Source organism: Petromyzon marinus, assembly GCF_048934315.1.
Source record: "Petromyzon marinus isolate PM22_M1 ecotype Great Lakes invasive population chromosome 84 unlocalized genomic scaffold, UKy_Petmar_22M1.pri1.0 chr84_unloc.4, whole genome shotgun sequence".
Taxonomy (NCBI): Eukaryota; Metazoa; Chordata; class Hyperoartia; order Petromyzontiformes; family Petromyzontidae; genus Petromyzon; species Petromyzon marinus.
This window is the reverse complement of record NW_027422641.1, coordinates 69,984-214,162: the sequence shown is the minus strand read 5'-3', so window position 1 is coordinate 214,162 and position 144,179 is coordinate 69,984. Positions and strand designations below refer to the sequence as shown.

General features: G+C 46.8%; 3 protein-coding genes and 1 long non-coding RNA gene across 5 annotated transcripts; 2 read left to right on the top strand and 2 right to left on the bottom strand.

Annotated features, from left to right (window-relative positions):
- Positions 1-46,070: 46,070 nt before the first annotated feature.
- Positions 46,071-61,179, bottom strand: LOC142908459 (ribonuclease inhibitor-like). 2 transcript variants are annotated; one of them, XM_076059167.1, is made up of 8 exons: positions 60,744-61,173; positions 58,706-58,768; positions 56,816-58,489; positions 53,252-53,338; positions 51,241-51,324; positions 50,580-50,666; positions 48,756-48,839; positions 46,071-47,969 (listed from the first exon to the last, which is right to left on the bottom strand). In XM_076059167.1, the coding sequence occupies exons 3-8, from the start codon at positions 57,220-57,222 to the stop codon at positions 47,888-47,890; spliced, it is 831 nt and encodes a 276-aa protein (XP_075915282.1). In that variant the 5' UTR covers positions 57,223-58,489; positions 58,706-58,768; positions 60,744-61,173; the 3' UTR covers positions 46,071-47,887. The 2 variants fall into 2 exon arrangements, with proteins under 2 accessions (XP_075915282.1, XP_075915281.1); XM_076059166.1 differs by lacking the exons at positions 46,071-47,969; positions 48,756-48,839; positions 50,580-50,666; positions 51,241-51,324; positions 53,252-53,338 and having other exon boundaries at positions 56,979-58,489; positions 60,744-61,179.
- Positions 61,180-72,008: 10,829 nt separating this feature from the next.
- Positions 72,009-75,954, bottom strand: LOC142908458 (uncharacterized). The gene is made up of 3 exons (XR_012931791.1): positions 75,873-75,954; positions 73,295-73,387; positions 72,009-72,427 (listed from the first exon to the last, which is right to left on the bottom strand). It is a non-coding gene; the product is annotated as an uncharacterized LOC142908458 (long non-coding RNA).
- A 376-nt stretch (positions 75,955-76,330) lies between these two features.
- LOC142908457 (uncharacterized) lies at positions 76,331-82,151 on the top strand. The gene is made up of 2 exons (XM_076059165.1): positions 76,331-76,598; positions 79,643-82,151. The coding sequence occupies exons 1-2, from the start codon at positions 76,415-76,417 to the stop codon at positions 80,293-80,295; spliced, it is 837 nt and encodes a 278-aa protein (XP_075915280.1). The 5' UTR covers positions 76,331-76,414; the 3' UTR covers positions 80,296-82,151.
- Positions 82,152-101,987: 19,836 nt separating this feature from the next.
- Positions 101,988-108,737, top strand: LOC142908456 (uncharacterized). The gene is made up of 2 exons (XM_076059164.1): positions 101,988-102,238; positions 105,410-108,737. The coding sequence occupies exons 1-2, from the start codon at positions 102,052-102,054 to the stop codon at positions 106,063-106,065; spliced, it is 843 nt and encodes a 280-aa protein (XP_075915279.1). The 5' UTR covers positions 101,988-102,051; the 3' UTR covers positions 106,066-108,737.
- The last annotated feature ends 35,442 nt before the right edge of the window (positions 108,738-144,179 follow it).

Here is a 144,179-nt window from a genome sequence, read left to right as displayed (position 1 = left end):
ACGCTCATTAAGGACCTTCATGATGGTGAGCAGGCCCGGGTAAAACTACGTGGCCGGGAGTCAGAGCCATTCCCTGTACACCTTGGGGTGCGACAGGGATGTCCTCTGGCTCAAACATTATTTAACATCTATTTCGACCACGTAGTTCGTGAAACCTTCAGTAGCTGAACCGGAGGAATTTCCATCTGGTACAGATACAATCGGATTCTGATCGATGCCCGGGAGTGGTAAAGGGATGGCTCCCTATTGGTCAATTACTTTAGGTATGCCGACGACATGGTAATTGCGGCTATCTCAGAGGAGGACTTGGAGGCACTGCTGCTGAAACTGGAGTGTTCCGCTAAGAGGTGGGGCCTTACCATGAGCCCTACCAAAAGAAAGCACCTGCCTGGGTATTTTGTACCATCGGGCACTCCACCCCCACAACTCCCAATCGGTGATGGGGCAGTTGTGGAGAGAGTGGAGCGTTTCCTATACCTGCGCAGTGTACTCATGACCGGCTCCGGTTTAACAGCAGAGGTCTCACTCCAAATCAGTCGAGTGGCATAATCTTTTCATTGTTTGCGTAATGCTGTGTGGAAGATACCTGGTCTGTCGCTCCGCACGAAGCCTCAGGTCTTCTCGGCCACGATCATTCCTTCCCGTCTCTACGCTTGCGAAACGTGGACCCCCCTAATGGAACATCTTCGCTGGTTAGAAACATTCAGGCTGGCCTGCCTACTATCCATCCTGGGTTTAAACAGGCTGGATTGGGTGAGGAGCTCACAAATCCTAGAAAGATCTGGACAAAGTCCCATCGGTGAGCACCTCCGGCAGGCAAGGCTGCGTTGGCTAGGTCATGTAACCCGCATGCCCAATCACCACATGCCTAAACAGCTTTTGTTCGGCCGGATAGAGGGGGCTAAACGGGCGTGACACGGGCTAGAGAAGAGATGAAGTGACGTGGTACAGGAGGACGTGGAGCTGAGTGGGCTTGCCGATGACTGATAACATAGGTGTCAAGATCGGCCTCTGTTGAGGAGGCTCGTGAAGGACACTTCTGGGCAGTTGGAGGCAGTCGCCCTCCAACAACAACAGAGGGCGGAGGAGCAACGCTCACAATGAGCGGAGCGCCAGGTTGCTAAAGCACAGCAATTTGGCACAGTAGGGGGAACAGGTGATGCATCAGCCAGTCATCTCAGTCAGTCGACCCGTGGAACCTGGGTCTGGGGAGCGGTAGTGTACCGTTTAGCGCGCTTTTCTATGAACCTCACGACTCGGGTTCGATTCCCGCTCACGGCCAACACCAGTAACGATTTTTTGAACTGGTCTTGGGCCTCCCCTAGGTCGACTCAGCCTTAAATGAGTACCTGGTGCGGTGTGTAAACATCGCCACTTGGGAGACATAGGCGGTCGGGCGTGGTGCTGGCTACTTACCTCCTCGTGTACCGTTCCTGCCTTCATAGGTGCTCGCTAACAGCATTTTCCCCTACAGTCTGTTAAGGCTATACGGGGGGTCTTTGATCTTTGTGAGGGAGTGTGTGTTACTGTGTGTGAGTGTGTTACTGTGTGAGTGGGTCAATGGGTGTGTGGGTGAGGGAATGTATTGTGAGCGTGTGTGTGTGTTACTGTGTGTAAGTGGGTCAGTGGCTGTGTGTGAGTGTGAGTGCGTCAGTGTGTGTGTGTGGATGAGGGAGTGTCTGTAAGTGCGTGAGTGTGTTACTGTGTGTGAGTGGGTCAGGGGCTGTGTGGGTGAGTGTGTGTGTTTGAGTGTGTGTGATGAGAGTGTTAAAGTATATGTGAGTAGGTCAGTGGATGTGTGGATAAGTGTGGGGGTGAGGGACTGTGTATGAGTGTGTGAGTGTGTTACTGTGTGAGTGGGTCAGTGGCTGTGTGGGTGAGCGGGGGTGTTTGAGTGTGTGAATGTGTGTGTGAGTGGGTGAGTGAGTGTGCGTCAGTGTAACTGCGTGAGTGGGGAGAGGTAGTGAAGTGACAGGGTGCCATCTTTTGATTTAAAGCTTTCGTGACTGCAAGGATTCATCTTCTTTGGTTCTTTCTGTAAAGTCACGTCGAATGAGAATAAAATAATAAAATAAAATAAGACAATAAAATTCTCACGACGTTTCGGCCACAACACAAGTAGCCTTCTTCAGGTGAAAGAACAGAACTGTCGGGACGACAGAGCTACAATTAACGCTGCTAAGATTCGCAGCATCTTTCAAGCTCGGTGAGAGGCGTGAAGAGCCTTGACAAAGGAGTTTACATATTAAAGCAGGATAATTTAGCATTTAAAAAGCTGAGGGATTAGCTCAGGGGTGGGCAAATTTTTAGACTCGCGGGCCACAATGGGTTCTAAAATTTGACAGAGGGGCCGGGCCAGGAACAGATAGATGGAGTGTTTGTGTGAACTAATTAAAATGACATGTAAAAATCATTACATGAAAGGATTTGGCCTTTAACAGGTAGCAAAGCATTTATTTGCACGGCAATTTAACAAATTGCACGAATATTAACAATTCAAAAAACATGTCGAAACTCCTGGTTAAAGTGCGCCATCTAATGGGGAAATGGGCTCATTACAGGAGAAAGGTAAAATTTAATTTAATAATAATATTTGGACAAGTTCGGCGGGCCTGATAAAAAGCCCAACGGGCCATATATGGCCCGGGGGCCGTACTTTGCCCATGTCTGGATTAGCTTGTGACAGAAATAGCTGTGTTACAGTCAAAGTTTACAAATCCACAGAGGCATTTAGTATATGGACGATAAAGGCCTCCAACTATCATAAAGTAAACAATAGCGTCTTTTAAGCTCGGTGAGAGGCGTGAAAAGCCTTGACAAAGGAGTTCACATAACAGAGCAGGAGAATTTAGCATTGAAATAGCAGAGGGATTAGCTTGTAACAGAAATAGCTGTGTTAAAGTCAAAGTTTACATATCAACAGAGGCATTTAGTATATGGACGATAAAGGCCTCCAACTAACCAACTATCATAGAGTAAACCGATGTGAAAAAACTAAGTCTATATCACATCAATATAATAAATGTACTTAATATATTTTTTCAATAAGCTGAGCTATTAATCATACAGTAACTGGGTATAAATTACACTATATAATGAATACCATATAGTAAACCAATAAAAAACTAAAATATAAGCTCCTCAATGTTATCAATAAACTCTATATACTCTCCAATCAGCTGAGCAACTAACAATAAGTCGTTATATATCACAATGTTACATGGCGAAAAATGCGTTTTTTCTTCCACTCAACACCAGCACCACGGACAGCGACATTCAGGCGGACGAGTCAATCCATGCTCGGAAGGGAGGAGGGGGGAGAGAGAAACAGTCACAATGCCAGCGAAAGAGCTGCGGTCTGACGGTCACCGTAAAATACAATTAATTGAGAACCGAAATGGTTTAAAACATCTTTACTAAGCCAGAATCCATCTTCTCGGTTGAAATTGCTTCTGTGCTTGTATATGTGGATGGCCTCATGAACGAATCTCTCATGGTAGCTGGTTGGCTTGCAAAGAACCTCCGTCTTGGAGAAGTCAATGTCATGTGAACCCACTGAATTATAACAGTGATCTGCCACGGCAGAAGAGTTCGTACTACCGTGTTTCAAGTCTGCTTTATGTTCGCGGATGCGGTCTGAGATATGTCGTTTGGTTTCCCCAATGTAGTTGCTACCACAGAGGCACTTTAGTTTGTAAACGCCCGGGTACTGTATGTCTGGAACAGCATCTTTTACAGATGGAACCAGATCACGGATTTTATGTACTGTGTTGAATCGGACCTGGATCTTGTGTTTATTCAGGATTTTGGAGATCTTTTTAGCGACCCCTGCAATGTAGGGTAAGGTGATAGTTTTGAGTGGCTCCTCAAGAGGATCCTTCTTCATGACTGGAGTGATGGCTTTGCGGATTGTGTAGTTGGAGTAACCATTAGCCCTGAGAGCCTGGTGTAGTGTTTGAGTTCACTGGCAATGTGATTTTTGTTGTTTTATTTTTTACCTACGTGACTTTACCGAATAGAACCAAAGAGTATGGATCCTTGCAGTCACGAATGCTTTAATTCTAGAATTGATAACCTCTACGGGGAGGGCTTTCACCTATCTGTTAGAGCTTTTAACAGACAACGGGACAAGAAGTCACAGCTCATCGAGACGCTGACCTTCCTCAAAAGATGCCGCGATCACAACGTAATACCCATCGCTTTCACACTCACTTCTGCTGCTGTATCTTCTCCGAATTCTAAACAGATTCTGCTTAAGGCCAACCTATCTTTAATCTCAGAGAGCATAAGGCTACTCCGATTTCAACTCGATACTTTAGACAGGACTCTTCTACAAGCTCATTTAATGTTAACACAAAAAATGTCACCTTCTGATTGGAATCACGTAGACAACATGACTGCTTCTTCTGCTGATTCACTGTCAGTCAAATGTAAAGCTAACCTGATTTTTAAATTCAACCACCTATCAAAGAAGAACCCAGTTCCACATGTAACAAAACTAGACGTTAACAAAATCGTCATTATTCAGAGTAGCACCCCGATTTCGGACAATCTGAAAACAGTACTGGCTAGGGGACTGAATTTTGCTGTCACCCCAAAACACATACCAGTAGATGATATCATCTCTCAGGTCGATGTAGCCCTCAAAGGCGTAGGACACATCCAAGCAGACGTTGCGAGAGCTGAAATAGCCACTATTCTTAAGAATGCTAAGAAACCCATTAGTAACATCAGCAAAAATGAACGCTCTGAACTCGCGAATTTAAAAAAACAGAAGTGATATAGTCATCCTCTCAGCCGATAAAGGCAACACTACTGTAATTATGGATAAAGATTCATACAACAACAAAATCGAGAATCTGCTCAACGATGGAAGTTACTCAAAAATTAAAAATGACCCTACCAATAGCCTAGCGATAAAAACCAACAAGATCATCACAAGTTCGACCTCCCTAATCGACCCAACTAAACGTCCCTCCCTAAAACCTTCTACTGCAAGACCCGCTAGATTCTATGGTCTTCCCAAGATTCATAAAGAAGGCACCCCACTACGACCCATCGTATCCACGATCAACTCTCCTACCTATAGACTAGCCCGTTTTCTGTCAGATACCTTGCTGCCTTTCACTGGCAAGACCGCCTCAGCAGTACTTAACTCAGCCCAATTGGTCTCTATGGTCAAAGATGTTGTACTGTCCGCTGACGATATCCTTGTCAGCTTCGATGTGGTCTCTTTGTTCACTAAGGTCCCAGTATTTGATACCATTGAAATAATTGAAAATTTGGTCCAACATGGACTAGACCCCGATACACCTGCACTGGTTAGGCACTGCCTCAACAATACCTACTTTACGTGGAATGTTTCCTTCTACAAACAAAATGAGGATACCCCCATGGGATCCCCCTTGTCACCAGTGATAGCCAATATTTTCATGGAGAAATTTGAATCAGACGCCATCCAGACTTCCACCCTCAGACCTTCCCTGTGGAAGAGATATGTGGATGACACTTTCGTCATTTGGCCACATGACCTCCCAGCTCTGAACCTTTTCCTACACCACATCAATTCCAGACATCCCGCCATCAAATTCACCATGGAAATGGAGAAAGATGGCAAGCTACCATTCCTAGATGATCTGTTTGAGAGGAAACCTGATGGCTCATTGGGGCATTCTGTCTACAGGAAACCCACCCACACAGATTCCTACTTGAAACCTGATTCCCACCACCACCCAGCCCAAAATAATTCTCTCATCAAAACTTTATACCATAGGGCTCATTGCATTTTGGACCAACACCACCTGACCAGTGAATTAAAACATGTACACCTGGCCCTCAAAAGGAATGGATACTCTGACCGTACCATCCGCCAAGCTGTTTTTCCCTCCATACAGAAAATACCACTTGATACTCCGGTCAAAACCATCACACTACCATATATAGTAGGCGTTACTAAAACGATTTCCAAAATTCTAAACAAACACAAGATCCAGGTCCGGTTCAATACAGTACACAAAATTTGTGATCTGATCCCATCCGTGAAAGATGTCATTCCTGACTTACAGTACTCCGGGGTTTACAAAATGAGTTGTACCTGCGGTGATTGCTATATCGGGGAGACAAAGCGACATGTCTCTGACCGAATTCGCGAGCACAAATCAGATTTGAAACATGGCAAAACGAATTCTTCTGCCGTAGTTGATCACTGTTACAACGCTGTGGGTGATCACGATATAATTTTCTCCGATACCAAGGTTCTTTGCAAACCCACGGGTTTTTTTCAGAGATTTGTTCATGAGGCAATTCAGATCTACAAACCACAGACACAATTTCAACCGAGTCCGATGGTTTCAAATTAAGCAACCATTGGAAAGATGTTCTAAATCGAACTAAACATTAAACTAATTTTCAATGGTACAGTATGTTTTTCAAGTAGTGGTACCCCAAACTTTCGCAGCTCTAAAAATTCCCTTTACACACCATCAATAGGTAAACTCCCCTCCCCCCCAGGCTAAACGGCAAATGCACCCGCACGTACACCACCTCTATGCTAAAGTCGGCCAATCAAATGCTAATTTGTATGCTAATTCCTTTGTCAAGGCACTTTGTTTCCTCACACACAGCTTAAAGGTCGCGGTCTGAGCGTGGCTGTGTTTCACTCCAGCGCTGTCCTCGAGACAGCCTAATCCCTTCACCTGATGAAGGCCGCTTGTGTTGTGGCCGAAGCGTCGTGATTTTTGTTGTTTTATTTTTTACCTACGTGACTTTACCGAATAGAACCAAAGAGTATGTATGGATCCTTGCAGTCACGAAAGCTTTAAATCTAGAATAGATGTTTTACGGTTCAGCAAAAAATGGAAGCATTGTCAAAGGCATATATAAGACAAAGTATTGTACATTTGCATGCAATACTGTAATAAATACTGTATCGTGAACAAAACATAAAGTTACTAAATGGAAAAAATATGTTTTCATTGTCACTTATCTTTAGTCCGGATGCTCTCCTGATTGTCGGGAGGGGGCGTAATGAGTCCCTTTAACTGCACACACGGGGGCGGTGGGAGGGGGGTGAACGCCCGTACATACACACACACAACAGCGACAATCATTCACCGTATAGCCTTACCAGAATGTTGGGGCAAGTGCTGTTAGCGAGCAGCGCCTATGCAGCTTAGAATAGCACACGGGCCAGCACCACGCCCAGCTGCCTATATTTCTCTCTCCATACAAGAGACTCACAGGCGTACATGCGTCCGTGCACACACGCACAACAACACAACAACCATTGTTCACCCCTAAGTGGCGGTGACATCACCACAGCACTTGTGCCATGCTCGGTGTATTTTGAGGCCACGTAAAGTTTTGAAGGCTGGCTGGCAGGAGGCCATGTAATAGACGCAGGTGCCATGGATTGACTTAGGAAGATGATGGGCAGATGCAACAGCCGTGCTCCCCACTGTGCCAACTTTCCTTGTTTCAGTTGTTTGGCGCTCTGCTCGTTGTTTTGAGCCTCTCTCCTCTGCCCTATGCTGTTGCTGGATGGCGACTGCCTCCACCTCCCCAACAGCGCCGTTCATGAACCTCCTCCACAGAAGCCGATCATGACACTGCTGATACCAGTCATCAATAAGTCCAATCAGCTCCACATCCTTCTGTACCACATCAGTCCATATCTTCTCTAGCCCGTACCACGCCCATTTAACACCATCTATCCAGCCAAATTGAAGCTGCTTGGGGATGCCGTGGCTGTCCATACGGACTGCATGACACAACCAACGCAGCCTCGCTTGCTGGAGGAGCCCACAGATGGGCATTTGTCCAGATATTCTAGGAATCTGTGAGCTCACAAAGTCCAGTCTGGTTAAACCGTGGATAGATCGTGGGCAAGCTAACCTAAATGTTCCTTTCGAGAGAGATAAGGGAGGGTATAACTGTGGCCGAGAAGACATGAAGATTTGTATGGAGTGACATGCCAGGTAGCTTCCAAACTGTGTTGAGCAGCTGATGAAAATAAAATGCTGCTCGAATTATTTGAAATGAGACCTCGGCTCGCAAAACGGAGTTGATCATCAGCACACTTCCCACTCCACTCTCTCCTCAGGTGCCCCAAATACATGAGGAATTGAGGAAGGGAGCATTTTTATGATGTAAAATACCCAGGGAGGTGATTTGTTTTCGTGGGGCTGATGGTAACGGCCCATATTTTAGTAGCATGCTTCATGTTTGGCTGTAGTGTCTCCAACTTCTCCTTAGAGTGGGCAGTAATCACCAGGTCATCCGCATTCATAATATTGTTTAACAATAGAGATTCATACTATGACCGACTCGGGCATCGATCAGCCTCCCATTATATCTATACCAGATATAAATTATACTGGTACATCCATGGAAATCGTCTCAAACTACGTAGTCAAAGAAAATGTTCAGTCGTGTAGGGGCCAGAGGACATCCATGTCGCACATTACTCACATATTCTATCATCCCTTAGCTCCATTACGTCGATTTCCCATGAGACGCAGGGTGATCCAGGTCTCTCTTGCAAATGAGACTCATCCTGGTCGCTTTAGTTATCGCCTTGTTCAACTCAATAAACTGGTACTCACTCACTCTATTATGAACTCACCCACTTCCTTAAATCTATGACTCACGTAAATACTCCCTCTCTCTCCTCATGAGTCATATATTTACCTGATCATTCACACAATCACCTGATCATTCACTGTGTCAACCTCACTCACGCACTTTTCATGCTCTCAAGAATGACCCACCCATTCTATCACTACATTAATCACCATCCCCTTCCCTCATTGACCCACTGGTAAAATTAAAATACTCTACAGCAACAACACGTGAGATTGTACTCAGGCTTACACTCACATGTGTAAAGAAGCTCATTTGCAGGTTCCATTTGATAGATGATTTATTTCACGATAACGTATTTACAACGCAAGAGTACGACTCACACGAACCTTCCCCCGTACAGTAACCTGTACCTGTTTCAACCCATCTCCACTGCCCCCACTATAAACTTTGCCATCCAAGAGAAGTGAAGTAGAAGACAATAGAGTCTGCTGAGAGAATCTACCAGGGAAAACTGCTGAAAGTTACCAGGGCGTGGCCGTGCGGGTATATAAGGGGGAGCGTGGCCCACAAATGGGGTGATGCCTTGGGACTGAAGAACAACTGCAGGTGGACGACATCGGGGCCGACTGTTGGAAACCAACATGGTGGAAACCATCAAGAAAGACTGTTCGAGATTAATCTACTCTATTAGAAACCACCGGGACTGCAGATAGTCATAGCCTTGTGCAGCGTGTGAGTCGCACTCTCACCTTGTAAATATGTTATCGTCGGGAATAAATCATCTAGAAAATGAAACCTGCGAAGGAGCTTCTTTACACATGTAAGAATGCAGGACATGCTTTATCAGCAGGCTGTTGTTTTTGTCTACAACAGACCTATGCACGCATCCTGAAAATGGCATTTGATTAGGATTGTCACCTTCAACCCATTCTGAAATCGTCCAACTACCAAAACCCTTGCCTGCATTATACCTAAGACTTTTGACTTGTACATCTCGTAATTTTCAGACGACGCGTTGACCAACGTGGCAATGTTATTTTCTCTTTTTATTGACAGTAAACAAAAAACATGGCATAGTTTTTAATTTCCCTGTTAACTTGTACATACGAGTGAAACGGTGGCACAATGGTTTGTGCATGGCACTATGAATCAGGCCACTTGAGTTTGATTCTCAGTTATAGTCAACATCAAACAAACTGGCCATGAGCCTTTTCGTTATCAACCCACGTTGAGAAGCATGATGGCGTATGGTGAAACAATCTCCATGACTGATCCAGTATGGGAAGACCACCCATGACAATGGTTATACATTTATTATTGTTTTTGTTGTGTATTACCACAAAAGGAGTAACTTCATACCTGTCAGCTAGCCTATATATACTCATAGATAAACTTTTGCCTAAACACCACCATTGGGATGAAGCTGACTTGGTATCTTCCATACTCTTTGGTTCTTTCGGTAAAGTCACGTAGATATAAAATAAAATAAATCACGACGTTTCGGGTGCAACACAAGCGTCCGTCATCAAATTGCAAAGCATGATCTGCTGTTGAGGCAGAATGTTTAAAAGAGTTTGAAATGGGTGTAGCCCAAGGGCCATAAATAAGTGGGCGGGGCCAGTGATGTTAATGTGAGAAATTAGCATGTAAATGTAAGAACGGAGAGCGGCCTCCTCGTAGAGGGCATGAAAGTGGCTATGTTAATGTGAGAGATTAGCATGTTAAAGTAATATCGAAGAGTGGTGGGATCCAAAGGCATGAGAGTGCAATCCAAAGGACATGTAAGCATGAGAGATCTAAGAGAGAGGCATAGAGAGAGACACAAAGAGTCGGAAATAACAGCTGACATAGGCAGGTAGGATGGAAATATCAGAATCATAAAGAAGGTACACCACTCTGTGCTATCGTCTCCACCAAAGAGTATGAATCCCTGCATTCATGAAAGCTTTAATTTAAGATTATTCCAGCAAACTTTACTGTCTTCTACCTCGAACCTTCCCTCGTACGGTACCATGCACCTGTTTCCACCCATCTCCACTGACACCATTATAACTTTTGCCATGTACAGTACCCTACATCACCCTCTTCTGCCCATAAAAATATCTGTCCCGGCTACAACTCTAATTTAACAGGTCCCTGCAGGGTGGGCTGGTAGGAACATTGGAATTTTGCGCAATTTTATTTTTACACCCCAATAGCACGAGATTTCACTTCGTTAAAGTATTGAAAGGGGACGGACGGACGCATTAATCTATTGCAAGCTGGTACACTCATCTATTGCAGGCTGGTACACTCAGTTTACAACTTCGTTCCTACCAGTAATAGGGAACTCTATGTGGGAATCAATGGGATCGCACACGGGATTCAGTGATGTGGGCATGGAGTACAAAACATTTAACCTCTGGGTTAATGCTTAACATAGGCGCTTGAATCAAGGGGGGGAAGGCATTACAACCCAACTTGACCATTCAGTATCATCACCAAACTCTTACGTGGGCTGCCCTATTGAAGGTGTACATTCTTAGGCAAACAATACGCAACATCATTAGCCCTACATTTACAACAAGCCATCAATATGTACTGTAGGTGTGGTCGAGCAGCACATTCGACCCGGTGACACTCCTTCTCGGCACCTCTCTAAATTAGTCCGTCGGCCTCCCTCATCGTGGCCATCTTCATTCCGGTCGATCCTGAGAGGAGAGTGCGGGGGCACTATTTCTGTGAGGAGGATGCTCCCCTCCCTGGCATTCATCACGACACCCCTGGACACGGCCTTGTGAGCCTGAACGATCCCTTGTGACGTCAGTTCTCTATATGGTTTAGGGCGACTCGGATTAACCACCCATCTCTGGCGTCCCATTTGGATGCGAACACTTTGCGGGCAGAGGATTTTAACAATTCCACAGGGCTTTGCCAAGGATGGTGTAGTTTGGCGGATTTTCTAACCCGGACCTCAGGACAGTGTAACCAGGCCCGATCACCCTGTTCAAAGGGTACAGGCGTCTCCGTTCTTTTCCGCAACCGTTTGTTTGCTATTTGCGATCTGCCTGACTCTGCTATCGCGGCTTCACGAGCTTCACAGAGCTTTTTTAGTGGCAGTTTGAGGGAGGCTGGCGACGACACAACTTTAGCAGGGAAAGCCACCAGTTGGTCCTCAATAGGTGGCTCAGGGTCTCTCCCATACATCAAAAAGAAGGGGAAGAGCCCGGCCGATGCATGTGGCACTCTACAATATGCTCCTAGGACCCCTGGGATGTGCAAGTCCCAGTCCATCTGATCACCATTTACAACATGGCACAACATTGCGGACAGCGTGCGGTTAAGCCTATCTACTTGTCCATCACACTGCAGGTGGTATGGTGGCGTTCGAATTTTCTTAGTGCCCACGATATTACAAACCTCTCGCAACAGGTTAGTAGAAAAATTCTGACCCTGGCCTGTTAGACGTTTCTCAGTGGGGCCCTTGTCCAATACATAGCCATGGAGAAAGGCTTCTGCTATTATTGCAGCCGTTTGGTCATGTATCGACCATGCAACGAGCCAGTGTGTGCAATACTCCATCCCCTCGAGCAAATATTTATTTTATCCTTGCTGTTTTAGGAAATGCACCCAGGATATCAAACGCTACTAGTTCGTTTACCCTCACCACTGCGATCGACTGCAGTGGAGGCTGCATAGGATGGGGAGCAGGTTTCCTTTTTGCACACTCCTGACAATGATTACCTGCTCGCGTACATCTTTTGACATCACTGGCCAAAAATATCGATCCTGCAGTGTGAGCAATGTGTTTCGGTGGCCCAAGTGGATTTGTTGTTTGGCGTGCACTTCTAGTAGCAACTGTTTTTGCAAGGGTTTTTGCACCACTAGGCAACAACGCTGCATCTTCACGTCCCACCTCATCAGGAGTCCTCGCCATGGGATGAATGGCTCCCCCTTTTGACCAGTTTGAGCACATTCAGCTGCCTGTGCAGCCAATGACTGTATAATTTCATCCTGTTTTTGCAATCGGATTCATTCGGTCCTTATCAGCCCAAGATCATGATCTGTGGGTGGTACATCATTTTCTATCGTTGCTGTGTTTATTGACATCACCTGTCTCGGCGAGTCAGGGAGGGTCGGTTTACACCATGCTGCTCCTGTCGCTGCTGCTACGACCGATCTCACTAACTTTTTCCACTTAGCACCGAGATGTTGGCCGAATTTTCCCTGTTGTTTCACTCCAGGTCGATGTGATCGAGTGGTGTGCTAGTGATGTTGGTGATGAGGGTTTTGGAAATGAGGTGCACGTGTGATCTGGCTGGGTGTACAGGCGACACGCCTGGGTGTTTCTTGGTTGTCTCGGGATGACTTCCCCTCGGCAACCTCTCGCGATGTGGCCCGACCTCCCGCAGTGGTAGCAGTACATCACCGCATGGTCCTGAATTCCTCCGTGGTTGTGCCATGGTTGCTGATGCTGTAGTTGACACCTTGAATCGTTGAACCCCTGGATGGCCACAGCCATCTCTTCCAAGTTCGCCTGCAGATCACCCTCCATGCTGGGCATTGCGGCGGTCCCTGTTGTTGCTGTCCCTGTTGGCTCCATTGGTCCTCCTGCTCCTCCATTCTCCATCACCCTTGTCACATGGGCTGCTACTTCACATGGTGCCCTGGGATCTGTGTGTGCCCAGAGGCATTTAGCAAACTACATTGAAGTTTGCTCACTCTCTAGCAAAATCGGCAATGTAATGCCACTTTGATAGAGGAGAGTTAGTAGCCGCTCCGCCACTAGCACGTCTCAGGTTGTCATGTCCATCCTTGGAAATGCCACATCTGCAACCGCATGCAAGGTACTTCTATAAGCCATCAGTGGCTCGCTATCTCCTCTTCTCCAGGATGAAAATTGCTGCCTTGCGCTGGACGCAGGACAGAAAACATCGGCCATCCCTTGACAACCTTGTTGGGTTGTGGCAGGTTGTTTTTCCGGGATCATAAAGAAGGCCAATAGTGCTCTGTCATCCAACACCGTAGGCAGCAGTCGTAGCACTTCATCGTCAATCAATCGGCTGACTCTGACAGCTGCTTCAAATCTTTTGATGAATGCAATCCAATCGCCTCCCGTATTTTTATGCATGGTGGTCAAGGTCTGTTGAACAGCTTCTAGTTGTGGTTGAGTCATTTGATTGGTTCCCGCCTGCTGCTCGACGGGGGGAAGCGATGGCTGCTGCCCTATGGCGCTTTCTCCTCGCCATTGCGGTCCATGGTGGAGATGGATCTGGCTTCAGCCGCGCACTACCTGTTCCTTCCTCTTCTCTTTTCTTCATCATCGAAATTATCAGTCGATCCACCACTGAGGTAAGGTGGTCCAACCTGTCCAACAGCTGCCGCCAATTTTCTTTGTTCGGCGATGCTGGTTCTTGGGTCTTTGGCAGAGCATCCACTTCCATCGGGAACTTGGCTGCCAACGGGGTCCGGCTCTCACTCCCGCCATTTGCCGAGTCTCAAAAACCTGGAGCGCTTAGGGTTGATAACTCGTCCTCTGCAGGAGCTCTTCGGCGGGTCTTCCTTCTTGAACTTGTAGACTGTATCCCACCACTGCCACCAGAAGCTTCTTTGCAGGTTCCATTTTTGAGAAGAGAGTGCAACTCACACGCTTCACAAGGGTATGACTATCTGCAGCCCCAGTGTTTTCCACTACATTCATCTCGAACAATCTTTCTTAATGGTTTCCACCATGTACAACAGTCGGCCCCGATGTCATCCACCTGCAGTCGTCCTTCAGTCTCCGAGCTAGCGCCCCAATTGCGGGCCTCGCTCTCCCTTTTCTACCCACTCAGCCTCGCCCTGGCAGCTTCCAGCAGTTTCCCTGGTACATTCTTCCAGCAGACTCAACCGTCTTCTACTTCCTTTCTCTTAGATGGCAAAGGATATAGTGGTGTCAGTGTTGATGGGTGGAAACAGATGCAGGGTACTGTACGAGGGAAGGTTCATGTGAGTCGTACTTTTGCGTTGTAAATACGTTATCGTGAAATAAATCATCTAGACAATCTAACCTGCGAAGGAGCTTCTTTAAACACGTGAGTGTTAGACTGCGTATTTCCATTTTACCAGTGGGTCAATGAGGGAAGCGGATGGTGAGTAAGGTAGTGAGTGATGGGATGAGTAGGTCGTTGGTGAGATTGTGAAATAGTGCGTGAGTGATGTTGGCACAGTGAATGATCAGGTGGTTGCCTGGGTTATCAGGTCAATATATGACTCATGAGGAAGGAGAGGACGTATTTATGTGAGTCATAAAGTAAGGGAAGTGGGTGAGTTCATAATGGAGTAAGTAGTAATTTATTTAGTTAAAACAGGCGAGAACTAAAGAGACTAGGATGATTCTCATTTGCAAGAGAGACCTGGATCACCAAAATAACAAAAGCTAAATAAAAACACAGAGTTACAGTAATGAAAAGCATATATAAACAATAGAAAAACAACTGCTGTGTCTCATGGGAAATCGATATAATGGAGTTAAGGGATGATAGAATATGTGAGTAATGTGCGACATGGATGTCCTCTGGCCCCTACACGACTTAACATTTTCGTTGACTACTTAGTAATGAGACGATTTCCATGGATGTACCAGTAGAATTTATATCTGGTATAGATATAATGGGAGGCTGATCGATGCACGAGTCCGGTCATGGTATGGCTCTCTATAGTTAAACCATATTATGAATGCGGATGATCTGGTGATTACTGCACACTCTAAGGAGTTGGAGACACTCCATCTAAACACGGAACATGCTACAAAAATATGGGCCGTTACCATCAGCCCCACAAAATCAAATCACCTCCCTGGGTATTTTACATCATCAAAATGCTCCCCTCCCTCAATTCCCCATGTATTTTGAGGCAGTTGTGGAGAGAGTGGAGATATTTCCGTACTTGGGCAGTGTGCTCATGACCAACTCTGTTTTGGGAGCCGAGGTCTCACTTCGATTCATTCGAGCGGCATTATATTTTCATCAGCTGCGTAACATTGTATGGAAGCTACCTGATCTGTTACTCCATACAAACCTTCATGTCTTCTGGACCACAGTTATGCCTTCCCTTATTTCTCTCTATAGGATTGTCTGCAATGGTTTGAAACATTTGGTCTAGCCTGCCTACGATCTATCCAGGGTTTAACCAGACTGGACTTTGTGAGGAGGCCAAAATTTCCTGAAATATCTGGACAAAGGCTCATCAGTGGGCTCTTCCGGCAAGTCAGGCTCCATTGGCTAGGTCATGAAGTCTATATGCACTGTCACCGCATCCCCAAGCAGCTTCAATTTGGGCGGATAGATCATGCTAAACAGGCGCGGCATGGGCTACAGAAGAGATGGACTGATGTGGTACAGAAGGATGTGGAGCTGATTGAACTTGCTGATGACTGGTAGCAGCAGTGTCGCGATAGGCCTATGTGGAGGAGGTTCATGAAAGACTCTACTGGGGAGGTGGAGGCAGTTGCCCTCCAGCAATAGCGTAGGGCAGCGGAGCGACACTCATAACAATGAGCAGAGCGCTATACGACTGAAACACTGAAAGTTGGCACAGTGGGGAGCACGACTTTTCCATCTGCCCGTCATCACCTTAAGTCAACCCATGGTACCTGTGTCTATTCATGACTTCCTGCCAGCCATCCTTCGACACTTCAAGTGACCTCAAAATGCACCAAGCACCGCACAAAAGTGCTGTGGTGATGTCACTGCCACTTAGGGGCAAACGGCGATTATTGTCTTCTTGTTGTGCGTGTGTGCACGGACACATATACCCCTGTGAGTGTGTGTGTGGGGAGAGATAGTGCAATGGTGAACACTGTCTACCATCCCACCGATCCCAGTTCGATTCCCACTCACGACCAACACCTTTAACGATTATATTAATGGTTGCTGGGCTTTCCGTCGATTGACTCAGCCTCAAATAAGTGCCTGGTGTGGTGTGTAAATATCACCACTGGCGAGACAAAGGCAGCCGGGCGTGGTTCTGTCCACGTACCCCCTCGTGCGACATTCCAGCCTTCATAGGCGCTGCTGGCTAACAGCACTTGCCCCAACATTCTGGTTAGGCTATTCGGGGGATGACTGTCGCTGTTGTGTGTGTGTGTGCTTGCGGGCGTTCACCCTCAACCCCCCCGTGTGCAGTTATGGGGACTCATTATGCCCCCTCCCGACAAACGGGCCCACATCCAGACTCAAGGTAAGTGACAATAAAAACATTTTTTTTTCTATTTACGTAACTTTATTTTTTGTTTACCATACAGTATTTATTACAGTATTATTTGCAAATGTATAATATTCAGTGTTATGACTTTAACAATGCTTCCAATTTTTTGTTAAACCGTAATACATTTTACAACACTTCCAATATGTGAATTTAAATACAGTACACTATTTTATTCAGACTTATGAACTGTTCGACTTACTAAAAAAATCTCTGTAATGGAATCCAAAAGTTGTACTATTCATTAACAACACCTCCCATTGGTATGGTTGACTACATGTGATGCAAAATAAGTCAAACATAGATAAATATATATTGTACAACACTTTCCCCAACAGTGTGTTGAGGCTACATGGGGGACCTTTGTGTTTGTGCTTGTGATTGTATTGTGGAGGCCTTCTTCGGTGCTGCTCCTTGCTAATAGCACTTGCCCCAATAGTCTCTTGATTCTATACGGGGAACGTTTGTCTTTGTGAATAATGTTTTAATTGGGGCGGTGTCATTTTCAAAATTGCCCCAATGTTTTTAAATGGTCGACTTGCGTTTCAGCCATTTCCGGACCCAATTAATACATCTCTTCATTTCTTGAGCTTGGTGGCGGTGGTGGCAGCTGTGGCAGCGGCGGTGGCAGTGGCGTTGGTGGTGGTGGCATCTTTGTAAATTTGAGAAATGGCGCATTTCAGCTCTTTCAGCTGTCTACTGAGATGCCGGCACTCTTTGCGCATCTTCTCTTCGCCGTGCCACTTTTCCTCGTGACGCGCCAGCTTCCCGCGCAGCCTAAACTGCTTCTGCCCTCTCTGTGGATTCAGGAAGTTCAACTCCCTCAGGTGGATGCGCAGCGACCTACGGAGACCTTCCTTTTTACAGCGCAGCGACATTTGCCGCCGTGCTGCATTGCAGTCTTGGAGAAAATCCGCACGGAGAGACGCACGCTCGCAGCAAGGCACTCTCGTGGACTCCAGCTCCAACTGGTGCTCTTTAAGCTGTTGAACCAGGCCCCTGTTCTCTCTCTGGAGAGTCTCTCGGTTATCCATCAACTCCTCCTGCTGCTGCTGTAGCTTCAGATGGGGCGTCTTGTTCTTCTGACAGAGCTCCACATTCTGCTGGCCCATCATCTCCCTTTGCAGCGTCGTGGTCTCGCGGTGAAAGTCTGAGATGGCAAGCGTAAAACGAAGATAAATGAAGATCCCCATCCCAAGCAGGGCCAAGAGCAGAACGCCAACGATCAGCAGCGCCATGCTCAGCTCGTGTTGACGGCACGCGGGACAGAAGCAAGTGTGAGGCAAGTCACGAAGGGGCGTTATTTATATAACTTCATTACCGGATGTGACGTACGCTTTGACGTAACAGTCATCCCTGCCCACTTATTGTCAATCATTGCCAACCACGTGACTCCACGGCCCCGCCCCTAACCGCGCAGCTCCTCCCCCATACTCTTCTTCCGCCTGCCCCACGTGACGCGAAGCGAGCCAATCACGCGAGAGGCGGCGCACGGTCGGCCCCGCGACCGCTTCCCGCCATTCTTGCAATGGGCGGTGGGGGGGCGAGATCACTCCACGTCGCGAGCGGGAGGAGGAGGGACTAGGGGGAGGGGCCAGCAGGGACGAGGGGGAGGGGCCAGGAGGGACAAGGGGCCAGGAGCGGGAGGGGGGGGAGCCGTGGCGCCACGCGGAGACCGCGACAGCAGCAGCAGCACGGGAGATTAATTAATTCGTGGACGGAATTGTTTAAGGAAACCGGTTTAATACGATTTCTCCCCGTGAGCGAAGCTCCGTGGCGAAACACTGGCCTACTGTACACCATCCATATCACTAAAAACACACGCGTCATTGACAAAGGCCTAATTTTCAAGACGGGAACCATCGGTGGCCGTGAAGGTATCGTGACAGACCGAGTGATAACCATCCGTCGTTTATAAGTATAGTAATAATTTTTCCATCTTAACTATTTGTTTTGGATTGTACTTCTAATCGCATAAATTACCAACAGATCCATCAATCCGAATTAATTCCTGACACCTTCGCCACGGAGCTTCGCTCACGGGGAGAAATCGTATTAAACCGGTTTCCTTAAACAATTCCGTCCACGAATTAAATAATCTCCCGTGAGACAGCATGCACCCCATCACACAACCTCAATCCAAGCCATTTCTGTAATCATCTGATCTTGCCAATGGATCTATTGATATATTTGTGCCTTTGGGAATAATAACTGTTTTGATCGCCTTTTCGTATGAATTTCGTCATATAATCTTTAAGCACCTTCGTTAATGATCGCCGCACGTACTCGCGTACTCTACAGAATACTCAACTGTTCCATGACCCAATGTGCTAACAACGTGATAAGGGTTTCCTATGGATCTCTGAATGAACGCCATACTGTGTGTGCAAATTCCAGTATAATCTTTCATAATAGAGTTATCAAGGTTTGTTTTGTTTAGATGTTTAACGACTCTCTCTCTCACCAACTGAGCTCGCGTTATGCGGCGGAATTAACCACAGGTGCTGTTGTCAAAGTGAAACAACGCAGTCGTGATGGTTACTGTGATGATAATGTGTTGAAATTCCAAGATCGAGAGTTCGCATATTATGTTAGAATTAAAGTTTAGTTAGAAAATAAAATTGATTAACGCATAAGTGATTGTGTGATTCTTTCCTGAAATCTATGCATAAAAACTGGTTCTGCGTTGAGATATGAACTTGGTGACCTTACATAAACACTCTAATCCATACTCAGTAAATGTTAAAGCAAGAATAATTGTATTATACTGATCGATAATATGAAGTTAAACAACGAAGCCGAGTTGACTCTGGCATACTCGCATCACACTAGCATAACTGCATACGATTAATTATATTATCCCGATTGATAACCAACCCTCGTCAACGAGGCGGGGCCTGATTATCATAAAGGCTGTCATTAACATAACCACACCCACTCGCATAAATTAATACAACATTAGCATAATTTATATGCATGATTACCCAAATTAACATAATTGCAGATAAATTATGCACATTTCTAACTTCATTTAATATTTTTATTTTCATCAAATTTTCATAACCCACATATACAACAACCTCCACATCGTCCTGCCATCCGTCGACAAAGACGACTTGTCTTCTCTCAAAGTTGCAAGATGCATCCAGGCGCACCTGCTCTTGCAACTACATGAGGGGTTGGCGGTGTATACTGTGCCTAGTGAGATGCATGATACACCCAAAGATGTAGAGCCCATCCAAGCCTGTGCTTCAACCCAAGGCGGAGGCTGGCGGGGGGGGGGCGGCATGGTGTGACAGGATGAACAACTTTGACGGCAAGATACCTCTCCTCATCCTGAGAGCGGGCACCACAGTCATCCACCTGACTGTCCACCACTCCACTGCACACGAAGGCAAGTCGCCTTCGGCTCCTGAATCCACCGCACTCATCACGTTCGGTCGGTTTTCATTCCCGTCGTGTGTCGGTGCATGAGGGTTCAGATTTTGCTCAGGCTGACTGGCCGCTCCGACCGGGTCGGTGATCGGAGTTGGTCCATAGAGCGATTGCTGTGACCGCAGGTTCATCCGCTATTATCGGATTGATAGAGGGGGTTGAAATCAGAATGTTCGTCAATACTGGTGCATCCGCGACTATCATTTCCAAGTTGATTTTTAACATTCTGCCCCCTAAATGTCGTACCCTATGTCCCATCAGAGTTCCGTGCTTTTATGCAAATGGCTGCTCATTGGGCCTCACTGGGAAAATAACAGCGGTGGTGTGTATTGGAGATATCAAATTGACGGGGCCAGTTCTTTTATCAACGTCGCTTGCTGTTCCTTGCTTGCTCAGGACTGACTTCTTGAGGAAGATGCCCCTGAAAATTTTGATCGATCAAGGTTCCCTTGAGTTACCATTGGGTCATCGAATGGCCTTTTGCCTTCTCCCACTCGATTGTTCTTTGCCAACACTACTGTACAAGCGCTTGCGAGTAAGACCGTAAAGATTCCCCCCGGCACACAAATGTTAGTTCCTTTACGATTGCGCAGGCCGCTAGACCAGGAGGCGACTGAGGGGGGAATTCTTCTAGGATCCTCAAACAAAGACATTCGTGGTTTGCCGTTGGTGGGGGCCCAAACTATCATATCCAATTACCAGGAACCGCGCATTCAAGTCCTGAATGCAGGGTTGGACATGTTTGTCATTCAGGAGGGCACCGTGCTAGCTCACGTGTCGTCCATGCTTCACGAGGGAAACATCGTTGGCGGTGTGGGGGTCACGTTGAATACGAAGCCGCAACAGGTTTCTTATGAAAAATGGATGGATACGCTTTGTTCTGAAAATTCGGAATTGTATGAGTCCCAGAGTCACCACATCGATATGGGCGACGCCGCTCCCATCCAGCAGAACCCCTCCCGGCTGAGCCCTAAGGAAAAAGAACACGTACAGTTGGCAGTTGATGAAACGTTGGCCGCCAATATTATCTCACCGTCCACCAGCCCGTGGGGAGCCCCGATTGCTCTTGTTAAAAAGCAGTATGGTAGTTTGCACTTCTGTGTTGACTTCCGTAAGCTTAATAAGATCTCTGTAGCTGACCCGTACCCTCTTCCTCGGATGGACGATTCCCTGGACGCTCTCGCAGGGGCATATTATTTTTCGACTATTGACCTATCTTGATTTTCGCAGTTGCCCTTGAATGAATCCTCTAAACCTAAGACAGCTTTTTGCACATCAGAAGGCTTATTTGAATTAAATCAGCTTCCGATGGGTCTTCACTCCACTCGGCTACGTTCCAGCGATTGACGGAACTAGTTCTGGCAGGCCTTCAGTGGGACTCATGCCTAATATATCTGGACGATGTTATCATTTTTAGCCGTACGTTTAAAAAACATCTGGAATGGTTACGTGCTGTCTTTCTTAAAATGCCTGCGGCGAATCTCAAATTTAAACTGCAGAAGTTTCAACCTGCTCTAAAACTGGGTTCGGTATCTTGGCCACATAGTCAGTAAATCAGGGATAGCGATGGACCTGAACAAAACCACATGTGTCCGTACTTGGCTGACCCCCACGTCGGTGGGGAAGGAGGTGCAGAGTTTCAATGGATTTGCATCCTATTACCGCCGTTTTGTCACCGGGTTTGCCACGATCGCCAAACCTCTCCACGCCCTGACGGCAAAAGGTCAGAAGTTCCATTGGGGGGAGTAGGAGGAGGGCACATTTGTTGTGCTCTGGGATGGCTTGGTGAACGCCTCTCCCCTCCACTACCCCGACTTTTCCTTGCGGTTCATCCTTGATACGTATGCTAGCAACTCCGGAATTGGCGCTGTTCTGTCTCAAGTCGTTATGGCATGGAAAGTGTTGTAGTATATGGCAGCAGAGTGATGTCTCCGGCGGAACTTTTGGCAACTGTTTTTTTTATGCAACAGTATCGCGCCTATCTTTATGGCAGACGCTTTGAGATGCTCTCTGACCATGCAGCGCTACAGTACGCGCTGCATATTGAGCAACCATCTGACCAATTTTCATGTTGGTTGGAAGTCCACCAGGACTATTCCTTTACTGTTTCCTTTTGTAAAGGTACCCAACACACGAACGCGGATGCCCTTTCGCGATTACCAACGAGCGACGGGTGAACGTGTTTCTCGGGCCGGGGCGCAGTAAGGCACCTGCTGAAGACTCGCCTCGTCCCCTTCTGGCATTGGCTGAGGTTGACATCTCTGAGGAAAGCCGACGGTCCTGTGGCGCATGACGCCGTTATTGGCATGAAACCATGCAGACTTCGGACGCCTTCAGGTGGAAGACGCTTCCCTGTTCAAGTTACAACGCCGTGTCAAGGAGGTGGACGGGGGTGGGAATCGACGGGGTGTAGCCTCTGTCATCCTCAGAGGCAGATTGCTCATGCATTGGAATGGAGGATTGACACGTAACAACATTGTCGTGCCTACTGCCCTACGGAGAAAAGTCATCTGGGCTGTGCATGAGCGACTGTTGCACCTTGGGGTGCATAAGATGCTAGCCACACTTAAGCTCGACTTCTTCTGGCCTGGCATGGTGGAAGATGTCGCTATTGTATTCAAGGGGTGTGTGCAGTGTGCACGGCGGAAACCCCCGTCCAAACTCTGCTGTCCACCATTGCAATCCATTCAGGTTTCCCGCATAAATGAGCTGGTCGCTCTTGTTATCCTTGGTCCATTTCCTACCACCCCTCGTGGCAATAAGTATTTACTGGTGGGCGTCGAATATTTTAGGCGATGGCTTGGCCGCCGCCCAACCAATCGGATTTGGCCATCACCGAGGCATTCCTTGATTGCTATGTGATGGACAAGGGGGGCCCTGAGCATCTTCTGACCGATCAGGGCAAGGAATTTTCTTCAAAATTGCTGCGGGAGGTGTACGACTTGTTGGGAACAAAGAAAATACGCACGTCACCATACCACCCCCAGACGGATGGAATGGTGGAGCGGCTGCAGAGGACTCTGACCTCCATGTTGAGCCATCAGGTCAGTGAGTCCCAGCTTGACTGGGACTTGCATGTTACCGGGGTCCTGGCTGCCTATAGAATGGCCCCTCACCCATCCACCGGCTTCTCACCATTTTTTAAATGTATGGAAGAGAACACGACCCCCAGATTGATGTCCAATTATGAGCCGAGCCAAACAAGGCTAAATCTAAAATTTCGGATTCCATGCGCTTTACCCTTCAGAGGCTTTCAGAAGCACGCAAGGCTTCCAGAGAGAATTCCAATTCGTGCCAATTGTCAAATGAGGGGTCTCCATCTTTCCGGACATGAGTGGCCTTCAGGCGACAGAGCCTGGCTGCACTGTCCCCACATACTGGTGGGTACTTCACCGAAATTGTTTAAACCCTGGAGGGGGTCGTTTGGCGTGATTTGGGTCGTTTGGCTCCAGTGTGAAAAAAATTTGCTTGGGTCGGCGGAGTTGGTTTGTACATCCCTCTCGCCTCAAGCCTTTCATCATGCTGCGTGAATTCATCCCATCTACACTACACAGGGGCCAAGTGTCAGATGTGTCTGGCGAGCTGAGGTGTGTACCCACTGAGGTTGGTTCTCAGGGGAGTCATGTGATCCCATCCTCAGATGCCGCACGTTTAACATCCCCCAAGCCGCCACCTGCGCTGTCTTCACAAGCTTCGGGAGCGGAAGGCTCGTCTGCCCGGCCGACTGCTCTTTGCTCGATGGGACATTTTGAAATTCCCCCTGGGACCCCCGAGGAGAGTATGCCCACCTCTCCTGGGAGCCTGGCCACAAGGACTCGATCAAAGACTCTTCGGTTTTTGTATATATTGTGTATATTGTATAGATGGGTTGAAGTATTTATTTGTTGATGCACACTAACGGGTTGTTCGTTTTGTTCTTTTATTGAAGGGGGAGTTGACAAAGGGGCCCCAAGTGAGGGCTAGGGGGGGTCACGTGGTTGGGATCCAGATCCTGCTCTAGGATTCTGTAAGGTGATCATGACCAAGGGTGGAGCCAGCCATGCCGCAGAGAATATAAGCCGGGTCCCGAGAGGGACCAGGGTTGTTGTTGTTGTTGTTGTTTTTCATCCTGGAAGAAACATTCGTCGACGGTCTACGTTCTATGATCTACATTCTCCGTTCAACGAGTCTCCAACACGTGTACCTGGACCCGAGCTGTTGGTCTCGGTCTGTAGTAGCTAGTTACGTTGTAATTAGTGTAGTTAGCCTGGTGGTCACCACCATAGGTTGTTATTCTAAGGGGAAGTTACCCTGTGTGTTGGAGTTAAATAAATGTGTTACCTCCAAGTCTACGTCTGCGACTCAGTTGAACTCACTACACATTTACAACTTAGAGCGTTATTACTACGGCTATCAGTAGGCCCTGATGGTTTCCACCTTATCGCTCCACAATTAGTCTGTCCCAATCTCGTCCACCTTGTTCTTTGTGCATCCCCGGGCAAGTGCGGAGGTCGCGGACCTCGCTCCCCTAATATACCCCCTTGGCCCCGCCCCTATCAGACAGTGCCCCCACTCCACTGTGGCAAGTGTATTGTTTATTGGATAATTTATTATCATCAATACAGTACCTTCCGGCCACCTGTTTCTAATTATCTCAACGTGTACGCTCCAGCACGTTCTCTTTACAGTCCCCTACACAAATACAATGTCACTGCTTATAGTCAACACATCTTCTATCCTCTCACATATATTCCTTCTGCATTCTCCAATCCGTACTCACCAGCAACGTGAATTATGATGAAAAAGCAACATTCAACAACTCACTTGGCATTGAAAAACCCTTTCCCAGCCTTGTTGTGATAAATTATTTTCCAGATCCTGTTCAGGTAATGCCATTAACAATTGTATATTTCTCTGTGCACTTGCACCAACCTGGATCCATGGTACCACCGTCAAATAATCATTGCAAATTCATCACCTTAATACAGCAATGACATTTTTCCTACGGTGTTGAAGTAGATAGTGCCTCCAACTGATGAAGCAATTAAATTCTGAGTATTCCAGATGTTGGCTCTACAGATATCCATAGATTTACAGACGTTCGGATTACGGAATTTCGCGTTCATGCAATTGACAAATGATGGACATTTTTCTATTTACGAAATCGAATTTCCATGTTAACGAAATTTTACACGGCACACGCCATGAAAGCATCAAAGAAGAAGCACCCAGGAGGATGCGTCATCCATCCGCGACACTGTCACAGTATATCCCTACAGCTCACCAGTAACGCCTCACATCGCCTTTCTAGGCATTCCAACATGCAGATCGTTTGGTGAATTCCCTTAAAAGTATGGATCCTTGCAGTCGCGAAAGCTTGAAATCTAGAATTAATTATTCGTCTTAAATTTGTTGTTATTCAATCTTCTTAACATTTATGTACTTTCTTATTATTTCTGATTTGTCAATATGTGAACAATTTTTGGGTAGGAGTGGGGTGGAATGATTGTCTGAAACTCATCCCTAATTTTTTGTGTTGAATATAATGGGAAAATATTTTCTGATCACGAAATTTTGTTTGACTCGTGTTTTTTCCAGAACTCATCCATTTCTAAAGTAGAGGGAAGCCAGTACTATGCATGATGTTCTCAGGCTCATGTGTAATCTGACATTATCATGTTGGAGGACTTGTGACATCCGACTGACGACGTTCATGGTGGTCATGGCCTTTCTTTTAGTGAACAGAAAAACACATTGTATCAGTTCAATACTGTAAAATACAGTAATTGAGAAAAAAGGCAATTGGAGGGGTAACCATCTCGTAAATATTAAAAATGAAATGTCTTTGTTTAAAAGAGCCTGCGGCAGTGGCACCAGGTCAATGGCAAATATGAATGCCTATCATTGTTGGCACTTTCCAAAGAATAGCTCATGTTAATGTCCCACAAAGAGGTACTCATCAACTCCAGAGGGATGAAAGGATGATTCAGTACCTTATCGAGATATTAAGTTATGATCTTTAATGCTAGCTCTCTGTCTTATTGGACCCCTCACCCTCCAAAAACTATTGACAATGGCCATCAAAATCATTTGGAACAATATGACATGGTTCAATCGAATAACTGCCCACTGGAAGCATTTATGAAGACAACAGATGAATAATTTAGAGAATGCAGAAATATCTTGTCAACCTTAATTTACTGTGTTCCACTAAACTTCTCATCTCAACTAATTTTTTTCATCTGCTTCCTTTTTCCCTTCCATAATTTGGCCACCATTGCATTGTTAATGTTGACCTTACATCTGATGTGCTAGATAATCACCTGCCAACTCTAGTTGGCAGGTGATTATCTAGCTAGTTTTATTTATAGGATTTTTTACGGAAAAAACTTTTTTTGCCGTTGGTCAGTTCCATTCTTTGTCCAATTTTAGCTCAAAAGTGAATGCGTCCTGCCTTGAATCTCGTTGAAAATTTCACGCACAACGAGGCTGCTACAGAGAGCAATGCACATTATACCATCGGCAAGCCAATGTTTTATTCGTATATGTGACATTTAGTAAGATCAAGTGCAGATGCAAATGTAATTTCATTATTTGTGCAGTCATTGATGACCTGGCTGAGGCCATGAAATATCTGCACTAGAAAAGTCGCTCAATAACAGGAAGCTGTCTTGATTCAGATGAAGGATATTGGCAGTACCAGCATCACGCTCTGCCCTTGGAGCTGCCTGGCTACTGTTTTCATGCCTTCTTGACTGAGTGCATGACTGAAATATTAATGGGGATGATATAACGCTCTAACGTTGTTCACGTCTCACAGCCGGAATACTGCCGACTGCTTCGCTCCTGACAAAGCGCTGATACACCGCTGGATCGAGTAGGATGGTCCTTGTGGCGAGGCTCTCAAAGTGGAAGATACCAAATCAGCTTCAACCCAATGGTGGTGTTTAGGAGAGCATTTATCTATGAGTATATATAGGCTGGCTGACAGATATGAAGTTATTCCTTCGGTGGTAATAAACAACAATAATAATAATTGTTACCCTTTGTCATACCACTTATGGGTGAAGTCTTTCCATACTGGATAAGTCGTGGAGATTGTTTGACCATACTCCATCATGCTTGTCAACGTGGGTTGATGACGAGAAGGCGCAAAGGCCAGTTTGCTTGATGGTAACTATGACTGAGAATCAAACTAAAGTGGTCTGATTCATATTGCAATGGCCAACCATTGTGCCACCGTTACACTCGTATGCATAAGTTAACAGGGAAAAAAAAAACTATACCATTTTTCTTACTGTGAATAAAATGACAAAATAACATTGCCACTTTGGTCAACTCGTCGTCTTGAAATTACGGAATGTACAAATCTAAAGTCTTAGGTATAATTGAGAGAAGGGTTTTGCTAGTTGGGCGATCTCAGAATGGGTAGCAGGTGGCAATCCTAATCAAATGCCATTTTTCATATTTCGTGTGTTTAGGTCTGTTGTAGACAAAAAACGGCCTGCGATGAAACATGTCCTCTATTCCGACATGTGTAAAGAAGCTCATTCGCAGGGTACATTTTCATGATGATTTATTTCACGATAACATATTTACAGGCGAGAGTACGACTCACACGTTCCACAAGGCTATAACTACCGCAGTCCTGGTGGTTTCTAATAGAGTAATATCGAACAGTCTTTGTTGATGGTTTCCACCATGTAGATCTCCAACAGTCGGCCCCGATGTCGTCCACCTGCAGTTGTTCTTCAGTCCCCAAGGAATCAACCCATTTGCGAGCCTCGCTCCCCCTTATATACCCCTACGGCCACGCCCTGGTAACTTCCAGCACTTGCCACCGGTAGATTCTATCAGCAAACTCTATCGTCATCTGCTTCCCTTCTCTTCGATGGCAAAGGTTATAGTGGCGTCAGTGTTGATGGGTGGAGACAGGTACAGGGTACTTTACGGGGGAAGGCTCGTAAAAGTCGTATTCCTGCGTTGTAAATACTTTATCGTGAAATAAATCATCAAGAAATTGGAACCTGCAAAGGAGCTTCTTTACACATGTGAGTGTAAGCCTGAGTACAATCTCACGTGTTGTTGCTGTAGAGTATTTTCATTTTACCAGTGGGTCAATGAGATAAGGGGATGGTGATTAAGGTACTGAGTGATAGGATGGGTGGGTCATTCTTGAGAGCATGAAAAAGTGCGTGATTGAGGTTGACACAGTGAATGATCAGGTGATTGTGTGAATGATCAGGTAAATATATGACTCATGAGGAGGGAGAAGGAGCATTTATGTAAGTCATAGAGTAAGGGAAGTGGGTGAGTTCATAATGGAGTGAGTGAGTACCAGTTTATTGAGTTGAACAAGGCGAGAACTAAAGCGACCAGGATGAGTCTCATTTGCAAGAGAGACCTGGATCACCCAAATGACCAAAGTTAAATAAAAACACAGAGTTACAGTAATGAAAGTAAATATAAATAATACAAAACAACTGATGCGTCACATGGGAAATCGACGTAATGGAGTTAAGGGATGATAGAATATGTGAGTAAGGTGCGACACGGATGTCCTCTGGCCCTTTCACGACTTAACATTTTTTTTTGACTACGTAGTTTGAGACGATTTCCATGGATGTACCAGTACAATTTATATCTGGTATAGATATAATGGGAGGCTGATCGATGCCCCAGTCCGGTCATGGTATGGCTCTCTATTGTTAAACCATATTATGAATGCGGATGATCTGGTGATTACTTCCCACTCTAAGGAGAAGTTGGAGACACTACAGCTAAACATGGAGCATGCTCCTAAATTATGGGCCGTTACCATCAGCCTCACAAAAACAAATCACCTCCCTAGGTATTTTACTTCATCAAAATGCTCCCCTCCCTCAATTCCCCATGTATTTTGGGGCAGTTGTGGAGAGAGTGGAGATATTTCCGTACTTGGGCAGTGTGCTGATGACCAACTTTGTTTCAGTAGCCGAGGTCTCACTTCGAATCATTCGAGCGGCATTATATTTTCATCAGCTGCTGAACACTGTGTGGAAGCTACCTGGCATGTCACTCCATACAAACCTTCATGTCTTCTGGACCGCAGTTATGCCCTCCCGTATCTCTCTCGAAAGGAACATCTGCGCTGGTTTGAAACATTTTGGTTAGCCCACGATCTATCCAGGGTTTAACCAGACTGGACTCTGTGAGGAGCTCAGATTCCTGGAATATCTGGACAAATGCCCATCTGTGGGGCTCCTCCAGCAAGCGAGGCTGCGTTGGTTGTGTCATGCAGTCCGTATGCACAGCCACGGCATCCCCAAGCAGCTTCAATTTGGCTGGATAGATGGTGCTAAATGGGCGTGGTACGGGCTAGAGAAGAGATGGACTGATGTGGTACAGAAGGATGTGGAGCTGATTGGACTTATTGATGACTGGTATCAGCAGTGTCACGATCGGCTTCTGTGGAGGAGGTTCATGAAAAGCGCTTCCTGGGAGGTGGAGGCAGTTGCCCTCCAGCTACAGCATAGGGCAGAGGAGCGAGGCTCAAAACAACGAGCAGAGCGCCAAACAACTGACACAAATAAAGTTGGCACAGTGGGGAGCACGGCTGTTGCATCTGCCGATCATTTTCCTAAGTCAATCCATGGCACCTGTGTCTATTACATGACCTCCTGCCAGCCAGCCTTCGGCACTTCACGTGGCCTCCAAATGCACCGAGCATGGCACAAGTGCTGTGGTGACACTCTTTGGTTCTATTGGATAAAGTCACGTAGGCAAAAAATAAAATAACAAAAATCACGACGTTTCGGCCACAACACAAGCGGCCTTCATCAGGTGAAGGGACGAGACTGTCTGGAGGACAGCGAAAGCTTTAAATCTGCTGTGGTGATGTCACCGCCACTTAGGGGTGAACGACAGTTGTTGCGTTGTTTTTGTGCGTGTGTGCACGGACGCATGTACGCCTGTGAGTATCGTGTATGGAGAGAGAAAGAGAGGCAGCCGTGCGTTGTGTTGGCCAGTGTGCCATTCTGAGCTTCATAGGCGCTGCTCGCTAACAGCACTTGCCCCAACATTCTGGTAAGGCTATACGGCAAATGATTGTCGCTGTTGTGTGTGTGTATGGACGTTCACCCCCCTCCCACCGCCCCCGTGTGTGCAGTTTTAGGGACTCATTACGCCCCCTCCCGACAAGCAGGCCAGCATCCGAACTAAAGGTGACAATAAAAACAGATTTTTTTTTCCATTTAAGTAACTTTGTTTTGCTCACAATACAGTATTTATTACATTGTTGCATGCAAATGTACGATATTTTGTCTTACATATGACTTTGACAATGTTTCTATGTTTTGCTGAACCGTGATAACATCTTAAAAAACTTACAGTATGTGGATTTAAATACAGTACACTATTGTATTCAGACTTATGAACCGTTCGACTTACGGACAGTTCTCAGGAATGGAACCGATAAGTTGTATTATTCGCTAACAGCACCTTCCATTGGTATGGTTGACTACATACGATGCAAAGAAAGTTAAATATAGATACATATATATTGTACAGCACTTTCCCCAATAGTATGTTGATGTTCTATGGGGTATGTTTGTCTTTCTGAGTAATGTTTTAATTGGGGCGGTGTCATTTTCACAATTTCCCCAATGTTTTTACATTGGCCGACTTGCGCGTCAGCAATTTTCGCACCCAATGGATAAATCTCTTCTTCTTCTTCTTGGGCTTGGTGGCGGTGGTGGCAGAAGTGGTGGTGGAAGCTGTGGCAGCGGCGGTGGAAGGGGCATCGGTGGCATCATGGTACATTTGAGACACGGTGCATTTCAATTCTTTCAGCTGGCTACTGAGATGAAGGTTCTCTTCATGCAGCCTCTTTTCCCCATGCCACATGTCCTCGTGACGCACCAGCTTCCCGCGTAGCCTAAACTGTTCCTGGCCTCTCTGCGGATCCAGGAATGTCAACTCCGTCAGGTGGGCGTGCAGCGACCTCCGGAGATCTTTGTTTTCACAGCGCAGCGACATTTGCCGCTGTGCTGCATTGCAGTCTCGGAGAAAATCCGCATGGAGAGACTTGCTCTCCCTGCAAGGCACTCTCGTGGACTCCAGCTCCAACTGGCACTCTTTAAGCTGTTGAACCAGGCTCCTGTTCTCTCTCTGGAGAGTCTCTCGGTTCTCCATCAACTCCTCCTGCTGCTGCTGTAGCTCCAGACGGAGCATCTTGTTCCTCTGACAGAGCTCCACATTCTGCAGGCTCATCCTCTCCGTTTGCAGCGTCATGGTCTCGCGGTAAAAGTCTGAGATGGAAAGCGTAAAACGACGATAAATGAAGATCTCCATCCCAAGCATGGCCAAGACCAGAACGCCAACGATCAGCAGCACCATGCTCAGCTCGTGTTGACGGCACGCGGGACGGAAGGAAGTGTGAGACACGTCACGAAGGGGCGTGATATTTATACCAACGTCAATACCGGATGTGACGTACACTATGACGTAACAGCCATCCCTGCCCACTTATTGTCAATCATTGCTCACCACGTGACTCCACGGCACCGCCCCTAACCGTGCAGCTCCTCCCCCATACTCCCCTTCCGCCTTCCCCACGTGATGCGAAGCGAGCCAATCACGCGAGAGGCGGCGCGCGGTCGGCCCCGCGTCCGCTTCCCGCCATTCTTGCAATGGGCGGCGGGGCCGCGCAGGGTGGGGGGCGGAGGGAGGCGGGGGGGAGGGGCCAGGATGGACGAGGGGGAGGGGCCAGGAGGGACGAGGGGGAGGGGCCAGGAGGGACGAGGGGGAGGGGCCAGGAGGGACGAGGGGGAGGGGCCAGGAGCAGGAGGGGGGGAGCCGTGGCGCCGCTCTTGGGCCGCGAGGCCTCCCCCTGGGCCCGCGGCGCCACGCGGAGACCGCGACAGCAGCAGCAGGAGGTGGTGGTGGTGGTGTTTGTGGTTGTAGGCACGGGAGAGGTGGTGGTGGTGTTTGTGGTTGTAGGCACGGGAGAGGTGGTGGTGGTGTTTGTGGTTGTAGGCACGGGAGAGGTGGTGGTGGTGTTTGTGGTTGTAGGCACGGGAGAGGTGGTCACGGACAGGCGGTGAGTGCCGGGTGATGGAGGGGGGGTGAGGGAGTGGATTGCAGGGTGAGTGAGTTAATGAGGAGAATTAATAGGTGAGGAGGGTGAGTGAGTTGAAGGGTGAGGTGAGTGAGTGGGTGAGTGGTGAGTTCACGACAGGGAGATTGGGGCAGAGTGAGTGAACGCAGCGCACGGTAAAGATCCCCTGAGAGCATTCGCAAGAGTTGGACATTGAGTGCCGCTGTCAGGGTCCACACGCAAATTACTCACTTGGCATGATATACAAATTAACCATTTTAAACGATTATAACTTTTATAAAACGTACGCTATTTGCCAGAACTAATGCGATGTGCGTTTAGCATATTTGTAGCACGTTAACCAACGTCAACATCGTCATTTAGAGTAACCATTAGTCCATACGTGTCACTTGCTAATAGTCCCCGGGTCAATCACAACTTTGCCGTGCGTGCAGGCTTTGTCTCTGGCTGCTCGCTAGGGCTGCGATGCCTTTCCATGCCACAAGATGACGTTCATTGCTCCTTCCACACCGCGACTATATTTACTGCAGTGTTCTATAACGCGGTAGTTGCGTTGCTGAATAACACCGCGTTATGTAAACTCCCTCGTTACAATGACTAATACAGGGTAAAGCACAGTCCGTGATAACAGCGTGAGATGCGTGTGTCGGCTGAACAAAGACTGAGGCGCGTGGGGAGCATCAGGAAGCATCCAGCAGCATCCTAATGCCTCGTGTGACGCTGTGCCCAGGCAGCCGAACAACCGCACATTCCTACTCGCGCGACGTGGTTCTGTTGACTCAATCGCGTTATATCCACTTAGCATCCGCGTTATAAAACGTGTTCCCTATTACATCCATCGTGCCATATCCAAATGGCGTTATGAAAACACGCGTTGAGGCAGAACGAACTCCATAAACTATTTTTATTTTACCAGGTGAGACCCACTGAGCTATGTGGCTGTTTTTCAGAAGCGACCTTTCCACAAATGATAGATCAGCGAAATGGCTAATCACATAGAAATGTGTAGCACCAGCCACAAATACTCTAGACATGGGATCCGCTTTGACAGGGTCAGTGTCTACTTAGATTCACTCACTCCGCCTATTGTCATGTGGCGTGTGCAGCTGCGTCGTGACACTTGGTAGAGTGCTGTCTTTGAGGCAGAGAACTTTAAAACCGTGTGCAGTGGTTAATTTGCTTAACAGCTTTACACTGAACTCCTTGCTTGTGGTAAAACATGTTTGCGACTTTGCTGATCGAGAACTATGCAGATTTAGATTCATAGTAACATGTACTTGGTGTGAGATGAACTTCCAAACAATTTCCTTTGCTCAACATCTTGGAATTAATGTCTTTTTAAATGGTCAGCTTAAGTGATTCCGTGATGTTTATGTAACTTGACCATTAAGATAATCTATGGAGCACAATTATTTCAATATTATTTGTCATAATTAAACTTTAAAATGAACCCATATGTGATATTATATTGCCTGATTATTTTATTTTTTAACGTAGTCTACATGCTCTTCTGGGGATATTACCCCACATTTACCATTCATTGATGTTCCCTTTGACATTGGTAATTGGCATTGTCATACCATAGTAATTCATGGGCAATTATGTTATTCTCTCTGTGTCTATCTGTCTCTGCATCTGTCTGTGTGGGTATCTCTCTCTGCCGGTGTGTTTTTCTCTATATGCATCTCTCGTGTGTCTCTTTGTGTGTGCCTCTCTCTGTGTGTGGATCTCTCGGTGTCTGTGTCTCTCTTTCCTTTTCCACGATGTGGTGTTGTATTTACATGCAAATTCTACCTCTAGCCCCGCCCACTTACCCTTGGGCTGAGCTTATCTCAAGCCAATATAACTTCGTGTTTCAGCAGCTTTCTCGCTATATTTTTTCACCTGATGATGGTTGCTTGTGTTGCGATCGAAACGTCGTGATCTATTATTTTTTTCTACCTACGTGACTTTACCGAAAGAACCAAAGAGTATTGTGGTTGTGATTTTGATAGTGATCGTTGTGGTGGAGGTGGTGATATTGATGGTGGTGTTAACGATAGCGGTGATTTTGGTGGTTGTAATGGTGGTATTGATGGTGGTAATGGTGGTTGACTATTACCCCTCTCGTGTCCTTACTTCCACCACCAGGTTTAAGAATCTGCCGGTGTCTGTGCTGGAGGTGGACGTCTGGATATCTGTGCGGTCTGGAGCGGTGGACAATAGACTCCTGCAGCTCAACCAGGTGGACGCACTGGGCAGGGAGCAAGATGGTGGTGGCCTTAGAGACCCACTTACTCCCACAGAGAGCCATAGACTCACTCAGAGAGAGCACTCACACAGAGAGCCAAAGTCTCACTGACACAGAGCCATAGACTGACTCACATGGAGACACATAGACTCACTCAAACAGAGAACCATTGATTAACCCACACAGAGAACCACAGAGTCACTCGCACAGACTCACACAGAGAGACATAGACTCACTGACGTAGAGGACTATATGAAGTACATCCTCGTCTTTTATGTAATGTGTTTCGCTTAGCGCACACCACACCCACTATAACTCGAGTAGCACATGACGGACTGCTCTTATGAGTGGTGTGGGTGTTGGCAGCGTTGTTCTGTATTGCTGGAAGCTGTTGCTGTACCGGTGCGCACTGTGTTACGTGGCGTGTCATCCTCTTCCTCAGCCTTTGTTCCAGCATCTGTGTGTAGTGTCATCTCACTCACTCCCTTATAGTTTTCACTCATCATATCTCCATTTCATGTCCTTTGTATGTATATTGATGAATGTAACATTTTTTTATTATTATTTGGCTGCTATAAATTTCCACGTCATAAGCTACTTCATTCATCTATAATTTGTGGCCAGTTCGCTTCTGAAATAGAAGCTAATAGCTTAGAGGGCTTTACTAGGTAAGATAAAAATAGTTTATTTTTATTTTTTTGTGATTTGCTTACCTTTCCTATACTTTTCACTTCGATTGTGTTTTTGCATCGTTTGTTCTTGTAACTTTCTGTACCACCCCAACTGGAAATCTGTGAAAAAGGGCTTTTTAGATTCCTCCAGTATAAATAAAGATTATAATATAGATCTTCTACATATACACAACACATTTAAAATAAACATAGAAAACAGTGTACTGTACTCTCAATTAAAAATAATAATAAAAGTTATATTGTGCTAAAACGGAGTCTCCCCCTTTACCGTTTTTCCTTGTAGAAAAGTTTTCTGCTTGACGTAAAATAGCTTTAAGCAGCAATTTTCGACAACGCAACCCCCGCGTTAAGCAAGGATATGTTGTACTCACTTACACAGAGAGACATAGTCTCCAACTTGATTTGGCACTTTCGTGACTGCAGGAATTACTCTTTGGTTATTTCGGTAAAGTCACGTAGACATAGACTCGCACAGAAAGCCACAAACTCACTCGAACAGAGAGACTTGGAGTCAATCACACAGAGCCATCGACTCATTCAAACACAGATGATGATAACAGATACCCATGAACTCACATTGAGACCCATGGACTCACACAGAGACCAGTAAACTTACCAGACCCGTAGACTCACAGAGACGCATAGACTTACAGAGAGGTATAGACTTACACAGAGACCCATAGACTTACAGAGAGGTAAAGACTTACACAGAGACCCATAGACTGGTGAACGAGATTTGAACTCGGATCACCAGATTTGTAGCACAGCACATTCGCCGATACACTACCGTTCACCTTACACACTCACACACGCACTCACATGCTCACTCATTCACGCAACCAAACGCTCACTTACACATTCAATCAATCACTCAATCACTCACACACTCGCGTTTTATTGCATGTAGCAATATCTTCAGGAGCTAAATGTCAATTATTGAGGTCTGTTAAGATAAGCGAGTGTGTGGGTGTGTGGATGACATAGCAATAGTGGGTGAGTAGGTGAGTGAAGAGGTGAGCTCAGTAGCATGTTGCAGGTCTTCCCCAGGACAAGGCGGGTCATATTTAGGGTGTGTAACATGTTGATTGACTGGGTTGAGTGTTGTGTTTGTGAGCGAGTAGGTGAGCTCACTCGAATGTCGCAGGTCTCGCCCAGCGTTTTCCAATCAAAGATTAAACAGATGAATGAGTGGTGGGATTTTTGTTATTGTTTTCAGGTGAGCAGCACCACCTTAACACAAATATCTGTATTACACCTTCATCCATGTAATAGCTGTGTCCATCTTACACCTCCATTTTCTTAGAAGCCTCTGGATTTGACATAGGGCATCTTTTTCTGTGTGTGTGTCTGTGTGACCCAGTCCTGAACCTTCCCTCGGTTGGCTCACCCTCTAAAGAGTACCTGGTGCAGTGTCTATAATAAACATCAGCAATTTGGAGAGACAAAGGTGGCCGCGTGCATGGTGTTGGCCACATCACATTCCCACAGCGAATTTTGTCGAACCATCGAACAAAGGCGGTCGCTGCATCGCACTTTCAGAAGCGCTTCTGCGGCCGTCTCGAACGCTCTTCCTTCTGATATTAGAAGCCACTGGAGCTGTGCACTTTTACATCTAGATTGACAACTCATTTCTTTAGAACTACTTTTTGTGCTTACTTTGTTGCCCTTCCCCTGCACCTCCGATTAGCACGGTTGGCTACGTACCGTGCAAAAGAAGTTCAACATACAAAATACATACCACCCCCTCGTGTGTTCCACAGCACAAGGCTCCACAACTTGCCCTAACATGTCTATTGAGGCTACTTTGGTGACCTGTGTGTGTGTGCATAATTAATTATCATTATTTTATTAAATGGCCTTCATCAACAAAGGACATGAGTCCATTGAGGGACGGGGACAGCGTGGGACCCTTCGTGGAGCCGATTCTCGCAATGGCGGAGGAAGAGTTGGAGGGATGCAGCAGAGGAGGGGGTGGCACCGCACGATGTTCGTGCTGAGAGTGAACGTGGCACTGGGGGAGGCTCTGGAGTTGGGCCTCTTCAGGGCGACTGGCGATAGAGTGGAGAAGTCGAGGTGAGAGTGACTCGGGGAATGGGGGTGAGGTGAGTGGAGGGGTGACTCGGGGAGTGAGATTAGTGGAGGGGTGACTAGGGGAGTGGACGTGCACCTGATTATGCAGGAATGTGAGTGGACTGCCCATGCATTCATCATCATTATGGGCATCATCACCAGTGGTAAATCCACTGTTTGATGAAGGCCTCCCCAAACCAACGTCACTTCTCGTGACGCCTGCGCTGTGACAATCGGCCCCAGCACCTCCTGTGCATGAGCTTCCCACCTCCTCCCCTCCAAGTTACTCTTGATCATCAGCCATCGTCACTTCCAGAAACGTTTTCATCTGCGTGTTGCTCTTTCCTTCTCATCATGGTCAACATGAGGAGGGATCCTACCTCTGTGTATGTTCTCTCATCTGCGCGTTCCTCTGTCTTGGTGTGATTTCGAGCACGCGTCTCTGCATGCTTCTCTGCGCAGGGTTTGTTCTGTACGTGTTTTTTGAGCTGGTGGCCGCGTCTGAACCGTGTCGTACCCGTCAGGATGCCACTCAATACAAAACAAATGGAAGGAGTGAAATTATCTTGGGACCACAGCCTTGTCTCAATTCTTCACCCCTGGTGTACAAGTCAGCAGCTGGGACCATCACTGCTATCCATTAACATGTACGGGCTGCTAAGGATTCTCTTCATCTCTGGGTCTCTACCTCTAAATGATGACTCTGAGTATTGACCGCAGTGCATTTCTCAGCTCTATCGAGTACCCGGTAAGATCGAGAAACTCTCAGCTCACACGGTGGCTTCGGGTGATCAGCCAATGAATACATCAGGATGTGCACCCTCATGAATAACAAACGTGCATTGCGGAAGGTGCCGACTGACTGCCATGCTGCATACTGCTGTATAAATAACCCACCCACACATGCACAAGCCTGTGTGGGTATGCGTATTATCCGGTAATTGTATAGTGTTTCGCGTATTGCGCGATGAACTTGGCAACACCAGTACCGATGAACTAAAGTGGTTTTGGGCTAACCCGATGTCGACTCAGCCTCCAATGAGTACCTGGTGCGGTGTGTAAACATCACTACTCGGGAGATAAAGGCGGCCAGGCATGGTGCTGGCCACCCTCCCCATTGTGTACCATGCTGGCTTTCATAGTTGCTCGCTAAAAGCACTTGCCTCAAGAGTCCGTTGAGGTTATACAGACAACCTTTGTGTTTGTGTTTAATGTTTTAATTGGTGGCGGTGTAATTTTAAATGTAAATTTTTTTCATGGCCGACTTGCACTTTGGCCACTTCCAGACCCAACAAATAAATCTGTTCCTTTTCTTGGTGGCGGTGGTGACGGTGGTGGCGGTGGTGGCTTTGGTGTATATTTATAGAGTGCCTTCTCTCTTGACATAACAAGCACAAGGCGGTGACAGAATGGAATGATTTAGATGGCAGGGGTGTACAAAGTTTGAGGAATAAGTGACAGCGATAGACAGTAATGGGATCGGAGAAGAGTAGGGACGAGAAGGAGTGGAGGCTTAAGGGGAGAGAAGAGGTAGAGAATGGGCAATGGAGAGGAGGTGGGGCTTTATGGGAGGAATGGAAGAAGGTTAAGTAGAGGGACCATAAATGAGGTTTGGCACAAAGAGGAGGGACAGAGACAGAAGATTGGGAACAAAGAGGACGAGAGAGGACATGGAAGGAGATGAAAGAGGCAAAATTATGTAGGGCAAGTCCATGGAGAGGTTTAAAGACCAGCGACAGGTATTTTAAAAGACAGCGGTAGTGAACGAGAAGCCATTGGAGTTGAAGGAGGAGAGGCAAAGTGTGAGAATTAAAGGGGAGATTGAAAATAACTCGTGCAGAATAATTTTTTATTTGGTGGAGGGGAATGAGGGCAGATGCGGGGAAATCAAGAAGAAAATTACATTTGTAATTAGAGGTAGCTCTGTTATATCAACTTCTGTGGGTGACTGTCTAATACATATGTGGTTCATAAAGCAGTGCACCAACCACAAATAACTCTGTCCGCGTGTGATTTTTTCTCACAATTTAAAGGATTTCAACTGCACGGCAGTGCGTACAGCTATAGACCCCTAAGTCGTATGCGCTGTGCAACTTTTAGGCCTTGTAAATATTCCCACACACATCTTCTTAATGCGATGTTTTTTTCAATTGTAGAGGATTATCATCGTTAAAATGTTTACTCAGGCACGTGTATATGCATAAACACGATTTGATCAAGACTTGTCACACTAGACTTTCGCGACTACAAAGTAGAGCAGTAATGCATGGTGCTGTTTTTGTTTTATTTTAATTACTTAGATTCACTCGGGGAGGGTACATGCGGAGTGTTTTTGTATCTGAACGTGTAAACGTGACTTTACCGTAAAAAAAAAGTATACTATTTTCACTGATACCATTGTGAAATCTATTGTTTCCAGCCTGCATAATTTATATTTGTTGTGATTGGTTTTCTCATCATTTACAGATTTGATTACTGTTACCTTTAAACAACTGTGTATGGGGTTACCATAGTGTAAAGGTCATCTCCATATATGGGGCTGCCAGAGGCATATGGCAAGAGAAAGTATTGATTACCGTCCTGCACTAATGAGTCCTAATTAGACGAAACCGGTCCACAGTTGTCTTTGTCTCACTGCTGCCTGTTGCTGGGACGGCCACGTGTTCTCAACGCTTTGAGTCTGTGGTCTAAACCAGGGGTCCCCAACCCCCGGGCCGCGGACCGGTACCGGTCCGTGGCCTGTTAGGAACCGGGCCGCACAGCAGGAGGCGAGCGGTGGGTGAGCGAGTGAAGCTTCATCTGTATTTACAGCCGCTCCCCATCGCTTGCATTACCGTCTGAGATCCGCCTCCTGTCAGATCAGCGGCGGCATTAGATTCTCATAGGAGCGCGAACCCTACTGTCAACTGCGCATGCCAGGGATCTAGGTTGCGCGCTCCTTATGAGAAGTCGGAATCCGTAACTTATTTTAGTCTGCGCGTGGCCTGCCCATTATTGTATTTACCACTTCCGTCCGCGCCTTTTTCCCGCACTGCGCACTTGTCTCAGTCACAGTTTTGGTATAAAGCCCACAAGCTAACCCTCGCCAAAATGAGCAAAAAAGAAACGTCGCTGGAGAGCTTCTTTGAAAAGGGGGAAAGGCCCAATGATGACCACCCCCCCAGTCCGTGAAAAAAATGTCTTCCACGAAATTGGTCCCTGGTGCCAAAAAGGTTGGGGACCGCCGGTCTAAACGACAACTTGGTCACAAATTCAGTTTTTCTGAGCTGTTGGTCTAGATAAGTTGGAGAGGGTGGGTGCATGCATGCTGCACACCTATGTATGGTTTTTCATCTAAGATGACTCCCTGTCCCTTCAAATGCCGTGAATCCTACACGTGGAGGGTGATGGTGGTAACGATGGTGTGGGTGGTGACGTTGGTTACGGTGGTAATGATGGTGAAAGTGGTGACGGTGGTAACAATGGTGTGGGTGGTGATGATAGTGACGGTGGTGACGATGGTGACGGTGGTGATGGTGGTGACGGTGGTGACAGCGCTGACACTGGGACGCCTGCACGGCGCGACTGCCTCTCAAGGGCAAAGCTGGGCCACGTGGTTTGCGAGGAATGCAATCCCCTTTGCACTTCTAAAGGGCACCCCCAGTGGCAACTTTTTTTTAACAATAAGAGGGCGACTCAGCATTTCACCTGCAAGCGGCTTTGCTCTGTACGTAGGGGTGCTGATTGCTCGATGTAAAATACAATTGAGTAATGTCCGATTATCACGGTTGGCTAAGCACGGTGCAACAGAAGGTCGACATACATACAAGGATCTTATTGCAGCCTCGTAATTTAATAACACACTGATCCACATTCGCGCACTTAGCCACAAACACACGCGCAGTTGAGCACACCCACAGCTAGACGATAACGCGTGCTTCTCTCGTTATCTGCTGTCATCTGGCTCTCGTGATCGCCGGCCTTGCCTCGCCACAGCTGCTGTGGAGTCGCCTTTGTGCAGAATATAAATTACAACGTAGAAACGCATACAGCCCCTGTCTACTGATCTATTTTATCATCTGTAAAACAAGTAATCCTGATTTGTTTACAGATGTTTTACTAACTAAAAGTCTATCCTCCCTTGAGCGGGTGAGTGAGCAGATGGGTGTGGGTGGGTGAGCGGATGAATGTGTGGATGGGTGAGCGGGTGAATGTGTGGATGGATGGGTGGGTGAGCAGGTGGGTGTGGGTGGGTGGTGAGTGGGTGGGTGGTGAGTGGGTGGATGAATGGGTGGGTGGTGAGTGGTTGGGTGGATGTGTGAGTGAGTGGGTGAGCGAATGGGTGAGTGGGTGGGTGGTTGAGCAGGTGGCAGGTGTGTGAGTGGGTGGGTGAGTGAGCAGGTGGGTGGTTGAGCACTTGGGTTGGTGAGCGGGTATGGTTGGTGAGTGGGTGGGCGGGTGGGCAGGAGGGTGGTGAGTGAGTGGGTAAGCGATTGGGTGAGTGGATGGGTGGGTAAGCAGATGGTGGGTGTGTGAGTAGGTGAATGAGTGAGTGAGCGGGTGGGTGGACGAGCGGGTGGGTGGGTGGATAAGCAGATGGCAGGTGTGTGAATGGGTGAGTGAGCGGGTGGGTTGGTGAGTGGGTGGGTAGGTGAGCGGGTGGGTTGGTGAGTGGATGGGCGGGTGAGTAGGTGGTTGGTGAGTGTGTGAAGGAATGGGTGGATGGTGAGTGAGTGGTTGAGAGCGTGGGTGAGCGAGTGAGTGGGTGGACGAGTTGGTGGACGAGTGAGTGGTGAGCAAATCGGCGAGCGAGTTGGTGAACCGGTGGTGAGTGGGTGAGCGAGCAAGCGGGTAGGTGTATGAGTGGTGGATGGGTTAGGAGGTGAGCGGCTGGGTGAGCGAGTGGGTGAGCAGGCGGTTTGAGTGGGTGGGTGGTGAAGGGGTAGGTGAATTGCTGGATGGTGAATGGGTAACTGGCTGGTGGGTGAGTGGGAGGGTGAGTGAGTGGGTGAGCGGGTGGGCGAGTTGTGAGCGAGTGGCAGCGCTGCTCGTGAAGCTGTGAGTCTGTGTGAGTCTCTGTTTAAGCCTCCGTGTCTCTGTGCGAGTCTGTGAATCATGAGGTGAGTTTATTTGCGAGTCTTAGCGTGCGTCTTTGTGCGAGTTCACGAGTCTCCGTGTCTCTCTCAGGACCCCCTGGATGCGTTGAGGCAGCTCTGATCGCGTAACTGTGAATCTCTCAAGGCGGAGTTCTCCAGTGGAGAGTCTCGCGTCTTGTCCTGGACTCGCACCCAGGAGTCCTTCGCCCAGGAGCGCCTGGATCTGCTCCACTGCCAGGACCACTGCGTGCATCTCCACGGCAACCGCCGTAGCAATCGCGGCAACCAACATCACCACGATGGTCACCGTAGAGACCGCCATGATTATAGCAACTTCCATCGCCATAGCAGCAACCACCATCACCACAGTAATCACCGTAGTTACCACCATCACTGTCAGCAACCATAGCGTAGCAACCACAATCAGTCTAGCAACAACCACCATCACCACAGCCACCAATATGGCAACGACAACACAGCAATCACCATCAACATAGTTGCAATCACAGCATAGAAACCACATTCACTCTAGCAGCAAACCACCATCACTACAGCAATCATCGTAGTAACCACCGTCACCAAAGCAACCACCATAACTGGAACCCAATAGGAATGAGTCATTATGTTGATGTTGACGATGATGTTTTTGTTGCTGCAAGTTGCAAATCAACTTGTTTCCAAAGTCCGTGTCTCCGCGATCTCTCTCCCTGCTATACTAAGGTTTTTAATTTTTGCCCCCCTGATTCTGCTGAAGATTTCCTCTTCATACTTCCTCGTCTCCTTGTTCTCGAGTGCCTCCTCCTCTTCTCATTGTGTTCTGGATGTCCGTTTTAGTTTTAGTCGTAGGTTGCATAGTACCAACCACTGAGGCATGGACAGTCCTAAACATGGGATTGGAAACTGCAAAACAGGGAGTAACTCTTCTTTTGAATAAAACAATGAATGCGGTGTGGGAAGCTGCGAATCTCAAGTAACGGTGGGCTCACCTCCCCATTATCGGGAGTCAGGTAATGGTGGCTTGGTCACAGGAAGATGCGCTTGAGAGTCTTCCACTCTGGTGGTGGGTGTCCATCTCGGACCCCATTAAAACCGACAGTGGCCTGGTTTCAGCCAGCTGATGAAAGTTGTAATAAATAATTTCATAATCACTTGCAGTTGGGGTTGGCATCGCCCCCCTCTCCTACTTATGCCCATCCATCCTTGGTTTAACCAGGCTGGATTGTGAGCTCACATCACGTGAGCTCTTCCGACGGGCAATGCTTGAGTTGACTGGGTCATCTAGCCAACATACCCAGCCACCACATGCTCAAGTAGCTTATGTTGGGGCAGATAGAGGGTTATAAACGGACATCACACAGGCTGGAAAAGAGATGGACTGATGCAGTAAAGGAGAATGTGGAGCCGAGTGTATTTGCTGAAGACGGCGCTCAGGGGAGAGCTGCATTTTGGGGACATGGGTGTTACGAGATAAGAAATAGGCTGAGCCATTGTCCCAAAGAGCACTTGACTCTAGAGCCTGTATGGCTATTAGGGGTTCTTTGTCTTAGCTTTTTGTGTGGAGGAGAGGGAAAGAGTGCTCCTAGCATAGAGAGAGAGAGAATTACAAATATAATGATAATAACAATGTTGTCCATCTATCTACGAAAACATCACCGGCATCCCAAGACTAATTTTTTAAGAAATTCCTGCCCTGGGACGGCTGACCATTTCCATGAAACAGGTGTTTGGCTTTGTGTGGGAGGGAACCAGAGTACCGGGAGAAACTCCACGTTGCACATGAGAGGATAACACTCACAGTTCTGCAACAGATGGAATTCACAGACCCGCTTGCTGTACTGTTGGATAAAGGCCTTCCTACATATTATCTGTAGTAATGCTTTCTTGCTATATTTCACCATTACGCCCATTATGGGTTGGTGAAGCGAGGGGGGCAGGACCGATTCTTCTGTCACTCGACTGATTTCAGGCAATGGGTTTCTAGTGCCGGTGCTCTAAGCACTGCCGCTGCTCCACCCGATATTCCTGTGCAACGTTGCACGTAAGATATTCTATCGCAATGGATTTTCCAGATGAATTATTTTCTGAAATGAAAAATGCAATGCAGGAAAAATAGAAAAACTGCCACGACACGGTGGGCAGGTGTGAGATAGAATGGATAAAAATTATCACGACTGAACACCCATCCCGAGCACACCATAGTGGTGTTCACTTCATCTGGTGGCGAGATGTTAACGAACACCTTGTGAATGGCCCAAGGCAGATCCCTGGGTTTGATCTTCCAAGAAGCTCATGGTCCACCCTAAACCGCATCCACTGCACAAACCATGGCAGATTCAGATACCTGATGCACAAATGGAAAATTAAAAACTCTCCAGTGTTTAACTGTGGTCATCCAGAACAGACCAATCAACATACAATGAAGCAATGTCTGATCCACATGACAATGACACACTGCGCTACTCTTGACGTAGTTATCTGGCTTGACCACCTGAATGTGAAATTGTAGTTGTTACTCTGCATCTACATCAGCCATCTGAAAACAGAAGACAAAATGACAGGGGAGGGAGGGGTAGAGAATGGGAAATGGAGAAGCGGTGAGGCTTTAAGAGAGGAACAGAATGAGGTTAAGGAGGGGGACTGCTTAATGTGCTGGGAAAGGTTATTCCAGTGGAGGTGTCCAGAGAGAAGGATTGGGCGTAGGGAGATGGAGGGACAGGGAAGATTGGGAACGGAGAGGACGAGAGGGCACATGGAAGGAGATGAGGGGCAAGATGAGGTGGGGCAAGGCCCTAGAGAGATTTGAAGATGAGCATCAGGCATTTTAAAAGGCAGCGGTAGTGAACGGGAAGCCAGTGAAGTTGAAGTAGGAGAGGCAAAATGTAAAAAATAAATGGCAGATTGAAAATAACTTGTGCGGAAGAATTTTGTATTTGTGGAGGAGAGTGAGGGTTGATTCAGGGAGACCAAGACGACGAGAATAACAATGGTCCAGACGGTTAAAGATCAGAAAATTAACTAGGAGTGGGATAATAGTGGGAGGGATTAGTGGTATAGTGGGCGTGGCAAGCTGTGAAATTGGCAGATCTAGTAGTGGGCTGGGTTAGTGATGAAGTGGGTTGGGCTAAGTGAGGGAGTAGGCGGGCCTCGTTGGGGAGTGTGCGGGTCTCATGATAGAATGGGCATCCCTAGTGGTAGAGTGGGCGGTGCTAGTTGGGGGGGGGGGGCTCTCTGTATGATTCTCTGGACGTTTTCGTGAGTCTGTAGCTTTGAGTTGATATGAGTCTCTTTGTGAGTGTGTTTGTCGAAGCGAGACTGTGTGCCTTGTGTGAGTCTATGCATCCCTGTAAGTCTCTAGCTCAGTGTGAGTACATGTCTCTGTTTGTCTTTTTGTGTCTATATGAGTCTTTATATCTAAATGTGAGTCTGCGGATATCTCAGTTTATGGGTCTGTCTGAAACCGAGTGTTAGTGGAATGCATTTGACTGGTAGCTCTGTGATATCCACTTTTGTGGGCCGCTATCGAACACAAATGCTTGCACTGCACCGTGAGATATCCAAACATTATGTTATTAGTCTCGTGACACCATTAGTACGGTCGATGATAGCATTGGGCACAATATCAAAACTATTCAATAACATTTAAATATTTAAATGGCAACGCCGCATGAGTAACCAGGAGAGTCCTCTTGTGAGTTACACCGAGTTTGTATTCTCCAGCACGTAGTCCATGCGAGAAGTTAGAATGCTTGACAAGCAAGAGAAGCAAGTGGAGTCAGACAAATGGACATTTCCTAAACCTCCTGCATCAAAAGCTCAACGCGCTGACACTGGGAGCGGAGGAATGGAGTCGCTGGGAGTCTCTTCTCTGTTCCCGTGTTTCATCATCACCATCTAAACCACGGCTACCCCCACACACAAGTACAACACAGATCCCCCATATACAATACACACACACACACGAGGAAACATACACAGATTCCCCATGTAGCCTCCACAAGCTGTATGGGAAAGTCCAGTTAGTTAGCACCTATTCAGGCTGACATGGCACACGAGGGTGTGGTGTGGCCAGTGCCACGCTCGGCCACCTTTGTCTCCCCAGTGCTGATGTTTACACACTGCGATGGATACTCAGTTAAGGCTGAGTATATAAATATGAATCTACACCTAATAGCAGAATCTGAACATTTATACTGGAGTAATGCAATGAGTGCAGTAGAGACAGGACAAAAGTTACAACAACCAATACAATACAACACGATAAGAGTGCACAGTAAAGTAAAGGTGAACAAATCACTTAAAATATACAAATGAAACTAAACTCTTTTTTTATCTTACCAGGAAAGGCCCAGAGCTATTATCTAATTTTTCAGAAGCAAGCCACTAATAATAGCTCGAGGAAGTGGATTATCACGTGAAAATTTATAGCAGCAAATACATCTAAACGGATGTTTCTAAATATGGAGAGAAAAACTGGAGAACCCAGAGGAAAAAAAAAACAAGTGACCACGGAGAGAACATGCAGACTCCAACTATACAGCAGGTGTCAGGGTCGAAATCCAACCCCTGAACTCTTGCATACCAGGCGAGGAAGATGACATCACACCACCATGGCGTTACTTAAACAAATACCTAAAAGTATGCAAGTTAAAATTGCATCAGTTCCCAAGCTTGGGAAAGGCAGTAAAACAACAGCAATAAACATTCCCAGACCACACCCAGACAATGACAGTCTACCAATAAATGTATACATTCAAATTTAATTATTGATACATTGTTAAGCATTTCGAGGCTGTTGAAGTGCTGTTATTTGGTATACAGATGTGTATAATCAAAGATAAGAAATATCAAGTGTATTTGTTTAGCCAGGTTTTTAACCTGGATAGTTTCAATTGCAAGTGTGATCCGAGGCACCAAAATCGAAAACTAATCAATTAGAGCAATGAAAGAGAATTCAGAGTAAAACAACTTTAAAACAATCGTTAATAAATTTATTCTATCTGAAGTCGGCTTGGAATATTATTTTTAGACCGATCATAGCGCAACTGAAAGTTAAAATACATGATTATAAAAAAGATAGAGGGTGAATATTGAAGTCATACATAAATAGACGAGGATATCTGCATGAGTGTGATACACACCCCTATGTACGCACATTCATGAAAAACATTCCTACTCAGTGAAACAATGGTGAGCTGCCAGACCATTTAAAAGCCACCGACACCCCTTCCGCATGCCACCAACATCGCTTCCCTATACAACATATTCATAAATACACTTACACATTATTACACATTATTGGAATCACCACACTCATCAGCATCTTGGAGTCGCGTTCACCCTTGGCTCCATGTGGAGCTCACAGAGAAAGCTCCCAGCTCATTGTCGTCTCAGAGTCAGGGTCGACGATCGGAGCGGTGGAGGTAAAATGAGCCGGGCTGCTGTTCAAGTCGTGCGTGGACCAGCTCCATCTGCTGCAGGGCCAGCACGGCCTCTCAGCTTATATCTAAATATCCAGGCCTCCTTGGTGAGTCCATCTGCTCCTCAACTCCTGCTTCCCTTCCTCACTGAAGCGATTGCCATCCACCCTGCAGCACAGAGAGAGGTTCACGCTGACGCGGGTTCACACAAAGACCCACGCAGCCCCCACAACAGCCATGCTGGATGAAGGTCTCCCCATGCCATGAGAGCTGCTTCACCATACTTCACCACGCGGGTCAGTGCAGGCCTGTGATGGCAAGGACTGCAGATCTAGGATCGTAGTGAAGTACAACGGTGGATTGTGCTGCACACTGCAGTCTGTTGTCTGCAACTTAGCTCTGCTGCCTATAACTCCTGTGGTTATGTGCGGTGGTCACCCGTCTCAGCACTCCAGGCTAAAGCCTGCTTATCTTGCAGATTTAAGATCAGGCGCATTTCCAGTCGTTTGGACATGTTCATTGGTCTGATAATGAATATTGTGATTATTTGGAGGAGCGGGGTCAGCCAGGTGGGGTGTTGGCTGTTGTGCTGTTCGGTTCTGTGTTGTGTTGCATTGTGTTTCTAAGTTTGCTATTTTTTTTTCATTCTTACCTGATGATGGTTGCTTGTGTTGCAATCGGAACGTCTATTCTATTATTATTTGATTTTATGTTCTACGTGACTTTACCGAAAGAACCAAAGAGAATATTAAATGCACTGGAATACACTCCACTACTCACTCCACTTCTGGCAATGGCTCTCATAGCACACAAACATGCTGTGAAGGTCCATTTCCAAAACGTTGCCTTTTCCATATTTTCTCCTGCTAAGGCCACAGTGTTACTGACGAATCTAAGTTGTTTTGTTTGTAGCAACAATCAGAGCGCGTATGAGACACAAGCTGCATAACTTACCCGAGCTTCCTCAATGCTTTGTTGGTGATCATGATGTCATGGAGAGCTGGGATCGATTTGTCCGTCAGTGAGCAGCCTATGAGACTACAGGGAGAGAAGAGGCACTGAGTGGAGTGAAACTGGAAAATAAAAGTGTACACACTCACAAGAAATGGAGAGCAACTCAACACCTTTTAGTACAATAAGGGTGGAAATCTCGTAGAATCAGCTAAACAGAGGGAGTAATCATTTCGGACCCAGGAACGCAATCCTATTTGTCTATTAATTGTTTAATGTGGCTTTGTCCAACACGGCATTTTACAGGAACGTAACCCACCGCATTTGGCGAGGTCTGCAATATTTTGTATTAAAAATCGCGTTTGTCCATGCAAGGCCACTAGATACAGGCAGAGGAGCCAGAATATAAATCTGAATATTTATTTATATTAGAGAATCTGAAAAGCTAAAAAGCTCTTTTTCACAGATGTCCACGTAACCCATCACGAGGCAAAGGCTAGTTTAAACTGTATATTGGGTAAGGATCAAATAATGTTCAAATGTATCGGGTTGGCGAATAAGAGCCATTGGTGATTTATGGCTTTAATAAGAGTCAGGTTGTGGTGTTATTAATGTAAACGTATGGGTGGGCAATTAATGTCAAGATTGCAGCCGTTCATTATATAAAATTCTTAATTGTAATCTATGACATTAAATACAGATGATCATTGATTATATCCAGAGCGTGCCTATCTGGGTTCCAACATCCGATGAAACAGGTAAAACCGCTCCAAAAGCTGAACCAGTCCGGCGATCGGCACAAAGTGCGTGACAAAACAAGCAGCTATGCTTTATTTCAGTGTCAAATAATATATACAGTTCATTACACACTACATACAACAACTTAAACAACGAAAATACTGCACGTATATAAATGTTTCATGACTAATAACTACAGTCATAGAAACAGAAAGTATAAAGTGCGATCTGGCGAAAATTGAGTGGAATTCGGCATTCACCAGAGCACCGGTCTGAAGGCTGCATCAGTCCAACTATTGACAAACACAAGTTGTTGTTGTCAAACACAAGTTGTTTAACAAGAGCATAGTACACACATCACCCCATGCAGAGTCTTTGATATTGGAGTGGTGAGTGCGGTTAGTAAATGTTGTGGCCAAAACGTCGTGATAATTTTAGAATGTTTTATTTTTATTATTTTATTATTTCCATTCTACGTGACTTTACCGAAAGAACCAAGAAGAGAAAATAGTCACTTTTTACAGCAGGATATTCATTTTGTCTTTGTATATTTACTTTGAGCGATTTTTAGATCGCAAACTATTTAATAACATTAAATATATACACAGAACACCTAAAAATTTAATCGTATTTTTAGCTCTTTCGGTAAAGTCACGTTGAAGGGAAACAATAAATAATAAAATATATAAAACAATAAAAATATATTGTCCTATATATATTTTATTATTTTATTGTTTCCCTTCAGCTATTTTAAATAATTATGCGATTATCTGGTTGTGTTTGAAAATCTGGCTGCCGGATAATCGATTATCTAATATATTAACATAATATAATTTAAAACAATATCATTGGTTAGAGTTGGTTATGTGACAATTGTAATTGTATTGTTATTTAATAGTGGTTAACAGTGCTGTAATAAGTGTGGCTAATAACTTAATTGATAAGTGCATAAAAAATTAAGTTATAATCGACGTTAAAATACAACATTATTATGCTATACTGAATATCTTGGTGTTTTGTGTTTGTATATGTGTATATATTTGTTTAGGTGTACTTATATTAGTGTGTGTGCATCAGGACATTACTCACACTAACGTCTCCAAACTCCCTTCTCTCTCCAACATCCCGTCTGCTAAAAGTCGGAGGCCGCTGTCTCCGATCTCGTTGCGACGCAGCCTAAACCCGGGTGGACGGGAAAAGGGACAGCGCTGACTCACTGAGCCCACGGGAACCGCGGAGTCAAACACGCGGTGAGTGAGGGACACTCACAATGGCGGTGCACGTGATCACAGCACACACGTTCATGAGCAAAGCTGCTCATTGTTTAATGCTTCTGTTAGACATTTTATATATAATAGGTGGCATTCACAAATATCAGTTTACTCACGATCATCCATTCAATTATACTGCACTGTACCTTTATAATATGAAGTGTTTGTGTTTATATAAACACAAAGTTACAAGAGAGGATCACACACAAGTGAAATACATTTTCATCGAGAACACAGGGAGATGTTTTCAATTAATGTATCTGCTAACAATGTTGTGAATATGAATATTGCTTTAACCTATGTGTTAAACTAAACAAATGTGTTAAGATTACAGTAAAACATTTTTTAAAGTGGACTCGATTAAGCAGGACAGCAAGATTAAATGTGTTCACATTCAAATGTTTACTTGACAACGCGTTGCACCAATAATTAGCAGTTAGTGCACAGAGCACAAGTGAGAAACGAACAGCAGAGCTTACCTGAGAATCTTCAAACCTGTGTTGGCCTTGAGGATGACACTGAGAGAGGAACCCGATTTGTCCGTCAGTGAACAAAGATACAGACTGCAGGAAGAGAAGAGGTGGTTAGTCGGGGCAGAGGGGATGGGTGGAGGGTCTGGGCACAGAGTGGGGGATGGTGAGGGATGGTGAGAGGTGGTGGTTGATGGGACAGTGGTTGAAGGTCGTGTTTGTGGATACTGTGCACAAATGAACCTCGTGTCAACTTTAATAGGAGCTTGCAAATAGCAACTGCTGTTTAGGTTTTTTGGTTGAATGTGATGTGTGTGTGAATGTCTACTATGTGTGCATTTGTGTAAGTCCATCTCTATGCGTGTTTGGTACATGTGTATCTTAGTGCATGCATATATGTGTGCATGCGCGTGGGAAGTAGTGGTGCAGTGGTTAGCACAGTGAGCCACAAACATGGCTCGATTGCCGCTTACGGCGAACTTCATTGATGAATATCTAAAACGGCCGTGAACCTCACCTAGGTCGACTCAGCCATAAATTAGTATCTGGTGTAGTAAGTAAACATCAGTTGGCTGAGTGTGGTGCTGGCCTCCCAACCCCTCATGTGCCGTTCTGGTCTTCATTAGGTGTTCCCGAACAGTATATGACCCAAAAGTCTGCTAAAAGTTATCTGTAGAATCTCTGTGTATGTATATATATATCAAATAATCATGATTTATTTTCGATATTGCATCATTCTGTAAGCGGTCACATATGAAAGCGTTTTATTTAACATCTCATCACAATGTAATTAAAGGAAACCCCCAGTGACAACTGTCTGAGCACAAGGTAACTTAGCACCTGGCCTGCATATCGGCATTTCCACTACAACTGTTCCAGTAGCCTCTCATTCCTAATTTCCTCAGAACATCCTCCCATTTCCGCATCAAAAAATATATACAGTACATTATACACTACATACAACAACTTAAACAATGAAAATACTGCACTTATATACATTTTCATGACTAACAACTACAGTAATAGAAAGAGTAAATAGACAGCTTGATCCGGCGAAAATTGCGTGCAGTTCGGCGTTCGCCAGAGCACCGGTCTGAAGGCTGCATCAGTCCGGCGATTGTCAAACACAAACACAAGTTGTTGTTGTCAACCACAAGTTGTTGTTGTCAAACACAAGTAGTTGTTGTCAAACACAAGCTGGCGTTGTCAAAAACATGTTGTTGTCAAACACATGTTGTTGTTGTTGTCAAACACAAGTTGTCAAACACAAGTTGTCAAACACAAGTCGATGTCTAACACAAGTTGTTGAACAAGAGCGTTGTACGCACATCACCCCATGCAGAGTCTTCGATATTGGAGTGCTGAGTGCGGTACAGTAAATAGTCACTATTTACAGCAAGATATTTATTTTGTCTTTGTATATTTAGTTAAGCGATTTTTATATCGTAAACTATTTGAAACAGTCAATATATATGCAGAACACCTAAAAACATAAGCTTATTCAAGAATGTGCAAAAACAAGCTATTTTAAATAATGATGTGATCATCTGGTGTTTTTTGAAAATCCAGTACCCCTCCCCTCCGATGCTGCTGGATAATCGATGATCTACTGTATTAACACAATATAGTTGAAACAATATCATTGGTTATAGTAGGTAATGTGACAATGGTAATTGTATTGTTATTCTTTGGGTCTTTCGGTAAAGTCACGTAGATAGAAAAATAATCAATTATTATTTTCTATCTACATGACTTTACCGAAAGACCTAAAGAGTATGAATTCCTGCAGTCACGAAAGCTTTAAGTCAATATGTAATTGTATTGTTATTTAAGTGGTTAACAGTGCTGTAATAAGTGTGGCTAATAACTTAATTGATGAGTGCATATAAATTAAGTTATAATCGACGTTTAAATACATTATTATGGTATAGTGAGTATCTTTGTGTTTTGTGTCCGTATATGTGTATATATTTGTGTAGGTGTACCTATATTAGTGTGTGTGCATCAGGAAATTACTCACACTAACGTCTCCAAACTCCCTTCTCTCTCCAACATCCCGTCGGCTAAAAGTCGGAGTCCGCTGTCTCTGATCTCGTTCTCACTCAGCCTAAACCCGGGTGGACGGGAGAAGGGACAGCGCTGACTCACTGAGCCCACGGGAACCGCGGAGCCAAACACGCGGTGAGGGACACTCACAATGGTGGTGAACATGACCAGAGCACACACGTTCATGAGCAAAGCTGCTCATTGTTTAATGCTTCTGTGTTAGACATTTTATATATCATAGGTGGCATTCACAAAAAGGAGTTGACTCACAATCATCCATTCATTTATACTGCACTGTACCTTTATAATCTGAAACGTGTTTGTGTTCATAAGGGTGTTGTTTTGCAAGACCTCATCTTACAAAAAAGACAAAGATCCCGCGTGTAGCCTTAACAGAAGGTAGGGGCAAGTGCTGTTAGCGAGCACCTATAAAGGCCGGAACGGCACACGAGGGGGTGGGTGGCCAGCACTACGCCCGACCGCCTTTGTCTCCCCAGTGGCAATGCTTACACCGCACCAGGTCCTCATTTTAGGCTGAGTCGACCTAGAGGGAGGCCCAGGTCCGGTTCAGATAATCGTCAGCGGTGTTGGCCGTGAGCGGGAAGCGAACCCAGGACGCCGGGTTCATAGCCCAGCGTAGCGCTACCCGCTACACTACCGCTCCTCGTCTACACACCTACATACACACACAGTAACTAAAGTAAATAACTCATGAAATAAACTTAAAATTCAAACCAGCAATAGAAACATGGGAATATATAGTTTTAAGCATAGACAACAAGCAATTACGTAATGCTACAAAAGGAAAATACTTACGTAATGATATTTAAAAAATACCTTAATCCTGTGAAGCTCGGGCTCGGTGAAGGCGGCGTTTTGGTTGAGGCGGGGCTTAAGCCTCGCTCCGCAGGAGACGACCGCAACCTCAACGTGCTGCACTAGTTGTACTTATGTAACTAACGCTAACATTTCCACACGTTGAGTTTTATTATACGATTCAAGGGAGCATTTCTGTAAATTCGGAGTTCCGTAAACCTGGGACTGCCTGCACATACATGCGTATATTAACTAATTTGTCCATGGCGCACTCAGATCACTGGACGAATTGCGCCTTACGAATGTGAATCCTTATTATATGAAGATTGCTTGCATTCATTTTAATGTAAAAAAATACTGTCACATTAAAACTGCAGACTCAAACAGGGGTGTGTAAAAGTGTGTGAGTGTGTAGTAACGTGCAAGTATTCGTGTATATGCATATTAGTGTATATGTACATGTGAGTGAGTGTGTGTATATTCATATGAGAGTGTGTACATTAGTGTACATGTAAGATCTAATAAATCTGAAAATCTAAATAGGCACGAGCCTGGATGGTGCTTCTACCCATGACTAACATGCATAACAACAGTTATTGTAGCCTGCGGAGCTGCGTTATGGCAATGGAACAACATTCATCTCTATGCTCTACACCAACCCACACTGACAAGAGTGGTGATGTCTGGTCAAATAACCCCCAAGACCTGCATGGTGTGGGAGTGCCTTATCCAGCAGTGGAGTGACCAAAGGCTGCATGCACTGTGTACGTTTGTGTGTGTACATGTCTGTGTGTATATACGAGTGTCTTTGATTGTGTTTAGGGGAATGGTGGGAAAGTTGTTGGCACATTACATTACGAACTAAGTGACCTGGGTTTAATATCTGTAAACAGCATCAGTGGTGAGTGATAAAAGAAAATCTAGGGTGACTCAGCCTTAAATGAGTACCTGGTATGTTGTGTAAACATCAGCAATGGGGAGAAAAAGACAGCCAAGGACGGTGCTGGTCAGGGAAGTGCGATCAGCACTTGCCTCAAAAGTGTGTGCAGGCTCTACGGGGAGATTGTCTTTGTGCTCTAAAGTGCAGTGTAATAGTGTGTGCTTGTTCCCTGTCACTGGCTTCACTTTCCCCACCAGTTTATATGGGCTACTTGGGGGATCTTTGTCTCTTTAATACGTTACAACTAAGATTAACACCCATTACCAATCAGCTGTCTCTGTAGTGGTGAGCACAATCACTGACCATGATCCACTGTGAACCAGGGGCTTGAATCGGACACGTGGATCAAACCGTTACCCTCACTCTCCACCGCAGAGTCGCTATCAGGGCTACATTTTCTCAGTGTGGCCTACGGTCACCTCACTTCCTGCACATAGTGTGAGGGCTATCATCGCTAATTAAATGTTGCTGAAGATGATGGAAAACTTTACAGCATCCATGCATATTCATAATAAAGGTTTTTGGGTTAGATCGCGTTTATTTATAAATGTGTCGTAACCCTCCACCACCCGACACGGCCAATCAGCAAAGAAAAGTGTCACGTTGACAAAAGACAAATAATTCACTACTTCAGCCCACCGGTGTGTTGAAGAGTTAATCCACATTTACAGTTTGAGTACGACGTTTCGCTGGTAAATACTTCCAGCATCATCGGGCAATTCGCCAGAATGGCGAATTGCCCGATGATGCTGGAAGTATTTACCAGCGAAACGTCGTACTCAAACTGTAAATGTGGATTAACTCTTCAACACACCGGTGGGCTGAAGTAGTGAATTATTTGTCTTTTGTCAACGTGACACTTTTCTTTGCTGATTGGCCGTGTCGGGTGGTGGAGGGTTACGACACATTTATAAATAAACGCGATCTAACCCAAAAACCTTTATTATGAATAATATTGGTCGCGAAAGCCTACGTGTTAAACTGATCCATGCATATGCATAACTTTTTTTCCTTTTGTACTTTAATGTACAGTGAATGCAGAATTTACTGTGGACCCACCTACTCACTGTACATTTACTCACCCACTCACACTAATTCACTCATTCACAAACCCACTCACACACGAATTCACTCATTCACCAACTCACAAACATCCTCACTTAACTCCACATATTCACTCATCGATCCACCCACCAAGTCACCCACCAACTCAAGCAGGTACGAACTCACTCACTCACTGAACCTTATCCCTCAGTGGATGAGTGGGCGTGGGTATGCGGCTGAAGAGTGAAGGTATGGGCAAGGGTGGGGAATGGATTATGTAAAAAGTGAAGGCAGGAGCAGATTGGGGGGTTTAAGGGGAGGTATGAGGGGAGGGGTGAGCGTGGCGTGTGGGGAGTGAGGACAATGATGGCAGTGGCAAGGGGAGGAATTTGTCAAAATTTGTGTTCATGCTTGGGCTACGCAAGACCGAGTGTTTACGTGAGAATGGAGTTACATTGTACTGTGTGCACAGTTACTAAGTGAGGATTCTTATAGACAAAGATCTGCCGTATAGCCTTAACAGACTGCTGGGGAAAGTGCTGTTAGGGAGCACCTATGAAGGCCGGCATGGCATATGATGGAGTGGGTGGCCAGTATCACGCCCGGCTGCTTTTGTCTCCCGAGTAGCGATGCTTTACACACCGCACCTGGTACTCAATTGAAACTAAGTTGATATCACACACACACACATGCACACACAATTTGTGAAGTAGTGAAGGCGAGGTGTGCAAGTCTTACAGTAGCTCTTTACATCTGTGCAGTCCAGGCTGAAGCCTCTTCATTTCCTCGGTGCCGATGTCGCAGCCCGACAGATTGAGTGTCTCCACAGGTTCTTCTCGCTGCAGCAGGATCCAGATGGCAGAGCAGTCTGGCAGGTACAGCCTTGTGAATGACAGGTCTATCTCAGTCATGGACCGAGTGGCATCACTCAGGGACTTGCGGTCATGCAGCTCGTGCAAGCAGTGCAGGAGACTGATGAGCCTGTGTCTGTCAACATTCTGAGTCTCCATGCTGTGATTGAGCCACTCGATTATTTCCTTTTGAGAATCAGCAGATGGAGGATCCAAGATACCCTCAAAGAACTTCCATGGAGTGCTTGATGCTAGTCCACAAAAAAAACCTCCGAAACACATCAAACCTCCCATCTTTGCTGTCCTTAATAGCCTTGATGACGTCACTCACTGGCCGTGTTGAATGTGACAGATGCACGGCTATTGCTGCAAAAAATTCCTGCATTGTCAAGTGTGAAAATGAATAACAACTCCCTTGTTGAATGCCCTCACATGTGAACACTTTGTTGATGAATGTACTTCCTAGTTCAGAAGAACTAACAACACACTCTTCTAGATCTTTTTGGCTGAACATCTGGATGTTTTGCTGAACCCCCTTCAGAGCCATATTGGCAAGAGACTTCCTTGGTTCCGCGGCTGCCACGTCCATGGTGTTTTATGAGCCCACACACGTATTGCGTGAAGAGGTCAGTCATTGATTTGAGGATAATCTCAGAATGATCAGACTTTTGTAAATGTTCCTTCAGTGTAATGGCTGCTATATGGCAGAATGAAGGGTTCTGGGACAATGTATTCACCATTTCATTTTCCTGCAGGAGCTTGAGTGCCGTTTCTGCTAGACTCCTGTCTTGGTAAAATTTGTTTAAGAATGATAGTTTATCGTCGTTGGAAAACCCAGTGATTTCAACAGCTCGATCAAAATTCACTTCACTCAGCTGCTCCATGGCAATGGGTCTGGTCGTTATCAAGACCGAGGCCTTGGGCAAGAGATTTCCATTCACTAGGGCAGCAATGATGGCTTCTACTGTTGCCGTCTTACGTGGATCAGTGCAAGTATTGGCATAGTGAAGGCGCTTTCCAAACTCGTCCAACCCATCCATAACAAAAATGGTTCTCTCTTGGTTTGTGAAAACCTCATCCGCTTTGTTTCCCAAACATGAGTGCATCACAGAAAACAGCTCTGCGAGTGACACCTCTCCAACATCATTTATCTCCCTGAACGTGATGAGCACGATGTGCTCAAAGCATTGTGCAAACACTCTCTCACCTGACAGAAGGCTGTGCACAATGAATTTGCTCAACATGGTTTTACCGCTGCCTGGAGTCCCCACCACAATAACCAGTCGAGGGTGTGTTTTTTTTCCAATGGAACTGATGGGATCAAAGAGCTTCTTGTGAGTCATCCCTTCTCTATGTGCTCTCTCCATCGGCTCCTTGTGCTGTTTGCCTCTCGCTAGTAACTCGTGCTCCTTGGTTTCTTGATGGCGGTAGTAGGGAACCAGAATTGGCTTCAGCATCCTCTCTGACAAAAACACTGCAGGTTCTCCAGGTCGTGCGTCGTAGTCTCGTGTTAATGATGTCAGCTTCAGCAAGAATTCTCTGTAATCCTCACCAGGGTTATCTAAATTCAACAGAAATGATTTAACAAATTAGTTTCATTTATACTAAAAAACATTGCTATAGCAGAAAAATATGATTAAATAAACTATGTAGTTAAAAAAAGCGTAGCGAATTCGTTCACTATGGATAATGCAGCAACATCATGTACATCACGAATTATTGCGTGGAAGTTTTCACGATGCGTATTCTACAAATGCAATTTTTATAAACACTGTACCTTTGTAAAATATTTTTTTTATCATGACAAAAATGTTCCAAACACTTGTCTTGTTTGTTTTGCCTGTGAAAAGATAGTACCACATTTAGCATTACGATGTACATCAGCAATATCAAAAACGAATTCCATCAATTTGGGTGTAAATTTCAATCCTGCCTTGTCCTACAATTATTGATTTTTGTTGTTTAGGATGTTGAATTTAACTTTTTATATTTCACTAGTATTGGGGCTGTGTTTCCTCTCCCATCTCAAGCTGGCCTATATCACGTAGCACGGGGGCTACACTGTGGTGGAGGAGTGCAGTACACCAGGCACGGTCCTCTGCAGGTAGAGAAGATGCAGTGTTTGCTAACTGGCGGAGCCAGTTGTGGGGGGTGGCACGTGCCTCCCCTGATCCGATCGAAATCCTTAATTTCGATCGATAAATCAGCATTTTGCGACCGCCACTGTGTAGCATATTACTATGTGCCAGAGACTCTATGAGATGATAGGACAATAGTCTGAGTCCATAATTGGCAATAAGTAACGGCAAAGCAGTTATAAGTGATTCACATAAGTGTACGCAGTTGCGTATACAGTGCACGACTTCCCTGAAGGGACACCTTCAGCGAGCGCGATGCCGATCACACACGGTTCGAATTCGACCCTCGATCGTTGGCTGCGCCATCGCCGCACACGCGTCGAATAAAAAGCAAGGGACAAGTCTTTACGTAATAACAACTCCTATATAAAAAAAAAATGCTGGAGGAGTTACCCCCCTACCTGAAAATCCTGGCTCCGCCATTGTGCTTGCACCTCCACAATAACAGCCACATAAATCACAGAACTCGTAGCATCCCACGTGATGCATCGTAGGTTCACTTGAACTTCAACTAACCTGGCTACTGCATCATCAGCAAGCACTGTGGCATCCCCTAGATTGGGGAGAGTGGAGATTTCCCTAATGACAGATTTGCTCGACATCTTTCATCACAGCTTTTCAAGTTAACATCTAACTCGATGGCTCATAACTTTGATGGTGTTATTTTAATCTCTCCGTAATCTCTCCATAATAAAATACTTGGAGTCATGAGTTAGAGTGGACTTTTTACAAACGATGAGGGCTTAAATATTGACATTTTATTTGGAGGAAGTTTTAACCAATTCAAGTCAGGGTGTAAGAGGAAAGTAGGTTCCGTTATATGAGTCAATGGCAATATAAGGCTGGGTGTCATTAGAAATAGCAGTGATAGTCGATAATAAAAACGTATTTTTTTCTCAAAACGAGGAGATTGTACTGAGAAGAAAAGATGGCACAGGACTGCGCCATGTGGAACACCACAGAATTAGGGCTTCTGAACAGAAGACAGTGCTTGCATGGAAAAATATTAATCAATTCCAGGGGTTGAAGCAGAACCAGGAAATAAGTTTGTCAGACAACACTTGCATCGCCATGAAGATTCAAGAGGATGGAGTGGTGTCAAAAGCAGCCCAAAGGTCAAGAACTAGAAGCAGCATCCATAGTTTAACAGAAATGGTAATTTGCCCTGCATAGGGGAACAGTTTCAATGACATGGCCTTGGTGGAATCCAGATTGTACCAAGTCATGGAGACCATGGCAGCAGATGGGTTTGCTGCCATTGCCAAACATCTTGGGCTTGACACTTGAAAGAAAGCTTCATAGGTCATTACATTATTACAGCTTAAATACCATGTCTGTCTGAAGAGGAGGTAGAAAATCACCATGTTTACGTCTTTTCCAAGGACAGGGAGGTGTAGGATATGACGAATTAATGAATGTTGGGGTCCAGTGTGGATGTAAGGTTTTGATATTTACACATATTTTCATTATCCATCTATCCTTTCCTCCCAATTGCTGATAAATTGTAGTTTCCCTGCTATGGAATGGAATAGAAATGTCCTCCTTCTGAAAGGAATGTTGTCATGCAAGGGTGGTGCAGTTTGCTAATATTAAATGACAATCTCAGTTCAAAGCAATTCCTTCACCTAAACTTGCCAGAGACATGTGAATGGCTATGTGAAGTTTAGCATCACTCACGAGAAGCTGCTCCAGGGATGGCTTTACCCGCAGTTCTGCTCAGATCGACACCGATCACGTTGAGCTGGTGCTCATGCTGTGAGATCCACTGATCCAAGAGAGGGATCTCGGATCTCAGTCGCACGAGCACATCTTCAAGAAATATCATGCAGACTTGTTCTCCCTTTATGAGCACCAGGTTAACCAGAGGCCGTGTTTGCACAATGGGGTCATTCTCGCTGTTAAGAGACGCGTATTCACTGTCCAGGACTATCCCTGTTTGATAGGAATGGTCAAGCACTTCTGAAGACTTCGCCTGGAGGTATTTCTGCAGATTCACTTTGTTGGTTTTAATGATCTCATATGCAGGATCTTTTGATGCCATCACGACAAATGCATCGAGTCACCTGAAGAAAATGAAAACAAACCACGTGTCACCTGTAAGCATAGTCGTGTAATTTTATCCAGGTACAGGGAAGAATAATTATAAAAAAATAAAATGTTGCTACTAAAATCTGAGAGGTCTCGGTTAGGTACAATTGTGACTTTAGGTATTTGATTGTGAATACATTGACTTATTTAAATTGTAATGAAAGCTTAAAATTGTTATTGGAATATATATATAAATACATAAAATTGCATCAAAACACTTTAGGCATCTCAAAACACTCTTCAGTGCAAGTATTTGAACATTCACATCAACACAACACTACGATAAAAAAAAGTAAAATGTGAACCTAATTCAAAACGCCACACAGTTTTAGCAGATTAAGCAGCTGCGTGACACCACGTGCTCTGCCTCGACCATCGTGATGCCACGCAGAAGGCAAATTGCGTTGTAATGTGCAATGATCGGGATAGCGTCACCTCTAGTTGAGTGACGATTAGAGGGTGGGAGCCAGGTTTGATCTTGGGTAGTCCCTATGTAGTGGGCACTCCCATGCTCTCAATGTATAGGTAGAGGGTGCTCTGAGGTTGTCTAGCAGTGGTATGACGTCACATACCGCGCTCCCAGCAGCGGCTGGCGGGGCCGTTTGTGAGGGGGCCGGGGGAGCCGACAGAGGGAGCCGATTGAGCCAGGGGGCCGACGGGGCCGGGGGAGCCGGGGGGGGGGGGGGGGGGGCGACAGTGCGAGCAGAGGGAGCCGACACTGACTTTCTCATACATCATACACTGACTCACTCACACCATGCACTGACTCACTCACACATCATGCACTGACTCACTCACACATCATGCACTGACTCGCTCACACATCATGCACTGACTCGCTCATCATGCGCTTACTCACTCACACATCATACACTCGCACAACCACTGACCCATTCACTCATCATACATAGGTTCACTCATCGTGTGCTGGCTCACTCGCACATCATACACTCACTCTGCCGCTGACTTGCTCACACATCATACACTGACTCACTCATCATGCGCTGACTAACACATTGTGCGCTGACTCACACATCATATACTCACTCAACCTAATACTGACTCAATCATCATACGCTGACTCGCACATCATACGTTGACTCGCACATCATACACTCACTCACGCTGCTGCTGACTCACTCACACATCATACACTGGGAGTGTCGTGCTGCCAGCTATGGCTGCAGGTTTTGTCGTACATGTTATGTATATCGTTTATTGTTAATTTTAAAATCACAGTTCCTATGATTACTGCTGTTACATTGTTTTTGTAGCTTTATTTTGGTCTGGTTGTGGTTTAATAGTTTTCTGCAATGTAGATTCATATTTTGTTTGTTGCGGTTGCACCCGACTTAAGAGCCGCATGGCTCACAGGGCTATACCTAATAAATTAAACTTGAATACGCTTCACACAAATGAGTAAACATGACCTTTTGTGGAGGTAGTGTGTTTGTGTGGGGAAGCCAAAACTTAAAGTACACACATGAGGCAGCGTCAATGTTACTATAATGTTCATTATGTTAAATAAATCACTTATACAGGACAGCAGTGGTCCAGGTGTCTGTGCAACCACCTTCCTATGCCTTTGAATCTCCACTTGCACTGTCTCTTAGGAATCCTTGAAAATGAGCGGCACGTTACATCATCATCATCAGCAGCCATTGTCTCTCTACCGCTGGATGAACGCCTCCCTATATTTGTTTAACGTGAGAAATTAATGAAAAAAATTCTTAATTTAACATTTTTTATTAGTATCAATAATAACGAAGCATCTGGTCAGTGAGTATGCACCACGTGCATTTACAACAGCATGCAGAGCATGAGACTATAACGAGTTTTGTACATCATGTTTGTAAACCCAAGTAATCCATTCTTTAGTATGAGATATTTATACATTTAACTCTTTGTGTATTGAGCTGTGTGTATTGCATTGCTGCAAACTAAATATCTAAACTGTACATATACAGGCCGGTCTGACTTAACCAGCGTTCTTTCTACAAGAATGTGCTATGACAAGCAATATTAATTTATCCCTGGGGTGTCACTATATACGTATGATTTTATGATTAGTCAAATAGTACGAGGAGATAATGCAATAGGGAGAAGGGGGTGAGGGCGTGGGCTCAGTCGCTTTTTCTCTCATACAGCACACATCTCCACAGGAAATGAAAAAAATAACACCTGGCAAATGGACGTACATTGATGTTTACGCCCAAGGCGCAACAACTCTATTCGTTTCACTATCGTACAGCTCCACGCTACACACAGCAGACGCGTGCTCCCTACAGAGGATAAACTGTCGAGCGTCTTCTACGCCGACAGCACGAGCTTCAACACAAACATCCCCCATGTAGCTCCACAGACTGGTGGGTCAAGTGCTGTTAGTGAGCTCCTTTGAAGACCCGCACGCAAAGTGGGGTAGAAATGGCCAGCACCACACCTGGCCACGTTTGTCTCATAGGTTATACTGATTACCCATTGTACCAGGCACTCATTTAATGCAGACACAACCTAGAGGACCCAAAACCAGTGTAGATATCACGTGCTATTGATAACTGTGGCTGAGTTTGTTGTGCAGCATGGCTCGCCACAAACACACATAGGCGATGTACACAAACATACAAGATACAAATGAGAAAAATCTCCCATATCGTTTTTTACATTATTGGGATTAGTTCTGCTAGCGAGCACCTAAGAAGGCCAGTACGGCACATGAAGGGGTGGGTACATAAACACAGTAACAATATAAGCCATTCGCCACTCAAAATTGGTGACGTCAACAAAGTGTTTGTGCCAGGCTAAGTGCACATTGAGGGCATGTGGACTGTCGAAGGCTCATGGGCAGTAGGTTACAGGATAGATAAAGGTGTCATGGGTTGAGTGACAGGGATGACTGGCAGATCTACCACCTGTGCTCCCTACTGTTCCACCTTGCTGCATTTTACTCATTCTGCACTCCGCTCGTTGTTGTGAGCATCACTCCTCCGCCCTCCGTTATTGCTGGAGGCGGACATCCTTCACAAAACTCCTCCAGAGACGCTGATCTTGAAACCACTGGTCGAGCTGTTGGCAAGCCCAAACAGCTCCACCATCCTTCTGTTACACAGCAGTCAAACTCTTGCCTATAGCGATAAGCCCCTTATATCTGGACAAACAGAAGCTGTTTGGGTACACAGTGACTGGGCATTTGGGCTACATGACTCAGCCAATGCTGCCTCACCTGCCTTAGTATCTCACTGATGGGCATTTGTCCAGATCATTCAAGGATCTAAGCTGCTCACATAATATAGTTTGTTAAGCCCACGGTGGATCGTAGACAACTTGAATATGCAAAACCAGTGTGGATTTTCCTTTAAAAGGGATCCAAATTTCTCAAATGTAGAGAAGGGAGGGAATATCTGGCTGAGAAGACCCAGAGCTTTACATGGAGCGACAGGCAATGCAGCATTCACAGTGTGTTACGCAGCTGAGATAATTATGTTCAACCGATTCGGAGCATGACCTCTGCTGCCAAACTGGAGCTAGTCACATGCACCCTTTCCAGGTATGGAAAATTGTTCTGCTCTGTCAAAAACTGCCCCACTGCTCATGGGGAGTGGAGGGATGGGAGAATACGATGACACAGAATACCCAGGCAGGTGCTTTGTTTTATGTGGGGATGAACGTAAACCCCATTTCTTAGTAGTACTCTCGAAGTTCAACAAAAGCTTCTCCAGCTCATACTGGATATAATTCTTATGGTGGGGATGGTTGTAATGTGGAGGTGGGCAGTGGTAATGCACGCTCCTGTCTAATGAGGAACCAACAGTTTGGGACAATTTCAAGATTATGTAAACAACGCCGCCAAGACCTGCCCAACAACCTGTTGCAATATTGGAAATGAATGGATTAGTGATTAAACGTGGTGTTTAATTGAAAAAAGAACGTAAAAACTGCTACAAGGGCCTAAGAAGGCAATGCAAAACTCAGATCTGGCATGAACAGAGGGGGCCTGATGGAAAAGCTGCAGCAGTTGAATAATAACTCTCAGTCAAATAAAGGATGACTTTGCAAACTTCAGTCAGCTCAGGGGAGCCTACTTCAATATTTCCTGCGCAATTACAAATGCCAGTGGCAAGCTCCTCAGCAGTTGAAGGCAGAAACTAGCATGCTAGAAGTAATTATGCTCCCAAATGCAGAATCGCTCTTCGTCATATCCCTTTGAAGAGCTCATGCAAGCCACAGCAACCAAAGACCCTACACCTTCTGCATTGAGCCATTTGTGTATAAAGTGAGAGGTACCCTAAGAAAAATGAAAGAAATCACTAGTATCCAACACTTGCAATATCAGAGCAGAAATTCTGACACCCAGAGGCTCAACTATCATCACATGGGTGAGTAAGATCTTTTAACACACGTGGAAGGCAGGCTTGAAACCAGCTTTCAATGATGCAGCCTTTTTGGTTGGACTGCAGGCAGTCTTACTCGTGCCGTGTCAGTCATAGAAGTTGTTTGACCATACTTATATTTGCCTCAAGCAAGTCTTGACGAACAAAGTGGGGTATAATCTGCTGAGTAGTGTAGTGGAGGCTGTGAAATGAGAAATAATCAATTAGAGTGCCTTTAAAAAGAGCCTCTGTCAAGGTGATGTGCACATCAGTGAGATACAATCATCATTGGGAACAAGGTGGTGTACATTCAGCCTACATTTCTAAAGAGAGAACATACAGTGATGATCACAGGAGAAATCTGTGGATGGTAAGTGACAGGCCCAAATAAATTGCATCAAAAGAAAAGGGAATGAGTGACCTCCGAATGAGTAAAGGTTGATTAGAAGTTCCAACAGGAAGCCTTGGTTGCTGGGCGGAGAATGAGTGAAGGGGAGTAAAGCGAGATGGTAGGGACGATATAGGAGAACATTGGGAGGGGAATGAGATGATGGGAGAGGCAAACAGGAGCATGTCCATGGTGGAACTTGAAGACAGCAAAGGGGATATTGTGCTTGATGCAGAAATTAATCGGATACCAGTGGAGGGATCAAACATGATCACAGCTTTACCAATTAAAAACCAGGCAACAGAAACAAACATGAGTAAGTATTACCAAAGACAAGACTGTCACACTATATAAAGTCCCACTCATTTCATGGATCGTTATTAAACAAAGGTGTCGCTTTAATCGACATTGTGAACTCGGGATGTTACGGGACAATGAGTCCCATAGGCAACGCCACGGGCTGAAGGGCACAGTGGGGGCTATCACTCCCTCGACTGACTGTGCGCGAGTAACAGACTTCAGCCTCTATTGACGATCTCTGTGAACAGGGAGGTGGAAGCCAATAGAGTTCATGTCAACAACAAAAACCGTGACCTTTAAAGAGACAATGGTCCTGTTAAAATACGATTGACAGTACATTACCATTTTTACATGCTTCAGAGTACTATACCCATTTTAGAAGCAGCGTTGCTTTGTAGATTGATTTTGTTACTGATGGAGATAGTAAAAAAAGCATGTGGCAAGATGAGACGTTCATTCGAATCCGTGTTGTCAATGTCCTAGCCCCTTGGCATAGCCCCTAGGCTCGAGCACAAGACACTGATACTATTTTACTCAACACCCACCTCTATAACCCCCCCTAATCGCTCTCCCTCAATCCTGCTATCTCCCCCTCCCCCCATCGCGATGTTATTTATCTTCCAAAAAAATTTCTTCGATAACACCGCTTTGAAATGAAATGTTTATAGTAAGAGACGATTCAGGCAATGGCCCTTTTGTCACAGCACTTCAGTCTCCTCGACTTGTGACATCGGCACCACCCATGAGGAGGCCGCATTTGTTGCACTCCAAGATGGCTTGGTGAACGCCCCTCCCCTCCACTACCCCGACTTTTCCTTGCCGTTTGTCCTTGATACAGATGCTAGTAACACTGGCATTGGAGCTGTTCTGTTTCAAGTTGTCAATGGCGTCGAGAGTGTTATCGCATAAGGAAGCAGAGTGCTGTCTCCGGCTGAACAGCGGTACTGTGTCACACGCTGTTAACTGTTAGCTATCGTGTTTTTCTTGCAACAGTATCTTCCATATTTGTATGGGAGAGACTTTGAGGTGCGCTCGGACCACGCGGTGCTGCAGTACGCGCTGCAGGTTGACCAGCCATCTGGCGAACTTTCACGCTGGTTGGAGGTCCTCCAGGACTACTCTTTTCAGGTTACCTATCGCAAAGGCTCCCATCACACGAACGCGGACGCCCTGTCGCGATTACCCACGAACGAGAGTTGCGCAAGTTTTTCGGGCTCCGGTCGCTGTAAGCTGCGCAACGAACACTCGCCCCCTACCCTTACGGCATCGGCCGAGGTTGTAACATCTGAGGGGGCTGGGGATCCAGTGGCGCGTGATGCTGTCATTGGATTGGACCACGACAAATGGGGGCGCCTCTAGGTTGAGGACGCTTCCCTGCTTAAATTGCGATGCCGTGTCAGAGAGACTGATGGGGGCGAGGATCGATGGGGTGTTGCCTCTTTCATTCTCAGAGGCGGATTGCTCATGCATTGGGGCGGAGAGATGCGATGTTCTAACATTGTTGTGCCCACCGCCCTGTGGGGTAAGGTCATTTGGGCGGTGCACGAGTGTCTGTTGCACTTGGGTGTGCATAAACTAGCATTGGCCACACGTAAGTCGGATTTCTTCTGGCCTGGCATGGCTGAGGATGCTGCTAATTTGTTGAAGGGGTGTGTGCAGTGCACGCGGTAGAAGCCGCTCGTGGGAATAAATATTTTCTGGTGGGAGTCGAGTATTTCTCATGATGGCCTGTGGCCTGGCCGCTTCCCAAACAGTTGGCGGCAAAGATCACTGAGGCATTCCTCAATGGCTACGTAATTGTAGTGGCATGGTTGAACATGATCGCCACTAATCATAGCCGGCAGTACTAGCTTGTGTCAGTAGGGAGCAGAGGGGAGGCTGAACCTGCTGGATTAATGATGACGGGCCGTTGGCCAAGGCAATCCCTGGGGGAGCATCGTGACCAACGGTCGGGACCCCAGATCCCGGGAAGGGGGCTGGGGAGATGATGTCATTCTCCAGACCCTCGGAGACGGTCCTAGAAGGAAGGCGTGGCCAGGGGCGGAGTGAGCCAGGAGCCTATATATAAGTCAGGTCCCTGAGCGGTCCCAGCAGTTGTTGTCCGGCCGAAGACTGAAGAGCATCCTGGAGCCCTGAAGAGAAGAGCCCAATGGGCAGAGCAGAACCCCTGGCTAGGGTCGGCTCGAGCTTGTACCAGTGAAAGCTCCAGCTGATAACCAGTGAAGACTCAAGGGAAGACTCAAGCCCCAGCAGTATAGATGCCGTGATAGCCAGTGAGAGGCAAGCTAGTCTGGAGGGACTACCTCCATAGAGTATCGGGTGAAAGGGGCCATTACCCCATTGTGTAATAACCTGTTAATGTTATAATAAATGTGTTGCCTCAGAGTAAGCTTCCTCCAGTTTATTACCCACTACATTATGGACAAGAGTGCTCCCGAACGTCTTCTGAACAATCAGGGCAAAACATTTTCTTCAAAATTATTGCAAGAGGTGTGCGTTAGTTGTGAACCAAGAAAGTACGCATGTCACCGCACAATCCAAAGACGGATGGTATGGTTGAGGTGGCTGCACAGGACTCTGACCTCCATGTTGAGTCATCAGGTCAGCGAGAACACGACCCCCTGAATCATGTTCAGTTACAAGCCGCACCTAACAAGGCAAAATCTTAAATCTCTGACTCCGTGTGCTGTACCCTTCAAAAGCTTTCTGAAGTGCGGGAGACTTCCAGGGTAAATTCTGATTCGTGCCGATTGGCCAATGAATGGCTGAGGGGCTTCCGTACTTCAAAAGATGAGTAGGCACCTGGGGACAGAGCTTGGTTGCACTGTCCACAGGTACCGGTGGGTACATCGCCCAATTTGCTCAAACCCTGGAGAGGGCTGGTTGATGTGATTCGGGTCATTCGACTGCAGTGTGTCCAGATCCGCTTGGGGCGGCGGAGTTGGTTTGTACACTCCTCTTGCCCTAAGCCCTTTATTGCTCCCTGTGAGTTTGTTCCATCTCCACACTGTGGGCGCCGAGGGACAGATGTGTCCGGCGAGCTGGCATGTGTGCCCGTTGAGGTTGATCCTCAGCGGAGTCGTGTGCTTCCTCCCTCAGGTGCCGCGCGCCTGATTTCCTCCGAGCCGCCGCCTGCGCTGTCTTCACTTGATTCGGGAGAGGAGAACCGATCGACCCGGCCTACTGCTCTTCGACTGGACAGTTGCATATTCCCCCTGGGACCTCGAGGGAGAGTGAGCCCACCTCCACTGGAGGCCCAGCCACGAGGACTCGCTCAAAAACTCTTCGGATTTTGTGACACCCATGCACACACACTCCCACACCATCAGTTGCTTGTCACACTCAGTAGGCCATATCGGTTATTGGCTGAACCTAGCCTTTGTTGTGCTTATGGGTATTGTTACACAGTGAGGATGGGAGTTGTTGGTGATGGAGGGGATTCCGTGCATTCGCGTTTTATATTTTCTCGTGTTGTTCTGTACATTTGTAGCTAGTGTATATATTGTATAGGTGGGCTTGGGTATTTATATGCTATTTGTTATTGTTAATTATTGAGGCACACTTAGCGTTTAGTCACTTTTACTCGCTTTTTATCACCTTATTCACTTAAGCAACCATTGGAAAGATGTTCTAAATCATACCAAACATTAAACTAATTTTCAATGGTATTTATCCAAATAGTGACATACCAAACTTTCATAGAAGCTTATTTCACTTCACACCTACATTTGTAAACTCCCCCCCCGCCCCGTGCCGGTCCTCTACGTTCCACTTCACACCCCCTCCCCCCCCCGTGCCGGTCCTCTTGTGCGTTACGGTCATTTTATGGTAATTCCTTTGTCAAAGTATTTTGTTTCCTCCCACACAGCTTAAAAGGACGGGACCTGGGCTGGACTGTCTTCACTCCAACGCTGTCCTCATGACAGTACGGTCCCCTTCACCTGATGAAGGCCACTTGTGTTGTGGCCGAAACGTCATGATTTTTGTTGTTTTATTTTTTACCTACGTGACTTTACCGAATAGAACCAAAGAGTACGGATCCTTGCAGTCACGAAAGCTTCAAATCTAGTACTTATTCACTTGGTTAGTTTTAAGGGGGAGTTGACAGCCAGGACGGCTGAATGCTACGAATGGGGGGGGGGGGGGGTAATGTAGTGACATCGGGAATGCCACTGTGTAGTGCCGGCCTGAGAGGCACGGCGTGCGATGTAATTACATCACCGACACCCCATATATGTGGGTGTAGTACCAGCCTTAGTGGGGCTTGGTGAGCGCTGAGTCATGGCGCTGAGTGGCACCACGCGTGGCGTGCAGTGCTGTCCTCTATAGGAGGGGTGTGAAAGTGTCAGCCATGAATGAGGTTAATGTGGGCCATTGCACTCTGGTTGACCCTGGAAGGTACATGACGGGTAAAGTCTACACAGGGGCCCCAAGTTGGGGCTAGTGGGTAGTCACGTGTCAGGGCGAGATCTTGCAATAGGAATTGAGAAGGTAGCCGTGGCCAAGGGCGGAGCCGGCCACGACTGGTGAGCATATAAACCGGGTCCCCAGAGGGACCGGGGTTCAGCTTTGCTGTTGTATTCTGAAAGATCTACATTTAACATCCGTGAAGAGTTACCAACACATGGGCAGGACTCAAGCTGGAGTCCTGCTCGTTGTAGCTATCCCAGAGTGTTAGCGCAGATAGCCTGGTGGTCCACCACCATAGGTTGTTATCTGGTAAAAGGGAAGTTACCCCTTCGTGTTGGTAAAAATAAATTTGTTGCCTCCAAAGAGTATGTCTGCGACTCAATTGAACCGACTTACACAATGGTGCAAAGGTCAGTAAAGTGACCGAGGCCACCAGGAGCTGTACCAGTATACCACATCAGATTAACAAGGGGCTCAGTGGTGGCAACAAGTTATCCCCTTCGCCTGGAATGCAGGAGGTCGTGGGTTCGATTCCAACCCCGACGCCTGGATATTTGGAGTTTGCATATTCTCCCCGTGGTGGCGTGGGTTTTTCTCTGGATCCTCGAGTTTTTTTTTCCCTCCACATTTAGAAATATGCGTTTACAGTATTTAGCTGCTACAAATTTCCACGTGATAAGCCACTTCGTTGAGCTATGATTTGTGGCCAGGTTGCTTTTGAAAAACAGCTATATAGATCAGTGGACCTTACTTGGTACAATAAAATAAAAATCTGCCGATTCCTGGAGTTATACTATAGGAAGGCCTGGGTACCCAAGGGACCAGGTTACAGCATCTGTCAGTTCAATGAAAAATCGAATAGCTTAGTGGACTTTGCCTGGTTCATAAAAGAGTGTTTTAGTGTTTAACCTCACGTGACAAACAATAAATCCAACAAACACACCCAGTGCTGAAATGCACTGAAAAACAGTAAATGTACCAGAATGAAGCAGTACACATCTTGTCAAGTTGAATTTATGCAATAAAGATAACTAAAGAAAAATAACCAAATCCACAATTAGATGTGGATGTGATAATAAAGTAAAGCCCCTCTGGATAATGGGCACCCTATGCCCTGTCGGTCGTGTTGATTTTTTACCATATTTCACCACGCTGACTAGTGCGGGTTGGTGAAGCGAGGGGGGCAGAACTGATTCATTTGCCACTCGCCTCTGGATTTAGTCCATGGGTGTGTAGTGATGTGCGCTAAGCACTGTGCAATTGGACGACCCCACATGCCCTGGGCACCCTTTCGCATGAGATATTCAAACTCAATCTATTTTGCAGGTGAAATATTTCTGAAATAAAAATGCAATGAAGGAAAAACAGAGAAACTGCCATGACACGGTGCACAGGTGTGAATTAATATATTATAATAATCAGTCACACGACTGACCATACAAGGAAAGCACACCATGGTGGTGCTCGCTTCATCCACCCAGCAACACACTTCAGAGCAATTGTTTCCCAGCGCCTATCTCGTGACTCGGTATGGGAATCGCTGCGGTGGTGTCCGCTCGTGCAGCTCCATGCGACCCACAGCAGACGCGCGCTCCCTATAGAGGAACCACGGTCGCGCGTCGTCTATGCCTACAGCACGAGCTCCGACACAAACATCCCCTATGGAGCTCCACAGACTGGTGGGGCAAGTGCTGTTATTGAGCTCCTATGAAGGCCGCTGTGAAGTGTCGAGTCGCCCCGCGTCTCTCGCCCCTGACGCGGCCCAGTTCCCCGTGTAGCCTCCTCTGCCGTGCTCTCAACCTCTGGCCCTGACGCAGCAGAAAGGAGAGGGGTGGAGGGGTGACGGGAGGAGTGAAAGGAGCGTTGACGGGAGGGTTGGGGGGAGGATCGGTGGGAGGGGTGGGAGGGGTGGGGTGGGGTGGGTGGGGTGGGTGGGGTGGGAGGGGTGGGGTGGGTGGGGTGGGTGGGGTGCCCCTTGCTTTCTTCGGCCCCTCCCCCCACCTCTGCTACTTATTTTAAGCCTCTGTCTGTTCATCCCTCCGGCCCCTTTTTTCTTGCTTCTCTGTCCGTCTTTCCTCTTCTTACCTCTTGTGTCCCTGTATATGTATTTCTGCTATCTTATACCTCGTATTTGTTCACTCTGTCTATGCTGGTATGTTCAACCCAGAGGATGAACACGAAATTTAGCACTCTTCTGAAATTCGTGGTCTGCCAGGCAAGTGTCTAACTGTGTCGTTGGCCGACTGGTATTGCATCACGTAAAATTTTCTTAGGTTTTTAGAATTCTCGTCTCTCATCTTCTTGTATTTACCTCCGTGCAGTTTAACGCTCTCTATGTGTTGCGTTGATGTCACCCTATGTGCTATTTGTTTTTACACCTGATGAAGATCGCTTGTGTTGCGGTCGAAACGTCGTGCTTGATTTATTTTAATATAATTTTATGGTATTTCTACATACGTGACTTTACCGAAAAAACAATGAGTTAATCAATGGTTCTCTGTGTGAGTGAGTCTATGTGTCTCCATGTGAGTGAGCCTATGGCTCTGTGTCAGTGAGACTTTGGCTCTTTGTGTGAGTGTACTCTGTGAGTGAGTCTATGGCTCTAAGTGGCTCTCTGTGGGAGTAAGTGGGTCTCTAAAGCCACCACCATCTTGCCCCCTGCCCAGTGCGTCCACCTGGTTGAGCTGCAGAAGTCTATTGTCCACCGCTCCAGACCGCACAGATATCCGACGTCCACCTCCAGCACAGACACCAGCAGATTCTTAAACCTGGTGGTGGAAGTAAGGACACGAGAGGGGTAATAGTCAACCACCATTACCACCATCAATACCACCATTACAACCACCAAAATCACCGCTATCGTTAACACCACCATCAATATCACCACCTCCACCACAACGATCACAATCAAAATTACAATCACAATACTCTTTGGTTCTTTCGGTAAAGTCACGTAGGTAGAAAAAAAATAATAGATCACGACGTTTCGGTCGCAACACAAGCAACCATCATCAGGTGAAAAAATATAGCGAGAAAGCTGCTGAAACACGAAGTTATATTGGCTTGAGATAAGCTCAGCCCAAGGGTAAGTGGGCGGGGCTAGAGGTAGAATTTGCATGTAAATACAACACCACATCGTGGAAAAGGAAAGAGAGACACAGACACCGAGGGACATCCACACACAGAGAGAGGCACACACAAAGAGACACACGAGAGACACATATAGAGAAAAACACACCGGCAGAGAGAGACACCCACACAGACAGATGCAGAGAGAGATAGACACAGAATTACATAATTGCCCATGAATTACTATGGTGTGACAATGCCAATTACCAATGTCAAAGGGAACATCAATGAATGGTAAATGTGGGGTAATATCCCCAGAAGAGCATGTGACTACATTAAAAAATAAAATAATCAGGCAATATAATATCACATGTGGGTTCAGTTTAAAGTTTACTTATGACAAATAATACTGAAATAATTGTGCTCCATAGATTATCTTAATGGTCAAGTTACATAACCATCACGGAATCACTTAAGCTGACCATTTAAAAAGACATTAATTGCAAGATGTTGAGCAAAGGAAATTGTTTGGAAGTTCATCTCACACCAAGTACATGTTACTATAAATCTAAATCTGCATAGTTCTCGATCAGCAAAGTCGCAAACATGTTTTACCACAAGCAAGGAGTTCGGTGTAAAGCTGTTAAGCAAATTAACCACTGCACACGGTTGTAAAGCTCTCTGCCTCAAAGACAGCACTCTACCAAGTGTCACGATGCAGCTGCACACGCCGCATGACAATAGGCGGAGTGAGTGAATCTAAGTAGACACTGACCCTGTCAAAGGGGATCCCATGTCTAGAGTATTTGTGGCTGGTGCTACACATTTCTAACGTGATTAGTCATTTAGCTGATCTATCATTTGTGGAAAGGTCGCTTCTGGAAAACAGCCACATAGCTCAGTGGGTCTCACCTGGTAAAATAAAAATAGTTTATAGAGTTCGTTCTGCTTCAACGCGTGTTTTCATAACGCCATTTGGATATGGCACGATGGATGTATTAGGGAACACGTTTTATAACGCGGATGCTAAGTGGATATAACGCGATTGAGTCAACAGAACCACGTCGCGCGAGTAGGAATGTGCGGTTGTACGGCTGCGTGGGCACAGCGTCACACGAGGCATTGGGATGCTGCTGGATGCTTCCTGATGCTCCCCACGCGCCTCAGTCTTTGTTCAGCCGACACACGCATCTCACGCTGTTATCACGGACTGTGCTTTACCCTGTATTAGTCATTGTAACGAGGGAGTTTACACAACGCGGTGTTATTCAGCAACGCAACTGCCGCGTTATAGAACACTGCAGTAAATATTGTCGCGGTGTGGAAGGAGCAATGAACGTCATCTTGTGGCATGGAAAGGCATCGCAGCCCTAGCGAGCAGCCAGAGACAAAGCCTGCACGCACGGCAAAGTTGTGATTGACCCGGGGACTATTAGCAAGTGACACGTATGGACTAATGGTTACTCTAAATGACGATGTTGACGTTGGTTATAACGTGCTACAAATATGCAAAACGCACATCGCATTAGCTCTGACAAATAGCGGACTTTTTTAAAGTTATCGTTTACAATGGTTAATTTGTATATCATGCCAAGTGAGTAATTTGCGTGTGGACCCTGACAGCGGCACTCAATGTCCAACTCTTGCGAATGCTCTCAGGGGATCTTTACCGTGCGCTGCGTTCACTCACTCAGCCCCAATCTCCCTGTCGTGAACTCACCACTCACCCACTCACTCACCTCACCCTTCAACTCACTCACCCTCCTCACCTATTAATTCTCCTCATTAACTCACTCACCCTGCAATCCACTCCCTCACCCCCCCTCCATCACCCGGCACTCACCGCCTGTCCGTGACCACCTCTCCCGTGCCTACAACCACAAACACCACCACCACCTCTCCCGTGCCTACAACCACAAACACCACCACCACCTCTCCCGTGCCTACAACCACAAACACCACCACCACCTCTCCCGTGCCTACAACCACAAACACCACCACCACCTCTCCCGTGCCTACAACCACAAACACCACCACCACCTCTCCCGTGCTTACAAACACAAACACCACCACCACCTCTCCCGTGCCTACAACCACAAACACCACCACCACCTCTCCCGTGCCTACAACCACAAACACCACCACCTCTCCCGTGCCTACAACCACAAACACCACCACCACCACCTCCTGCTGCTGCTATCGCGGTCTCCGCGTAAACCGCGGGCCCAGGGGGAGGCCTCGCGGCCCAAGAGCGGCGCCACGGCTCCCCCCCTCCCGCTCCTGGCCCCTCCCCCTCGTCCCTCCTGGCCCCTCCCCCTCGTCCTTCCTGGCCCCTCCCCCTCGTCCCTCCTGGCCCCTCCCCCTCGTCAATCCTCCTCCCGTTCGCGACGTGGAGTGAACTCAGCCCCGCCCCCCCCGCCCCAACCGCCCCCCCCCCTGCGCGGCCCCGCTGCCCATTGCAAGAATGGCGGGAAGCGGTCGCGGGGCCTACCGCGCGCCGCCTCTCGCGTGATTGGCTCGCTTCGCGTCACGTGGGGAAGGCGGAAGAAGAGTATGGGGGAGGAGCTGCGCGGTAAGGGGCGGGGCCGTGGAGTCACGTGGTGGGCAATGATTGCCAATAAGTGGGCAGGGATGGCTGTACGTCACATCCGGTGATATAGGACACGCCCCTTCGTGACGTCCCTCACACTTCCTTCCGTCCTGCGTGCCGTCAACACGAGCTGATCATGGCCCTGCTGACCGTTGGCGTTCTGTTAGCCATGCTTGGGATGGAGATCTTCATTTATCTTCGTTTTAAGCTTTCCATCTCATACTTTTACCGCGAGACCACGACGCTGCAAACGGAGAGGATGGGCCTGCAGAATGTGGAGCTCTGTCAGAAGAACAAGACCATGGAAGTGGAGAAAGATGGTAAGCTACCATTTTCTTTGGTTCTTTCGGTAAAGTCACGTAGAATGAGAATAAAATAATAAATTGATAAAATAAAATAACACAATAATATTCTCACGACGTTTCGGCCACAATACAAGCGGCCTTCATCAGGTGAAGGGGACGAGACTGTCTGGAGGACAGCGCTGGAGTGAGAAAGCCACGCTGAGATCGCAAAGGCACCCCTTGACAAAGGAATTAGCATAGAATTTAGCATTGAAATAGCTGAGTGATTAGCTTGTAACTGGTCACAGAAATAGCTATGTTAAAGTCAGAGCATATACATTCACCGAGGCACCTAGTACAAATCAAACAGGAGAATTTAGCATTGAAATAACTAGGCGAATTTAGCATTGAAATAACTGAGTGATTAGCTTGTGACTGGTCACAGAAATGGCTATGTTGAAGTTAAGGCCTACACATCTGAGCTATTCACAGTAACTGGGTATACAATACAATATATAATGAATACTATATACTGAACCAATAAAAAATACAAAAATTTAAATTACCTCAATGTTATCAATAAACTCTATATTCTCCATTCAGCTAAGCTACCAACAATAAGTTGTTATATATCACAATGCTATATGGCGAAAAATGGGTGGATTCTTACCCTCAACTTTAGCAACACGGATAGCTACGGGTCCCGTTCAGACGGATGAGTTCATCGATGGTCGGAACACAGGAGGGGGAGAGAGACAGCTGCGAGGCGCTGTTATACTCCATGTTGTAAACCATACCATTAACCACGGTTAAGCTATCCGTGTTGCTAAAGTTGAGGGTAAGAATCCACCCATTTTTCGCCATATAGCATTGTGATATATAACGACTTATTGTTGGTAGCTTAGCTGATTGGAGAATATAGAGTTTATTGATAACATTGAGGTAATTTATATTTTAGTATTTTTTATTGGTTCATGATATAGTATTCATTATATATTGTATTGTATACCCAGTTACTGTGAATAGCTCATATGTGTAGGCCTTAACTTCAACATAGCCATTTCTGTGACCAGTCACAAGCTAATCACTCAGTTATTTCAATGCTAAATTCGCCTAGTTATTTCAATGCTAAATTCTCCTGTTTGATTTGTACTAAGTGCCTCGGTGAATGTATATGCTCTGACTTTAACATAGCTATTTCTGTGACCAGTTACAAGCTAATCATTCAGCTATTTCAATGCTAAATTCTATGCTAATTCCTTTGTCAAGGAGTGCCTCTGCGGATGTGTATACTTTAACTTAGCTATTTCAATGCTAAGTTCTATGCTAATTCCTTTGTCAAGGGGTGCCTTTGCGGATGTGTATGCTTTAACTTTAATATAGCCTTTTCTGTGACCAGTCACAAGCTAATCACTCAGCCATTTCAATGCTAAATTAAATGCTAATTCCTTTGTCAAGGCACTTTGTTTCTTCTCACACAGCTTAAAGGTCGTGATCTCAGCGTGGCTTTCTCACTCCAGCGCTGTCCTCCAGACAGTCTCGTCCCCTTCACCTGATGAAGGCCGCTTGTGTTGTGGCCGAAACGTCGTGAGAATATTATTGTGTTATTTTATTTTATCAATTTATTATTTTATTCTCATTCTACGTGACTTTACCGAAAGAACCAAAGAAGATGAATCCTTGCAGTCACGCAAACTTTAAATCGAAATTTAAGCTACCATTCTTAGATGTTCTGTTTGAGAGGAGACCTGATGGCTCATTGGGGTATTCTGTCTACAGGAAACCCACCCACACAGATTCCTACTTGAAACCTGATTCCCACCACCACCCAGCCCAAAATAATTATCTCATCAAAACTTCATACCATAGGGCTCATTGCATTTCGGACCAACACCACCTGACCAGTGAATTAAAACATGTACACCTGGCCCTCAAAAGGAATGGTTACTCTGACCGTACCATCCGCCAAGCTGTTTCTCCCTCGATACAGAAACAACCATTTGATACTCCGGCCAAAACCATCACACTACCATATATAGCAGGCGTTACTAAAAAGATTTCCAAAATTCTAAACAAACACAAGATCCAGGTCCAGTTCAATACATTACACAAAATTCGTGATCTGATCCCATCCGTGAAGGATGGCATTCCTGACTTACAGTACCCCGGGGTTTACAAATTGAGTTGTACCTGCGGTGATTGCTATATAGGGGAGACAAAGCGACATGTCTCTGACCGAATTCGCGAGCACAAATCAGATTTGAAACACAGCAAAACGAATTCTTTGCTGATCACTGTTACAACGCTGTGGGTGATCACGATATAATTTTCTCCGATACCAAGGTTCTTTGCAAACCCACGGGTTTTTATCAGAGATTTGTTCACGAGGCAATTCAGATCTACAAACACAGACACAATTTCAACCGAGAAGTTGGTTTCAAATTAAGCAACCATTGGAAAGATGTTCTAAATCGAACTAAACATAAACTAATTTCTGTGGTACAGTATATTTTTCAAGTAGTGGTACCCCAAACTTTCGCAGCTCTCAGCTCCCCCCCCTCCCGCTCCTGGCCCCTCCCCCTCGTCCCTCCTGGCCCCTCGTCCCTCCTGGCCCCTCCCCCTCGTCCCTCCCGACTCGCGACGTGGAGTGAACTCGCCCCCGCCCCCCGCGCCCCACCCTGAGCGGCCCCGCCGCCCATTGCAAGAATGGCGGGAAGCGGACGCGGGGCCGACCGCGCGCCGCCTCTCGCGTGATTGGCTCGCTTCGCGTCACGTGGGGAAGGCGGAAGAAGAGTATGGGGGAGGAGCTGCGTGGTTAGGGGCAGGGCCGTGGAGTCACGTGGTGGGCAATGATTGACAATAAGTGGGCAGGGATGGCTGTTACATCATAGTGTACGTCACATCCGGTAATGACGTCACGATAAATAACACACCCCTTCGTGACGTGTCTCACACTTGCTTCTGTCCGCGTGCCGTCAACTCGAGCTGAGCATGGTGCTGCTGTTCGTTGGCGTTCTGGTCTTGGCCATGCTTGGGATAGGGGATCTTCATATATCTTCTTTTTACGCTTTCCATTTCAGACTTTGACCATGAGACCACGACACTGTCTACGGAGAGGATGGGCCTGCAGAATGTGGAGCTCTGTCAGAAGAGCAAGATGCTCCGTCTGGAGCTACAGCATCAGCTGGAGGAGTTCATGGAGAACCGAGAGACTCTCCAGAGAGAGATCAGGAGCCTGGTTCAACAGCTTAAAGAGCGCCAGTTGGAGCTGGAGCCCACGAGAGTGCCTTGCAGGGAGAGCAAGTCTCTCCATGCGGATTTTCTCCGAGACTGCAATGCAGCACAGCGGCAAATGTCGCTGCGCTGTGAAAACGAAGATCTCCGGAGGTCGCTGCATGCCCACCTGAGGAAGTTGAACTTCCTGAATCCGCAGAGAGGGCAGGAACAGTTTAGGCTGCGCGGGAAGCTGGTGCGTCACGAGGACATGTGGCATGGGGAAAAGAGGCTGCAAGAAGAGAACCTGCATCTCCGTAGCCAGCTGAAAGAGCTAATATGGACCGTGTCTCAAATGTACAATGCCACCACCACCGACGCCACTTCCACCGCCGCTGCCACAGCTTCCACCACCGCAACCGTTTCCACCACCACTTCTGCCACCACCACCAAGCCCAAGAAGATGAAGAGATTTAGCCATTGGTTCCGAAAATTGCTGAAGCGCAAGTCGGCCATTTAAAAATATTGGGAAAATTGTGAAAATGACACCACCCTAATTAAAACATTACTCAGAAAGACAAACATACCCCATAGAACATCAACAAAGTCATATATAAGACAAAATATCGTACATTTGCATGCAACACTCTAATAAATACTGTATTGTGAGCAAAACATAAAGTTACTTAAATGGAAAAAAAATCTGTTATTGTCACTTACCTTTAGTCCGGATGCCGGTCTGCTTGTCGGGAGGGGGCGTAATGAGTCCCTGCACACACGGGGGCGGTGGGAGGGGGGTGAACGTCCATACACACACACAACAGCGACAATCATCCGCTGTATAGCCTTACCAGAATGTTGGGGCAAGCGCCTATGAAGCTCTGAATGGCACACGGGGTGAATGGCCAGCACCCCGCCCGGCTGCCTCTTTATCTCTCCATACACGAGACTCACAGGCGTACATGCGTCCGTGCACACACGCACAACAACAACGCAACAACCGTCGTTCACCCCTAAGTGGCGGTGACATCACCACAGCACTTGTGCCATGCTCGGTGCATTTTGAGGCCACGTGAAGTGTCGAAGGCTGGCTGGCAGGAGGTCATGTAATAGACGCAGGTGCCATGGATTGACTTAGGAAGATGATGGGCAGATGCAACAGCCGTGCTCCCCACTGTGCCAACTTTATTTGTGTCAGTTGTTTGGCGCTCTGCTCGTTGTTTTGAGCCTCGCTCCTCTGCCCTATGCCGTTGCTGGAGGGCAACTGCCTCCACCTCCCCAGCAGCGCCTTTCATGAACCTCCTCCACAGAAGCCGATCGTGACACTGCTGATACCAGTCATCAATAAGACCAATCAGCTCCACATCCTTCTGCACCACATCAGTCCATCTCTTCTCTACCCCGTACCACGCCCATTTAGCACCATCTATCCAGCCAAATTGAAGCTGCTTGGGGATGCCGTGACTGCATACGGACTGCATGACACAATCAACGCAGCCTCGCTTGCTGGAGGAGCCCACAGATGGGCATTTGTCCAGATATTCTAGGAATCTGTGAGCTTACAAAGTCCAGTCTGGTTAAACCCTGAATAGATCGTGGGCAAGCTAACCTTAATGTTCCTTTCGAGAGAGATAAGGGAGGGTATAACTGTGGCCGAGAAGACATGAAGATTTTTATGGAGTGACATGCCAGGTAGCTTCCACACTGTTGAGCAGCTGATGAAAATATAATGCTGCTCGAATTATTTTAAATGAGACCTCGGCTCCCAAAACGGACTTGATCATCAGCACACTGCCCACTCCACTCTCTCCTCAGGTGCCCCAAATACATGAGGAATTGAGGAAGGGAGCATTTTTATGATGTAAAATACCCAGGGAGGTGATTTGTCTTCGTGGGGCTGATGGTCACGGCCCATATTTTAGTAGCATGCTTCATGTTTAGCTGTAGTGTCTCCAACTTCTCCTTAGAGTGGGCAGTAATCACCAGATCATCCGCATTCATAATGTGGTTTAACAATAGAGAGCCATACCATGACCGGCTCAGGCATCGATCAGCCTCCCATTATATCTATACCAGATAAATTCTACTGGTACATCCATGGAAATCGTCTCAAACTACGTAGTCAAAGAAAATGTTCAGTCGTGTAGGGGGCAGAGGACATCCATGTCGCACATTACTCACATTCTATCATCCCTTAGCTCCATTACGTCGATTTTTCATGAGACAGCAGTTGTCTTTCTATTGTTTATATATGCTTTATCGAAAGAAGAAAATAGTATATTTGCTTTAATTACTGTAACTCTGTGTTTTATTTAGCTTTGGTAATTTGGGTGATCCATGTCTCTCTTGCAAATGAAACTCATCCTGGTCGCTTTAGTTCTCGCCTTGTTCAAAGAGTGGAGGAGTGGGTGGAGAGTGGAGGAGTGGGTGGAGAGTGGAGGAGTGGGTGGAGAGTGGAGAGTGGCTGGAGAGTGGAGAGTGGAGGAGTGGGTGGAGAGTGGAGAGTGGAGGAGTGGGTGGAGAGTGGAGGAGTGGGTGGAGAGTGGAGAGTGGAGGAGTGGGTGGAGAGTGGAGGAGTGGGTGGAGAGTGGAGAGTGGAGGAGTGGGTGGAGAGTGGACAGTGGAGAGTGGAGGAGTGGGTGGAGAGTGGAGAGTGGAGGAGTGGGTGGAGAGTGGAGAGTGGAGGAGTGGGTGGAGAGTGGAGGAGTGGGTGGAGAGTGGAGGAGTGGGTGGAGAGTGGAGAGTGGAGGAGTGGGTTGAGAGTGGAGAGTGGAGGAGTGGGTGGAGAGTGGAGGAGTGGGTGGAGAGTGGAGAGTGGAGGAGTGGGTGGAAAGTGGAGAGTGGAGGAGTGGGTGGAGAGTGGAGAGTGGAGGAGTGGGTGGAGAGTGGAGAGTGGAGGAGTGGGTGGAGAGTGGAGAGTGGAGGAGTGGGTGGAGAGTGGAGAGTGGAGGAGTGGGTGGAGAGTGGAGGAGTGGGTGGAGAGTTGAGAGTGGAGGAGTGGGTGGAGAGTGGAGAGTGGAGGAGTGGGTGGAGAGTGGAGGAGTGGGTGGAGAGTGGAGAGTGGAGGAGTGGGTGGAGAGTGGAGGAGTGGGTGGAGAGTGGAGGAGTGGGTGGAGAGTGGAGAGTGGAGGAGTGGCTGGAGAGTGGAGAGTGGAGGAGTGGGTGGAGAGTGGAGAGTGGAGGAGTGGGTGGAGAGTGGAGGAGTGGGTGGAGGAGTGGGTGGAGAGTGGAGAGTGGAGGAGTGGGTGGAGAGTGGAGAGTGGAGGAGTGGCTGGAGAGTGGAGAGTGGAGGAGTGGGTGGAGAGTGGAGGAGTGGGTGGAGAGTGGAGAGTGGAGGAGTGGGTGGAGAGTGGAGGGTGGAGGAGTGGGTGGAGAGTGGAGGGTGGAGGAGTGGGTGGAGAGTGGAGAGTGGAGGAGTGGGTGGAGAGTGGAGGAGTGGGTGGAGAGTGGAGGAGTGGGTGGAGAGTGGAGAGTGGAGGAGTGGGTGGAGAGTGGAGGAGTGGGTGGAGAGTGGAGAGTGGAGGAGTGGGTGGAGAGTGGAGGAGTGGGTGGAGAGTGGAGAGTGGAGGAGTGTGTGGAGAGTGGAGAGTGGAGGAGTGGGTGGAGAGTGGACAGTGGAGAGTGGAGGAGTGGGTGGAGAGTGGAGAGTGGAGGAGTGGGTGGAGAGTGGAGAGTGGAGGAGTTGGTGGAGAGTGGAGGAGTTGGTGGAGAGTGGAGGAGTGGGTGGAGAGTGGAGAGTGGAGGAGTGGGTGGAGAGTGGAGGAGTGAGTGGAGAGTGGAGGAGTGGGTGGAGAGTGGAGAGTGGAGGAGTTGGTGGAGAGTGGAGGAGTTGGTGGAGAGTGGAGAGTGGAGGAGTGGATGGAGAGTGGAGAGTGGAGGAGTGGGTGGAGAGTGGAGAGTGGAGGAGTGGGTGGAGAGTGGAGAGTGGAGGAGTGGGTGGAGAGTGGAGAGTGGAGGAGTGGGTGGAGAGTGGAGGAGTGGGTGGAGAGTGGAGGAGTGGGTGGGTGGAGAGTGGAGCAGTGGGTGGGTGGAGAGTGGAGGAGTGGGTGGGTGGAGAGTGGAGGAGTGGCTGGGTGGAGAGTGGAGGAGTGGGTGGGTGGAGAGTGGAGGAGTGGGTGGGTGGAGAGTGGAGGAGTGGGTGGGTGGAGAGTGGAGGAGTGGGTGGGTGGAGAGTGGAGGAGTGGGTGGGTGGAGAGTGGAGGAGTGGGTGGAGAGTGGAGGAGTGGGTGGAGAGTGGAGGAGTGGGTGGAGAGTGGAGTGGGTGGAGAGTGGAGTGGGTGGAGAGTGAGTGGGTGGAGTGAGTGGAGAGATATAAGCAGCTGTGAAAGTTTGGGATACCACTACTTGAAAAAAAAATACTGTACCATTGAAAATTAGTTTAATGTTTGTCTCTGACCGAATTCGCGTGCACAAATCAGATTTGAAACACGGCAGAACGATTTCTGCCATAGCTGTGGGTGATCACGATATAGTTTTCTCCGATACCAAGATTCTCTGCAAACCCACGGGTTTTTATCAGAGATTTGTCCACGAGGCAATTCAGATTTACAAACACAGACACAATTTCAACCGAGAGGATGGTTTCAAATTAAGCAATCATTGGAAAGATGTTCTAAATCAAACCACACATTAAACTAATTTTCAATGGTACAGTATTTTTTTTTCTTCAAGTAGTGGTATTCCAAACTTTCACAGCTGCTTATTTCACTCCACACACTCACTCCGTTCACTCACTCCACTCACTCACTCCACTCACCCCACTAACTCACTCCACTCACTCACTCCACTCACTCCACTCACTCCACTCACTAACTCCACTCACTCACTCTACTCCCCCCCCCCCCGCTGCTGGTCCGTCATGGCCCCCACCCGCTCCTGGTCCATCATGGCCCATGCACCTCCTACGTACATCATGCTCATTTTTATGCTAATTCCTTTGTCAAGCGTTTTGCTTCCTCCCATATAGCTTAAAGGACGCGACCTGGGCTTGGCTGTTTTCACTCCAACGCTGTCCTCATGACAGCACGGTCCCTTCACCTGATGAAGGCCACTTGTGTTGTGGCCGAAACGTCGTGATTTTTGTTATTTTCTTTTTTACCTACGTGACTTTACCGAATAGAACCAAAGAGTATGGATCCTTGCAGCCACGAAAGCTTCAAATCTAGAATTGATAACCTCTACGGGGAGGGCTTTCACCTATCTGTTAGAGCTTTCAACAGACAACGGGACAATAAGTCAAAGCTCATCGAGACGCTGACCTTCCTCAAAAGATTCCGCGAAAACAAGGTAATACCCATCGCTTTCACACTAACATCTGCTGCTGTATCCTCACCGAATTCTAAACAGATTCTGTTTAAGGCCAGCCTATCTTTAATCTCAGAGAGGATAAGACTACTCCGTTTTGACTCGATACTTTAGACAGGACTCTCCTACAAGCTCATTTAACGCTAACACAAAAAATGTCACCTGCTGATTGGAACCACGTAGACAACATGACTGCTTCTTCTGCCGATTCACTTTCAGTCAAATACAAAGCTAACCTGATTTATTAATTCAACCACCTATCGAAGAAGAACCCAGTCCCACATATAACAAAACTAGACGTTAACAAAATCGTCATTAATCAGAGTAGCACCCCGATTTCGGACAATCTGAAAACAGTACTGGCTAGAGGGCTAAATTTTGCTGTCACCCCGAAACATATTCCTGTAGATATCATCTCTCAGGTCGATGCGGCCCTTAAAGGCATAGGACATATCCAAGCATACGTTGCGAGAGCTGAAATAGCCACTATTCTTAAGAATGCTAAGAAATTTTGATTGAAAGCTTTCGTGCCTGCAGTAATTCATATTCTTAGCTCTTTCGGTAAAGTCACGTTGAAGGGAAACAATAAAATATATAAAACAATAAAAAAAATCTCACGACGTTTCGACCATAACACAAACCGTCGTCATCAGGTGTGTTGGTTTGCATCAATTTATTTATTTTTAAACGGTGTATTTTAAACGGTGTTCTTTGTAAGCCATCTGGCTACCATGAGAGATTCGTTCATGAGGCTATCCACATATACAAGCACAGAGACAATTTCAACCGAGAAAATTGATTATGGCTTAGCAATCATTGGAAAGATTTGATAAACCATTTCAGGTCTTAATTGATTGTTCACGCTTACAGTGGCTTTCAGACAGCATACATTAATTTTTCGTCTCCCCCCTCCTCTTTTCAGAACATAGATGGACTACTCCTTCTAAATAAACTGCCAAATCGCTGCGCGTGGCGCTGACGTTTTTTTATAAATATATAAATGCACCGTTTAAAAATAAATAAATTTATGCAAACCGCCACCCCTGATGACGACCGTTTGTGTTATGGTCAAAACGTCGTGAGAATTTTTTATTGTTATATATATTTTATTATTTATTGTTTCCCTTCAACGTGACTTTACCGAAAGAGCTAAGAATAATGCTAAGAAACCCATTAGCAACATAGGCAAAAATGAACGCTCTGAACTCGCGAATTTAAAAACCAGAAGTGATATAGTCATCCTCTCAGCCGACAAAGGCAACGCTACTGTAATTATAGATAAAGATTGTACAACAACAAAATCCAGAACCTACTCAACGATTGAAGTTACTCAAACATTAAAAATGACCCTACTAATAGCCTAACTATAAAAACCAACAAGATCATCACAAGTTCGACCTCCCTAATCGAACCAACTAAACGTCCCTCCTTAAAACCTTCTGCTGCAAGACCCCCTAGATTCTATGGTCTCCCCAAGATTCATAAAGAATGCACTCCGCTACAACCCATCGTATCCACGATCAACTCCCCTACCTATAAGCTAGATCGTTTTCTGTCAGATACCTTGCTACCTTTCACTGGCAAGACCTCCTCAGCAGTACTTAACTCAGCACATTTGGTCTCTATGGTCAAAGACGTTGTACTGTCCCCTGACGATATCCTTGTCAAGCTTCGATGTGGTCTCTCTGTTCACCAAGGTCCCGGTACCTGATACTATTGAAATAATTGAAAATTTGGTCCAACATGGACTAGACCCCGATACACCTGCGCTGATTAGACACTGCCTCACCAATACCTACCTACTTTACTTGGAATGGCAGCTTCTACAAACAAAATGAGGGTACCCCCATGGGTTCTCCCTTATCACCAGTGATAGCCAATGTTTTCATGGAGAAATTTGAATCAGACGCCATCCAGACTTCCACCCTCAGACCTTCCCTGTGGAAGAGATATGTGGATGACACTTTCGTCATTTGGCCTCATGGCCTCCCAGCTTTGAACCTTTTTCTACACCACATCAATTCTAGACATCCCGCCATCAAATTCACCATGGAAGTGGAGAAAAATGGCAAGCTACCATTCTTGGATGTTCTGTTTGAGAGGAGACCTGATGGCTCACTGGGGCATTCTGTCTAGAGGAAACCCACCCACACAGATTCCTACTTGAAACCTGATTCCCACCACCACCCAGATCAAAATAATTATCTCATCAAAACGTTATACCACAGGGCACATTGCATTTCGGACCAACAACACCTGACCAGTGAATTAAAACATGTACACCTGTCCCTCAAGAGAAACGGATACTCTGACCATACCATCCGCCAAGCTGTTTCTCCCTCCATACAGAAACAACCACTTGATACTCCGGTCAAAACCATCACTCTACCATATATAGCAGGCGTTACTAAAAAGTTCTCCAAAATTCCAAACAAACACAAGATCCTGGTCCGGTTCAATACAGTGCACAAAATCCGTGACCTGATCCCATCCGTGAAGGATGTCGTTCCTGACTTACAGTACCCCGCGGTTTACAAATTGAGCTGCACTTGTGGTGATTGCTATATCGGGGAGACGAAGCGACATGTCTGACAGAATTCGCGAGTACAAATCAGATTTGAAACACGGCAGAACGCATTATTCTGCCGTAGCTGACCACTGTTACAATGCTGTGGGTGATCACGATATAGTTTTCTCCGATACCAAGGTTCTCTGCAAACCCACGGGTTTTTATCAGAGATTTGTCCACGAGGCAATTCAGATTTACAAACACAGACACAATTTCAACCAAGAGGATGGTTTCAAATTAAGCAATCATTGGAAAGATGTTCTAAATCACTCACTCCACTCACTCACTCCACTCACTCACTCACTCCACTTACTCACTCACTCCACTCACTCACTCACTCCACTCACTCACTCACTACACTCACTCACTCACTCTACTCCCCCCCTCCCCCCCCACGGTGCTGGTCCATCATGGCCCATGCACCTCCTACGTACATCATGCTCATTTTTATGCTAATTCCTTTGTCAAGCGTTTTTCTTCCTCCCACACAGCTTAAATGACGCGACCTGGGCTTGGCTGTTTTCACTCCAACGCTGTCCTCATGACAGCACGGTCCCTTCACCTGATGAAGGCCACTTGTGTTGTGGCCGAAACGTCGTGATTTTTGTTATTTTCTTTTTTACCTACGTGACTTTACCGAATTGAACCAAAGAGTATGGATCCTTGCAGTCACGAAAGCTTCAAATCTAGAAAAAAAGCATTACTACAGATAATACATAGGAAGGCCTTTATCTAGCAGTACAGCAAGTGGGTCTGTGAATTCCATCTGGTTGCAGAACTGTGAGTGTTATTCTCTCATGTGCAAGGTGGAGTTTCTCCCGGTACTCTGGTTCCCTCCCACACAAAGCCAAACACCTGTTTCATGGAAATGGTCAGCCGTTCCAGGGCAGGCTTAAAAAAAAGTCTTGGGATGCCGGTGATGTTATCGCAGATAGATGGACAACATTGTTATTATCATATTTGAAATTCTCTCTCTCTGCTAAGAGCACTCTTTCCCTCTCCTCCACACAAAAAGCTGAGACAAAGAACCCCTAATAGCCATACAGGCTCTAGAGTCAAGTGCTCTTTGGGAAAATGGCTCAGCCTATTTCTTATCTCGTAACACCCATGTCCCCAAAATGCAGCTCTCCCCTGAGCGCCGTCTTTAGCAAATACACTCGGCTCCACATTCTACTTTACTGCATCAATCCATCTCTTTTCCAGCCTGTGTGATGTCCGTTTATAACTCTCTATCTGCCCCAACATAAGCTACTTGAGCATGTGGTGGCTGGGTATGTTGGCTAGATGACCGAGTCAACTCAAGCATTGCCCGTTGGAAGAGCTCACGTGATGTGAGCTCACAATCCAGCCTGGTTAAACCCAGGATGGATGGGCATAAGTAGGGGAGGGGGACGATGCCAACCCCAACTGCAAGCGATGATGAAATTATGTATTACAACTTTCATCAGCTGGCTGAAACCAGGCCACTGTCGGTTTTAATGGGGTCCGAGATGGACACCCACCACCAGAGTGGAAGACTCTCAAGCGCATCTTCCTGTGACCAAGCCACCATTACCTGACTCCTGATAATGGGGAGGTGAGCCCACCGTTACTTGAGATTCGCAGCTTCCCACACCGCATTCATTGTTTTATTCAAAAGAAGAGTTACTCCCTGTTTTGCAGTTTCCAATCCCATGTTTAGGACTGTCCATGCCTCAGTGGTTGGTACTATGCAACCTACGACTAAAATTAAAATGGACATCCAGAACGCAATGAGAAGAGGCACTCGAGAACAAGGAGACGAGGAAGTATGAAGAGGAAATCTTCAGCAGAATCAGGGGGGAAAAATTTAAAAACCTTAGTATAGCAGGGAGAGAGATCGCGGAGACACGGACTTTGGAGACAACTCGGTGTTTATTTACCAGCTTCACATTCCCTATTGCCGTACTAAAACTGGAGGAAGGGCCTTTGCTATTGATGCCCGTAGGGTCTGGAATGCTATTGCCAATAAACTGCAACTTGAATCACTACCTATGAGATCTTCACTCAAAACTGCTCTAGAGGAGTTGTACAACCCTAGCTGCCACTGCTATTCAGTGGCCTAAAATATGGCTCTAGATTTTGGTGTTATAATTAATTTATGTAGTTTATTGTAAAAAATTTGGTCACAGTCCCTATGATCACTGTTACATTGGATTTATGGCTTTTATTTTGGTGATTTCGAAATGTTTTTTTTGTTTTGGCCATGTTTTTTATTGTAGTACGGAGTTGACTGATGGCCTTAATCTTAGTTGTCTTGTGGTTGTTGTTGTTATTTTGACTTGCATCCCACTGGGATTTTTGCGCACAGCGTTGGTGTACGGTGCTATTTCAGGAATATTTTGATATTTTTTTCCTGTATTTTCTGTTTGCACAGTCACATAATCACTTTAAGACGTTTTCTTGTTCATGTTTTTTGTTTGTTGCGGTTGCACCCGATTCAAGAGCCGAATGGCTCACAGGGCTATACCAAATAAATGAACTTATTATTGGTACTTACAGCACACACGGCGTCGCTAGGCAACCGAGCGCGAGGAAAGGGGGGTAGAGATGGTGTTTCTTCATTTGAGTTTAGAAAAAAGTTGATTGGCAACTTGCAGCAACAAAAACATCATCGTCAACATCATCAACATAATGACTCATTCCTATTGGGTTCCAGTTATGGTGGTTGCTTTGGTGACGGTGGTTACTACGATGATTGCTGTGGTGATGGTGGTTTGCTGCTAGAGTGAATGTGGTTTATATGCTGTGATTGCAACTATGTTGATGGTGATTGCTGTGTTGTCATTGCCATATTGGTGGCTGTGGTGATGGTGGTTGTTGCTAGACTGATTGTGGTTTCTACGCTGTGGTTGCTGCGACAGTGATGGTGGTAACTACGGTGATTACTGTGGTGATGGTGGTTGCTGCTATGGCGATGGAAGTTGTTATAATCATGGCGGTCTCTACGGTGACCATCGCGGTGATGTTGGTTGCCGCGATTGCTACGGCGGTTGCCGTGGAGATGCACGCAGTGGTCCTGGCAGTGGAGCAGATCCAGGAGCTCCTGGGCGAAGGACTCCTGGGTGCGAGTCCAGGACGAGACGCGAGACTCGCCGCTGGAGAACTCCGCCTTGAGAGATTCACAGTTACGCGATCAGAGCTGCCTCAACGCATCCAGGGGGTCCTGAGAGAGACACGGAGACTCGTGAACTCGCACAAAGACGCACGCTAAGACTCGCAAATAAACTCACCTCATGATTCACAGACTCGCACAGAGACACGGAGGCTTAAACAGAGACACACAGACTCACAGCTTCACGAGCAGCGCTGCCACTCGCTCACAACTCGCCCACCCGCTCATCCACTCACTCACCCTCCCACTCACCCACCAGCCAGTTACCCATTCACCATCCAGCAATTCACCTACCCCTTCACCACCCAACCACTCAACCACCTGCTCACCCACTCGCTCACCCAGCCACTCACCTCCTAACCCACCCACCACTCATACACCTACCCGCTTGCTCGCTCACCCACTCACCACCGGCTCACCAACTCGCTCGCCGATTTGCTCACCACTCACTCGTCCACCAACTCGTCCACCCACTCACTCGGTCACCCACGCTCTCAACCACTCACTCACCATCCACCCATTCCTTCATTCACACACTCACCAACCACCTACTCACCCGCCCATCCACTCACCAACCCACCCGTTCACCTACCCACCCACTCACCCACCCGCTCACTTACCCGCTCACTCACCCACTCACACACCTGCCATCTGCTTACCCACCCACCCACCCGCTCGTCCACCCACCCGCTCACTCGCTCATTCACCTACTCACACGCCCACCATCTTGCTTACCCACCCATCCACTCACCCAATCGCTTACCCACTCACTCACCACCCTCCTGCCCACCCGCCCACCCACTCACCAACCATACCCGCTCACCAACCCAAGTGCTCAACCACCCACCTGCTCACTCACCCACCCACTCACACACCTGCCACCTGCTCAACCACCCACCCACTCACCCATTCGCTCATCCACTCACTCACACATCCACCCAACCACTCACCACCCACCCATTCATCCACCCACTCACCACCCACCCACATCCACCTGCTCACCCACCCATCCATCCACACATTCACCCACTCACCCATCCACACATTCATCCGCTCACCCACCCACACCCATCCGCTCACTCACCCGCTCTTGGGAGGATAGACTTTTAGTTAGTAAAACATCTGTAAACAAATCAGGATTACTTGTTTTACAGATGATAAAATAGATCAGTAGACAGGGGCTGTATGCGTTTCTACGTTGTAATTTATATTCTGCACAAAGGCGACTCCACAGCAGCTGTGGCGAGGCAAGGCCGGCGATCACGAGAGCCAGATGACAGCAGATAACTCGAGAGAAGCACGCGTTATCGTCTAGCTGTGGGTGTGCTCAACTGCGCGTGTGTTTGTGGCTAAATGCGAGAATGTGGATCGGTGTGTTATTAAATTACGAGGCTGCAATAAGATCCTTGTATGTATGTCGACCTTCTGTTGCACCGTGCTTAGCCAACCGTGATAATCGGACATTACTCAATTGTATTTTACATCGAGCAATCAGCACCCCTACGTGCAGAGCAAAGCCGCTTGCAGGTGAAATGCTGAGTCGCCTTCTTATTGTGCAAAAAAAAAAGTTGCCACTGGGGGTGCCCTTTAGAAGTGCAAAGGGGATTGCATTCCTCGCAAACCACGTGGCCCAGCTTTGCCTTTGAGAGGCAGTCGTGCCGTGCAGGCGTCCCAGTGTCAGCGCTGTCACCACCGTCACCATCGTCACCACCGTGACTATCGTCACCACCGTCACTATCATCACCACCCACACCATCGTTACCACCGTCACCACTTTCACCATGGTTACCACCGTCACCAACGTCACCACCCACACCATCGTTACCACCATCACCCTCCACGTGTAGGATTCACGGAATTTGAAGGGACGGGGAGTAATATTAGATGAAAAATCATACATAGGTGTGCAGCATGCATGCACCCACCCTCTCCAACTTATCTAGACCAACAGCTCAGAAAAACTGAATTTGTGACCAAGTTGTCGTTTAGACCGGCGGTTCCCAACCTTTTTGGCACCAGGGACCGGTTTCGTGGAAGACATTTTTTTACGGACTGGAGGGGGGGTCATCATTGGGCCTTTCCCCCTTTTCAAAGAAACTCTCCAGCGACGTTTGTTTTTTGCTCATTTTGGCGAGGGTTAGCTTGTGGGCTTTATACCAAAACTGTGACTGAGACAAGTGCGCAGTGCGGGAGGGAGGCGCGAACGGAAGTGGTAAATACAATAATGGGCAGGCCACGCGCAGACTAAAATAAGTTACGGATTCCGACTTCTCATAAGGAGCGCGCAACCTAGATCCCTGGCATGCGCAGTTGACAGTAGGGTTCGCGCTCCTATGAGAATCTAATGCCGCCGCTGATCTGACAGGAGGCGGATCTCAGACGGTAATGCAAGCGATGGGGAGCGGCTGTAAATACAGATGAAGCTTCACTCGCTCACCCACCGCTCGCCTCCTGCTGTGCGGCCCGGTTCCTAACAGGCCACGGACCGGTACCGGTCCGCGGCCCGGGGGTTGGCGACCCCTGGTTTAGACCACAGACTCAAAGCGTTGAGAACACGTGGCCGTCCCAGCAACAGGCAGCAGTGAGACAAAGACAACTGTGGACCGGTTTCGTCTAATTAGGACTCATTAGTGCAGGACGGTAATCAATACTTTCTCTTGCCATATGCCTCTGGCAGCCCCATATATGGAGATGACCTTTACACTATGGTGACCCCATAGACAGTTGTCTAAAGGTAACAGTAATCAAATCTGTAAATGATGAGAAAACCAATCACAACAAATATAAATTATGCAGGCTGGAAACAATAGATTTCACAATGGTATCAGTGAAAATAGTATACTTGTTTTTTTACGGTAAAGTCACGTTTACACGTTCAGATACAAAAACACTCCGCATGTACCCTCCCCGAGCGAATCTAAGTAATTAAAATAAAACAAAAACAGCACCATGCATTACTGCTCTACTTTGTAGTCGCGAAAGTCTAGTGTGACAAGTCTTGATCAAATCGTGTTTATGCATATACACGTGCCTGAGTAAACATTTTAACGATAATCCTCTACAATTGAAATAAACATCGCATTAAGAAGATGTGTGTAGGAATATTTACAAGGCCTAAAAGTTGCACAGCGCATACGACTTAGGGGTCTATAGCTGTACGCACTGCCGTGCAGTTGAAATCCTTTAAATTGTGAGAAAAAAATCACACGCGGACAGAGTTATTTGTGGTTGGCGCACTGCTTTATGAACCACATATTGTATTAGACAGTCACCCACAGAAGTTGATATAACAGAGCTACCTCTAATTACAAATGTAATTTTCTTCTTGATTTCCCCGCATCTGCCCTCATTCCCCTCCACCAAATAAAAAAATATTCTGCACGAGTTATTTTCAATCTCCCCTTTAATTCTCACACTTTGCCTCTCCTCCTTCAACTCCAATGGCTTCTCGTTCACTACCACTGTCTTTTAAAATACCTGTCGCTGGTCGTTAAACCTCTCCATGGACTTGCCCTACATAATTTTGCCTCTTTCATCTCCTTCCATGTCCTCTCTCGTCCTCTTTGTTCCCAATCTTCTGTCTCTGTCCCTCCTCTTTGTGCCAAACCTCATTTATGGTCCATCTACTTAACCTTCTTCCATTCCTCCCATAAAGCCCCACCTCTTCTCCATTGCCCATTCTCTACCTCTTCTCTCCCCTTAAGCCTCAACTCCTTCTCGTATCTACTCTTCTCCGATCCCATTGCTGTCTATCGCTGTCACTTATTCCTCAAACTTTGTACACCCCTGCCATCTAAATCATTCCATTCTGTCACCGCCTTGTGCTTGTTATGTCAAGAGAGAAGGCACTCTATAAATATACACCAAAGCCACCACCGCCACCACCGCCACCAAGAAAAGGAACAGATTTATTTGTTGGGTCTGGAAGTGGCCAAAGTGCAAGTCGGCCATGAAAAAATTTTACATTTAAAATTACACCGCCACCAATTAAAACATTAAACACAAACACAAAGGTTGTCTGTATAACCTCAACGGACTCTTGAGGCAAGTGCTTTTAGCGAGCAACTATGAAAGCCAGCATGGTACACAATGGGGAGGGTGGCCAGCACCATGCCTGGCCGCCTTTATCTCCCGAGTAGTGATGTTTACACACTGCACCAGGTACTCATTGGAGGCTGAGTCGATCTCGGGTTAGCCCAAAACCACTTTAGTTCATCGGTACTGGTGTTGCCAAGTTCATCGCGCAATACGCGAAACACTATACAATTACCGGATAATACGCATACCCACACAGGCGTATGCATGTGTGGGTGGGTTATTTATACAGCAGTATGCAGCATGGCAGTCAGTCGGCACCTTCCGCAATGCACGTTTGTTATTCATGAGGGTGCACATCCTGATGTATTCATTGGCTGATCACCCGAAGCCACCGTGTGAGCTGAGAGTTTCTCGATCTTACCGGGTACTCGATAGAGCTGAGAAATGCACTGCGGTCAATACTCAGAGTCATCATTTAGACGTAGAGACCCAGAGATGAAGAGAATCCCTAGCAGCCCGTACATATTAATGGATAGCAGTGATGGTCCCAGCTGCTGACTTGTACACCAGGGGTGAAGAATTGAGACAAGGCTGTGGTCCCAAGATAATTTCACTCCTTCCATTTGTTTTGTATTGAGTGGCATCCTGACGGGTACGACACGGTTCAGACGCGGCCACCAGCTCAAAAAACACGTACAGAACAAACCCTGCGCAGAGAAGCATGCAGAGACGCGTGCTCGAAATCACACCAAGACAGAGGAACGCGCAGATGAGAGAACATACACAGAGGTAAGATCCCTCCTCATGTTGACCATGATGAGAAGGAAAGAGCAACACGCAGATGAAAACGTTTCTGGAAGTGACGATGGCTGATGATCAAGAGTAACTTGGAGGGGAGGAGGTGGGAAGCTCATTCACAGGAGGTGCTGGGGCCCATTGTCACAGCGCAGGCGTCACGAGAAGTGACGTTGGTTTGGGGAGGCCTTCATCAAACAGTGGATTTACCACTGGTGATGATGCCCATAATGATGATGAATGCATGGGCAGTCCACTCACATTCGTGCATAATCAGGTGCACGTCCACTCCCCTAGTCACCCCTCCACTAATCTCACTCCCCGAGTCACCCCTCCACTCACCTCACCCCCATTCCCCGAGTCACTCTCACCTCGACTTCTCCACTCTATCGCCAGTCGCCCTGAAGAGGCCCAACTCCGGAGCCTCCCCCAGTGCCACGTTCACTCTCAGCACGAACATCGTGTGGTGCCACCCCCTCCTCTGCTGCATCCCTCCAACTCTTCCTCCGCCATTGCGAGAATCGGCTCCACGAAGGGTCCCACGCTGTCCCCGTCCCTCAATGGACTCGTGTCCTTTGTTGATGAAGGCCATTTAATAAAATAATGACAATTAATTATGCACACACACAGGTCACCAAAGTAGCCTCAATAGACATGTTAGGGCAAGTTGTGGAGCCTTGTGCTGTGGAACACACGAGGGGGTGGTATGTATTTTGTATGTTGAACTTCTTTTGCACGGTACGTAGCCAACCGTGCTAATCGGAGGTGCAGGGGAAGGGCAACAAAGAAAGCACAAAAAGTAGTTCTAAAGAAATTAGTTTTCAATCTAGATGTAAAAGTGCACAGCTCCAGTGGCTTCTAATATCAGAAGGAAGAGCGTTCGAGACGGCCGCAGAAGCGCTTCTGAAAGTGCGATGCAGCGACCGTCTTTGTTCGATGGTTCGCCAAAATCTGCTGTGGGGATGTGATGTGGCCAACACCATGCACGCGGCCACCTTTGTCTCTCCCAATTGCTGATGTTTATTATAGACACTGCACCAGGTACTCTTTAGAGGGTGAGTCGACCGAGGGAAGGTCGAGGACTGGGTCACACAGACACACACACAGAAAAAGATGCCCTATGTCAAATCCAGAGGCTTCTAAGAAAATGGAGGTGTAAGACGGACACAGCTATTACATGGATGAAGGTGTAATACAGATATTTGTGTTAAGGTGGTGCTGCTCACCTGAGAACAATAACAAAAATCCCAACACTCATTCATCTTTTGATTTAAAGCTTTCGTGACTGCAGTAATTCATATTCTTAGTTTTTTCGGTAAAGTCACGTTGAAGAGAAACAACAAAATAACAAAATATATATAAAACAATAAAAAATTCTCACGACGTTTCGACCATAACTCAAACGGTCATCATCAGGTGTGTGATGATGACCGTTTGAGTTATGGTCGAAACGTCGTGAGAATTTTTTATTGTTTTATATATATTTTGTTATTTTGTTGTTTCTCTTCAACGTGACTTTACCGAAAAAACTAAGAATACTCATTCATCTGTTTAATCTTTGATTGGAAAACGCTGGGCGAGACCTGCGACATTCGAGTGAGCTCACCTACTCGCTCACAAACACACAACACTCAACCCAGTCAATCAACATGTTACACACCCTAAATATGACCCGCCTTGTCCTGGGGAAGACCTGCAACATGCTACTGAGCTCACCTCTTCAATCACCTACTCACCCACTATTGCTATTTCATCCACACACACTCGCTTATCTTAACAGACCTCAATAATTGACATTTAGCTCCTGAAGATATTGCTACATGCAATAAAACGCGAGTGTGTGAGTGATTGAGTGATTGATTGAATGTGTAAGTGAGCGTCTGGTTGCGTGAATGAGTGAGCATGTGAGTGCGTGTGAGTGTGTAAGGTGAACGGTAGTGTATCGGCGAATGTGCTGTGCTACAAATCTGGTGATCCGAGTTCAAATCTCGCTCACCAGTCTTTGGGTCTCTGTGTAAGTTTTTACCTCTCTGTAAGTCTATGGGTCTCTGTGTAAGTCTATACCTCTCTGTAAGTCTATGCGTCTCTGTGAGTCTACGGTTCTGGTAAGTTTACTGGTCTCTGTGTGAGTCCATGGGTCTCAATGTGAGTTCATGGGTATCTATTATCATCATCTGTGTTTGAATGAGTCGATGGCTCTGTGTGATTGACTCCAAGTCTCTCTGTTCTAGTGAGTTTATGGCTTTCTGTGCGAGTCTATGTCTGCGTGACTTTACCGAAATGACCAAAGAGTAATTCCTGCAGTCACGAAAGTGCCAAATCAAGTTTGAGTCTATATCTCTCTGTGTAAGTGAGTACAACATATCCTTGCTTAACGTGGGGGTTGCGTTGTCGAAAATTGCTGCTTAAAGCTATTTTACGTCAAGCAGAAAACTTTTCTAAAAGGAAAAACGGTAAAGGGGGAGGCTCCGTCTTAGCACAATGTAACTTTTATTATTATTTTTAATTGAGAGTACAGTACACTGTTTTCTATGTTTATTTTAAATGTGTTGTGTACATGTAGAAGATCTATCTTATAATCTTTATTTATACTGGAGGAATCTAAAAAGCCCTTTTTCACAGATTTCCAGTTGGGGTGATACAGAAAGTTACAAGAACAAACGATGCAAAAACACAATCGAAGTGAAAAGTATAGGAAAGGTTAGCAAATCACAAAAAAATAAAAATAAACTATTTTTATCTTACCTAGTAAAGCCCTCTAAGCTATTAGCTTCTATTTCAGAAGCGAACTGGCCACAAATGATAGATGAATGAAGTAGCTTATGACGTGGAAATTTATAGCAGCCAAATAATAATAAAAAAATGTGTTACATTCATCAATATACATACAAAGGACATGAAAGAGAGATATGATGAGTGAAAACTATAAGGGAGTGAGTGAGATGACACTACACACAGATGCTGGAACAAAGGCTGAGGAAGAGGATGACACGCCACGTAACACAGTGCGCACCGGTACAGCATCAGCTCCCAGCAATACAGAACAATGCTGCCAACACCCACACCACTCATAAGAGCAGTCCGTCATGTGCTACTCGAGTTATAGTGGGTGTGGTGTGCGCTAAGTGAAACACATTACATAAAAGACGAGGATGTACTGCATATAGTCCTCTGCGTGAGTGAGTCTATGTCTCTCTGTGTGAGTCTGTGCGAGTGACTCTATGGTTCTCTGTGTGGGTTAATCAATGGTTCTCTGTTTGAGTGAGTCTATGTGTCTCCATGTGAGTGAGCCTATGGCTCTGTGTCAGTGAGACTTTGGCTCTCTGTGTGAATGTACTCTGTGAGTGAGTCTATGGCTCTCTGTGGGAGTAAGTCTCTAAGGCCACCACCATCTTGCCCCCTGCCCAGTGCGTCCACCTGGTTGAGCTGCAGAAGTCTATTGTCCACCGCTCCAGACCGCACAGATATCCGACGTCCACCTCCAGCACAGACACCAGCAGATTCTTAAACCTGGTGGTGGAAGGACACGAGAGGGGTAATAGTCAACCACCATTACCACCATCAATACCACCATTACAACCACCAAAATCACCGCTATCGTTAACACCACCATCAATATCACCACCTCCACCACAACGATCACAATCAAAATTAAAATCACAATACTCTTTGGTTCTTTGTGTAAAGTCACATAGGTAGAAAAAATAATAGATCACGACGTTTAGATCGCAACACAAGCAACCATCATCAGGTGAAAAAATATAGCGAGAAAGCTGCTGAAACACGAAGTTATATTGGCTTGAGATAAACTCAGCCCAAGAGTAAGTGGGCGGGGCTAGAGGTAGAATTTGCATGTAAATACAACGCCACATCGTGGAAAAGGAAAGAGAGACACAGACACCGAGAGACATCCACACACAGAGAGAGGCACACACAAAGAGACACACGAGAGATGCATATAGAGAAAAACACACCGGCAGAGAGAGATACCCACACAGACAGATGCAGATAGAGATAGACACAGAGAGAATTACATAATTGCCCATGAATTACTATGGTGTGACAATGCCAATTACCAATGTCAAAGGGAACATCAATGAATGGTAAATGTGGGGTAATATCCCCAGAAGAGCATGTAGACTACATTAAAAATTAAAATAATCAGGCAATATAATATCACATATGGGTTCTGTTTAAAGTTTACTTACGACAAATAATACTGAAATAATTGTGCTCCATAGATTATCTTAATGGTCAAGTTACATAACCATCACGGAATCACTTAAGCTGACCATTTAAAAAGACGTTAATTGCAAGATGTTGAGCAAAGGAAATTGTTTGGAAGTTCATCTCACACCAAGTACATGTTACTATAAATCTAAATCTGCATAGTTCTCAATCAGCAAAGTCGCAAACATGTTTTACCACAAGCAAGGAGTTCGGTGTAAAGCTGTTAAGCAAATTAACCACTGCACACGGTTGTAAAGTTCTCTGCCTCAAAGACAGCACTCTACCAAGTGTCGCGACGCAGCTGCGCGCGCCGCATGACAATAGGAGGAGTGAGTGAATCTAAGTAGACACTGACCCTGTCAAAGGGGATCCCATGTCTAGAGTATTTGTGGCTGGTGCTACACATTTCTAACGTGATTAGTCATTTAGCTGATCTATCATTTGTGGAAAGGTCGCTTCTGGAAAACAGCCACATAGCTCAGTGGGTCTCACCTGGTAAAATAAAAATAGTTTATAGAGTTCGTTCTGCTTCAACGCGTGTTTTCATAACGCCATTTGGATATGGCACGATGGATGTATTAGGGAACACGTTTTATAACGCGGATGCTAAGTGGATATAACGCGATTGAGTTAACAGAACCACGTCACGCGAGTAGGAATGTGCGGTTGTACGGCTGCCTGGGCACAGCGTCACACGAGGCATTGGGATGCTGCTGGATGCTTCCTGATGCTCCCCACGCGCCTCAGTCTTTGTTCAGCCGACACACGCATCTCACGCTGTTATCACGGACTGTGCTTTACCCTGTATTAGTCATTGTAACGAGGGCGTTTACACAACGCGGTGTTATTCAGCAACGCAACTGCCGCGTTATAGAACACTGCAGTAAATATTGTCGCGGTGTGGAAGGAGCAATGAACGTCATCTTGTGGCATGGAAAGGCATCGCAGCCCTAGCGAGCAGCCAGAGACAAAGCCTGCACGCACGGAAAAGTTGTGATTGACCCGGGGACTATTAGCAAGTGACACGTATGGACTAATGGTTACTCTAAATGACGATGTTGACGTTGGTTATAACGTGCTACAAATATGCAAAACGCACATCGCATTAGCTCTGACAAATAGCGGACTTTTTTAAAGTTATCGTTTACAATGGTTAATTTGTATATCATGCCAAGTGAGTAATTTGCGTGTGGACCCTGACAGCGGCACTCAATGTCCAACTCTTGCGAATGCTCTCAGGGGATCTTTACCGTGCGCTGCGTTCACTCACTCAGCCCCAATCTCCCTGTCGTGAACTCACCACTCACCCACTCACTCACCTCACCCTTCAACTCACTCACCCTCCTCACCTATTAATTCTCCTCATTAACTCACTCACCCTGCAATCCACTCCCTCACCCCCCCGCTCCATCACCCGGCACTCACCGCCTGTCCGTGACCACCTCTCCCGTGCCTACAACCACAAACACCACCACCACCTCTCCCGTGCCTACAACCACAAACACCACCACCACCTCTCCCGTGCCTACAACCACAAACACCACCACCACCTCTCCCGTGCCTACAACCACAAACACCACCACCACCTCTCCCGTGCCTACAACCACAAACACCACCACCACCTCTCCCGTGCCTACAACCACAAACACCACCACCACCACCTCCTGCTGCTGCTGCTGTCGCGGTCTCCGCGTGGCGCCGCGGGTCCAGGGGGAGGCCTCGCGGCCCAAGAGCGGCGCCACGGCTCCCCCCCTCCCGCTCCTGGCCCCTCCCCCTCGTCCCTCCTGGCCCCTCCCCCTCGTCCTTCCTGGCCCCTCCCCCTCGTCCCTCCTGGCCCCTCCCCCTCGTCAATCCTCCTCCCGTTCGCGACGTGGAGTGAACTCAGCCCCGCCCCCCCCGCCCCCACCGCCCCCCCCCCTGCGCGGCCCCGCTGCCCATTGCAAGAATGGCGGGAAGCGGTCGCGGGGCCTACCGCGCGCCGCCTCTCGCGTGATTGGCTCGCTTCGCGTCACGTGGGGAAGGCGGAAGAAGAGTATGGGGGAGGAGCTGCGCGGTAAGGGGCGGGGCCGTGGAGTCACGTGGTGGGCAATGATTGCCAATAAGTGGGCAGGGATGGCTGTACGTCACATCCGGTAATATACGACACGCCCCTTCGTGACGTGCCTCACACTTCCTTCCGTCCCGCGTGCCGTCAACACGAGCTCAGCATGGCGCTGTTGACCGTTGGCGTTCCGCTGTTGGCCATGCTTGGGATGGAGATCTTCATTTATCTTCGTTTTAAGCTTTCCATCTCATACTTTTACCGCGAGACCACGACGCTGCAAACGGAGAGGATGGGCCTGCAGAATGTGGAGCTCTGTCAGAAGAACAAGACCATGGAAGTGGAGAAAGATGGTAAGCTACCATTTTCTTTGGTTCTTTCGGTAAAGTCACGTAGAATGAGAATAAAATAATAAATTGATAAAATAAAATAACACAATAATATTCTCACGACGTTTCGGCCACAATACAAGCGGCCTTCATCAGGTGAAGGGGACGAGACTGTCTGGAGGACAGCGCTGGAGTGAGAAAGCCACGCTGAGATCGCGATCTTTAAGCTGTGTGAGAAGAAACAAAGCGCCTTGACAAAGGAATTAACATATAATTTAGCATTGAAATGGCTGAGTGATTAGCTTGTGACTGGTCACAGAAAAGGCTATGTTAAAGTTAAAGCATACACCTCCGCAAAGGCACCCCTTGACAAAGGAATTAGCGTAGAATTTAGCATTGAAATAGCTGAGTGATTAGCTTGTAACTGGTCACAGAAATAGCTATGTTAAAGTCAGAGCATATACATTCACCGAGTCACCTAGTACAAATCAAACAGGAGAATTTAGCATTGAAATAACTAGGCGAATTTAGCATTGATATAACTGAGTGATTAGCTTGTGACTGGTCACAGAAATGGCTATGTTGAAGTTAAGGCCTACACATCTGAGCTATTCACAGTAACTGGGTATACAATATATAATGAATACTATATACTGAACCAATAAAAAAGACAAAAATTTAAATTACCTCAATGTTATCAATAAACTCTATATTCTCCAATCAGCTAAGCTACCAACAATAAGTCGTTATATATCACAATGCTATATGGCGAAAAATGGGTGGATTCTTACCCTCAACTTTAGCACCACGGATAGCTACGGGTCCCGTTCAGACGGACGAGTTCATCGATGGTCGGAACAGAGGAGGGGGAGAGAGACAGCTGCGAGGCGCTGTTATACTCCATGTTGTAAACCATACCATTAACCACGGTTAAGCTATCCGTGTTGCTAAAGTTGAGGGTAAGAATCCACCCATTTTTCGCCATATAGCATTGTGATATATAACGACTTATTGTTGGTAGCTTAGCTGATTGGAGAATATAGAGTTTATTGATAACATTGAGGTAATTTATATTTTAGTATTTTTTATTGGTTCATGATATAGTATTCATTATATATTGTATTGTATACCCAGTTACAGTGAATAGCTCAGATGTGTAGGCCTTAACTTCAACAGCCATTTCTGTGACCAGTCACAAGCTAATCACTCAGTTATTTCAATGCTAAATTCGCCTAGTTCAATGCTAAATTCTCCTGTTTGATTTGTACTAGGTGCCTCGGTGAATGTATATGCTCTGACTTTAACATAGCTATTTCTGTGACCAGTTACAAGCTAATCATTCAGCTATTTCAATGCTAAATTCTATGCTAATTCCTTTGTCAAGGAGTGCCTCTGCGGATGTGTATACTTTAACTTAGCTATTTCAATGCTAAATTCTATGCTAATTCCTTTGTCAAGGGGTGCCTTTGCGGATGTGTATGCTTTAACTTTAATATAGCCTTTTCTGTGACCAGTCACAAGCTAATCACTCAGCCATTTCAATGCTAAATTAAATGCTAATTCCTTTGTCAGGCGCTTTGTTTCTTCTCACACAGCTTAAAGGTCGTGATCTCAGCGTGGCTTTCTCACTCCAGCGCTGTCCTCCAGACAGTCTCGTCCCCTTCACCTGATGAAGGCCGCTTGTGTTGTGGCCGAAACGTCGTGAGAATATTATTGTGTTATTTTATTTTATCAATTTATTATTTTATTCTCATTCTACGTGACTTTACCGAAAGAACCAAAGAAGATGAATCCTTGCAGTCACGAAAACTTTAAATCGAAATTTAAGCTACCATTCTTAGATGTTCTGTTTGAGAGGAGACCTGATGGCTCATTGGGGCATTCTGTCTACAGGAAACCCACCCACACAGATTCCTACTTGAAACCTGATTCCCACCACCACCCAGCCCAAAAGAATTCTCTCATCAAAACTTCATACCATAGGGCTCATTGCATTTCGGACCAACACCACCTGACCAGTGAATTAAAACATGTACACCTGGCCCTCAAAAGGAATGGTTACTCTGACCGTACCATCTGCCAAGCTGTTTCTCCCTCCATACAGAAACAACCACTTGATACTCCGGCCAAAACCATCACACTACCATATATAGCAGGCGTTACTAAAAAGATTTCAAAAATTCTAAACAAACACAAGATCCAGGTCCGGTTCAATACAGTACACAAAATTCGTGATCTGATCCCATCCGTGAAGGATGGCATTCCTGACTTACAGTACCCCGGGGTTTACAAATTGAGTTGTACCTGCGGTGATTGCTATATCGGGGAGACAAAGCGACATGTCTCTGACCGAATTCGCGAGCACAAATCAGATTTGAAACACAGCAAAACGAATTATTTGCTGATCACTGTTACAACCATGTGGGTGATCACGATATAATTTTCTCCTATACCAAGGTTCTTTGCAAACCCACGGGTTTTTATCAGAGATTTGTTCACGAGGCAATTCAGATCTACAAACACAGACACAATTTCAACCGAGAAGTTGGTTTCAAATTAAGCAACCATTGGAAAGATGTTCTAAATCGAACTAAACATAAACTCATTTCTGTGGTACAGTATATTTTTCAAGTAGTGGTACCCCAAACTTTCGCAGCTCTCAGCTCCCCCCCCCTCCCGCTCCTGGCCCCTCCCCCTCGTCCCTCCTGGCCCCTCCCCCTCGTCCCTCCTGGCCCCTCCCCCTCGTCCCTCCCGACTCGCGACGTGGAGTGAACTCGCCCCCGCCCCCCGCGCCCCACCCTGAGCGGCCCCGCCGCCCATTGCAAGAATGGCGGGAAGCGGACGCGGGGCCGACCGCGCGCCGCCTCTCGCGTGATTGGCTCGCGTCACGTGGGGAAGGCGGAAGAAGAGTATGGGGGAGGAGCTGTGTGGTTAGGGGCAGGGCCGTGGAGTCACGTGGTGGGCAATGATTGACAATAAGTGGGCAGAGATGGCTGTTACGTCATAGTGTACGTCACATCCGGTAATGACGTCACGATAAATAACACGCCCCTTCGTGACGTGTCTCACACTTGCTTCTGTCCCGCGTGCGTCAACTCGAACTGAGCATGGTGCTGCTGATCGTTGGCGTTCTGGTCTTGGCCATGCTTGGGATGGGGATCTTCATATATCTTCTTTTTACGCTTTCCATTTCAGACTTTGACCATGAGACCACGACGCTGTCTACGGAGAGGATGGGCCTGCAGAATGTGGAGCTCTGTCAGAAGAGCAAGATGCTCCGTCTGGAGCTACAGCATCAGCTGGAGGAGTTCATGGAGAACCGAGAGACTCTCCAGAGAGAGATCAGGAGCCTGGTTCAACAGCTTAAAGAGCGCCAGTTGGAGCTGGAGCCCACGAGAGTGCCTTGCAGGGAGAGCAAGTCTCTGCATGCGGATTTTCTCCGAGACTGCAATGCAGCACAGCGGCAAATGTCGCTGCGCTGTGAAAACGAAGATCTCCGGAGGTCGCTGCACGCCCACCTGAGGAAGTTGAACTTCCTGAATCCGCAGAGAGGGCAGGAACAGTTTAGGCTGCGCGGGAAGCTGGTGCGTCACGAGGACATGTGGCATGGGGAAAAGAGGCTGCAAGAAGAGAACCTGCATCTCCGTAGCCAGCTGAAAGAGCTAATATGGACCGTGTCTCAAATGTACAATGATGCCACCACCACCGACGCCACTTCCACCGCCGCTGCCACAGCTTCCACCACCGCAACCGTTTCCACCACCACTTCTGCCACCACCACCAAGCCCAAGAAGATGAAGAGATTTAGCCATTGGTTCCGAAAATTGCTGAAGCGCAAGTCGGCCATTTAAAAATATTGGGGAAATTGTGAAAATGACACCACCCTAATTAAAACATTACTCAGAAAGACAAACATACCCCATAGAACATCAACAAAGTCATATATAAGACAAAATATCGTACATTTGCATGCAACACTCTAATAAATACTGTATTGTGAGCAAAACATAAAGTTACTTAAATGGAAAAAAAATCTGTTATTGTCACTTACCTTTAGTCCGGATGCCGGTCTGCTTGTCGGGAGGGGGCGTAATGAGTCCCTGCACACACGGGGGCGGTGGGAGGGGGGTGAACGTCCATACACACACACAACAGCGACAATCATCCGCTGTATAGCCTTACCAGAATGTTGGGGCAAGCGCCTATGAAGCTCTGAATGGCACACGGGGTGAATGGCCAGCACCCTGCCCGGCTGCCTCTCTTTATCTCTCCATACACGAGACTCACAGGCGTACATGCGTCCGTGCACACACGCACAACAACAACGCAACAACCGTCGTTCACCCCTAAGTGGCGGTGACATCACCACAGCACTTGTGCCATGCTCGGTGCATTTTGAGGCCACGTGAAGTGTCGAAGGCTGGCTGGCAGGAGGTCATGTAATAGACGCAGGTGCCATGGATTGACTTAGGAAGATGATGGGCAGATGCAACAGCCGTGCTCCCCACTGTGCCAACTTTATTTGTGTCAGTTGTTTGGCGCTCTGCTCGTTGTTTTGAGCCTCGCTCCTCTGCCCTATGCTGTTGCTGGAGGGCAACTGCCTCCACTTCCCCAGCAGCACCTTTCATGAACCTCCTCCACAGAAGCCGATCATGACACTGCTGATACCAGTCATCAATAAGTCCAATCAGCTCCACATCCTTCTGCACCACATCAGTCCATCTCTTCTCTATTCTGTACCACGCCCATTTAGCACCATCTATCCAGCCAAATTGAAGCTGCTTGGGGATGCCGTGACTGCATACGGACTGCATGACACAATCAACGCAGCCTCGCTTGCTGGAGGAGCCCACAGATGGGCATTTGTCCAGATATTCTAGGAATCTGTGAGCTTACAAAGTCCAGTCTGGTTAAACCCTGAATAGATCGTGGGCAAGCTAACCTTAATGTTCCTTTCGAGAGAGATAAAGGAGAGTATAACTGTGGCCGAGAAGACATGAAGATTTTTATGGAGTGACATGCCAGGTAGCTTCCACACTGTGTTGAGCAGCTGATGAAAATATAATGCTGCTCGAATTATTTTAAATGAGACCTCGGCTCCCAAAACGGAGTTGATCATCAGCACACTGCCCACTCCACTCTCTCCTCAGGTGCCCCAAATACATGAGGAATTGAGGAAGGGAGCATTTTTATGATGTCAAATACCCAGGGAGGTGATTTGTTTTCGTGGGGCTGATGGTAACGGCCCATATTTTAGTAGCATGCTTCATGTTTAGCTGTAGTGTCTCCAACTTCTCCTCAGAGTGGGCAGTAATCACCAGATCATCCGCATTCATAATATGGTTTAACAATAGAGAGCCATACCATGACCGGCTCAGGCATCGATCAGCCTCCCATTATATCTATACCAGATAAATTCTACTGGTACATCCATGGAAATCGTCTCAAACTACGTAGTCAAAGAAAATGTTCAGTCGTGTAGGGGCCAGAGGACATCCATGTCGCACATTACTCACACATTCTATCATCCCTTAGCTCCATTACGTCGATTTCCCATGAAACAGCAGTTGTCTTTATATTGTTTATATATGCTTTATCGAAAGAAGAAAATAGTATATTTGCTTTAATTACTGTAACTCTGTGTTTTATTTAGCTTTGGTAATTTGGGTGATCCAGGTCTCTCTTGCAAATGAGACTCATCATGGTCGCTTTAGTTCTCGCCTTGCTCAACTCAATAAACTGGTACTCACTCACTCCATTATGAACTCACCCACTTCCTTAAATCTATGACTCACGTAAATACTCCCTCTCTCTCCTCATGAGTCATATATTTACCTGATCACACAATCACCCGATCATTCACTGTGTCAACCTCACTCACGCACTTTTTCATGCTCTCAAGAATGACCCACCCATTCTATCACTACATTAATCACCATCCCCTTCCCTCATTGACCCACTGGTAAAATTAAAATACTCGACAGCAACAACACGTGAGATTGTACTCAGGCTTACACTCACATGTGTAAAGAAGCTCCTTAGCAGGTTCCATTTGATAGATGATTTATTTCACGATAACGTATTTACAACGCAAGAGTACGACTCACACGAACCTTCCCCCGTACAGTAACCTGTACCTGTTTCAACCCATCTCCACTGCCCCCACTATAAACTTTGCCATCCAAGAGAAGTGAAGTAGAAGACGGTAGAGTCTGCTGAGAGAATCTACCGGGGAAAACTGCTGGAAGTTACCAGGGCGTGGCCGTGCGGGTATATAAGGGGGAGCGTGGCCCACAAATGGGGTGATGCCTTGGGGACTGAAGAACAACTGCAGGTGGACGACATCGGGGCCGACTGTTGGAAATCAACATGGTGGAAACCATCAAGAAAGACTGTTCGAGATTAATTTACTCTATTAGAAACCACCGGGACTGCAGATAGTCATAGCCTTGTGCAACGTATGAGTCGTACTCTCACCTTGTAAATATGTTATCGTCGGGAATAAATAATCTAGAAAATTAAACCTGCGAAGGAGCTTCTTTACACAAGTAAGAATGCAGGACATGCTTTATCAGCAGGCTGTTGTTTTTGTCTACAACAGACCTATGCACACGATCTTGAAAATGGCATTTGATTAGGATTGTCACCTTCAACCCATTCTGAAATCGTCCAACTACCAAAACCCTTGTCTGCATTATACCTAAAACTTGACCAACGTGGCAATGTTATTTTCTCATTTTATTGACAGTAAACAAAAAACATGGCATAGTTTTTAATTTCCCTGTTAACTTGTACATACGAGTGGAACGGTGGCACAATGGTTTGTGCATTGCACTATGAATCAGGCCACTTGAGTTTGATTCTCGGTTATAGTTAACATCAAACAAACTGGCCATGAGCCTTTTCGTTATCAACCCACGTTGAGAAGCATGATGGCGTATGGTGAAACAATCTCCATGACTGATCCAGTATGGGAAGACTTCACCCATGACAATGGTTATACATTTATTATTGTTTTTGTTGTATATTACCACCAAAGGAGTAACTTCATACCTGTTAGCCAGCCTATATATACTCATAGATAAACTTTCGCCTAAACACCACCATTGGGATGAAGCTGACTTGGTATCTTCCATACTCTTTGGTTCTTTCGGTAAAGTCACGTAGGTATAAAATAAAATAAATCACGACGTTTCGGGTGCAACACAAGCGTCCGTCATGAGATGGCAAAGCATGATCTGCTGTTGAGGTAGAATGTTTAAAAGAGTTTGAAATGGGTGTAGCCAAAGGGCCATAAATAAGTGGGCGGGGCCAGTGATGTTAATGTGAGAAATTAGCATGTAAATGTAAGAACGGAGAGCGGCCTCCTCGTAGAGGGCATCAAAGTGGCTATGTTAATGTGAGAGATTAGCATGTTAAAGTAATATCGAAGAGTGGTGGAATCCAAAGGCATGAGAGTGCAATCCAAAGGACATGTGAGCATGAGAGATCTAAGAGAGAGGCATAGAGAGATACACAAAGAGTCGGAAATAACAGCTGATATAGGCAGGTAGGATGGAAATATCAGAATCATAAAGAAGGTACACCACTCTGTGCTATCGCCTCCACCAAAGAGTATGAATCCCTGCATTCATGAAAGCTTTAATTTAAGATTATTCTAGCAGACTTTACCGTCTTGTACCTCGAACCTTCCCTCGTACGGTACCATGCACCTGTTTCCACCCATCTCCACTGACACCACTATAACTTTTGCCATGTACAGTACCCTACATCACCCTCTTCTGCCCATAAAAATATCTGTCCCGGCTAAAACTCTAATTTAACAGGTCCCTGCAGGGTGGGCTGGTAGGAACATTGGACTTTTGCGCAATTTTATTTTTACACCCCAATAGCACGAGATTTCACTTCGTTAAAGTATTGAAAGGGGACGGACGGACGGACGCATTAATCTATTGCAAGCTGGTACACTCATCTATTGCAGGCTGGTACACTCAGTTTACAACTTCGTTCCTACCAGTAATAGGGAACTCTATGTGGACATCAATGGGATCGCACACGGGATTCAATGATGTGGGCATGGAGTACAAAACATTTAACCTCTGGGTTAATGCTTAACATAGCCGCTTGAATCAAGGGGGGGAAGACATTACAACCCAACTTGACCATTCAGTATCATCACCAAACTCTTACGTGGGCTGCCCAATTGAAGGTGTACATTCTTAGGCAAACAATACGCAACATCATTAGCCCTACATTTACAACAAGCCATCAATATGTACTGTAGGTGTGGTCGAGCAGCACATTCGACCCGGTGACACTCCTTCTCGGCACCTCTCGAAATTAGTCCGTCGGCCTCCCTCATCGTGGCCATCTTCATTCCGGTCGATCCTGAGAGGAGAGTGCGGGGGCAGTATTTCTGTGAGGAGGATGCTCCCCTCCCTGGCATTCATCACGACGCCCCTGGACACGGCCTTTTTGAGCCTGAACGATCCCTTGTGACGTCAGTTCTCTATATGGTTTAGGCCGACTCGGATTAACCACCCATCTCTGGCGTCCCATTTGGATGCGAACACTTTGCGGGCAGAGGATTTTAACAATTCCACAGGGCTTTGCCAAGGATGGTGTAGTTTGGCGGATTTTCTAACCCGGACCTCAGGACAGTGTAACCAGGCCCGATCACCCTGTTCAAAGGGTACAGGCGTCTCCGTTCTTTTCCGCAACCGTTTGTTTGCTATTTGCGATCTGCCTGACTCTGCTATCGCGGCTTCACGAGCTTCACAGAGCTTTTTTAGTGGCAGTTTTAGGGAGGCTGGCGACGACACAACTTTAGCAGGGAAAGCCACCAGTTGGTCCTCAATAAGTGGCTCAGGGTCTCTCCCATACATCAAAAAGAAGGGGAAGAGCCCGGCCGATGCATGTGGCACTCTACAATATGCTCCTAGGACCCCTGGGATGTGCAAGTCCCAGTCCATCTGATCACCATTTACAACATGGCACAACATTGCGGACAGCGTGCGGTTAAGCCTATCTACTTGTCCATCACACTGCAGGTGGTATGGTGGCGTTCGAATTTTCTTAGTGCCCACGATATTACAAACCTCTCGCAACAGGTTAGTAGAAAAATTCTGACCCTGGCCTGTTAGACGTTTCTCAGTGGGGCCCTTGTCCAATACATAGCCATGGAGAAAGGCTTCTGCTATTATTGCAGCCGTTTGGTCATGTATCGGCCATGCAACGAGCCAGTGTGTGCAATACTCCATCCCCTCGAGCAAATATTTATTTTATCCTTGCTGTTTTAGGAAATGCACCCAGGATATCAAACGCTACTAGTTCGTTTACCCTCACCACTGCGATCGACTGCAGTGGAGGCTGCATAGGATGGGGAGCAGGTTTCCTTTTTGCACACTCCTGACAATGATTACCTGCTCGCGTACATCTTTTGACATCACTGGCCAAAAATATCGAGCCTGCAGTGTGAGCAATGTGTTTCGGTGGCCCAAGTGGATTTGTTGTTTGGCGTGCACTTCTAGTAGCAACTGTTTTTGCAAGGGTTTTTGCACCACTAGGCAACAACGCTGCATCTTCACGTCCCACCTCATCAGGAGTCCTCGCCATGGGATGAATGGCTCCCCCTTTTGACCAGTTTGAGCACATTCAGCTGCCTGTGCAGCCAATGACTGTATAATTTCATCCTGTTTTTGCAATCGGATTCATTCGGTCCTTATCAGCCCAAGATCATGATCTGTGGGTGGTACATCATTTTCTATCGTTGCTGTGTTTATTGACATCACCTGTCTCGGCGAGTCAGGGAGGGTCGGTTTACACCATGCTGCTCCTGTCGCTGCTGCTACGACCGATCTCACTAACTTTTTCCACTTAGCACCGAGATCTTGGCCGAATTTTCCCTGTTGTTTCACTCCAGGTCGATGTGATCGAGTGGTGTGCTAGTGATGTTGGTGATGAGGGTTTTGGAAATGAGGTGCACGTGTGATCTGGCTGGGTGTACAGGCGACACGCCTGGGTGTTTCTTGGTTGTCTCGGGATGACTTCCCCTCGGCAACCTCTCGCGATGTGGCCCGACCTCCCGCAGTGGTAGCAGTACATCACCGCATGGTCCTGAATTCCTCCGTGGTTGTGCCATGGTTGCTGATGCTGTAGTTGACACCTTGAATCGTTGAACCCCTGGATGGCCACAGCCATCTCTTCCAAGTTCGCCTGCAGATCACCCTCCATGCTGGGCATTGCGGCGGTCCCTGTTGTTGCTGTCCCTGTTGGCTCCATTGGTCCTCCTGCTCCTCCATTCTCCATCACCCTTGTCACATGGGCTGCTACTTCACATGGTGCCCTGGGATCTGTGTGTGCCCAGAGGCATTTAGCAAACTACATTGAAGTTTGCTCACTCTCTGGCAAAATCGGCAATGTAATGCCACTTTGATAGAGGAGAGTTAGTAGCCGCTCCGCCACTAGCACGTCTCAGGTTGTCATGTCCATCCTTGGAAATGCCACATCTGCAACCGCATGCAAGGTACTTCTATAAGCCATCAGTGGCTCGCTATCTCCTCTTCTCCAGGATGAAAATTGCTGCCTTGCGCTGGACGCAGGACAGAAAACATCGGCCATCCCTTGACAACCTTGTTGGGTTGTGGCAGGTTGATTTTCCGGGATCATAAAGAAGGCCAATAGTGCTCTGTCATCCAACACCGTAGGCAGCAGTCGTAGCACTTCATCGTCAATCAATCGGCTGACTCTGACAGCTGCTTCAAATCTTTTGATGAATGCAATCCAATCGCCTCCCGTATTTTTATGCATGGTGGTCAAGGTCTGTTGAACAGCTTCTAGTTGTGGTTGAGTCATTTGATTGGTTCCCGCCTGCTGCTCGACGGGGGGAAGCGATGGCTGCTGCCCTATGGCGCTTTCTCCTCGCCATTGCGGTCCATGGTGGAGATGGATCTGGCTTCAGCCGCGCACTACCTGTTCCTTCCTCTTCTCTTTTCTTCATCATCGAAATTATCAGTCGATCCACCACTGAGGTAAGGTGGTCCAACCTGTCCAACAGCTGCCGCCAATTTTCTTTGTTCGGCGATGCTGGTTCTTGGGTCTTTGGCAGAGCATCCACTTCCATCGGGAACTTGGCTGCCCACGGGGTCCGGCTCTCACTCCCCCCATTTGCCGAGTCTCAAAAACCTGGAGCGCTTAGGGTTGATAACTCGTCCTCTGCAGGAGCTCTTCGGCGGGTCTTCCTTCTTGAACTTGTAGACTGTATCCCACCACTGCCACCAGAAGCTTCTTTGCAGGTTCCATTTTTGAGAAGAGAGTGCAACTCACACGCTTCACAAGGGTATGACTATCTGCAGCCCCAGTGTTTTCCACTACATTCATCTCGAACAATCTTTCTTAATGGTTTCCACCATGTACAACAGTCGGCCCCGATGTCATCCACCTGCAGTCGTCCTTCAGTCTCCGAGCTAGCGCCCCAGTTGCGGGCCTCGCTCTCCCTTTTCTACCCACTCAGCCTCGCCCTGGCAGCTTCCAGCAGTTTCCCTGGTACATTCTTCCAGCAGACTCAACCGTCTTCTACTTCCTTTCTCTTAGATGGCAAAGGATATAGTGGTGTCAGTGTTGATGGGTGGAAACAGATGCAGGGTACTGTACGAGGGAAGGTTCATGTGAGTCGTACTTTTGCGTTGTAAATACGTTATCGTGAAATAAATCATCTAGACAATCTAACCTGCGAAGGAGCTTCTTTAAACACGTGAGTGTTAGACTGCGTATTTCCATTTTACCAGTGGGTCAATGAGGGAAGCGGATGGTGAGTAAGGTAGTGAGTGATGGGATGAGTAGGTCGTTGGTGAGATTGTGAAATAGTGCGTGAGTGATGTTGGCACAGTGAATGATCAGGTGGTTGCCTGGGTTATCAGGTCAATATATGACTCATGAGGAAGGAGAGGACGTATTTATGTGAGTCATAAAGTAAGGGAAGTGGGTGAGTTCATAATGGAGTAAGTAGTAATTTATTTAGTTAAAACAGGCGAGAACTAAAGAGACTAGGATGATTCTCATTTGCAAGAGAGACCTGGATCACCAAAATAACAAAAGCTAAATAAAAACACAGAGTTACAGTAATGAAAAGCATATATAAACAATAGAAAAACAACTGCTGTGTCTCATGGGAAATCGATATAATGGAGTTAAGGGATGATAGAATATGTGAGTAATGTGCGACATGGATGTCCTCTGGCCCCTACACGACTTAACATTTTCTTTGACTACTTAGTAATGAGACGATTTCCATGGATGTACCAGTAGAATTTATATCTGGTATAGATATAATGGGAGGCTGATCGATGCACGAGTCCGGTCATGGTATGGCTCTCTATAGTTAAACCATATTATGAATGCGGATGATCTGGTGATTACTGCACACTCTAAGGAGTTGGAGACACTCCATCTAAACACGGAACATGCTACAAAAATATGGGCCGTTACCATCAGCCCCACAAAATCAAATCACCTCCCTGGGTATTTTACATCATCAAAATGCTCCCCTCCCTCAATTCCCCATGTATTTTGAGGCAGTTGTGGAGAGAGTGGAGATATTTCCGTACTTGGGCAGTGTGCTCATGACCAACTCTGTTTTGGGAGCCGAGGTCTCACTTCGATTCATTCGAGCGGCATTATATTTTCATCAGCTGCGTAACATTGTATGGAAGCTACCTGATCTGTTACTCCATACAAACCTTCATGTCTTCTGGACCACAGTTATGCCTTCCCTTATTTCTCTCTATAGGATTATCTGCAATGGTTTGAAACATTTGGTCTAGCCTGCCTACGATCTATCCAGGGTTTAACCAGACTGGACTTTGTGAGGAGGCCAAAATTTCCTGAAATATCTGGACAAAGGCTCATCAGTGGGCTCTTCCGGCAAGTCAGGCTCCATTGGCTAGGTCATGAAGTCTATATGCACTGTCACCGCATCCCCAAGCAGCTTCAATTTGGGCGGATAGATCATGCTAAACAGGCGCGGCATGGGCTACAGAAGAGATGGACTGATGTGGTACAGAAGGATGTGGAGCTGATTGAACTTGCTGATGACTGGTAGCAGCAGTGTCGCGATAGGCCTATGTGGAGGAGGTTCATGAAAGACTCTACTGGGGAGGTGGAGGCAGTTGCCCTCCAGCAATAGCGTAGGGCAGCGGAGCGACACTCATAACAATGAGCAGAGCGCTATACGACTGAAACACTGAAAGTTGGCACAGTGGGGAGCACGACTTTTCCATCTGCCCGTCATCACCTTAAGTCAACCCATGGTACCTGTGTCTATTCATGACTTCCTGCCAGCCATCCTTCGACACTTCAAGTGACCTCAAAATACACCAAGCACCGCACAAAAGTGCTGTGGTGATGTCACTGCCACTTAGGGGCAAACGGCGATTATTGTCTTCTTGTTGTGCGTGTGTGCACGGACACATATACCCCTGTGAGTGTGTGTGTGGGGAGAGATAGTGCAATGGTGAACACTGTCTACCATCCCACCGATCCCAGTTCGATTCCCACTCACGACCAACACCTTTAACGATTATATTAATGGTTGCTGGGCTTTCCGTCGATCGACTCAGCCTCAAATAAGTGCCTGGTGTGGTGTGTAAATATCACCACTGGCGAGACAAAGGCAGCCGGGCGTGGTTCTGTCCACGCACCCCCTCGTGCGACATTCCAGCCTTCATAGGCGCTGCTGGCTAACAGCACTTGCCCCAACATTCTGGTTAGGCTATTCGGGGGATGACTGTCGCTGTTGTGTGTGTGTGTGCTTGCGGGCGTTCACCCTCAACCCCCCCCGTGTGCAGTTATGGGGACTCATTATGCCCCCTCCCGACAATGGGCCCACATCCAGACTCAAGGTAAGTGACAATAAAAACATTTTTTTTTCTATTTACGTAACTTTATTTTTTGTTTACCATACAGTATTTATTACAGTATTATTTGCAAATGTATAATATTCCGTGTTATGACTTTAACAATGCTTCCAATTTTTTGTTAAACCGTAATACATTTTACAACACTTCCAGTATGTGAATTTAAATACAGTACACTATTTTATTCAGACTTATGAACTGTTCGACTTACTAAAAAATTCTCTGTAATGGAATCCAAAAGTTGTACTATTCATTAACAACACCTCCCATTGGTATGGTTGACTACATGTGATGCAAAATAAGTCAAACATAGATAAATATATTGTACAACACTTTCCCCAACAGTGTGTTGAGGCTACATGGGGGACCTTTGTGTTTGTGCTTGTGATTGTATTGTGGAGGCCTTCTTCGGTGCTGCTCCTTGCTAATAGCACTTGCCCCAATAGTCTCTTGATTCTATACGGGGAACGTTTGTCTTTGTGAATAATGTTTTAATTGGGGCGGTGTCATTTTCAAAATTGCCCCAATGTTTTTAAATGGTCGACTTGCGTTTCAGCCATTTTCGGACCCAATTAATACATCTCTTCATTTCTTGAGCTTGGTGGCGGTGGTGGCAGCTGTGGCAGCGGCGGTGGCAGTGGCGTTGGTGGTGGTGGCATCTTTGTAAATTTGAGAAATGGCGCATTTCAGCTCTTTCAGCTGTCTACTGAGATGCCGGCACTCTTTGCGCATCTTCTCTTCGCCGTGCCACTTTTCCTCGTGACGCGCCAGCTTCCCGCGCAGCCTAAACTGCTTCTGCCCTCTCTGTGGATTCAGGAAGTTCAACTCCCTCAGGTGGATGCGCAGCGACCTACGGAGACCTTCCTTTTTACAGCGCAGCGACATTTGCCGCCGTGCTGCATTGCAGTCTTGGAGAAAATCCGCACGGAGAGACGCACGCTCGCAGCAAGGCACTCTCGTGGACTCCAGCTCCAACTGGTGCTCTTTAAGCTGTTGAACCAGGCCCCTGTTCTCTCTCTGGAGAGTCTCTCGGTTATCCATCAACTCCTCCTGCTGCTGCTGTAGCTTCAGATGGGGCGTCTTGTTCTTCTGACAGAGCTCCACATTCTGCTGGCCCATCATCTCCCTTTGCAGCGTCGTGGTCTCGCGGTGAAAGTCTGAGATGGAAAGCGTAAAACGAAGATAAATGAAGATCCCCATCCCAAGCAGGGCCAAGAGCAGAACGCCAACGATCAGCAGCGCCATGCTCAGCTCGTGTTGACGGCACGCGGGACAGAAGCAAGTGTGAGGCAAGTCACGAAGGGGCGTTATTTATATAACTTCATTACCGGATGTGACGTACGCTTTGACGTAACAGTCATCCCTGCCCACTTATTGTCAATCATTGCCAACCACGTGACTCCACGGCCCCGCCCCTAACCGCGCAGCTCCTCCCCCATACTCTTCTTCCGCCTGCCCCACGTGACGCGAAGCGAGCCAATCACGCGAGAGGCGGCGCACGGTCGGCCCCGCGACCGCTTCCCGCCATTCTTGCAATGGGCGGCGGGGGGGCGAGATCACTCCACGTCGCGAGCGGGAGGAGGAGGGACTAGGGGGAGGGGCCAGCAGGGACGAGGGGGAGGGGCCAGGAGGGACGAGGGGCCAGGAGCGGGAGGGGGGGGAGCCGTGGCGCCACGCGGAGACCGCGACAGCAGCAGCAGCACGGGAGATTAATTAATTCGTGGACGGAATTGTTTAAGAAAACCGGTTTAATACGATTTCTCCCCGTGAGCGAAGCTCCGTGGCGAAACACTGGCCTACTGTACACCATCCATATCACTAAAAACACACGCGTCATTGACAAAGGCCTAATTCTCAAGACGGGAACCATCGGTGGCCGTGAAGGTATCGTGACAGACCGAGTGATAACCATCCGTCGTTTATAAGTATAGTAATAATTTTTCCATCTTAACTATTTGTTTTGGATTGTACTTCTAATCGCATAAATTACCAACAGATCCATCAATCCGAATTAATTCCTGACACCTTCGCCACGGAGCTTCGCTCACGGGGAGAAATCGTATTAAACCGGTTTCCTTAAACAATTCCGTCCACGAATTAAATAATCTCCCGTGAGACAGCATGCACCCCATCACACAACCTCAATCCAAGCCATTTCTGTAATCATCTGATCTTGCCAATGGATCTATTGATATATTTGTGCCTTTGGGAATAATAACTGTTTTGATCGCCTTTTCGTATGAATTTCGTCATATAATCTTTAAGCACCTTCGTTAATGATCGCCGCACGTACTCGCGTACTCTACAGAATACTCAACTGTTCCATGACCCAATGTGCTAACAACGTGATAAGGGTTTCTTATGGATCTCTGAATGAACGCCATACTGTGTGTGCAAATTCCAGTATAATCTTTCATAATAGAGTTATCAAGGTTTGTTTTGTTTAGATGTTTAACGACTCTCTCTCTCACCAACTGAGCTCGCGTTATGCGGCGGAATTAACCACAGGTGCTGTTGTCAAAGTGAAACAACGCAGTCGTGATGGTTACTGTGATGATAATGTGTTGAAATTCCAAGATCGAGAGTTCGCATATTATGTTAGAATTAAAGTTTAGTTAGAAAATAAAATTGATTAACGCATAAGTGATTGTGTGATTCTTTCCTGAAATCTATGCATAAAAACTGGTTCTGCGTTGAGATATGAACTTGGTGACCTTACATAAACACTCTAATCCATACTCAGTAAATGTTAAAGCAAGAATAATTGTATTATACTGATCGATAATACGAAGTTAAACAACGAAGCCGAGTTGACTCTGGCATACTCGCATCACACTAGCATAACTGCATACGATTAATTATATTATCCCGATTGATAACCAACCCTCGTCAACGAGGCGGGGCCTGATTATCATAAAGGCTGTCATTAACATAACCACACCCACTCGCATAAATTAATACAACATTAGCATAATTTATATGCATGATTACCCAAATTAACATAATTGCAGATAAATTATGCACATTTCTAACTTCATTTAATATTTTTATTTTCATCAAATTTTCATAACCCACATATACAACAACCTCCACATCGTCCTGCCATCCGTCGACAAAGATGACTTGTCTTCTCTCAAAGTTGCAAGATGCATCCAGGCGCACCTGCTCTTGCAACGACATGAGGGGTTGGCGGTGTATACTGTGCCTAGTGAGATGCATGATACACCCAAAGATGTAGAGCCCATCCAAGCCTGTGCTTCAACCCAAGGCGGAGGCTGGCGGGGGGGGGGGGGCGGCATGGTGTGACAGGATGAACAACTTTGACGGCAAGATACCTCTCCTCATCCTGAGAGCGGGCACCACAGTCATCCACCTGACTGTCCACCACTCCACTGCACCCGAAGGCAAGTCGCCTTCGGCTCCTGAATCCACCGCACTCATCACGTTCGGTCGGTTTTCATTCCCGTCGTGTGTCGGTGCATGAGGGTTCAGATTTTGCTCAGGCTGACTGGCCGCTCCGACCGGGTCGGTGATCGGAGTTGGTCCATAGAGCGATTGCTGTGACCGCAGGTTCATCCGCTATTATCGGATTGATAGAGGGGGTTGAAATCAGAATGTTCGTCAATACTGGTGCATCCGCGACTATCATTTCCAAGTTGATTTTTAACATTCTGCCCCCTAAATGTCGTACCCTATGTCCCGTCAGAGTTCCGTGCTTTTATGCAAATGGCTGCTCATTGGGCCTCACTGGGAAAATAACAGCGGTGGTGTGTATTGGAGATATCAAATTGACGGGGCCAGTTCTTTTATCAACGTCGCTTGCTGTTCCTTGCTTGCTCAGGACTGACTTCTTGAGGAAGATGCCCCTGAAAATTTTGATCGATCAAGGTTCCCTTGAGTTACCATTGGGTCATCGAATGGCCTTTTGCCTTCTCCCACTCGATTGTTCTTTGCCAACACTACTGTACAAGCGCTTGCGAGTAAGACCGTAAAGATTCCCCCCGGCACACAAATGTTAGTTCCTTTACGATTGCGCAGGCCGCTAGACCAGGAGGCGACTGAGGGGGGAATTCTTCTAGGATCCTCAAACAAAGACATTCGTGGTTTGCCATTGGTGGGGGCCCAAACTATCATATCCAATTACCAGGAACCGCTCATTCAAGTCCTGAATGCAGGGTTGGACATGTTTGTCATTCAGGAGGGCACCGTGCTAGCTCACGTGTCGTCCATGCTTCACGAGGGAAACATCGTTGGCGGTGTGGGGGTCACGTTGAATACGAAGCCGCAACAGGTTTCTTATGAAAAATGGATGGATACGCTTTGTTCTGAAAATTCGGAATTGTATGAGTCCCAGAGTCACCACATCGATATGGGCGACGCCGCTCCCATCCAGCAGAACCCCTCCCGGCTGAGCCCTAAGGAAAAAGAACACGTACAGTTGGCAGTTGATGAAACGTTGGCCGCCAATATTATCTCACCGTCCACCAGCGCGTGGGGAGCCCCGATTGCTCTTGTTAAAAAGCAGGATGGTAGTTTGCACTTCTGTGTTGACTTCCGTAAGCTTAATAAGATCTCTGTAGCTGACCCGTACCCTCTTCCTCGGATGGACGATTCCCTGGACGCTCTCGCAGGGGCATATTATTTTTCGACTATTGACCTATCTTGATTTTCGCAGTTGCCCTTGAATGAATCCTCTAAACCTAAGACAGCTTTTTGCACATCAGAAGGCTTATTTGAATTAAATCAACTTCCGATGGGTCTTCACTCCACTCGGCTACGTTCCAGCGATTGACGGAACTAGTTCTGGCAGGCCTTCAGTGGGACTCATGCCTAATATATCTGGACGATGTTATCATTTTTAGCCGTACGTTTAAAAAACATCTGGAATGGTTACGTGCTGTCTTTCTTAAAATGCCTGCGGCGAATCTCTAATTTAAACTGCAGAAGTTTCAACCTGCTCTAAAACTGGGTTCGGTATCTTGGCCACATAGTCAGTAAATCAGGGATAGCGATGGACCTGAACAAAACCACATGTGTCCGTACTTGGCTGACCCCCACGTCGGTGGGGAAGGAGGTGCAGAGTTTCAATGGATTTGCATCCTATTACTGCCGTTTTGTCACCGGGTTTGCCACGATCGCCAAACCTCTCCACGCCCTGATGGCAAAAGGTCAGAAGTTCCATTGGGGGGAGTAGGAGGAGGGCACATTTGTTGTGCTCTGGGATGGCTTGGTGAACGCCTCTCCCCTCCACTACCTTGCGGTTCATCCTTGATACGTATGCTAGCAACTCCGGAATTGGCGCTGTTCTGTCTCAAGTCGTTATGGCATGGAAAGTGTTGTAGTATATGGCAACAGAGTGATGTCTCCGGCGGAACTTTTGGCAACTGTTTTTTTTATGCAACAGTATCGCGCCTATCTTTATGGCAGATGCTTTGAGATGCTCTCTGACCATGCAGCGCTACAGTACGCGCTGCATATTGAGCAACCATCTGACCAATTTTCATGTTGGTTGGAAGTCCTCCAGGACTATTCCTTTACTGTTTCCTTTTGTAAAGGTACCCAACACACGAACGCGGATGCCCTGTCGCGATTACCAACGAGCGACGGGTGAACGTGTTTCTCGGGCTGGGGCGCTGTAAGGCACCTGCTGAGGACTCGCCTCATCCCCTTCCGGCATTGGCTGAGGTTGACATCTCTGAGGAAAGCCGACGGTCCTGTGGCGCATGACGCCGTTATTGGCATGAACCATGCAGACTTCGGACCCCTTCAGGTGGAAGACGCTTCCCTGTTCAAGTTACAACGCCGTGTCAAGGAGGTGGACGGGGGTTGGAATCGATGGGGTGTAGCCTCTGTCATCCTCAGAGGCAGATTGCTCATGCATTGGAATGGAGGGTTGACACGTTACAACATTGTCGTGCCTACTGCCCTACGGAGTAAAGTCATCTGGGCTGTGCATGAGCGACTGTTGCACCTTGGGGTGCATAAGATGCTAGCCACACTTAAGCTCGACTTTTTCTCGCCTGGCATGGTGGAAGATGTCGCTATTGTATTCAAGGGGTGTGTGCAGTGTGCACGGCGGAAACCCCCGTCCAAACTCTGCTGTCCACCATTGCAATCCATTCAGGTTTCCCGCATAAATGAGCTGGTCGCTCTTGTTATCCTTGGTCCATTTCCTACCACCCCTCGTGGCAATAAGTATTTACTGGTGGGCATCGAATATTTTGGCCGATGGCTTGGCCGCCGCCCAACCAATCGGATGTGGCCATCACCGAGGCATTCCTTGATTGCTATGTGATGGACAAGGGGGGCCCTGAGCATCTTCTGACCGATCAGGGCAATGAATTTTCTTCAAAATTGCTGCGGGAGGTGTATGACTTGTTGGGAACAAATAAAATACGAACGTCACCATACCACCCTCAGACGGATGGAATGGTGGAGCGGCTGCAGAGGACTCTGACCTCCATGTTGAGCCATCAAGTCAGCGAGTCCCGGCTTGACTGGGACTTGCATGTTACCGGGGTCCTGGCTGCCTATAGAATGGCCCCTCACCCATCCACCGGCTTCCCACCATTTTTTTAATGTATGGAAGAGAACACGACCCCCAGATTTATGTCCAATTATGAGCCGAGCTAAACAAGGCTAAATATTAAAAATTTCGGAGTCCATGCGCTTTACTCTTCAGAGGCTTTCAGAAGCACGCGAGGCTTCCAGAGAAAATTCCAATTCATGCGAATTGTCGAATGAGCAGCTGAGGGGTCTCCATCTTTCCGGACATGAGTGGGCTTCAGGCGACAGAGCCTGGCTGCACTGTCCCCACATACTGGTGGGTACATCACCGAAATTGTTTAAACCCTGGAGGGGGCCGTTTGGCGTGATTTGGGTCGTTTGGCTCCAGTGTGAAAAAAATTTGCTTGGGTCGGCGGAGTTGGTTTGTACATCCCTCTCGCCTCAAGCCTTTCATCACGCTGCGTGAATTCATCCCATCTACACTACACAGGGGCCAAGTGTCATATGTGTCTGGCGAGCTGAGGTGTGTACCCACTGAGGTTGGTCCTCAGGGGAGTCATGTGATCCCATCCTCAGATGCCGCACGTTTAACATCCCCCAAGCCGCCACCTGCGCCGTCTTAACAAGCTTCGGGAGCGGAAGGCTCGTCTGCCCGGCCGACTGCTCTTTGCTCGATGGGACATTTTGAAATTCCCCCTGCGACCCGCGAGGAGAGTACGCCCACCTCTCCTGGGAGCCTGGCCACAAGGACTCGATAAAAGACTCATCGGTTTTTGTATATATTGTATATATTGTATAGATGGGTTGAAATATTTATTTGTTGGTGCACACTAACGGGTTGTTTGTTTTGTTCTTTTATTTAAGGGCGAGTTGACAAAGGGGCCCCAAGTGAGGGCTAGGGAAGTCACGTGGTTGGGATCCAGATCCTGCTCGAGGATTCTGGAAGGTGGTCATGGCCAAGGGTGGAGGCAGCCACGCCACAGAGAATATAAGCCGGGTCCCGAGAGGGACCAGGGTTGTTGTTGTTGTTGTTCATCCTGGAAGAAACATTCGTCGACGGTCTACGTTCTATGATCTACGTTCTCCGTTCAACGAGTCTCCAACACGTGTACCTGGACCCGAGCTGTTGGTCCCGGTCTGTAGTAGCTAGTTGCGTTGTAATTAGTGTAGTTAGCCTGGTGGTCACCACCATAGGTTGTTATTCTAAGGGGAAGTTACCCTGTGTGTTGGAGTTAAATAAATGTGTTGCCTCCAAGTCTACGTCTGCGACTCAGTTGAACTCGCTACACATTTACAACTTAGAGCATTATTACTACGGCTATCAGTCAGCCCTGATGGTTTCCACCTTATCACTCCACAATTAGTTTGTCCCAATCTCGTCCACCTTGTTCTTTGTGCATCCCCGGGCAAGTGCGGAGATCGCGGGCCTCGCTCCCCTAATATACCCCCTTGGCCCCGCCCCTATCAGACAGTGCCCCCACTCCACTGTGGCAAGTGTATTGTTTATTGGATAATTTATCATCATCAATACAGTACCTTCCGGCCACCTGTTTCTAATTATCTCAACGTGTACGCTCTAGAACTTTCTCTTTACAGTCCCCTATACAAATACAATGTCACTGCTTATAGTCAACACATCTTCTATCCTCTCACATATATTCCTTCTGCATTCTCCAATCCGTACTCACCAGCAAGGTGAATTATGATGAAAAAGCAACAATCGACAACACACTTGGCATTGAAAAACCCTCTCCCAGCCTTGTTGTGATAAATTATTTCCCTGATCCTGTTCAGGTAATGCTATGAACAATTGTATATTTCTCTGTGCACTTGCACCATCCTGGATCCATGGTACCACCGTCAAATAATCATTGCAAATTAATCACCTTAATACAGCAGTGACATTTTTCCTACGGTGTTGAAGTAGACAGTGCCTCCAACTGATGAAGCAATTACATTCTGAGTATTCCAGATGTTGGCTCTACAGATATCCATAGATTATCAGACGTTCGGATTACGGAATTTCGCGTTCATGCAATTGACAAATGATGGACATTTTTCTATTTACGAAATCGAATTTCCATGTTAACGAAATTTTACACGGCACACGCAATGAAAGCATCAAAGAAGAAGCACCCAGGAGGATGCGTCATCCATCCGCGACACTGTCACAGTATATCCCTACAGCTCACCAGTAACGCCTCACATCGCCTTTCTAGACATTCCAACATGCAGATCGTTTGGTGAGTTCCCTTAAAAGTATGTATCCTTGCAGTCGCGAAAGCTTGAAATCTAGAATTAATTATTAGTCTTAAATTAGTTATTATTCAATCTTATTAACATTTATGTACTTTCTTATTATTTCTGATTTGTCAATATGTGAACAATTTTTGGTTAGGAGTGGGGTGGAATGATTGCCTGAAATTCATCACTAATTTTTTGTATTGAATATAATGGGAAAAGATTTTCCGATAAAAAAAATTGTGTTTGACTCAAGAACTCATCCATTTCTTAATTCGACGGATGCCAGTACTATGCATGGTGTTCTCAGGCTCATGTCTAATCTGACATTATCATGTTGGAGGACTTCTGACATCCGACTGACGACGTTCATGATGGTCACGGCCTTTCTTTTAGTGAACAGAAAAACACATTGTATCAGTTCAATACTGTAAAATACAGTAATTGAGAAAAAAAGGCAATCGGATGGGTAACCATCTCGTAAATATTAAAAATGAAATATCTTTGTTTAAAAGAGCCTGCGGCAGTGGCACCAGGTCAATGGCAATTATGAATGCCTATCATAGTTGGCACTTTCCAAGGAATAGCTCATGTTAATGTCCCACAAAGAGGTACTCATCAACTCCAGAGGGATGAAAGGATGATTCAGTACCTTATCGAGATATTATCTTATGATCTTTAATGCTAGCTTTCTGTCTTATTGGACCCCTCACCCTCCAAAAACTATTGACAATGGCCATCAAAATCATTTGGAACAATATGACATGGTTCAAACGAATAACTGCCCACTGGAAGCATTTCTGAAGACAACAGATGAATAATTTAGAGAATGCAGAAATCTCGTGTCAACCTTAATTCACTGTGTTCCACTAAATCTTCTCATCTCAACTATTTTTTTTCATCTGCTTCCTTTTTCCCTTCCAGAATTTGGCCACCATTGCATTGTTAATGTTGACCTTACATCTGATGTGCTAGATAATCACCTGCCAACTCTAGTTGGCAGGTGATTATCTAGCTAGTTTTGTATATAGGATTTTTTACTGAAAAAACTTTTTTTGCCGTTGGTCAGTTCCATTCTTTGTCCAATTTTAGCTCAAAAGAGAATGCGTCTTGCCTTGAATCTCGTTGAAAATTTCACGCACAACGAGGCTGCTACAGAGAACAATGCACATTATACCATCGGCAAGCCAATGTTTTATTCGTATATGTGACATTTAGTAAGATCAAGTGCAGATGCAAATGTAATTTCATTATTTGTGCAGTCATTGATGACCTGGCTGAGGCCATGAAATATCTGCACTAGAAAAGTCGCTCAATAACAGGAAGCTGTCTTGATTCAGATGAAGGATATTGGCAGTACCAGCATCACGCTCTGCCCTTGGAGCTGCCTGGCTACTGTTTTCATGCCTTCTTGACTGAGTGCATGACTGAAATATTAATGGGGATGATATAACGCTCTAACGTTGTTCACGTCTCACAGCCGGAATACTGCCGACTGCTTCGCTCCTGACAAAGCGCTGATACACCGCTGGATCGAGTAGGATGGTCCTTGTGGCGAGGCTGTCAAAGTGGAAGATACCAAATCAGCTTCAACCCAATGGTGGTGTTTAGGAGAGCATTTATCTATGAGTATATATAGGCTGGCTGACAGATATGAAGTTATTCCTTCGGTGGTAATAAACAACAATAATAATAATAATAATTGTTACCCTTTGTCATACCACTTATGGGTGAAGTCTTTCCATACTGGATAAGTCGTGGAGATTGTTTGACCATACTCCATCATGCTTGTCAACGTGGGTTGATGACGAGAAGGTGCAAAGGCCAGTTTGCTTGATGGTAACTATGACTGAGAATCAAACTAAAGTGGTCTGATTCATATTGCAATGGCCAACCATTGTGCCACCGTTACACTCGTATGCATAAGTTAACAGGGAAAAAAAACTATACCATTTTTCTTACTGTGAATAAAATGACAAAATAACATTGCCACTTTGGTCAACTCGTCGTCTTGAAATTACGGAATGTACAAATCTAAAGTCTTAGGTATAATTGAGAGAAGGGTTTTGCTAGTTGGGCGATCTCAGAATGGGTAGCAGGTGGCAATCCTAATCAAATGCCATTTTTCATATTTCGTGTGTTTAGGTCTGTTGTAGACAAAAAACGGCCTGCGATGAAACATGTCCTCTATTCCGACATGTGTAAAGAAGCTCATTCGCAGGGTACATTTTCATGATGATTTATTTCACGATAACATATTTACAGGCGAGAGTACGACTCACACGTTCCACAAGGCTATAACTACCGCAGTCCTGGTGGTTTCTAATAGAGTAATATCGAACAGTCTTTGTTGATGGTTTCCACCATGTAGATCTCCAACAGTCGGCCCCGATGTCGTCCACCTGCAGTTGTTCTTCAGTCCCCAAGGAATCAACCCTTTTGCGGGCCTCGCTCCCCCTTATATACCCCTACAGCCACGCCCTGGTAACTTCCAGCACTTGCCACCGGTAGATTCTATCAGCAAACTCTATCGTCATCTGCTTCCCTTCTCTTCGATGGCAAAGGTTATAGTGGCGTCAGTGTTGATGGGTGGAGACAGGTACAGGGTACTTTACGGGGGAAGGCTCGTAAAAGTCGTATTCCTGCGTTGTAAATACTTTATCGTGAAATAAATCATCAAGAAATTGGAACCTGCAAAGGAGCTTCTTTACACATGTGAGTGTAAGCCTGAGTACAATCTCACGTGTTGTTGCTGTAGAGTATTTTCATTTTACCAGTGGGTCAATGAGATAAGGGGATGGTGATTAAGGTACTGAGTGATAGGATGGGTGGGTCATTCTTGAGAGCATGAAAAAGTGCGTGAATGAGGTTGACACAGTGAATGATCAGGTGATTGTGTGAATGATCAGGTAAATATATGACTCATGAGGAGGGAGAAGGAGCATTTATGTAAGTCATAGAGTAAGGGAAGTGGGTGAGTTCATAATGGAGTGAGTGAGTACCAGTTTATTGAGTTGAACAAGGCGAGAACTAAAGCGACCAGGATGAGTCTCATTTGCAAGAGAGACCTGGATCACCCAAATGACCAAAGTTAAATAAAAACACAGAGTTACAGTAATGAAAGCAAATATAAATAATACAAAACAACTGATGCGTCACATGGGAAATCGACGTAATGGAGTTAAGGGATGATAGAATATGTGAGTATGGTGCGACACGGATGTCCTCTGGCCCTTTCACGACTTAACATTTTTTTTTGACTACGTAGTTTGAGACGATTTCCATGGATGTACCAGTACAATTTATATCTGGTATAGATATAATGGGAGGCTGATCGATGCCCCAGTCCGGTCATGGTATGGCTCTCTATTGTTAAACCATATTATGAATGCGGATGATCTGGTGATTACTTCCCACTCTAAGGAGAAGTTGGAGACACTACAGCTAAACATGGAGCATGCTCCTAAATTATGGGCCGTTACCATCAGCCTCACAAAAACAAATCACCTCCCTGGGTATTTTACTTCATCAAAATGCTCCCCTCCCTCAATTCCCCATGTATTTTGGGGCAGTTGTGGAGAGAGTGGAGATATTTCCGTACTTGGGCAGTGTGCTGATGACCAACTTTGTTTCAGTAGCCGAGGTCTCACTTCGAATCATTCGAGCGGCATTATATTTTCATCAGCTGCTGAACACTGTGTGGAAGCTACCTGGCATGTCACTCCATACAAACCTTCATGTCTTCTGGACCGCAGTTATGCCCTCCCGTATCTCTCTCGAAAGGAACATCTGCGCTGGTTTGAAACATTTTGGTTAGCCCACGATCTATCCAGGGTTTAACCAGACTGGACTCTGTGAGGAGCTCAGATTCCTGGAATATCTGGACAAATGCCCATCTGTGGGGCTCCTCCAGCAAGCAAGGCTGTGTTGGTTGTGTCATGCAGTCCGTATGCACAGCCACGACATCCCCAAGCAGCTTCAATTTGGCTGGATAGATGGTGCTAAATGGGCGTGGTACGGGCTAGAGAAGAGATGGACTGATGTGGTACAGAAGGATGTGGAGCTGATTGGACTTATTGATGACTGGTATCAGCAGTGTCACGATCGGCTTCTGTGGAGGAGGTTCATGAAAAGCGCTTCCTGGGAGGTGGAGGCAGTTGCCCTCCAGCTACAGCATAGGGCAGAGGAGCGAGGCTCAAAACAACGAGCAGAGCGCCAAACAACTGACACAAATAAAGTTGGCACAGTGGGGAGCACGGCTGTTGCATCTGCCGATCATTTTCCTCAGTCAATCCATGGCACCTGCGTCTATTACATGACCTCCTGCCAGCCAGCCTTCGACACTTCACGTGGCCTCCAAATGCACCGAGCATGGCACAAGTGCTGTGGTGACACTCTTTGGTTCTATTGGATAAAGTCACGTAGGCAAAAAATAAAATAACAAAAATCACGACGTTTCGGCCACAACACAAGCGGCCTTCATCAGGTGAAGGGACGAGACTGTCTGGAGGACAGCGAAAGCTTTAAATCTGCTGTGGTGATGTCACCGCCACTTAGGGGTGAACAACAGTTGTTGCGTTGTTGTTGTGCGTGTGTGCACGGACGCATGTACGCCTGTGAGTATCGTGTATGGAGAGAGAAAGAGAGGCAGCCGTGCGTTGTGCTGGCCAGTGTGCCATTCTGAGCTTCATAGGCGCTGCTCGCTAACAGCACTTGCCCCAACATTCTGGTAAGGCTATACGGCAAATGATTGTCGCTGTTGTGTGTGTGTATGGACGTTCACCCCCCTCCCACCGCCCCCGTGTGTGCAGTTTTAGGGACTCATTACGCCCCCTCCCGACAAGCAGGCCAGCATCCGAACTAAAGGTGACAATAAAAACAGATTTTTGTTTCCATTTAAGTAACTTTGTTTTGCTCAGAATACAGTATTTATTACATTGTTGCATGCAAATGTACGATATTTTGTCTTACATATGACTTTGACCATGTTTCTATGTTTTGCTGAACCGTGATAACATCTTAAAAAACTTCCAGTATGTGGATTTAAATACAGTACACTATTGTATTCAGACTTATGAACCGTTCGACTTACGGACAGTTCTCAGTTTCCCCAATGTTTTTACATTGGCCGACTTGCGCGTCAGCAATTTTCGCACCCAATGGATAAATCTCTTCTTCTTCTTCTTGGGCTTGGTGGCGGTGGTGGCAGAAGTGGTGGTGGAAGCTGTGGCAGCGGCGGTGGAAGGGGCATCGGTGGCATCATGGTACATTTGAGACACGGTGCATTTCAATTCTTTCAGCTGGCTACTGAGATGAAGGTTCTCTTCATGCAGCCTCTTTTCCCCATGCCACATGTCCTCGTGACGCACCAGCTTCCCGCGTAGCCTAAACTGTTCCTGGCCTCTCTGCGGATCCAGGAATGTCAACTCCGTCAGGTGGGCGTGCAGCGACCTCCGGAGATCTTTGTTTTCACAGCGCAGCGACATTTGCCGCTGTGCTGCATTGCAGTCTCGGAGAAAATCCGCATGGAGAGACTTGCTCTCCCTGCAAGGCACTCTCGTGGACTCCAGCTCCAACTGGCACTCTTTAAGCTGTTGAACCAGGCTCCTGTTCTCTCTCTGGAGAGTCTCTCGGTTCTCCATCAACTCCTCCTGCTGCTGCTGTAGCTCCAGACGGAGCATCTTGTTCTTCTGACAGAGCTCCACATTCTGCAGGCTCATCCTCTCCGTTTGCAGCGTCATGGTCTCGCGGTAAAAGTCTGAGATGGAAAGCGTAAAACGACGATAAATGAAGATCTCCATCCCAAGCATGGCCAAGACCAGAACGCCAACGATCAGCAGCACCATGCTCAGCTCGTGTTGACGGCACGCGGGACGGAAGGAAGTGTGAGGCACGTCACGGAGGGGCGTTATTTATATAACTTCTTTACCGGATGTGACGTACGCTTTGACGTGACAGCCATCCCTGCCCACTTATTGTCAATCATTGCCAACCACGTGACTCCACGGCCCCGCCCCTAACCGCGCAGCTCCTCCCCCATACTCCTCTTCCGCCTTCCCCACGTGACGCGAAGCGAGCCAATCACGCGAGAGGCGGCGCGATGGGCGGTGGGGGGGCGAGATCACTCCACGTCGCGAGCGGGAGGAGGAGGGACTAGGGGGAGGGGCCAGCAGGGACGAGGGGGAGGGGCCAGTTGGAACGAGGGGGAGGGGCCAGGAGGGACGAGGGGGAGGGGCCAGGAGGAACGAGGGGGAGGGGCCAGGAGGGACGAGGGGGAGGGGCCAGGAGGGACGAGGGGGAGGGGCCAGGAGGGACGAGGGGGAGGGGCCAGGAGCGGGAGGGGGGGTGCCGTGGCGCCGCTCTTGGGCCGCGAGGCCTCCCCCTGGGCCCGCGGCGCCACGCGGAGACCGCGACAGCAGCAGCAGCAGGAGGTGGTGGTGGTGGTGTTTGTGGTTGTAGGCACGGGAGAGGTGGTGGTGGTGTTTGTGGTTGTAGGCACGGGAGAGGTGGTGGTGGTGTTTGTGGTTGTAGGCACGGGAGAGGTGGTGGTGGTGTTTGTGGTTGTAGGCACGGGAGAGGTGGTGGTGGTGTTTGTAGTTGTAGGCACGGGAGAGGTGGTGGTGGTGTTTGTGGTTGTAGGCACGGGAGAGGTGGTCACGGACAGGCGGTGAGTGCCGGGTGATGGAGGGGGGGGTGAGGGAGTGGATTTCAGGGTGAGTGAGTTAATGAGGAGAATTAATAGGTGAGGAGGGTGAGTGAGTTGAAGGGTGAGGTGAGTGAGTGGGTGAGTGGTGAGTTCACGACAGGGAGATTGGGTCTGAGTGAGTGAACGCAGCGCACGGTAAAGATCCCCTGAGAGCATTCGCAAGAGTTGGACATTGAGTGCCGCTGTCAGGGTCCACACGTAAATTACTCACTTGGCATGATATACAAATTAACCATTGTAAACTATAACTTTAAAAAGTCCGCTATTTGTCAGAGCTAATGCGATGTGCCTTCAGCATATTTGTAGAACGTTAACCAACGTCAACATCGTCATTTAGAGTAACCATTAGTCCATACGTGTCACTTGCTAATAGTCCCCGGGTCAATCACAACTTTGCCATGCGTGCAGGCTTTGTCTCTGGCTGCTCGCTAGGGCTGCGATGCCTTTCCATGCCACAAGATGACGTTCATTGCTCCTTCCACACCGCGACAATATTTACTGCAGTGTTCTATAACGCGGTAGTTGCGTTGCTGAATAACACCGCGTTGTGTAAACTCCCTCGTTACAATGACTAATACAGGGTAAAGCACAGTCCGTGATAACAGCGTGAGATGCGTGTGTCGGCTGAACAAAGACTGAGGCGCGTGGGGAGCATCAGGAAGCATCCAGCAGCATCCCAATGCCTCGTGTGACGCTGTGCCCAGGCAGCCGTACAACCGCACATTCCTACTCGCGCGACGTGGTTCTGTTGACTCAATCGCGTTATATCCACTTAGTATCCGCGTTATAAAACGTGTTCCCTAATACATCCATCGTGCCATATCCAAATGGCGTTATGAAAACACGCGTTGAGGCAGAACGAACTCTATAAACTATTTTTATTTTACCAGGTGAGACCCACTGAGCTATGTGGCTGTTTTCCAGAAGCGACCCTTCCACAAATGATAGATCAGCTAAATGGCTAATCACGTTAGAAATGTGTAGCACCAGCCACAAATACTCGACATGGGATCCCCTTTGACAGGGTCAGTGTCTACTTAGATTCACTCACTCCGCCTATTGTCATGTGGCGTGTGCAGCTGCGTCTTGACACTTGGTAGAGTGCTGTCTTTGAGGCAGAGAGCTTTAAAACCGTGTGCAGTGGTTAATTTGCTTCACAGCTTTACACTGAACTCCTTGCTTGTGGTAAAACATGTTTGCGACTTTGCTGATTGAGAACTATGCAGATTTAGATTTATAGTAACATGTACTTGGTGTGAGATGAACTTCCAAACAATTTCCTTTGCTCAACATCTTTGATTTCATGTTTTTTAAATGGTCAGCTTAAGTGATTCCGTGATGTTTATGTAACTTGACCATTAAGATTATCTATGGTGCACAATTATTTCAGGATTATTATTCATAAGTAAACTTTAAACTGAACCCATATGTGATATTATATTGCCTGATTATTTTAATTTTTAATGTAGTCTACATGCTCTTCTGGGGATATTACCCCACATTTACCATTCATTGATGTTCCCTTTGACATTGGTAATTGGCATTGTCACACCATAGTAATTCATGGGCAATTATGTAATTCTCTCTGTCTATCTCTCTCTGCATCTGTCTGTGTGGGTATCTCTCTCTGCCGGTGTGTTTTTCTCTATATGCGTCTCTCGTGTGTCTCTTTGTGTGTGCCTCTCTCTGTGTGTGGATGTCTCTCGGTGTCTGTCTCTCTCTTTCCTTTTCCACGATGTGGTGTTGTATTTACATGCAAATTCTACCTCTAGCCCCGTTCACTTACCCTTGGGCTGAGCTTATCTCAAGCCAATATAACTTCGTGTTTCAGCAGCTTTCTCGCTATATTTTTTCACCTGATGATGGTTGCTTGTGTTGCGATCGAAACGTCATGATCTATTATTTTCTTCTACCTACGTGACTTTACAGAAAGAACCAAAGAGTATTGTGATTGTAATTTTGATAGTGATCGTTGTGGTGGAGGTGGTGATATTGATGGTGGTGTTAACGATAGCGGTGATTTTGGTGGTTGTAATGGTGGTATTGATGGTGGTAATGGTGGTTGACTATTACCCCTCTCGTGTCCTTACTTCCACCACCAGGTTTAAGAATCTGCCGGTGTCTGTGCTGGAGGTGGACGTCGGATATCTGTGCGGTCTGGAGCGGTGGACAATAGACTTCTGCAGCTCAACCAGGTGGATGCACTGGGCAAGGGGCAAGATGATGGTGGCCTTAGAGACCCACTTACTCCCACAGAGAGCCATAGACTCACTCACAGAGTACACTCACACAGAGAGCCAAAGTCTCACTGACACAGAGCCATAGGCTCACTCACATGGAGACACATAGACTCACTCACACAGAGAACCATTGATTAACTCATTGTTTTTTTCGGTAAAGTCACGTATGTAGAAATACCATAAAATATTAAAATAAATCAATAAATCAATCTTCATCAGGTGTAAAAACAAATAGCACATAGGGTGACATCAACGCAACACATAGAGAGCGTTAAACTGCACGGAGGTAAATACAAGAAGATGAGAGACGAGAATTCAAAAAACCTAAGAAAAATTTACGTGATGCAAAACCAGTCGGCCAACGACACAGTTAGACACTTGCCTGGCAGACCACGAATTTCAGAAGAGTGTTAAATTTCGTGTTCATCCTCTGGGTTGAACATACCAGCATAGACAGAGTGAACAAATACGAGGAATAAGATATCAGAAATACATATACAGGGACACAAGAGGTAAGAAGAGGAAAGACGGACAGAGAAGCAAGAAAAAAGGGGCCGGAGGGATGAACAGACAGAGGCTTAAAATAAGTAGTAGAGGTGGGGGGAGGGGGAGGGGCCGAAGAAAGCAAGGGGCACGGCAGCAGCAGAAGAGGGAGGGGCAGGAAAATGTAAGGGGGCGCAATTAGTCTAGTACAGAATTGTAAAGGTAACTTCCCCGTAGAAGTGTGTTAATAAATAATTAAAGCTTTCGTGACTGCATAAATTACTAATTGTTTTTTTTCGGTAAAGTCACTAATGTAGAAATACCATAAAATTATATTAAAATAAATCAATCACGACGTTTCGACCACAACACAAGCGATCTTGCAACACAAGATCTTGCAACACAAGATCGCTTGTGTTGCGGTCGAAACGTCGTGATTGATTTATTTTAATATAATTTTATGGTATTTCTACATACGTGACTTTACTGAAAAAAACAATGAGTAATTTATGCAGTCATGAAAGCTTTAATTCTTTATTAACACACTTCTACGGGGAAGTTACCTTTACAATTCTGTACTAAACTAATTGCGCCCCCTTACATTTTCCTGCCCCTCCCCCCTCTTCTGCTGCTGCCGTGCCCCTTGCTTTCTTCGGCCCCTCCCCCTCCCCCCACCTCTACTACTTATTTTAAGCCTCTGTCTGTTCATCCCTCCGGCCCCTTTTTTCTTGCTTCTCTGTCCGTCTTTCCTCTTCTTACCTCTTGTGTCCCTGTATATGTATTTCTGCTATCTTATACCTCGTATTTGTTCACTCTGTCTATGCTGGTATGTTCAACCCAGAGGATGAACACGAAATTTAGCACTCTTCTGAAATTCGTGGTCTGCCAGGCAAGTGTCTAACTGTGTCGTTGGCCGACTGGTTTTGCATCACGTAAATTTTTCTTGGGTTTTTTGAATTCCCGTCTCTCATCTTGTTGTATTTACCTCCGTGCAGTTTAACGCTCTCTATGTGTTGCGTTGATGTCACCCTATGTGCTATTTGTTTTTACACCTGATGAAGATTGATTTATTGATTTATTTTAATATTTTATGGTATTTCTACATACGTGACTTTACCGAAAAAAACAATGAGTTAATCAATGGTTCTCTGTGTGAGTGAGTCTATGTGTCTCCATGTGAGTGAGCCTATGGCTCTGTGTCAGTGAGACTTTGGCTCTCTGTGTGAGTGTACTCTGTGAGTGAGTCTATGGCTCTCTGTGGGAGTAAGTGGGTCTCTAAGGCCACAACCATCTTGCCCCCTGCCCAGTGCGTCCACGTGATTGAGCTGCAGAAGTCTATTGTCCACCGCTCCAGACCGCACAGATATCCGACGTCCACCTCCAGCACAAACACCAGCAGATTCTTAAACCTGGTGGTGGAAGTAAGGACACGAGAGGGGTAATAGTCAACCACCATTACCACCATCAATACCACCATTACAACCACCAAAATCACCGCTATCGTTAACACCACCATCAATATCACCACCTCCACCACAACGATCACAATCAAAATTACAATCACAATACTCTTTGGTTCTTTCGGTAAAGTCACGTAGGTAGAAAAAAAAAATAGATCACGACGTTTCGATTGCAACACAAGCAACCATCATCAGGTGAAAAAATATAGCGAGAAAGCTGCTGAAACACGAAGTTATATTGGCTTGAGATAAGCTCAGCCCAAGGGTAAGTGGGCGGGGCTAGAGGTAGAATTTGCATGTAAATACAACACCACATCGTGGAAAAGGAAAGAGAGAGACAGACACCGAGAGACATCCACACACAGAGAGAGGCACACACAAAGAGACACACGAGAGACACATATAGAGAAAAACACACCGGCAGAGAGAGACACCCACACAGGTAGATGCAGAGAGAGATAGACACAGAGAGAATTACATAATTGCCCATGAATTACTATGGTGTGACAATGCCAATTACCAATGTCAAAGGGAACATCAATGAATGGTAAATGTGGGGTAATATCCCCAGAAGAGCATGTAGACTACATAAAAAAATAAAATAATCAGGCAATATAATATCACATATGGGTTCAGTTTAAAGTTTACTTATGAAAAATAATGCTGAAATAATTGTGCTCCATAGATTACTTAATGGTCAAGTTACATAAACATCACGGAATCACTTAAGCTGACCATTTAAAAAGACATTAATTCCAAGATGTTGAGCAAAGGAAATTGTTTGGAAGTTCATCTCACACCAAGTACATGTTACTATAAATCTAAATCTGCATAGTTCTCGATCAGCAAAGTCGCAAACATGTTTTACCACAAGCAAGGAGTTCGGTGTAAAGCTGTCTAGAGTATGTGTGGCTGGTGCTACACATTTCTACGTGATTAGCCATTTCGCTGATCTATTATTTGTGGACAGGTCGCTTCTGAAAAACAGCCACATAGCTCAGTGGGTCTCACCTGGTAAAATAAAAATAGTTTATAGAGTTCGTTCTGCCTTAACGCGTGTTTTCATGACGCTATTTGGATATGGCACGATGGATGTAATAGGGAACACGTTTTATAACGCGGATGCTAAGTGGATATAACGCGATTGAGTCAACAGAACCACGTCGCGCGAGTAGGAATGTGCGGTTGTTCGGCTGCCTGGGCACAGCGTCACACGAGGCATTGGGATGCTGCTGGATGCTTCCTGATGCTCCCCACGCGCCTCAGTCTTTGTTCAGCCGACACACGCATCTCACGCTGTTATCACGGACTGTGCTTTACCCTGTATTAGTCATTGTAACGAGGGAGTTTACACAACGCGGTGTTATTCAGCAACGCAACTACCGCGTTATAGAACACTGCAGTAAATATTGTCGCGGTGTGGAAGGAGCAATGAACGTCATCTTGTGGCATGGAAAGGCATCGCAGCCCTAGCGAGCAGCCAGAGACAAAGCCTGCACGCACGGCAAAGTTGTGATTGACCCGGGGACTATTAGCAAGTGACACGTATGGACTAATGGTTACTCTAAATGACGATGTTGACGTTGGTTAACGTTCTACAAATATGCTAAACGCACATCGCATTAGCTCTGACAAATAGCGGACTTTTTTAAAGTTATCGTTTACAATTGTTAATTTGTATATCATGCCAAGTGAGTAATTTACGTGTGGACCCTGACAGCGGCACTCAATGTCCAACTCTTGCGAATGCTCTCAGGGGATCTTTACCGTGCGCTGCGTTCACTCACTCAGCCCCAATCTCCCTGTCGTGAACTCACCACTCACCCACTCACTCACCTCACCCTTCAACTCACTCACCCTCCTCACCTATTAATTCTCCTCATTAACTCACTCACCCTGCAATCCACTCCCTCACCCCCCCTCCATCATCCGGCACTCACCGCCTGTCCGTGACCACCTCTCCCGTGCCTACAACCACAAACACCACCACCACCTCTCCCGTGCCTACAAACACAAACACCACCACCACCTCTCCCGTGCCTACAACCACAAACACCACCACCACCTCTCCCGTGCCTACAACCACAAACACCACCACCACCTCTCCCGTGCCTACAACCACAAACACCACCACCACCACCTCCTGCTGCTGTCGCGGTCTCCGCGTGGCGCCGCGGGCCCAGGGGGAGGCCTCGCGGCCCAAGAGCGGCGCCACGGCACCCCCCCTCCCGCTCCTGGCCCCTCGTCCCTCCTGGCCCCTCCCCCTCGTCCCTCCTGGCCCCTCCCCCTCATCCCTCCTGGCCCCTCCCCCTCGTTCCTCCTGGCCCCTCCCCCTCGTCCCTCCTGGCCCCTCCCCCTCGTTCCAACTGGCCCCTCCCCCTCGTCCCTCCTGGCCCCTCGTCTCTCTTGGCCCCTCCCCCTCGTCCCTCCTGGCCCCTCCCCCTCGTTCCTCCTGGCCCCTCCCCCTTGTCCCTCCTGGCCCCTCCCCCTCGTCCCTCCTCCTCCCGCTTGCGACGTGGGGTGATCTCGCCCCCCCACCGCCCATTGCAAGAATGGCGGGAAGCGGTCGCGGGGCCGACCGCGCGCCGCCTCTCGCGTGATTGGCTCGCTTCGCGTCACGTGGGGAAGGCGGAAGAGGAGTATGGGGGAGGAGCTGCGCGGTTAGGGGCGGGGCCGTGGAGTCACGTGGTTGGCAATGATTGACAATAAGTGGGCAGGGATGGCTGTTACGTCAAAGCGTACGTCACATCCCGTAATGACGTTAGTATAAATAACGCCCCTTCGTGACGTATCTCACACTTGCTTCTGTCCCGCGTGCCGTCAACACGAGCTGAGCATGGCGCTGCTGATCGTTGGCGTTCTGCTCTTGGCCCTGCTTGGGATGGAGATCTTCATTTATCTTCGTTTTACGCTTTCCATCTCAGACTTTCACCGCGAGACCACGACGCTGCAAACGGAGAGGATGGGCCAGCAGAATGTGGAGCTCTGTCAGAAGAACAAGACGCCCCATCTGAAGCTACAGCAGCAGCAGGAGGAGTTGATGGATAACCGAGAGACTCTCCAGAGAGAGAACATGGGCCTGGTTCAACAGCTTAAAGAGCGCCAGTTGGAGCTGGAGTCCACAAGAGTGCCTCGCTGCGAGCGTGCCTCTCTCCATGCGAATTTTCTCCGAGACTGCAATGCAGCACAGCGGCAAATGTCGCTGCGCTGTAAAAAGGAAGGTCTCCGTAGGTCGCTGCGCATCCACCTGAGGGAGTTGAACTTCCTGAATCCACAGAGAGGGCAGGAGCAGTTTAGGCTGCGCGGGAAGCTCGCGCGTCACGAGGAAAACTGGCACGGCGAAGTGAAGATGCGCAAAGAGTGCCGGCATCTCAGTAGACAGCTGAAAGAGCTGAAATGCGCCATTTCTCAAATTTACAAAGATGCCACCACCACCAACGCCACTGCCACCGCCGCTGCCACAGCTGCCACCACCGCCACCAAGCCCAAGAAATGAAGAGATGTATTAATTGGGTCCTAAAATGGCTGAAACGCAAGTCGACCATTTAAAAACATTGGGGCAATTTTGAAAATGACACCGCCCCAATTAAAACATTATTCACAAAGACAAACGTTCCCCGTATAGAATCAAGAGACTATTGGGGCAAGTGCTATTAGCAAGGAGCAGCACCTAAGAAGGCCTCCACAATACAATCACAAGCACAAACACAAAGGTCCCCCATGTAGCCTCAACACACTGTTGGGGAAAGTGTTGTACAATATATATTTATTTATGTTTAACTTATTTTGCATCACATGTAGTCAACCATACCAATGGGAGATGTTGTTAATGAATAGTACAACTTTTGGATTCCATTACAGAGAATCGTTAGTGAGTCGAACAGTTCATAAGTCTGAATAAAATAGTGTACTGTATTTAAATTCACATACTGGAAGTGTTGTAAAATGTATTACGGTTTAACAAAAATTTTGAAGCATTGTTAAAGTCATAACACGGAATATTATACATTTGCAAATAATACTGTAATAAATACTGTATGGTAAACAAAAAATAAAGTTACGTAAATAGGAAAAAAAATATGTTTTTATTGTCACTTACCTTGAGTCTGGATGTGGGCCCGTTTGTCGGGAGGGGGCATAATGAGTCCCCATAACTGCACACGGGAGGCTTGGGGGTGAACGCCCGCAAGCACACACACACACAACAGCGACAGTCATCCCCCGAATAGCCTAACCAGAATGTTGGGGCAAGTGCTGTTAGCCAGCAGCGCCTATGAAGGCTGGAATCTCGCACGAGGGGGTGCGTGGACAGCACCACGCCCGGCTGCCTTTGTCTCGCCAGTGGATGATATTTACACACCACACCAGGCACTTATTTGAGGCTGAGTCGATCGACGGAAAGCCCAGCAACCATTAATATAATCGTTAAAGGTGTTGGTCGTGAGTGGGAATCGAACTGGGATCGGTGGGATGGTAGACAGTGTTCACCATTGCACTATCTCTCCCCACACACACACTCACAGGGGTATATGCGTCCGTGCACACACGCACAACAAGAAGACAATAATCGCCGTTTGCCCCTAAGTGGCAGTGACATCACCATAGCGCTTTTGTGCGGTGCTTGGTGCATTTTGAGGTCACTTGAAGTGTCGAAGGATGGCTGGCAGGAAGTCATGAATAGACACAGGTACCATGGGTTGACTTAAGGTGATGACGGGCAGATGCAAAAGCCGTGCTCCCCACTGTGCCAACTTTCAGTGTTTCAGTCGTATAGCGCTCTGCTCATTGTTATGAGTGTCGCTCCGCTGCCCTACGCTATTGCCGGAGGGCAACTGCCTCCACCTCCCCAGTAGAGTCTTTCATGAACCTCCTCCACATAGGCCTATCGCGACACTGCTGCTACCAGTCATCAGCAAGTTCAATCAGCTCCACATCCTTCTGTACCACATCAGTCCATCTCTTCTGTAGCCCATGCCACGCCTGTTTAGCATGATCTATCCGCCCAAATTGAAGCTGCTTGGGGATGCGGTGACAGTGCATATAGACTTCATGACCCAGCCAATGGAGCCTGACTTGCCGGAAGAGCCCACTGATGAGCTTTGTCCAGATATTTCAGGAAATTTTGGCCTCCTCACAAAGTCCAGTCTGGTTAAACCCTGGATAGATCGTAGGCAGGCTAGACCAAATGTTTCAAACCATTGCAGATAATCCTATAGAGAGAAATAAGGGAAGGCATAACTGTGGTCCAGAAGACATGAAGGTTTGTATGGAGTAACAGATCAGGTAGCTTCCATACAATGTTACGCAGCTGATGAAAATATAATGCCGCTCGAATGAATCGAAGTGAGACCTTGGCTCCCAAAACAGAGTTGGTCATGAGCACACTGCCCAAGTACGGAAATATCTCCACTCTCTCCACAACTGCCTCAAAATACATGGGGAATTGAGGGAGGGGAGCATTTTGATTATGTAAAATACCCAGGGAGGTGATTTGTTTTTGTGGGGCTGATGGTAACGGCCCATATTTTAGTAGCATGTTCCGTGTTTAGATGGAGTGTCTCCAACTCCTTAGAGTGGGCAGTAATCACCAGATCATCCGCATTCATAATATGGTTTAACTATAGAGAGCCATACCATGACCAGACTCGTGCATCGATCAGCCTCCCATTATATCTATACCAGATATAAATTCTACTGGTACATCCATGGAAATAATCTCATTACTAAGTAGTCAAAGAAAATGTTAAGTCGTGTAGGGGCCAGAGGACATCCATGTCGCACATTACTCACATATTCTATCATCCCTTAACTCCATTATATCGATTTCCCATGAGACACAGCAGTTGTTTTTCTATTGTTTATATATGCTTTTCATTACTGTAACTCTGTGTTTTTATTTAGCTTTTATTATTTTGGTGATCCAGGTCTCTCTTGCAAATGAGAATCATCCTAGTCTCTTTAGTTCTCGCCTGTTTTAACTAGATAAATTACTACTTACTCCATTATGAACTCACCCACTTCCCTTACTTTATGACTCACATAAATACGTCCTCTCCTTCCTCATGAGTCATATATTGACCTGATAACCCAGGCAACCACCTGATCATTCACTGTGCCAACATCACTCACGCACTATTTCACAATCTCACCAATGACCTACTCATCCCATCACTCACTACCTTACTCACCATCCGCTTCCCTCATTGACCCACTGGTAAAATGGAAATACGCAGTCTAACACTCACGTGTTTAAAGAAGCTCCTTCGCAGGTTAGATTTTCTAGGTGATTTATTTCACGATAACGTATTTACAACGCAAAAGTACGACTCACATGAACCTTCCCTCGTACAGTACCCTGCACCAGTTTCCACCCATCAACACTGACACCACTATAACCTTTGCCATCTAAGAGAAAGGAAGTAGAAGACAGTTGAGTCTGCTGGAAGAATGTACCAGGGAAAACTGCTGGAAGCTGCCAGGGCGAGGCTGAGTAGGTAGAAAAGGGGGAGCGAGGCCCACAATTGGGGCGCTAGCTCGGAGACTGAAGGACGACTGCAGGTGGCTGACATCGGGGCCGACTGTTGGGTATCTACATGGTGGAAACTATTAAGAAAGACTGTTCGAGATGAATGTAGTGGAAAACACTGGGGCTGCAGATAGTCATACCCTTGTGAAGCGTGTGAGTTGCACTCTCTTCTCAAAAATGGAACCTGCAAAGGAGCTTCTGGTGGCAGTGGTTTGATACAGTCTACAAGTTCAAGAAGGAAGACCCGCCGAAGATCTCCTGCAGAGGACGGGTTATCAACCCTAAGCACTCCGGGTTTTTGAGACTCGGCAAATGGCGCGAGTGAGAGCCGGACCCCGTTGGCAGCCAAGTTCCCGATGGAAGTGGATGCTCCGCCAAAGACCCAAGAACCAGCATCACCGAACAAAGAAAATTGGCGGCAGCTGTTGGACAGGTTGGGCCACCTTACCTCAGTGGTGGATCGACTGATAATTTCGATGATGAAGAAAAGAGAAGAGGAAGGAACAGGTAGTTTGCAGCTTAAGCCAGATCCATCTCCACCATGGACCGCAATGGCGAGGAGAAAGCGCCATAGGGCAGCAGCCATCGCTTCCCCCCGTCGAGCAGCAGGCGGGAACCAATCAAATGACTCAACCACAACTAGCAGCTGTTCAACAGACCTTGACCACCATGCAGAAAAATACCCGAGGCGATTGGATTGCATTCATCAAAAGATTTGAAACAGCTGTCAGAGTCAGCCGATTGATTGACGATGAAGTGCTACGACTGCTGCTTACGGTGTTGGATGACAGAGCACTATTGGCCTTCTTTATGATCCCGGAAAATCAACCTGCCACAACCCAACAAGGTTGTCAATGGATGGCCGATGTTTTCTGTCCTGCGTCCAGCACAAGGCAGCAATTTTCGGCCTGGAGAAGAGGAGAGAGCGAGCCACTGATGGCTTATAGAAGTACCTTGCAAGCGGTTGCAGATGTGGCATTTCCAAGGATGGACATGACGACCTGAGACGTGCTAGTGGCGGAGCGGCTACAAACTCTCCTCTATCAAAGTGGCATTACATTGCCGATTGTGCCAGAGAGTGAGCAAACTTCAATGTAGTTTGCTAAATGCCTCTGGGCACACACAGATCCCAGGGCACCATGTGAAGTAGCAGCCCATGTGACAAGGGTGATGGAGAATGGAGGAGCAGGAGGACCAACGGAGCCAACAGGGACAGCAACAACAGGGACCGCCGCAATGCCCAGCATGGAGGGTGATCTGCAGGCGACCTTGGAAGAGATGGCTGTGGCCATCCAGGGGTTCAACGATTCAAGGTGTCAACTACAGCATCAGCGACCATGGCACAACCACGGAGGAATCCAGGACCATGCGGTGATATACTGCTACCACTGCGGGAGGCCGGGCCACATCGCGAGAGGTTGCCGAGGTGAAGTCATCCCGAGACAACCAAAAAACACCCAGGCATGTCGCCTGTACAACCAGCCAGATCACACGTGCACCTCATTTCCAAAACCCTCATCACCAACATCACTAGCACACCACTCTCGGGCTAAGTTGGAAAAGTTAGTGAGATCAGTCGTAGCAGCAGCGACAGGAGCAGCATGGTGTAAACCGACCCTCCCTGACTCGCCGAGACAGGTGATGTCAATAAACAGCAACGATAGAAAATGATGTACCACCCGCAGATCATGATCTTGGGCTGATAAGGACCGAATGAATCCGATTGCAGAAAATAGGATGAAATTATACAGTCATTGGCTGCACAGGCAGCTGAATGTGCTCAAACTGGTCAAAAGGGGGAGCCATTCATCCCATGGCAAGGACTCCTGATGAGGTGGGACATGAATATGCAGTGTTGTTGCCTAGTGGTGCAAAAACCCTTGCAAAAA

Bases quoted from the DNA above. Each gene is read 5' to 3' on its own strand.
- LOC142908459 (XM_076059166.1), bottom strand. From the start codon at position 61,107: ATGGCATCAAAAGATCCTGCATATGAGATCATTAAAACCAACAAAGTG. The intron at 58,769-60,743 runs GTGAGTGATGCT...ATCTTTTCACAG, and splicing joins CATCCCTGGAGCAGCTTCTC to GCAAAACAAACAAGACAAGT. The intron at 58,490-58,705 runs GTACAGTGTTTA...TGTTGAATTTAG, and splicing joins AAAAAAAATATTTTACAAAG to ATAACCCTGGTGAGGATTAC.
- LOC142908457 (XM_076059165.1), top strand. From the start codon at position 76,415: ATGGCCCTGCTGACCGTTGGCGTTCTGTTAGCCATGCTTGGGATGGAG. The intron at 76,599-79,642 runs GTAAGCTACCAT...TTTCCATTTCAG, and splicing joins CATGGAAGTGGAGAAAGATG to ACTTTGACCATGAGACCACG.
- LOC142908456 (XM_076059164.1), top strand. From the start codon at position 102,052: ATGGCGCTGTTGACCGTTGGCGTTCCGCTGTTGGCCATGCTTGGGATG. The intron at 102,239-105,409 runs GTAAGCTACCAT...TTTCCATTTCAG, and splicing joins CATGGAAGTGGAGAAAGATG to ACTTTGACCATGAGACCACG.